At 36.2% G+C, this 108,897-nt stretch overlaps 1 protein-coding gene across 1 annotated transcript; it reads left to right on the forward strand.

Moving 5' to 3' along the window:
- Window positions 1-15,799: 15,799 nt before the first annotated feature.
- On the forward strand, window positions 15,800-108,108 carry Far2 (fatty acyl-CoA reductase 2). Its single transcript, XM_076854242.1, has 12 exons — window positions 15,800-15,815; window positions 64,586-64,814; window positions 75,787-75,962; window positions 79,043-79,222; window positions 89,084-89,261; window positions 91,059-91,103; window positions 92,948-93,066; window positions 93,659-93,726; window positions 96,839-97,010; window positions 100,240-100,369; window positions 105,212-105,339; window positions 106,213-108,108. The coding sequence occupies exons 2-12, from the start codon at window positions 64,626-64,628 to the stop codon at window positions 106,373-106,375; spliced, it is 1,548 nt and encodes a 515-aa protein (XP_076710357.1). The 5' UTR covers window positions 15,800-15,815; window positions 64,586-64,625; the 3' UTR covers window positions 106,376-108,108.
- Window positions 108,109-108,897: the final 789 nt, after the last annotated feature.

The raw sequence follows: 108,897 nt of genomic DNA on the forward strand, positions 1-108,897 counted from the left end.
GATTCTTATTTTACTTTCAATTAAGATATCCCTGGGGTTAAATATGTGTGGATTGAACCTATACTTTAGTGACTTTAATTATGAAAATGAGGAAATCATGTCATCTTGTCTCAAAATTTTTGAAGAAATGATTTATTGATAATTTAGCTGGGATTTGATAACATTCTGCCCTGAAAGCCAAATGAAATGGTTTTTTCTAGTTTGTCTGTGTTTCTGCTGGTGTTGTTTTCTAGTTTGTCTATGTTTCTTCCTAACCAAAATGGAGAGTTGTGGACAACAAGTCTGTATGTCTGCTGTTCTAAGCTTTCTGACTGAATTTTCTGTAAAGATCCAGATTGCAAATATTTTAGGTTTTGCCAACCCAGTGACCTCTGTCACCACTATTCAACTCTGCCTGTCATTGTAACATGAAAACGGCAAGACAGTATGTAAATTAATGAGCCTGGCTGTGTTTCAATCAAACTTCACTTATGAAAGCAGGCTGTCTGCTGGATTTGGCCCATGGGCTGCAGTTTATCAGCCCTTATCCTAAATATTTCAGAATCACTCTCTTTACTTTGACAGTATCAATTAGCCACTCCATCTCCCATCATGATTCTGGCATAATGTTGAGTTGTTATACTCACTTTTGAATACAAAGAAGAAAAATTCAGGGACTAATGATTCCTGTCTGATTATGAAACTACATTTATTAACCTTCTAGTTCTCCTGCGACGTTCATTATGCAAATCGTGCATACCTCTGCTTTTTATTTATTTAATAAATAAAATAAATATTCATTTCCTTTTTTATTGGCACAGGGATTGAACTCAGGGGCACTCCACCACTGAGCCACATCCTGAGCCCTATTTTGTATTTTAATTAGAGACAGGGTCTCACTGAGTTGCTTAGCATCTTGCTTTTTGCTGAGAGGCTGGCTTTGAACTCAAGATCCACCCTCTTAGCCTCCCAAGCCACTGGGATTACAGGCTTGCGCCACTGGGCCCTGCAATTATACCTCTGCTTTTAAAACAAAATGTATCCAGTGTTTATATTGTTTTATTTTAGTAGTTTCTGTAAAATCTCACCCTCAACTTTGGGTCCATAGCCTTCTGGCTGTCAGCCCTTAATTTGTACCTATTTCCCATATGTGTTTATTTGCTGAGTAGTAAACATTTTCATACTTTCCAGCTTTCACGATAGTGTAAAAATAGCCTTCCAATTCACCCATTTCTTCATGAAAATATAAGCATGCTTTTATAATGCTATGAGCAAAAAATGGATGATTGCAAGATTGCATATGGGTGAAGATATCACCATTGAAACAGTGAAGAGCTTTCTGTGGCAGAAGTTAAATAGGATTTTTTAGAAATGTACAAACCCAAATACAATATAATAACCAAAACTTGAATGACAGAAGAGTCAAGAACTACTGCAGGAATGCTTCCTCTGGTTGTGGATACTCTGTGGATGGTTACTGTTGAAGTGTGAAGTAGCCAAGTTATAATTGCTATGGGAACTGTAATGAAACTCGACCTTTGATACCTTTACATGTTCCAAGGTAACACCGCATTAACAGGCTATTGGGTTTACCTGGTACATTTACCTAAGCAGCTTTGTTTTAGGCTTTCAAGGACAATAACCTGAACTAAAGATTGTTGGAAAGGAGAAAGCAGAAAACTTGTTCCTTTCAGAATCTTATCTACTCCTAACATCAGTGTTTATTTTCATGGAATTTGCTTCTAACAGTACTTTTCAAGGTTAAGTAATAAATTCTCATATAGTGACTACTGCTCCTTTAAAGTAAATAGTGGACTCCTTATTTATCAGAAAGTCAGTTGCCTGACTATTTGTATTGATTTATTCCAGCTTTGGCTAGGGCCCCCAAGCAAATGGATTTCCCCGTGGCTTAAAGAAAGCAAAAGAAGAGAAATAGTAATGGCCCAGGGAGTAGCCATATGTGGAAAATCACCATCATTAATTCTCTTACCTTCTCCATTACCTCAGATTAAAAAATTTAAAAAGAATGCACCAAAGTGAATAATTTTCTTCATTATTTTGTTAATGTACCTCCACAGATTAAAGTGTTCTTTTTGATTAAATTATTCTTTTGGATTATGCAAACTTGATATCCTGAGTAAAAATGAACTATCAGGCACAGAAAGCCCCTACAAGCCTTTGAGTGACTCAAGGAGACTAACTTGGAAAGAAAAGGATTAACATTCATTAAACTCCAGCTGTGCTGGGAACCATCAGGGATGCCTGATGCAATCTCCTTTTATCTTCAGGGGCTTCTTGCTACAGGTGACAGTAACCAACTCTTCCCAAGTTACACAGAAACTGGCAAACACAGTATTTGAATCTACTTTTGGATTAATCTGAACTTCAGCATTTTTTAAGCAATATCTGTATATTTTCATATTTTTAGTTAAGCAAATATTATTTGTTGTATGTTTATCAAATAGCTCAAAGGAGCCATGAAATATTGCATTTGTACACGACAGCAACTAGTATGCCCAAATATTTTGTAAGGGATGAGGTCTGTGATTTGAGCATTAGCTTTTATAACAGTTAATAAAGCATAACATTCTGGTCAGTATATATTAAAAGGAAAGAGGAAATAGAAAGCAAGAGAAAGTCAAACGAATGCCCTTGTTCCTTCAGTGACACTATTTTTTGTACTTACATACAAATATGTTAGTTATATTCTACATTGTAATATCGAGAGATATTCTGTATGTGAGAACATAGATTCTGACATCTCTCTGAGGTAGACAGTAAAGCCTCACTAGACCTTGAATCTGCTGGCAACTTGTTCTTGAACTTCTGAGTCTCTAGGACTGTTAAGTGTTAAATTTGTGTCACTTGTAAATTATTAAAAAGAGAGATTTCTTCTTACTTTGTTAACAATTTAATAGGTGTGTAGTGGTAACACTGCCTTTTGAAACACAGTATAGTTTCTCAATGGACAATGTAATGGAGCCAGGTAATTCTAGGTTGTAATGCAAGAGAATGCTCTACTAATAGTCAATTGTGAGGGTTACCAAATTCCAAACTTCAACTTCTCAGGTTCTGAAATTCCGTATTGGCATTGCTTTGACATTGATTAGATTCAATGGAATGGATTTCTGGTAGAAAAACTCATTGGGGGGGGGGGGACTTATTTTTAAACTAGAATCCCAAATTGTTAAGGGCCCCTCATTCTAGTATCATTTTGATTGGGTCTTGTGGCTAGTCTGTAGAGTTGGAGCAGACCTTCAAATCCAGAATTTGATTTGGATTTCCATACTAAGGGTGCCATGGCATACCAAGAGGGTTAACAGCTTGTTACTCCCATGCTAAATCTTTCTCTGCAAGTGAGACAGGCCTGTCAAACTGATCTGAGATGCCATGGCAGAGCTGCGAAAGGAGTAAAGGAAAGGGACCTGGGTCTCTTTTATGGTGGTCAGAGACAAGGCTGGGGTGAAGGTTGCAGTGCATGATTCAAACTTACATCTGGTAACAGAGAGAGCACCTGGCATTTTTATAAGCCTGCCCTGATATAGAGAAGAAGAGGAAGAGAAAGGGGTGAGGCTTAAAAGGTATCTGCAACAACAACAACAACAACAACAACAACAACTCAAACGCTCTTATTACACTGAGTCTTCAAATTTGTAAAAAAAAAAAAAAAAAAAAAAAAAAAGATTATTTAGTTTACAGAGGATTGAAATGAAGTTCAGTGAACACTATTGAAATGATTCAACAAAGTATATTACAGTCCAAGTAGAATCTCTTTCACGTAATCATATATGTTCCTCAGGCTTCCAGAATGTCAGAATTTTGTATCACTCCCATTTAATCCCTCTTAGGGAAAAATAATGATATTATTATATTAATTTTCTAGTTCTTGACTTCTGTTCATGAGACTTTTCTTCTTCAAAATATTCTTTGACATTAGAGATGTCAGTATGTCCTCTCTCCTAGTCCTTCTTGAACTTTAGTCTGGGAATCAACACATCTTTTTTAGGTGATTTCTTCTGGTTAGCCAAGACCATAATTATATCCTTTTCAGATATAATTAGACTATCTGGATGGATAGTGCTCTAATGAAACTGATCTCACCAACATCTACAACCATGTCAAATTTTTACCGACTAAATGATGGTGAATCTTCCTTGTATTACATGTGAAGTCTCATCCTGCATATTGTAGGGCTCTGACCCTATTCTCTCATATTGTCTTTTAAAAAGAAAATAATGAATATATTGTGGAATATAGGTAACAGCAGATAACCTTTCTATAAACAACTATTTGATACATGAAGAATAAAGTAGCAAGGCTGAATCAATTCAGAATGGCTGTGACCAACTGTTCTGTATTTCTGCTGAGGAAAGAACAAAAGAATATACTCAAAGAGAAACAGAAAAGATTTAGAATCCACTTGAAAAGCATCAGCAAAAAAGCAAGGAAGATCTAGAGAAAAAACTCTTCTTCAAAGGTGTCTTTTAAACTGTTTATTTTAAAATCTTATAAGTAGAAGAACAAAGTGATTCTGTGATTCCAACAGTCTAGGAAAGTGGTTCTTAATCTATTTAGAGACATAGAGTTATGTGAGAATAAATGAAAATTCTTGGTGGGGAGAAAATTCACATGAAGCAATACTTTCATTTGACCTAAAAATATGCATTAGGCTTTTCAATACTAAATTTAGGCTGGTAGGCAGGTGAAAGTTATTCCAGAGGACAGGATTTTTTTCATAGGCTCAATACTAACTAGAGGTGGTACTTGTTACTGACTAGCAATGCTCATTTAGAGTTTCCAAGTTGTCTCTAATCTGTTTCTATATTTTATTACTCAACAAATGCTCCATCTTTTTAACTGAAATAGTAGATGCATAGTCATATTTCTAGGTGAATGTTGAGAATAAAAAGACCTCTTAACTAAGGTTTACAAAGCTCAGATATGCAAAAAACTATAACAGCCTTCGACAGAGCAGTTTCCCATTTGTCAGGCACAGTACAAAGCCCAAACTAACTTAATCTTCCAACAATTTTAAGATATGGGTATTTATCCCATTTCATTATGAATAAACTGAGACTTAGAAAGGTTAAATAATTTGCCTTAGTATTTAGTAAGCACCTTCTGACGTAACTAGAGGAAGATAATTGAAGTAAAACATGGACTCAGTAAATGTTTACAAACTAAACTTTAAAAAAAAAAAAACAACTAAATTCTCAACTGTCTAGGTTAAAATTACAAAATGCAGTTTCTGGACTTAGTTTAATTTATACTCCAAATCAATGATATGCAAAGTTGACTATTCCCAAAACTCTGGGTGATGACTTAAGAAACGAAATATCTCATCATAAGCTCTGTTGATCATGGCAACCAAACAAGCAGACACACCTTAAATATTTGATCTTAAAAATAAAGAAAAATATCAGATGTAATTCAATAAAACTTTTGTGAACCAAAGACTCAGCTGCCTAGTTTGTACGTATAGAAAATGATCAACATAGCTTAAAGGATGGCATTAAATGTGAACAGTCCCTCCTTATCTTCTTTCACTTTCTGTTGTTTCAGTTACCTGTTTGCCAACTGAAGTGTGGAAAATATTAGGTGGAAAATTCCAGAAACAAATCATTCATAAAATTTAAATTTCATGCCATTCTGATGAGCATGATGAACTCTTGCGCTGTCCCACCTGGGAAGCAGGTCACCCCTTCGTCCAGCATATCCACGCTGCGTACACTGCCCATCCATTTTGAGGTGGCTTCCACAGTTATCAGATCAACTATTACAGTGCTTTGTTCAAGCAACTCGTGTACGATAGCCTAATGCTGTGTCACATGCCTGTGTCACCTCGCTTCATCTCATCACATAGGTACTGCCTCACCTCACACCTTCATAAGAAGAAAAAGGGTGAGTACAATATATTGAGAGAAACCCCAAATTCATGTAACTTTTATTACAGTATAACTGTTCCATTTTATTTTTCCTTATTACTAATCTCTTAATATGCCTAATTTTTAATTTTATCTTTATCATAGGTGTATGTATGTATGTATAAGAAAAATCATAATTTACATAGGTTTGGTATTGTCCACGGTTTCAGGCATGCACTGAGGGACTACTCTATTTCAAATAGATGTGACATTGCTGTCTCTTTATTTATAGTTGTAAACAGCTGTGACTTTCAAAATAACAAACTTTTAAAGAGGAAAAAAATAACAAGAGAGAAAAATATGCTTGAAGAATTTCTTTTTATGCTTGCTATTTTGAAATAGTTCTGTGTAAAGGCAATATATTTATATTATCTCCATAATTCTCTGCATTTAAATGGCACCCCTTTTCTTTAATGTTTATCGTAATACCCAGAGCTTTGCCATGGATAAAAAAGGCCATAGATAATTTGCCATAGATAAAAAGTATTAATGTTCTAAAGTATTTCTATTTTTGTAGATTTTTAAATAAAAATGGAGGCATAAAATTTTAGATCTCTCTGAAATAATGATATAATCAACTCTACCTTTCTACCTACAAAGGAGGAGAAAGAGGGATTTTTTGGACTTTAAAGTACTTTCTGCATCACAGCCACTATTTCTTTCCTATCCCACCTGCTGACACTTTCACCTTTAATGATCACTCAGAGGCATTTGAAGTTTGTTAATTTTCTCCCTTTTTCTTCTCTTTGACCTACGAATTCATCCATGTACTTGTCAAATGTTTATTACGAATGAGTGCCAGGTATGAGGCAGATGGTACAGATACAAAGATAAAGTCATATTCCTGTTCTCAAGGTGAAGTCTAAAAGAGAAGACAGATTTGGGAACTATTGCATTATCTCTGGCAGATGCCTTGTAAGGTAAAGGCCATCCACCCAGTCTATATGGTTGAATTGGGGCTTTTAAGGAAGCCAAAGGTAATATGCATCACCAAAGCACAGACATATGCTAGGAGAAGTGGTAAAGTTGAAAATGGAAAAGCACACAGGGACTACCTCACATAGGCCATATTAAATGCCATGATTAGGAATACAAACTTTATCCTAAATCACATTAAGAAGATATACAAATGGAAGAAACTTTAGCAGGAGACTGGCATAATAACACACACATTTTAGAAAGACTCCTCTGGCCACAATGTGGAAGCAGAATGCACAGATCCACAGAAAAGCTACCTGGGAATTAGAGCACTGGGAGGTCCCAAGCACCTGCAGCAAGGGTGTGGAGGAGGCACACACCAGAGAGCTGGTGGAGGCAGAAGGAGTTCCAGAGTTTATAGATTGATCTTGTGTAAGGAGGGAGCAAGGTGGCAATAAATCTCATGTTTCTGGCTTGGGTGATGAGGTGGGTGGCATGGCATTAATCTGGATTAGAGGTTACTTCATTTTTTTAATATGTTGTGTTAGTGGTGCCACTGAGAAATCTGAGTAGAGCTATGGAAAACCCAATTAGATATGAGTTTAGGATTCAGGAAAAAAAATGTAGTCTATGGATAATATGATGACTTAAGAGTTGAAAGTGACATATAGGTAGAGGAAGTCCTATGTCTGAAGGAGGTCATTGGTAGTTACATTAAAAATGAAGATAAAGAAGGGCCTAAGGTGGTTCTCAAGGAACACATTACCTTTTTAGAGGCTAAACTAGGGGACTTCTAGGCCATAAGATACCCCTGTGTGATCTAAAGAACACCTTGACTACCATCAGCCAGAAAGTCACAATATTGAAATCACAATTTATGACACCTATGATGTGAATGACACCCAAGGAACTGAACAGTACACAGCCTCCCTTAACCACGTGACATGGCCAGTCAGCTGAGAAGGAGACTAAGAAGCAGCCACCGGGTAGATGAAAAGAAATCAAGAAATAAAGAGGCTAGAATCTCAAGGCAGAACATGTGATCAACACCACCACCTGTGACCCAGAAGTCACGTGCATGTGGTCTGAAGGCGTTTACCCAGCCTGCATTTGGATGTCCTCTCTCCTGCCTCCTGAAGATGCTTTGACTGTCCTGCTTCCATCCCTTCAACCATTTGGATGCACTGGGATTTATCCTCATGTCCTTTGTCTTTGCCTTTTTTTTTCAAGGGATTTCTCTGCTCCTATTTTGAATCTTGATATGTTTTATTTATTGTTAGTATTATTTTTTGCATTCCCCTTATTGTTCACATCTACAATCACCTCCACTGGACTCTGAGCATCAAGTTTACAGTCTTTCTTTTAGGACTTCACAAGGCATTCTATTCAACCACAATTTTCATAGACATGCATTTCAGATATACTTATAAACATACATTAATATCTGAATACAGATACCTCTGACAAGGGATAAAAGGGAATTTGAGGTCACACATATACACTATCATCTTGGGTATGAAAATTTTTATTAGCCTAAGTTCAGAAAATCATCTCAAACTATCTGGTCCCCTAACTTCAAAGATATTTCTGGCTAGGCTCATAACCTGTAATTCCAGCAGCTTGGGAGGCAGAGGGATCACGAGTTCAAAGCCAGCTTCCACAGCTTAGTGAGGCCCTAAGCAACTTAGGGAGTCTCTGTCTTAAAATAAAAAATAAAAAGGGCTGGGAATGTGGATGAGTAGTTGAGCACCCCTGAATTCAATCCCCAGTACCAAAAAAAAAAAAAAAAAAAAAAGGTATTTCTGCTTTTTTAATCTACATGTAGAATGGAGCTAGATACAGAAAAACGACTCAAGCAATAGACTAATCAAGAAAAGAACTTTACTTTCAACATTCTTATAGTGAGACTTGTAATAAGATGAATTGGTTCGTCATGAGTTACATGTGTATGGTATTATTCATCTTAAAATTTTCAATGCTGGTTTTGCTATCCCTGGGTCAAACTTGGTCCATTATTTCACTAGAATTGAACAATCCAGTATGATAGCCACTAAACATACATGGCTATTTAAAACAAAAACTAATTAATTAAAATGAAATAAAAAGAAAAGTTTAGTTGCCCTGTCAAATGGTCACATTTCAAGTGCACAGTAGCCACACATGGCTACTGCATTAGTCTATGCCAGTATAGAATGTTTCCACTGTCACAGAAAGTTTTACTGGATCCTGCTGCTCCAAAATAGTGTTGACTGTTCCTGGAAGTTCTTGGCTCTGGATGACTTTGAGAAAATCAGTGAGTCCCTCACCAATAGTGCACAGTTCCTATTATACCACATAGAGGATCTTTGTGTTTGCTTTTTGCTTATTTTATATGATAACTTGAGAAAATGGAAAATTAACTTTTCAATCAGCATCAATAGTGTTCCTAGTGCTTTACTTAATTTATCTTAATTAGTCTCCATTAATCCTATATCATCATCATCAATTTACAAATGAGGACAAGAGGGCAAGGAGAAGACAAATGGCAGGCTCTAAACTCATATCTCTCTAGTCCACAGTCAATTATTCAGTACTACTTTGCAAAAAATATCACCATATGGGTAAATTGTCTTTTCTCCAATTAATGTAAGTATGGTACATGATAATTAGGATGCACTTAGCAGAGAAGGCAGAACCCTCTAGATTCCTCAAATGACTGTATTCTCAAATGAATTTACTATTTAACTCATGGACATGTTGGTAGTTGTCACTACCAATATAAATGAATAGATGAATTTACTTGTTATTTATTTACTTGCCATCAAAAAAAAAAAAAAAAAAAACAAGTCTGACAGAAGATATCAGTACATTCCAGTCAAACAGTGGTCCCAAATCCATTCCAAATTTACCTTCATGAAAAATCTGAGGATTGTAAAAGGAATAATCTGTAATATTTTTCCAGAAGATTGATGTTGTTTTTGGACAAATTTTATACATGAGAATTTGAGAATATAGTACAAGTGGTTTTGTAGTTCAATGTAAAGATGATTTCTGAAGAAAGAATACTTGATGTTTAATATTCTACAGAGAAGAGAATCATCTTACAAAATTCCATTTTGCTCATGTTTTGGTCTAAAGTTGTGGTCTTTGGTTTGTGTGACATTCTAGCCAGGAAAACACACACACACACACACACACACACACACACACACAGAAAATAAAGTAACTCTTCCCATCACAGTTTAACTTTTTTCTTCATCATTTTTTTCAGGGAAAAGTGCTGCATATCTACCCTCCTTTGCAAATGATCACCTAAATGAGAGGTTTCCTAGGTTTTTTGGTTCATACGGGAGAATCTCCTAGAAGTAAGGTGTGAATTTTCATTAGTGAAATGAGTCCACTTACTTTTACTTGGGCCCAAGGACATCTCAAAATCATAACATTATATTAGATTTTCATGGTCACTGAAGCCATTTTTTCCCCCACAGAGTTATTTTACCCTTGTGAAAAACTGTGTATTTTAGTGTAGGAATAAAGGTTGTAATTGTATGGGGCCTTTGATAACCACCAGCACCTCACAAATGGCAGGGGATTCTGAATTAGATCGAAAACATATCAGAGGTAAAATGTAGTTTTTCCATAGGTTTCAAAATGGTTAAGACCCAGCATGACTTTGTAATTAATAACTTGGCAAACAGCACAGTCACCTCACAGTGATTTACCTGAGTATAGCCGCAAATGAGAAATGTGCCTGAGTGCAGAACAGAATAAATTTGTTCTCCATAGAGATGCAAATTGTCAGCTTTTTCACAGTATTTTTCTTAAGTACCTCCAAAATGCCAGGACAAGGCAGGTCCCAGAAGGACAATGAAGACAGGGCCCTCCTGGGGCAACTGACAAAATGTTCATACAAAATGAAACCATGACCAATTGCTGTAAGTTTTATAAAGGAAATTAACACCAACCTGACAGGAAAATGAGGACTCCTTTGCTCTACACAGGGTGTTCTGGAGGGCTTCTGTGGGGCTGTGGGATCTGAACTGACTTAAAAAGTAAGATAGAAACTAGCTTTGAAAAGTCTTTTTAAAAAATAATTAATTATTTTTTATTGTTTTTAGATATACATAACAGTAGGGTGAATTTTGACATACATAAATTGGGTACAACCCATTACAAATTTTTTTTTTTTTGAGACTAGGGATTGAACTCTGGGGCACTCAAGCACTGAGCCACACACATCACACACATCCCCAGCCTCCGCCCCCCCTCCCCTTTTTATAGTTTATTTAAAGACAGGGTCACATTGAGTTGCTTAGTACCTCACCGCTACTGAGACTCGCGATCCTCCTGTCTTAGCCTCCTGCGCCACTGGGATTTACAGGCATGCGCCACCATGCCCATCCAACCCATTACAACTTTGAGAAGTGCTTTTGACTAAGGGAGCAGTTTTGCCTAGGCCCTGAGGAGAGATTCAGTTGTATCTTCTCAAGTGCTGCATGTTTTTAAAGGGTCTGTTTTTCTTGACACTTTCTGATGGTTCCTTCATTATCATTAAATATTCACCAATACTTGTTGTTGTTTCATGGAGAAATCTAGGTCCTCCCACTGAACTCTTCAGTGAAACCTGCCTTTTGGAAGTATTCATTCCTGTCAGGCCCTGAAAATCGCCCCATGTACCTACAATTGGGTATTGTAGTAGAGGTTTGTACATTTTACTGTGTACACTAAATTTCTGTCAGTCCCCCAACAGATCTGAATTACAGATTTTCAGGGATTGTGGAGAGAGGTCTATCAAATCGGAATAAAATACTATTTTTTCTGCTCTCAGCAAATAACAGGTCTGGCAATTTGCAGTGTTCCAGGGGAGATACACAAACATTTGATTTTTTATCTACCTATTCTGCTGATCTGAAGGAACAAAATTTCCATTTCATAGTGTTTGTTGAATTATTAAATAAAACAAAAAATTTGAAGGAAATGTGGATATTAAAATCTATTCCATATTTTAAACTCATGCTGTTTTGGTAAGTACAGCTAAATGCTACCTAAAGCTACAGAGCAGGCTCTGAAGATAAAGAGGCCCATGATTTGGAGAAGAATCTTTACATGATGGTTTAAATCTGAATGAAATAATAGTAGGAACCAAACTTAAAGATTCTCACGTAGAAGGGAAAAATACAGAGCTTCTGTGAGGGTCTCAGTGTCTCAGGGATTCAAAAGTGTCAGAGGTCTCAGACTCTAGGAAAGAGCAAGTGTGTCAAATGGCTACAGGTTAAAAGGAGACTGCAGCTGTTAAATGTTCAGTGGCCCAGAGCTTGTTCTTTGTCTTTAAAAGCCTTTACTTGTCTTTAAAAAATAATCTCTATGTTTTCTTTTTATGGATCTTATATTGTTAGATGGCCACTGTAAAAGTTTTGTTTTTCCTTTTTTTTCTTTTTGGTACCAGGGATTGAACCTAGGGGCACTTAACCACTGAACCACATCCCCAGCCTTTCTTATTTCACTAAGTTGCTGAAGCTGACTTTAAATTTACAATCCTCCCACATCAGTCTCCACTGGGATTACAGGTGTGCACCATCATGTCCAGCCGAAAGTTTATTTTTTAAGCAAAAAATTAATACACTCTACTTTGATTAGAGGCTAGACATTCTGTCTTATAGAAAGCCATCTCGTGGGAGGAGAAATATAGTGAAGATGGAGTTTCCTAAATGGTGCTTTGCATTCATTTACTGTTGGATTCTCAGCATATCCAGTCATGTTCTGAGAGAGTGCGTCCTCAGCCAAGGAGAACACTTCTGCTGCACCTGTTTGCCTAATTGCTTTCCCACGATCTGGGTAACCACCACCTAGGGATCCAGCAGTTCTCACCCTTGTGCTGAATTGAGCTGAGCAGCCTGGCTTTTGGGGTTACACTGATTTCTATAGTTCACTTGAAACTTTTCATATCATGCAATGCTTCTAACCAGACTTGACACCAGGAGCAATTAAGATACTATTCCAAAAGAGATACCAAAGTTTACCTGGCACAAATACTTGGTTCATCTAGACTCAGATTAATTGAGAAACTGCTGAGATTTCCTAAACATTGGCTCGAGGCCTCAGGCTCAAAGAGTCCTGCCCCACAGTACTGCACAGGCAACCTTCCCACAAAGCTGGTCTGTGACTGCCATGGGTAAAGTCATGGTTTGGCTTAGCCTCAATCCCTTTTTTCTTTTTTTTTAAAGAGAGAGAGAGAATTTTTTAAATATTTATTTATTTATTTTAGTTTTCGGCGGACACAACATCTTTATTTGTATGTGGTGTTGAGGATCAAACCCAGCGCCCTGTGCATGCCAGGCAAGCGTGCTACCATTTGAGCCACATCCCCAGTCCCTTAGCTTCAGTCCCTTTTGTGCAATCAAAAAGATTTATCAGTTCCTAGTTAAATAGAGGGTGCAATGGGATTCAACCCTCACAGTTCTGTCTCTAATCAAGGAATTGAGATACAAGACTATTTAAGGAAGGAGAAAAATAGCAAACATGCTAAATAACAATCAAAGAAGATAATCATATGAACTTACATAAGGAAATCCGAAGGATTGACATAACTGTAACCATAGTGGGTTTGGAAGGAGACACACCTGGAGGAACCTAGGCAGGCATCATGGGTGTTACAGTATTTGATGTTACAGTATTTGACTTAGACCTGGGAGGGGTCAGTTGTCCTTAAACTTCCCTGGACATGAGGGCCATCTGGGGAGGTTTAAAAACTTCAAGGTGAGATACCCCCAGCAGGCAGTAAAGACATGGGGGTCCCAGAAGAGGGAAAGAAGATTAAAGAACCAAACCTTGTTTGGTAGTGATCAAAAGTTGGGCTCAGGAGAAAAAGAGTAAAGACAGAAAAGTCAGCTTTCATCTGATTTTTATATAGTCTTGCAGGTCAGGCCAAGAATTTTGGAAACATATTTAGCCATCTTCTCTCTGCTCAAGAACAATGAGGCATATTCAGTCACAACACCTGACTTGCCGCTGCAGGAATGTTAGAATTTCCTCCATAGTACATGACTTCCCTCTGTCCATGCTCACCCATTCGTTGGAAACTTAAATTTGAAAGAAAGCAAGTGTAGACACATGTTAATACCTCACAGGTTCCTTATTCGCTCAGATACAGGATCCCGGCTGTTATATATGGCTATGATCCACAAACGGTAGTACAACTGCTGTGTGGGATTCCCCTGGGTTACAGCCAGGAGGGGTCACCAAGGAGGCAGCAAATCTCTCACACACAAGGTGAAGCAGCCACCCTCAGCTCTCATCTAGTTCAGCAGGATGAGGGACCTGGGGCTCACAGCTCTAGAATTAAGTTGCTGTCACTGTGGCTTGCTTTTCTGTTTTGTCTTTGTGTCTCTGCTTTTTTCTCTTTAAGAGTGAGCTTGGGTAAAATTCTTATCATATCATGGATAATAACAGGCTGAAACAAGTTGGATAGGTTCAAGGATGCACAAATAGAGAGAGAGATGGGTAGGTTTTTTTGAAGAGGGCTGCCTTATCTAGAAGGAAATAGCTCAATTATAGGCTAGCATTTTGTAAGACTGAAGATAAAATTCTGCAGACTTTAAAAGAAAATATGTTTCACTGCACTAATTCAGGAACTTGAACACAGCACCTGAATCATAATTTTCTGCTTATTTTTAAAGTGAGATTTTATAAAGCACTGTTTCAAGTAGGTGTGTGTTTTAGCATTAAAAGACATATATTGCCTCACAGCTGACAAGAAGTTCAGCACTTCCTGACAGGGCAAGACCCACAAGCACAGTTGTAGCTCTTCTGCAAGGGGAAAAAAAAATGCTAATAGCAACTGAATTTCTCTTCCTGTGCTGCTTCCTCTGTACTAAAGTTTAAAACAGTGGACTTTCCCGGTGACCCCTATGGGATTCTTCAGTTCCTGCTCTCCACTGAACTCCAGTGAGGCAGGACCTCCAGCCCTGCTACCTGGTTCATTGGAATAAGAGAAGATTCACCTCAGAAAGAAAGGGACAGCTATCTCTTGATTTTTCTCTGTGCCTTTCGTGACAAGGTGCATCATGTGACTTCAAAAATATCACAATCGTTATCTTGTTTATTCATCCTTTACATTTCTATTATCAGATTTTATTTAAAGGCTTTCTGTGGGTTGCAGAAGAAGAAATGTAATCCTCTCTGATTCAGCTATTAAGAAGTTTATTGAGACCTCTGATCTTGAGCTCAGTTCTAGAAAAGAAGAAAGAGAGGAGAAGAAAAAAGGTCCTGCCTTGGCCCATCTAGCACTGGAAGAGACAAAATGATAAACCATGAACTAGTTAGAGAGAGCAAATGAACACTGAAGGGAGGGCTACTTGCAACAGCTGCAGTATGGGTTCTGAAAAAGTATCCATCATGTGTACTGGTGTGTTTCTCTGAAACATCAGATCGGACAAATGAGTAGGATTTAATTTCTTGGTAGTGGGAAGGAAAATGAGCAAAATTATAGAAGAATGTTCCAATGACAAAATGCAACCTTGCTGTGGCAAAACAGAAAAGTACACAGATTTTCTGGAGGGGGAGAACAAGGCCAGCCAGAAGTCAGGCCCAGGCTTAGAGGATATTGCAGAAATTTAGGCAGATGGTAATTTGGACCTGAACTGAGGTCAGAGTACAACATAGGAAACAGGAGAAGACCAAATGGGATCCACTGGAAAGCTCTGAGGATCACATAATGTTTCTAATCAAAAAGGAGATCATGCAGTTTCATGTACAGCGAAATGTTTTCCTCTGGTTTCAGCATTTTCAGCAGTTTTTATCTTTAGAAATGCGTTTTGACTTTACAAGTGCATTCTTATGCTTTTTGTCTTCTCTCACTACATTTTTCTTTCTTCCATAGATGAAGTGGAGCAGGACAATCATCACTGTACTTATTTTGAGTCTGGACTAGTTTGGGTTCCAAGTCATCTGGAAGTGAACCCTTTCAGTTCAGGATGTGATGCCTTCCTTGAGGAGACTTTTTAATAATCGATGCAGGTCAGTGGAGTTAGTAGTGGGAATAGTGACCCCCACCTAAGACTCTGAGAAGAAGTAAGTCATTGCTACCCCCAGAAAGTCCAGTTCTGCTGGCAGAAAACTGGAAGTTGAGGTTGCTAGGACGACCAGGTAGAAATGAATGGTGTGGGCCTGCTTCCTCTCCACTAGTTTAAAAAATGTATTGTCTTTTCTGCTACAAAGAAAGATAGGCACACACACACACACACACACTGCAAAGTGTGAAAGAACTCAAAATCGGTGAACTCAAAATTAAATGAGCCGATTTCAGTTTCAACCCTGCCCCACCAAACTCACATACACGGATTTTTTTAGTTTGACGAACCTTGTGACTTCTCCTTGTTTCTTTTACTGATTTCATTTCATCTCATCAGTATCATAACAATTGTTATGATAGGTGGTTTATAAATGTTTTCCATGTGATAGATACTGTAATCAAGGAAACAGAAACTCAAAGCACTGTCCAGTGCTGGGAATTGGCTAGTGTCTGTTCCAAGACTGACCTGGAAGTAGAAGTTCTTCATGCCTACTCATACCTACCAGTGGTACATAGGCTCAGGTAGAGCCATGCCATAGGTGGCCATCCCTGTAGCTGGCAATGGCTTGGCCTTCATAAATTTAAAAATTTAAAAATGTAAATAAAAAATAGACAGTCTGGATGCATCAGCTATAACAGGAATTGTTGGATTTCCTATAGCTAGTTAGGTTTTCTTTTTAAATATTCATTTTATACTAATGTGGCAGAGTACTAAAATGGCAATCCCAAATCTGACTTTTTTTAACTCTTGTAAAAATGTATTATTCATATAAGTAGGGAAAGTCATTTACTTCTTTTTTGCCTATATTGCGTGTGTGTGTGTGTGTGTATGTGTGTGTGTGTGTAGGTTTTCATAGAGCAGGTTAGATCTTTGTGAGCTAATCTGTAGTCTGAGTTCTACTGAATCGCGTTCTTCTTCTTCAGAATATCTTGTTAATGTTCTCAAATAACCCAGTCAAAAGGATAGAGAATCTCTGCCTAACCTCTTTCTAAGGACTTTTCAGAGTGCTTTACTTTATGTAATATATGTATGTACTTTATGTAATATATATATGTACATGGTTATTTTTAATGGATAATGACATTGTCACATAAGTATTTCATAACAATTAAATATACCTACAAGTTTAGAAAACTATATTCAGAGAAGTGAAGTGATATGGCTAATAACTGGATGACCCAGGATTGAAATCCAGGCTTTCTGTTCCTATTGCAGGAGCTGTGCTGTCAAAAACAAGCAACTGACCCCTTGAACTTACCTAGCTGTAATGGTAAAACTATGAGAAGCAATTCCCCTATAACTTCCTTAATCATAGCTATAAAAACATTAAACAACTTGGTATTAAGTTTGTTTTAAGAATTGGTTCATATCCTGCCAAAATTCATATGTGGAATCCCTAAACCCAGTACCCCAGGATGTGACCTTATTTGGAAACATGGTTATTTCAGATATACATAGTTAAAATGAGACCACACTGGAGTGCAATGGACCCCTAATCCAGTATGAGTATTCTCCTTATCAAAGGGGGAAATTTGGACACAAAGACATGTGCATGCATGAGAAAAGCATGTGCATTCTGGGTTTTGTTGTCACAAGTCAAGGAAACACCAGAAGCTAAGGGAAAGCCCTAGAACCGATCTTTCCTTTGCACTTTCAGGAGAATATGACCATGCCAACACCATGGTTTTGGGTTTCTGGCCTACAAAATTGCAAGACAATATCTGTTGCTATAAGCCACACAATTTGCAGTACTTTGCTACAGCAACTCAACTAACACAGTAAGAAATGGAGCAACAAGTACAACAAGACAAAATAAACTATGACACCAAGAGCTTAACATTTTCCTCTAAATAGCCATGTTAATTAAGATCACCTAGAGAGCAAATTCTTTATTGACTCAAACACTTTGATAAAGATAAAGAAATTTAGTGTGATCCTAAAATTGCTCTAACTTGCATCACAGATTCAGTGACTCATGTTTGAAAGAAATGATCATGTCATATAGCTCAAATATCCATCAGATACTTGAGTATATCTTCAACATTGTATCAACAAAGTGAGTTTTCAGACTCTACTTGGATATAGCTGCTAATTTCCAAGGTAACCTGTGCTATCTTTAGCAACTCTGATGATTAAGATATGACTTTTTATTCAACTGAACTGTATGTATAGATTTCACCCATTTGTTATAGTTCAGTTCCTTAAAATAAGAAAGAACGGATCTAATTCTCTTTTCACATATCAGTCCTTTGAATATTTTCACGTTGTCATATCCTTTCTGAGTCACGTAGTCCCCAAACTAGCCTTCGAGTTCTTTGAACTACTACTTTTATAACATAGTTTGGAGTTTCTTAACCTTGATGATCATTTCCATCAAATGTGTTCTAGTTTATTAGATCTTTTTTTCCCATGGAATACCCAAAGCTTGGTTCTGGTCACAGAAGTACCACTTAGTATAGAATTAAACACATCATTTTTTATACTATACCTCAACAATTGTACCCTGGTTTTGGAGGGCATTAGAGTATGCAGTAATATTTTTACTAGATTTAATTTAAAATTAATTAAAAACTTTTCATCATATTTTTCTCTAGACAAGTTGTGTGAAGCTAAGCTCTGACATGATCACAGGTGCCATAGAGGCTTGTAATAGGAGCCTGTGAGTCGCAGCATGAATGAATGAACACATGTCTGCAGATACTAATGCATCCTTCCGAAATTTTCAGTTTTGTTGTTTTTTTTTTAATCCCCAAAAGAGAAACTTATACTTTATTTTTAAATTCAGTCAGAGTATAAATGCCTTCTTACCAATCAAGATTTCTACCTTCCATCACGTATCTTGTATACAAAAAAGATTTTTCTTAATTTTGCAAATTGCTTCTAACCAAAACTAAAATGGCATGAGGGAAATAGACATATTAAGACTTGTTTAACAATAATGTGCTCTGTTTTCCAGAAAAGTATTTAGATCCTCTACTTTCTTCATCTGAATAATGGTGCAAACATACTATGTGGTGTGTGTAGGTGTGTTAGCAAGTTCAGTATACATGTGAATATGCATATTTTCAGAGTCATATCATTTGGATTTCAACCCTAATGAGAAAAGGCTATAATTAGTCCCTTTTTTTTTTTTAGTAATTATAGTAATATCATAGTAGTTTCTGAGATCAGTTTTCTGCGTACATGCATAAAACAACCCCAAATTTTAACTTAATGTAAAGGAAGAAAGAGTGTGAGCTGCATTCTATTTCCATTTTCCCAATGAATTATTCAATCTCCTAAAATAGTCGTGATATCTTGTGTAGATATCCTATATGCAAAAAAATAAAAAATAAAAAAACTCTTCTCCTTGACTCACAGGGACATTAGAGGGCTGATGGAGTGTATTTATAAAATGCTAAATGAATTAAAAGGCAATTGCGTTAACAACAACTTGAATGTTGTATGTACTAGGAAATATCACTATTTTGGATTATTTTGTAAATAAGTTGTTTCACAAGAAATATTTCAAATAGCTTGAATTCTTGATTTGACATGCATTAGTTCTCTTATTAGTTGCTTTACTACTGAGTTTATTTAATTATCATCATTTTAAGGAGGATGTTTCATGTTAGCTTTTTCTTATTAAATGAAACATAAGTAAATCTTCAATTTTCTGTTTAACTATCACAAATTTTAGTGACATATATTTTTTTAGTGACATATAATCAAGCCACATTAATCAACTAACCGTACAGCCCATATAATGATACTGAACCTGATTGAAGGGCTTTCATGTTGTCTTTGTTAGGGCTTTGCTAAATTGCTGAGGCTGGCTTTGAATTTTCTATTCAACTCTTCTGAAAGAAACCAGCCTGATTGTTTTTTATATCTCCCAATGGAAAAATCTAAATTTTGTGTTGAGACATGACATTCTCTATAAATTATTCAAATGACAAAAATGAAAAGTGAGTCTTATATAGTAGTTTGGGAGCATCTTCCTATAGGACATTGCCTGTATTGTAGAGTATTCTGATATATTATGGGACTCCTTGCTATTTAATATTGTTCTTATTATCATGTGTTATTTTCAGGGAAATCCAATTTTAAATAAATTCTATTCTACTATTTCCATAAGTTACTCTTAATTTAGGAAGCAGAATACAGTTTGTTCAGTTTCATTTAATATATTGACATTTTCTCTATTTTTAGTTATATCCCAGCCATTTTTAATAGCCTTATAAGTTTTCATTTCATGGCTAGACTTATTCCTTAATATATTTATTTCCAGTTTTTTCTCTATTGTAAGCAATGCAATGATGAACAAGAACAAAATTTTAAGGAAAACAGAAAATTATGGAACCTAGGAACAACTTTCACATATCCTGGAAAATGATAAAAAGTGGAAAAATCTGAGTGATTCTGGGGACAGGTTTAGGAATATGATACTTAAAAAGAAAATGGGTACAAGGAGGGAAGTGAGAGAACATCGAAGATGTACTGTACCTGCCATTAAATCCTTCCCAGAATCATCCTTCTGTTTGTTGGCAAAGGTGCCCTGGCTCTAACAAAAACATGAAAGACCTGTCAATAAGACTTCACTTGATCTGAGTAAAAAATACATGCCAACCTATCATTGATATATCCTCTGTTTGTATTAGTGATATTTTGGTTAACCGTTTAGAAAATGACAGCTTGAAATTCCCAAGGTATGTTCAGAAATATTTTATTCTAATTATTGAAAATAAATACATACTTGAGAATATACTTCAAATAAAAATATATTAATTTGATGCTGAAACAGCATAATGCCAAATACTTTATAATCTGGCCTGTAATCCCAGTGGCTAGGGAAGCTGAGGCAAGAAGATTGAAAATTCAAAGCCAGCCTCAGCAATTTAGTAAGGCCCTAAGCTACTTAGCAAGAACTTGTCCCCCCCAAAAAAAAAAAAATCAAAAAGGCTGAGGATGTGACTTAGTGGTTAAGTGCCCCCCTGGGTCTAGTCCCTAGTACCAAAAAAAAAAAAAAATATATGGCTTCTATTTCTACCTCTGCCTTCAAACTAAAAGAAATGATGTATTCTCTCAGAAAAAAAGAAAAAAAAACCCTGCTAAATCTAATGACCCATTTCTAGTCTTTATTTTTGCTGACCAACCTGTTCCATTTAACCCTAATCACCATCCTTGATAGTTCCACTTTATGATTACGCCTTCTGCCCTTGGATTCTCTTTTACTTCTTTAACTGCTTTCTCTGTGTCCTATTTTTAATCTTCTATACTTAGGGTTCCTCAGAATGCTATATTTTACCTGATTCTCTTATGTTCCCCTTTTTCTGTCACTTCGCAAAATTATCCATTTGTATTCTATCCCAAATGCACATTATCTCCTAACTTCATTCCAGATCCCCAGGCCTGAATTTCCTGCCTGCATACCTGACTAATCTGCAATTCTCTATTTAACCAATACTACAAACTTGGAATATCTAAACAACACATTTTCCCCCAAAATTGCATTCCCAATTTTTATCGCTTAAACTTCTTTAATTACTTCTGCCTTCTTAAGAATTGGATCCCCTGGTATAGCTACATGGTTAAGAGAATATAGTCTTTACAGGAGTCAAACTAGGGTTTGGATTCTGTCCTGCTTCTAGTAGCTGAAAGCCCTTGGCACATTTCTTAACATCGCTTGCCTCTATCAATCAAAATAGGAATGTGTAAAGAACAGTTAACTGGCACAAATTAAGTGCTAAATAAATTAATTATTGTTTTTCTTTTGTATGTGGTTTTCATTTGTCCCTCTTCCTCCCATGAGAACACAACTGTTATCTAGGTTTCATTGTCTCTTACCTAACAATTACAATAATATACTAATTGGTCCTTTTTCTTTCAATCTCTCTTCCTGATAACAGTGCATATTTCATCAACTTCTTCTCTGAAATATCTGTCTCATAATTCCTTCATTCAGAAGCATCTGGTGTCCTACCTCACTCCAAAGTGACAAAATCTAAACCCCTTAGCATGTGACTTATTGTAGCTATGAACAAACAGTTGAATAGAACTTTAGTGATACTCATTGCTGGAATAGAATTACTATGAGTAAAACCAATTGACTGTAGCATCCAATGTCAGAAACGAATGGGGCCCTAGAACTTTAGTAGCACCACAAAATTAGGGCAGATATGAACAAGGAGCCATAAAGTGCCCTTTCATAAATGATCACAATGAAATAAGTTTGTCTATAATCAGTCCCCACCCATCCTCCCTGTGCTATACCCCGTCATGGTCTTTCAGACAATCTGTGCTTCCATCAACCAAACCATCTCCATCATTCACACTTTGACTCCATTGAATGAACTTCCCGTCAACTGAATTTACCAGCTCTACTCAGATAACCCCAAGGTGGCAAACTCAGTGGCAGTTGATGGCAGGGTAATTAGAACCAATAATTTGAATAAGAAAACATCAGAGAGCCTTGGATTAATAATAGATACAATCTGAAGTTTCATGTCATGATTACTTAAGTCCTTAGCTCAAAGTTTCTCTTAAATTGCCTTCACAAATACCATTACTTTTGAGTATATTTGAGCATATTTCAACATCAAAGTCAGAGATTCCCATCTTTATTTGTCAGTCTGTCTTTCAAGAAGCTGTCAGTTGATCGGGGAACCACAATTCCATTCCCTGGGCTGGGTTGTTTCCATGATATATAACATAAGCTCAACTTACAATTTACAAATTCTTTGTCTTTCTGAATAAGCAAAATATTATTCAGATCTTAAATGAGTCTATGAAACTTTTCTGATAGGACCATGACAATTTCCAGAGTGTCAGATCTAGCTTAACTTAATTAGTCTAGAAACATTTCTCTTCTGATACTGCGTATCTCCAGGCTAGATAATAATTTTCTTGAAGATATTTTTAATCCCTCTTCTTCAGCAGTCTTATTCAGAATGTTCTACCAAATGACTACTATATTCTTTCTGATGCATTTATGTTTTTATATTATCAAAAAATTCATCCCATTTGGTTGCCACCCATTATGATTCTAGTCATACGCAGTTTACCATGTTGTTGGGAAACTGATTGCAAATTTCTTATTGTTCTCATGTGAATAGCAGATGCTGCTATGAGCTCACAGTCTTTATTATCTAAGTCTGATTCAAAGGGGAGAACTTTTACAAAAACTTTACATGTAAGTTCCCAGTAATTTTTAAAAAAAAAAATTTTTTCCTAATTGCATCACCTGCACTTTGCACCATTACATCATAACAACCTGCAGGTAATAAGAAACAGCAGGAAAAAAGACTGATAAATGTTAGCCTTTCAGAGACTGTGTGTTCTTTTTGAAATCCCAGAACAGATAGCATTTCAAGTTAATTCCAGACATTTTAATATTTTAGACTTCCCCTAATATACCAACATGTAAATTCAATCTTTTCCTTTAGCAATTCCAAATTACTTAAACTTCCCACATCATATTAGGAAAAAACTATCAAAGGGTCCACAAGTACTTTCATATGCCATACAGAATGTTTTCTAAGGTATCCACAGCAGTTTGCAGGCCAAGCAAAGGACATAGATGAGAATCTCTAATCACTGCTTAGCATTTAAAGATTAAAACAAGGACACATTTTAAAAATATGTGTACTCTTCAGTAAAGCTGACCTTTACTAGTCCTATAAAGTATAGGAGATTGAAACTTTCTGGCTAAATGGAAGAAAAAATAGGTAGATTATATATACTTTTTTTTTAACTTCAGAAAACAGAAGATGAGCATGGTCTAAAACATTTAAAATCTGGAGAGGGATAAATCCTCTGAAGGCCACTTTCCTGAAAGCATGGGAGAGTACAGAATCTGGCTGGACTTTTGCAGACTTTTCTGAAGAGCAGAGGAAACAAGTAGAACAATACACAGCAACCTTAGTCATATGACAGATGGAAACCATAAGAGCTGAACCCTAGACACAGAGCTAATTCTTCTTGGCTGCCCTGATCCCCTGGTGAGACTGGCTGTATTCACAGAGGAAGCAGTAGTGGAAGCTGGAGGTGGATTGAGAAAGGCACAGAAAGACTTCCATTAACTCATGGAGTTTATAGCCTGAAGCAATGCTAGAGGAACAAGTCAATAACACACACAGGAAATCCTAAAGTTATTCAAAACCAGATGTAAGCTGTAACTTACCAAAATGTCAACTTAGCCTCAACCAAACTCAATTCCTGATTGTCTAAAAGTGGTTAACCTCTCCCTAGCTATCTAAGAGAGCCTCCATCTATTAGATGCCCTATCTTACTCCAGTCTTTATGATTCTTCTAAACACAATGTCTCAGCATTTTAAAAAAATCATGTGTGTGTGTGTGTGTGTATGTGTGTGTAACATACATACATAAATGCTGGGACATTATGTTTATACATGTACATATATACTTATACATACACACTTATGAAATAAGTCATATGATCTTCCCATCATCAAGAGAAAAAAAAACTGGGTTTTGTTTGACATTCAAGGCTAGGTTTTAATGGATCAATAGAAATAGTTCCTACGAGACTCAGAGGAGGTTGGAATTTATAAGAAAGCCTTTTAAAAGTAACTGTGACAAATATGTTGAATAAATTAATGGAAAAGGACTATGAAATAGATTTGAGGTGCAGAACTGCATAAGAGAAATGGAATGAAGAAAAGTTGGAAGAAGAGGAGAAGGAAAAGAAACATGGGTACTATAGAACGGAATGAGAGATATCCAAAATGAACATGGATTTAATGATACACTGTTCACCAAAGGAAAAAAGGATCTGTGAACTCAAAGACATACTAATAGAAATTATTCAAACAGAAGCAAAGAGATGAAAGATAAAAACTGAACTTGGTGACTCTGAACATGGTAACTGTTAATAATCCCCCAAGGCCAGTGGTGCCTGACCTCAGGGAGTTCCAATATACCAGGTCCAGCCACTCACTCCAAAACAGAATCAAATGGCAAAGTTATGGTAAAGTAGAAAAGAAATTTAATATTCAGTATAGCCTTATGAGGAAGACAAGAAGACTGGTGTCTTCAGCCCTGTCTTCGGGGTACATGGCAAAGTTATGGTAAAGTAGAAAAGAAATTTAATATTCAGTATAGCCTTATGAGGAAGACAAGAAGACTGGTGTCTTCAGCCCTGTCTTCGGGGTACAGACAGGAGCTTCAGGTTTAAATAGGGAAAGAATTTCATTAATAGGGAGGGTCAAAAGGTATGAGTAGTTAAGCACAGTGCGTCAAACTGTGGTCTGTTTGGCTGCTATCTCAAGTTGGATTCTGCAAGGTCCTAGAGAAGTTGTTATTGCTTGAGGAGGCAATTGATTTCCCGTCATGAGATAATTATACCTGTGTAGAGGAGCAGCCTCAGTTTCCATCTTGGGATAATTGGTCCCAATTAGGGGAGCAGTCTCATCATGGGGTGATCTTCTGCAAGGCTCTGGAATCTAAAGTGACTACTAGAGAAAAGGATAAGTCAAAAAGGCAGGATAAGTTTCTTCAGTTTTGAAGCACTGACTCTGTACTTCTATATGTCCTAGGGGCCCACAACAAGATGTTTTTAAAAAGCCGGCAATTGATAATCTGTTGATTACTATGTCCCTGCAAATACTGAAAATGCCTTAGTTACTCTTATCTTGGTGCCTTCAGTCTTAAAGGGAATTGAGATAGATTAGGTAAATTTAGGACTAAACAACATACTATTACCAATTTTTAGACAGATACTTCTTAGATGATTAACATGTTTTCAGGCAGAGTTGAGAGGGAATCTGACCCAAAGTTTACAGCAGAGAAGAGAGAGAGACAAAAGGAAGGCGGAGATGCCAATTTATCCTACTGTTAATTACCCATTGGATATCTGAGTCCCAAGTGAGGAACTGGTACTTTCAGCAAAAAACTTTCTGACTATAAAACCCTATGACAAACAGTGCATAAAAAATCAAATGGGACAATACCAAAGAGTCTAACACCTGTGTATCTGAAATCCCAGAAAAAGAAAAACAGGGGAAAGAACAGAGCAGAAGAAATATTTGAACAAATACCACCAAGAATTTACAAAATTGAGCTTAAAAATATCTATTTAAATATTTAAAAACCTTAGATTGTACAAAGCAAGATGAATGAAAAGAAAATGATAACTAAAGGGGGGAGGGAAAGAGAAACTACTGAGAACTGAAGTGGAGCTAATTACATTCCATGCATGTATCAGTATGGCAGGGTGAAACCCACTATTATGTATAACTATAATGAACTCACAAAAACATTTTTAAAAATTTGGTATAAAACAAAATAAAGAAAAAATCATTAAAGTAGCCAGAAAATAGAAAAGTTATATTCAGGAAAATCACAGTAAGAATAATGAATGACTTTCCCTTAGAAACAATGACAGTCAGAAGATAATGGGATGCCATCTTTAAAATGCTAAAAATAAAAACCTGTTAACTTAATATTTTATACCCACAGTAGATACTATTATTACCTACCTCACAAGGTTTATGAGGCTTCAGTGAGTTAATATTGCTATAATTTTTCTTGAGAAAAAATTCTTAAAGCAAATGGACCATATCAGTTTAATGTATATGGTAGTTATTTTCTTTTTCATACTTTTCTACAAACACAAACTCAGGATATTATTAAAACAGGACAACTTAGTAAAAGATACGCTTCAGAAGAACAGGGACTTTGTTAAGGTCATTGTTCTATCTCAGTGCCTGGATCATCTATAAATTAGCTCACAACATGGATATGTGAAAATCTTTTTCCAATGGTAATTTATAATATATGTGAATCATTTATAATATATGTGACAAGGGAAAAAAAGAAGAAGAACAATTAAAATTTGGACCAATTTAAATCTTAAAAACTGAAATAAGGTTGTTTATATGAAAAAAAAAAAGTTAATTCTGCAAATGCTTATATCTGTAGTGCAGACATCAGCTCTTTTACTTTCAGAAGATCCCAAGGAGCACAGCAATGACATCATTTCTTTCTCTTATCCTTCAACTTTAGTCTTTCCTATCACTGAGCTACAGAAAATGTTTTCTTTTGGAGAAGGCTGAAAAATTAGATAAAAAAGAGAAACATTGAAGTCAAATATAGAAGCCTAAAAGACTGAAGTGTTTAGGAGGAAACCTTTTTTCATGAACTTACTACACATCACAAATCCAGGGAGTTTTAGGGCCAGAGGGGTACTTGGAGATCACCATCCCTGCAAATTACAAATGATCAAAATAATCCCGGAGAGGTCACAGTGCTAATTAGAAATAAGACTGAGGCTAAAACCCATTCAAGATTTGTTTGATATTCAAGATTTGTTTTTAATGGCTCTGGCTTTGTCAATTTTTCTTTAAGGGCCTTCTTTTCTTCCTGTATCCATGTCTGTTCTCTATTAGGTTTTCCCTGCTAATGGATGTCAGGCAGATTTTAAGCAGCATCAAAACTCTTTCTGGGAATAGATAGTGGAAAGCACACACTAGTATCTTCTCCTCAAAATTGAAAGCTTCAGAAATCCTATGCGTATCATAGGAAAGACTGTAATTTATAGTAGTCCTAGAGAGAAAGTGAAGTTTCTCATAAATGATTTGAGACATTGCTCTATTAATTTAGTGGGTGAATTTGGCATTAGTATGGAGAAATCTACAACTTGAACTTAAAGCTAAGGACTTTTGACTATTTATAGTGATTTGCCTGTAAAAAATTAAATGACAAACATTTATGATCATTAATACCAATGGACATTTTTGCCACTTATCAATTTTTTTCTTTCTATAATAGCCCCCATTTCCTAATTACAGTTTCTAAAATCTTATTGATAGAGTCTGAAAACTAGGGGGTTATTTTTCAATCGAAAGAATACAAATATTATAGCTACTTATTAATTAATACAAATATAATAGCTACTAATTAATTAATAAATATACATATTCCAGTATACATATTTAAACTGAGCTGAAATTTAACTAGTTTAAGTATGCCACATATTTGATTTCTTGCCTTTCCAGTTTGTCATATTATTTCTGATGCTTCCTTTTCTGCTAAGTGGTCTACCTCATAGCCAATTTTGTCCACCATTTAATCCTACAGCCAAGCATGATGCTGTATGGGCAAGAGTGATATATCATTATTATTACCACCAATTTTGCTTTAGGGTCAAACTGAGTTGACTTTAAGAATTTTATTTTTAATGCATAGTACAATTACAGATGATGGAAGTACTTTAAATTTTCTGTGGTTGCTTTTTTTATATGTCAGTTTTCATAATCAGAACCCTACTGTCCTAAGAAAATCTGTCTCTGAGCACCATAAACTTTTCCAATCTTTTAAAAAATTTCCCCATTGCCCTATGTAAAGAATTAATCATATTTTAATCTTAAGAGTATTTTAGTATTTTTATTATTAAAGAGAAATTATTCAGATTTTTTTTTCAAAGAGCAAAGAAGACTTTATTAAAGACTATTGAAATATGGGAAAGGTATTGAACTCAACTTCAAATACCAATAAGGGCAAATGGGGGTTTAGAGGCAGTGGGGAGAAGATGGAAAATTACTAAGAGGAAGTTGCTTAAGATAACAAGGAGGAGGATGTGAGATATCAAAGGTGTGGAAGATTCCTATAAACTGGCTAATAAGGATTCTTTGCTAAAACTGGTCTCAGTAGGGCAAGGTCAAAGCCTAGTCCAGAAGAGGTCTAAGATTACGCTGACTAAAGTTTTTCAAAGAAAAAGTTTTCATCTTTCATTTTTCTAAACTTGGATTTACCCACTAAAAAGGGCCAATTAAGAGTGCTAGCAGTTCTGGGCTGGGACTATAGCTCAGAGGCAGTGCGCTCACCTAGCACGGGCGGGCCCGAGTTCGATCCTCAGCACTACATAAAAATAAAGGCATGATGTTGTGTCCATCTACACCTAAAATATACATATATATATTAAAAAAAGAGTGCTAGAGGTTCTGTGCTGGTTTTTATTTAGGCCTGGAAAATAAACTTCATCATTATTTATAATGCTATTATAAATGACTGACAAAAGCTGTCTTATTCAAATAAAATCTTTTAGCAAAATAACACACACACACACACATACACACACACAATCTGTTCCATGAAATATAGGAAATCTGATCAGTTTCATAAGATGATGAAAATATTTGTGATATTTATATTGTATTTACTATTTGCTAGTCCCTGTCCTAATCAATTACCTAAATTAATCCCTTCAATCCTACCTAGTCTTCTAGTGGAAGTGCCATTGTTATATCCATCGTGGGGCCAATAGAGAAACAGAAGCACATGGCCATTACAAAGCTTGTCCAAAGTTACCCAAGTTAGATATGTCAAGGTTGCAATTAGAACCTATGCAATGTGACTATTGAAAGGATGTTCTCTACCACTGTACCTGCCTGCACCTATAAAATCTCTTCTCCTGGTTCTCCCTGAACAAACACATAGAACCGGAAGGTGGGTGAAGGGTATGTAGAATGATGTAGAGTTGTGGAAGTCCATACCTTTAGGCACATTCTTTGCATTTAGACCTCCTTCCTTCCTAAATCTAGTCTTGTACTTAACACAGAGCAGGGCATGGACAATTTTTGTCCTCAGCTAAATTACTGAGTGAATTGGCGAAATGACTGCATATTCAATTCCTGATTGACGAAATGACTGCATATTCAATTAATTCCTGATGACCAAAAAGATAAATGTTTCTCAAACTCCAGAGTGCTGATCTGCAATGACAACACTTTAGGACCAGAAGGCACTGTCTGTATGTCATAATACAAGGACCATGGCAGTTGTCCATGGGAAGCCCAGCCCACAGAACTTTCCAGGTTCAGTTCAGGGTGAGCTGGACCTCAGGCCAGGGAATATAACAGCACCATGCACCTTTCCTCTGAAGGTTCTAGAACTCCCTGGTGAAAAGCTGCTGGTCTTGGGATGCTGTGAGAGCCAGTCTCATTGCTAATTAGACTTGATTTAAATTCTGCCATACTTTCTGCTCAGCTGGTCTTAGAGAAATACACAGTCAGAGAAATCAGAAGAAAAGGTAAGAGAAAAACCAAGCAATATGCAGAGACTCAGATGTTGCTAAAGCTGTATTCATAGAAGTAACAAGCTGAATGAGTCTCAGGGTGAGAGACTGGTCTTTTCATCTCATTTACACTTTTCTTTGGTCTCTACCATAGCTCAGCAGAACTCATTTATCAAGAAATCAATGACTAATTTCCTGTGAAGTATAATCAAGAAATCTGCAATGTTCTACATTGGTTAAAAGAGAATACTTGGTTTCACCTCATGCTGTGAAATCCAAACCAAATAATTGTTGCAACTGATTTAAGCATTTGAATTTTTAAAAAGATGAAAAAGTTCACTCAGACTACGACATGCAATGCTGAACTTTCCTATGGGGTGAGGGACTAGAGGGAGGGCATGGAGGGTATAGTTGTTTCCAGTCTCTGAAATTCAATTCTGCTGTATGTGCATCATCAAGTATTGCTTTGCCACAGCTGGTGCATATTTATAGTCTTAAGAGTTTTCATATGAGATTCAAACATAGATTAAAGTAGAAAGGAACTTGAGAGTTCTAGGGAAGAATATGATATTTCAGTTGCATTTGATCATTTTATTGAGTTTGCCTAGAAAAATCAGTTAAAAAACAATTTTCATATTCAGAGCTCAGATTATACATTCCAGCTTGTGCATGACAATAGGTTTCTTTTCTTTCTTTCTTTTTTATTAATTAACTCCAAAGTACTGAGAAGATTGATCATTCTAAATCTTTTGGGTATGGTGGAACTGGAACAGGGCCTTCATTCCATTAACATTTCATCTGTTTTTCTCTTCATCTGGCTTCTCCATGGGACATGCTCAAATCTTAACATACTGAAATGGTGATTTATTAGATTTAGCAGTAATTTTTAAAAGACATTAATAGTGTATTTAAATTGCAAAGTGGAATTATTGCAATACTGTGAAAGATGTTTGATTACATAGAAGAGTTGCCAAGTGAGTAATGTCCTTTTTTAAAGCAAAGGAACATGAAAATAATGTGAACTAACAACAATTAGTTGATTTTGTAAATCAAGGACTTTTGGACAAGTTGCTTAATCTTGGAGCCTCAGTTTTCTAATCTGTATTAATGCTCCCTGCCTTCTAGTTTTGTTATAAAGATCAAATGGGGGAGCTGGGGTTGTGGCTTAGCGATAGAGCCTTTGCCTCACATGTGCGACACCCTGGGTTCAATCCTCAGCACCACATAAAAAAAATAAATAAGTGAAATAAAAGTATAGTGTCCATCTACAACTAAAACATAAATATTAAAAAAAGATCAAATGGGATAAAACATGTGAAGTTCTCAGCAGAAGACTTGGCACAAATGTATAAGCTATTGTTACTGTTGCTACAGTTTATTTGATTGTCGATCAAACTTGATAGTCACAGCAGTGCACCTTTACATAATGCTTGTTTTTCCAGTGGGAAACTCGGCTAAAGGGACTCTGGAATATTCTATAATGCTATTTCTTATAGGAATATATCTCAAGGAAAGATCAAGACTCATAGATCCCTGGCCTTTCTGACTACCCAATGAGACAGTAGGACAAATACTGGTGTGGATATTCCAAGACAAACAAGCAGCAAAGGTTAATGGTGGCAATTGTACTCGCCTTTAACTGTGGCTGCCACAGATTTGCTCGACAGTAGTCTCATTAGTACACCTTCAGTCACCTCAAATCCTCACATTGTTTCTTTTCCAAAAATGATTGCAGCTTCTCTTATTTCCAAACTGAGTAATAATGTGTGGAGGTGAAAGTGCAGGCTGTTCACCCTAGAAAATGCTTAGCCAGGATCATCTCACTAGCTTCATATAAAAGGAAACCTTATGGCTCCAGAGATTGAGTTCCTGAGTTGAACTTTCTATACTTTCTCCTACTTACACAAGGCACTTAACCATTTGTCCCATCATCCTAGATATGGAACACCTATTAAAAAATTAAGCAACAAATATGCTACTATGGTAATTTTGAAATAATTATGTTTGCAGAATTAAAAACTTGGGACTTAACAGGTTCAACTCTCTGAGCTGAACATTTTCATTTGTTACCTCAAAGAGCTATTGTAAAGATTATATGAAAAAATAATTGTATAGTACATGGGCCATTGTAGTAAGTGTCAATAAATGTTAGTGATTCTCATTATTCTTTTTGGTGAAGATTTGCTGTGGTTTCATTATACAGTTTCCTCCCTGAGTTATTTGGCTTACAGTAAAGGAATCAGGAGAAAGGGGAATTAGAAGTCTTGTTCCCAAACCCTTATTTAAGACCTCTGTACTTGATTTATTTATGAATTTAATAACAGGATCTGAGAATTATCTTTGAATTTAAACTATTGTATTTTTCATTTCTAACAGTGAAGATTCACAAAGTCCTGGGGCAAGATCTTTATTACTAAAGTACCTCAAAGGAGTTAATTAGAAAAAACTTCATATGCATATTTATACTCTGGGGAACAAAATGTTTTAAGCGGCAGGAGTCAATTCCAAATTACTTTGGAATAGTAAACCTATTTATGATGGTGAATTACTTTCAAAATGAAAATCTAATCCAACCCAAATAATTCTGATTTCATATTATGGAATAGTCAGATATTTTTATAACCCTCTGTTTCTCCTATCAGAGAGTTTGGATATGTATCTACTTTTCATGCTTTTTCTATTCTGCTTTGAAATCACCTTAGTCCCTGTCCCACCCTGGCTTGTAGCATGTGTAATGTGTATGGAGTCTCTAAATTCCTCTTACTAGGAATTTTGTATAATGGTATAGAACACTACTAAATTCTTCTAGAGAAAAATGGTGCCATTTGGGAAGATGGTGGAGCTATCCAGCTGGAGGATCTATCATGTCTATCAAAATACTATGAGATGGTATCTGTCAGGGAACACAGGACATACTCAATGCATTTTTAAAACTTATTGTACTAATATCTTTCAAAACAAAATTCAAAGAAAATGTCATTTTCTGCTTTTATAAGGAGGCCCTTTTTTCTATCTTTTAGATAAATGAGAGACTTCTTAGAGTGGGTTGGTACTCAGATCTCTGCATGGTACCTTATGGCCCATCATTATTCTATTTCTCAATTCTGGTGTTTGTCAACAGTTTGTCTCCTTTGTTGGATGGAACTAGAAGGCATTTATATTGATAAGTTTAAAAGAAGGTATTAGTTCTGAGAAGGGATTTAAATGAAAGGAAATAGAAACATTATATTAAATAAGAAATAAGACCTTGTCCATGTGAATGGCTGGTGGTCCATTCAGTATTCCTGATCCAATGGCTCCTTATTTTCTCTGTAATATGCATTCTCTTTCACCTTTCTTAGGATTAGTAAGCAAGGAATGATATTTTTAATTTATGAGTAAGAAGCAGGTCCCTTCTCATTCATGATTTGCTTTTCTGTTGACTACATTCTGCATGTTTTTATATTAATTGCCCCAAAGTTTCTGCCACCCATTTTTTTTTCAGTTTATCTTTTATGCAAGGATATTACAACTGATTGTCTCCAGGCAGTTTTAGGCAGGCAGATTGCCTTATTAATCTTTGATTTTTCAAAACCACAATAAATTAGAGATTTTAGTATCAGTCATGGAAAAAAATCTAAAAAAGTAGCATTCTCTTAACTTCAGGAAAATTTTCTTTTCCTAAGAATTTTTATGTACCATGTAGTTTCACAGGGAAATTAAAATCTACTCTGTTCTATTAGAATAGAATAATAGCCAAAATTTGTGTACATTTCATTAGTATACCTCACTGAGCTAAAAAAAAAACCAAAACATTTTTTCCTTTTAAAAAGTAGATTTTTTTTTTCAAAATTCATTATATTTATTATGGTTTTGCCCAGAAAAATACTCTAATACTCCTACATCATGCTTTGATATTATTTTTTGTTTGTTTGTTTGTTTCCAAATGAAAGAAAAAATAGGACTGTTTGTTTTAAAGTATTAGATGCTGTCTTTGCCTTTATTTTCTGTTCTGGAAAATGGGACTTCATCTATTAGAACTAGATTTGCTTTAAAATTTTACATATTAAACAAGCTATCATTTTTAAGTACTGAAATATCTAAGAACATTTTCTTTGAGAAAGTTGTTATATAATTGATTTTTTATGATATATTCAATTTTTTTCTCAGATTCAGGTAGATATTAATTTCCAGTGAGAACATCTCTGATTGGCATTCTGCAATTTCAGATGGAAATCACAAGAGAATGTCTCAGGCAGAAGGAAAGCACAGAGACTATTAAAGATTTTTTTCCCTTCACGTGCAGAAACTCAATGATATTCTTTCTGTAATTGTACAGTTGTGATACTCTTTGTAGGCAGGTTAACAATGGCTGCTTTTAAAAGTATTTTTCCCCATTAAATAATGTATTTTAAAGCCCATATTCCCCACTGATTATAGCAAGCTTATCTCCAATTTACAGTTGACCTGTTGTAGGATAATTGGGATACTTTGGAGTTATAATCTGCTTTTAATTATTCTAATGATGAAGAAACAAAATAAATTAAGGTATCAGGTTCCTGAAACATATATGGTATTTATTAATAGATCCATATGAAAAACTGAATTGTAAGGGTTGGAAAAATCTTATTTTTAAACAAGCTCTGTGGGTGATCCAAATGGGAATCATTATCCCAGCTATATCCTTCTTTAAGTTCATGATGCACCTGCTGATAATCTCATCTCTCAACTCAAAGGAAATAGAATGAAAAATAACTCTGAGGAACAAGAAGAAATTGGTTGGTGAATTAAATATGTCAGAAACTTCTTCATTCATTCAGTCATTCAAGAAATCTTCACTGAGTGTCTACTAAGTGTTGGGCTCTGCATTAAATTCTGAAGAAATAGTGTAAGCAAAAGCAGTTGCAGCACCTACTCTCATGGGGGGAGCAATTGTCATCAATATATCATATAAATAAGCATAAAAGCACAACTGTGAAAGGTGTTAACAGGGAAAGGTACATGGAAAGAGCTTAAATGCCACTTAGAATATGGCAGTCAGGAAAGTCTTCTCTGTGGAAGTGACAATTAAACTGACACTTGAGTGGACTGGGAGTTGCCAAATCAAAGATAGGCTGGACTCCAGGTGAAGGGAACAAACAGTCTTTCTTTCACACAGTCATTCAACACCTTCAGGCAGTATTCTTATACCTGAGGTTACAGCAGTGAACACCACGAATTCCCTGCCCACATGGAAATTATGGCTTAGTGTCAGGAGAAATGGACCATAAACAAATGACCAAATAAATATAAACCACATCAGCTGATGTTTTTGTTTTTGTTTTGGTATCAGGGATTGAACCCAAGGGCACTTAGTCACTGAGCCACATCCTCAGCCCTTTTTTATTTTTTACTTTGAGACAGGGTCTCTCTAAATTATTTAGGGCCTCGCTAAATTCCTGAGGCTGGCTTTGAACTTAAGGTCCTCCTGCCTTAGCCTCCCTAGCCACAGGAGTCACTAAGCTAAGATTACCAGGCATGTCAGCTGGATTTAAGCACTGTGAATAAAAACAAAGGCTAAGATGAATATCAGGGAGTAAGGAGATATTTAGGAGGTGAATGTCAAGAGTCAACAATGGGTAGATATGGAAGTGAAAAAGAAGGATGTGTCAAAGGCGATTGTTGACTTTCTGGTTTGTACAACAGGATAGACAGTGATTTAATCCACGTTGACAGAAAAATCTAGAATAGGACTTGAGGGGAATCAATTATAAGATTAAAGTGCCTTTGTGAGATCCCAGGGGAAATATCAAGGAAGTGATTGTGGTCCAAAACTCAAGGGTGAGGTCTGAGCAGCAGGGATTAATTTGTGAGAGATAATCCAAAACTGACTTTTGGATTAAAAAAAATCCAAGACTTTTCAAAGGGGCAGATTTATAAGCAAGTGGTGAAATGGTTGGTCAATCCTGTAGCTCTCTGAGAAGCTGGGTAGAATGAAATTCAAATGTAAATGTGGATGTAAGCCTCAGATACAAAGAGGAACAGTTTTTTCCTCTATTCAAAAGGTTGATGCATGTACAAGGAGACTTACCTGTATTTATCCATTCGTTCATTCAACAACTCTTATCATGCATCTACCATGCACTGCAGGCATCTTCAAATACTGGGCTTATGGAAATGTAAAAAAATAATCCTCACCATCAAGAAGCTCACAAACATGACACATTTCACAAGAGCAGCAATAGAAAAGAGTTTATGAGAACTATGGGAACACTGGGCCTGGCTAGATGCACACATAGAGACTTTTGGAATGTAGATTTTCAAAAGTTCAGAGGCAACATGGCTATGACAGAATGGTCTGTGATAATGAATAGAAAATAAAGACACCTCTCCAGGGGGTTGGGAGAGTGTCAAGGACAGAGTTCAGGTTGTACCCTTATCCCTCAGAGGAAACAAATGCAGTTTCCGGTAGCGGGTGAGGAAGCCAGGTATGAACTAGTTGTTTGCCACCCTAAGGCATCAGTTTCTTCAAAGACATTTTCTCAACAACTTTTTCCTTGGAAACTAGAGCAAAGGCCTCAGCTTGTGCTTGTTGTCAGTCATTCAGCAACTCCTGAGGTCTGCATGGACCTGGAACAGCCTTTCCACCCTCGCCAATACCCAGATTGCAGACCTCCTCAGGGCTCCCCCACACTCTCATCTCTACATCCTTTGTTGCTTTCCTTCCTTCCTCGTGGTTCTTTCCTCCCATCACCTCCTCCCTCCTAATGTTTCCATCCTATTTTTGGAGCTCCACCCCACCCCTCGCCCGCCATCTTTTTCTTCTTGCTTTAACTGAAAGTCAATATCCTATTAAGACACTAACTCCCGCTATGAGTGCCTCAAACACAGATCGTTCATGCCTTCCCATATCAGGAAGGTATTTGGTGTTCTCTCATACGGAAACATACTTCCAGTCATTTCTGTTTGTATATCATGCCATTTGATTATTAATCTACCTAGCTTTGCTACTGTCCATCCACATCATGATCATTTCTGCATTTTTCTAAATCAGAGTTTGGGGCACTGAAACATCTTCCTCTTCACTGTCAATCCTGCCATATTGTTGTAGGTGACCCAGCAAATATATATGTCTCCCCAGTTCCCTTTGGCTTATTCGGACCCAGTGATCTTCAGATCTTTTCCTTATTGGAGAAACTATTCCCTGGGCCAGATTAATTTGGCCTCCAGAGGTGCTTCAGCTCTAGAATTCTGCATTCCAACATCTTATTCTCTGATAATAGTATGCTACCGGCAATCTTGGGCTTTCTGTGTTGTGATCACCACCCTTATATTCTGACCTCTTCAAGTACTCCAGTCTCCTGGAGTACCCCTCCATTTTCTCTCAATCTGTCAGTCTCTGCCTGACTTTTTCCCATCCCAAATGACCTTAGATTACATAATTTTTAATCTTTTCCCCCAGCCATTTCCTTAACCCATATGCCCAATCTTCTTGATACCTCCCATACCTTCTGCCTCTAGAATCCAAACCCTGAAAAAACACTAATGTCCAGCTTCTCTGCAACTGTTCTAAGCACCACCTGCACCACCAAGTGCAGCTGTGAAATATTGCCCACTCCTGCAGATTGATGCCACTAGTGGTTCCAGTTCTGAATAAGCCCAATCTTGTTGAAGCAGTTCTTCTCCCAGTCCTAGTCATCTCCTTCAATCCTTCACTCCCTCACCATCTTCCTGAAGCCCTCTAACTCCCAATTTCTGTGCCATTTTCAGCACAGGACTTCTCTTCCTCTTTCAGAAGAAAATAAGAGCCTTAAGACAAAAACTCTGTCAGTTTATCCTCTTATGGATAAATTGCACAGTCTGTCAACTTCTTTTTTTCTTTCCCTGCTAGTGTCATACCTGTATGCACTTATCTGTATTTATACTAAATTAGATTTTATGCCAAATTAATGTATCTTTCTTTTGGGGCACTGGGGCATGTAACAGGGATTGATCTCAGGAGTACTTGACCACTGAGCCACATCCCCCGCCCTATTTTTGTATTTTATTTAGAGACAGAGTCTCACTGAGTTGCTTAGTGCCTCACTGTTGCTGAGGCTGGCTTTGAACTCGAAATCCTCCTGCTTCAGCCTCCTGAGCCACTGGGATTATAGGCATGTGCCACCACACCCAGCTGTATCTTTCTTGTTGTCCAAGTCAAATTCTTGACCTTGGCTCTAGGTTGCATCTGCACATCTCTCTCTCTCTCTCTCTCTCTTTTTTTAAATTATAAAAATGTTCCTTCCTCTTTGCTATATCAAGCCTATTATTTGTTACTAATTTTGTTATTAATTTCTCATATTTTAAAATAATAAAACCCACTTTGCCAGTTCTCCTTCTTCCCTCCAGAGTCAGGCTTCTTCTGAAAAAAAGCTATCCAGTTATACTTTTATGCCACTCCCATAGTTTCACTTCCTTTCACTCATCTGATTGCAATTTTTTTATACCCATTGATTCAATGCAACTCCTCTTTCAAGGATTGTCAATTATGTCCCAGTTAGGGGAACTGATGGACACTTCTCTATTCTTATTTTACTTGGCACCTCTGCCCCATTTCACATTGATGTCAATCTCCTTTGTCTCCAGTGTCCCGCATCCTCTTCTTTGTTTACTCTTCTTCTGCCTGTCTCTAAAAGATTGGTGGGACAACACTGGATAAACTCTTCTAATTCCACATTTGAAGTTATCTCTGGTGCACTAGTATCTTCCTATCTAGAGTTTCTAACCCAAACTTCTCAGACTATGCAGTCATTCTACTTAGATGCCTAAGCACAACAGAGAGTTTCCATAAAACTGTCCTCATCTAAATAGTGAGCAGATTAAATATTTCTGTTTTTGTTTTCCTGCGTTAAATACCACTATTACCTATCTAAGTCTCTTGGCCAGAAGCCAGGGAGTCAGACCTACCTTGCTTCACTTTCTACATCCAACAGTCATGAAATACCAATGTTTTCATTAAATATCCTTCCTTTTCCCTACCATTTCACTCTCCTATGTTTTCACTTAAACTTTTACTGCTTGTCACCTCAATTCTGCAAAACCTCTTATCTAGTTCCCTTCCCTAGTCTCTATTTGTCTAATTCACTCTCTACATTGCATCTGGGTCAACTTTCTGAATTTCTGATCTGCTCAAGTCACTTTCTTCCTCAACATTCTTCCGTGATACTCTTTGTCTTCAGGGTAAGATCCATTCTGTCATGATATGATCCCGACTGCATCTATCAATAACCTCACCCTTCTTTTCCCAAAGCCTCCTCATCCTTTCAGATGCACTTCAGATATTCTTTTCTCAGGGGACTATTCCATGACCCCACCCTCAATATCTGTTAAACCTCCATCTAAGGTGTCTTTGCAACTCTTACTAGGTATTTCAATTATTTGTCACTTGTTTAAATTACTCATCTTCTGTGCTTCAGTTATTCATTGCACACTTTTTACATTTTATTAAAATAACTTGTTGAGTTTATGTTTCTCCCTCAGAATGTGAACTGAATAATAATAATAACAACCTGTACATATGTTCACTAGGTGCCAAGGATTGTTCTAAATTTTTTGCAAGCATTAATTCATTTAGCCCTTGCGGTAACCGTTGTTTCCGCAGGGCAGAAATCAACCTTTCTTCTTCGCTGCTATTAACCTTTGCCTGCCACATAATGGACACTCCATAAATACTTCTTGAATGAATGCCTGAATGAGTGGTATTATATTTAGGAAATAGGAAAGATATTCATAAAGAAGCTAGATAATATTAACAGACCAGAATGAAAGCAAAGATTCAAATCAGAGTGACATTTCAAACAATGGTTGGCATTTTTTGAGTGCCAATTAGAAAACCCCGTCATATTTCACTGTAGAACATGCTGGGAATGCCATTTAGCAGCTCTTTGTGTTGTGGAAATGTACCTTTACATACCTCTTGATGCTTTTCCACAACCCCTTCATTTGAAAATTGGCTATTACTCAGCCATTTCCTCTAATGAATCCTGAAGCATGTGGTCAATAAAGAGATACACTGAGGAGTTCAAGCTATGGCAAGAAAAGAAATCTATAGCAAAGGCACATTAACCAATGGTTGGATTATTTTCTCTTGCAATAAACTTGTTACCCATGCCTGAACTTTTCACCACATGTTATCATTTTTTCACTGGCACAGTGAGTTCCACCGGCAATAATGGACATCTACAATGCACAAAGCATTGTGTTGTATTAGGAACTGGGCCCGGCTCTGGGGAAAAACTGTAGCAAGAGATGGCAGCAAATGAGATAAAGGTTTTGGTTTTTTTTTTTTTTTTTTTTTGGTCAGGAAATAAAATACTGCTAGTCAATACCATGTTGCTCTTCAAATAATTTCACTAAATTCTAGGTTCAGTTAAAAAACAGGAAAACTAAAAAAAAATTTAAAAAAATTAAAAAAAAATTAAAAAAAAAAACAGGAAAACTTTTATGGAATCAATCTGCCAGTTGAAAGACATGGGTAGTAGAACAGATATGCTTTTCTTTTTTAAAAAATATTTTTTAGTTGTTGATGGCCATTTATTTTGTTTATTTGTTTGTGGTACTAAGAATTGAACCCAATGCCTAACACATTCTAGGCAAGCACTCTACCACTGAGCCACAACCCCAGCCCCAGATATGCTTTTATAACAAAAACTTTAACCTTCAGAAAGAATTGCCATTAACCTATTGAAGTACCAAAGTATAACCTGAACCCAAAAAGAACTAGGACATAGCTAAGAAAAGGAGGGATGCTGGTTCCTTTTTGTAACTTTGGGCCTTAGTTTCTGGGTTGGGGACAACAAACTAAAAAGGCCCCCAAAACTTTTAAAACAGGAAAATCAGAGCAACAGAACACCAGCCACATTAAACTGAAGATATATTGTCATCTTTAGTTAAAACTAGTTAGATTTGTCATGATAGGATAGATTTCTTATCCTTGCTGATCATGATTCCCGTCTCAAATGTGAAGAAAACTTTCCTGTCTTATTTAGCATATTTTTGTAGTAAGTTAGAGACAAGGATTTCCATGCTCTTGAACACTACTGTCAGTGCCTTTTGTCTTGGAAATACCTAAAGAGTTCTAAGCCCAAGCTGAAAAGCACTATTAAATTAAAAACACTATTAAACCTACCTTGAGCTAAATCTAGAATCGACCCTCCATATAACAGCTTGGATCAGCAGTTCCCAAGTGCTATTCTGTGGACCTCTGGAGGTCTCCAGACCTTTGAGGAGCCAACTGGACAAAAACTGCTTTCATAAAAATGCTGATATGTTATTTGCCTTTTTTACTAGGTTGATATTTGCACTAATGATGAAAAGCAACGGAACAGAGGGGCAAAACGTGAATTGACACAGAGGCTCCAAAATGTCATTGTAGTCCTTGTCAAATGCTGAGTTTTTCTAAAAAAAAAAAAAAGAAAGAAAAGAAAAGAAAGAAAGAAAAAGAAAAAAGAAAGAAAAAGAAATAAAATGCCAGTTTTGTTAAGGGTGTCCTTTAAGAAGTTGTTAGAAATAGCCTATTTCAGAATCTGTCTCTTTATTAAAGTGATTTTTTGCTACCTGTATTTGCTCCCTTACATCATCACAGATCAGTTTAACCATGTACATTCTAAACTCCTCCTCTGACATTTCTTCTCACTGTGGTGTTGATGGATTCTGTTATTGTGGTGTTGATGGATTCTGTCTTGGTTTGCTTGGGGTGATTTGTTCCCTTGTTTTTTCGTGTTCTTTGTATGTCTACCCATCTAACAGTATGCATCGGAGGCAGTAGAGTTTCTATCCTGTGGACTTATAGTGTCCCTGAAGGTTTCCAGTACCTCACTGTTTAGGGAGAGACAAATAACAACAACAACAATAACAACAACAAAAACAAAAAACAGAAATCCTTGAAATGAAGGAAACAATAAACCAAATTAAAAATTCAATAGAAAGCAACACCAACGGACTAGACCACTTGGAAGACAGAACATCAGGCAATGAAGAGAAAATATATAATCTTGAAAACAGAGTTGACCACAGAGAAAAGATGTTAAGAAATCATGAACAGAACTTCCAAGAATTATGGGATAACATGGAGAAAAAAAAACAAATTTAAAATTTATTGGGATAGATGAAGGTGCAGAGATACAAATCAAAGGAATGCACACTCTTTTCAATGAAATAATATCAGCAATAGCATATTTCAACTTTGCACACATTTTTAGTATCTTATGTGGTGAAATGCAAAGTACACAGGAATCACTCCTGCTGCACACAACAGTAGGATGCTGGTGTGGAAGAAAAGCATTGTGTGACCGGGCGGGGAACTGAACCAAACTAATGGTTTGCACAGAAAGCATGTTTACCTGAAAGAATGACTGACAGACAAACTGTGATTATTCAGACTTGGGTATTTGGCAGGTGTTTTCTCAAAATAAACTAGGTGAATCTGTCACCAAGGAAAATAACTGAAAGCATTTTGTCAATGATAAACTGAGTTATTGAATGGAAATCAGAGTTTTGGAAGACTTGTATCAGGCACCCACCGTTGAGCTTGACAGCATCCCAACGTTTTAAGACTTCTGGTGAGATGCATGGTGATTTTCCCAAATGTGACTTTTATGATATTATGAAATGTGTCAACATTTGGAAGATTGGCATAACTCAGGGAGCCATTATTTTCCAAATTACCAATGCATGGTATAAAATTATGGATGAATAAAAGACCATATAAACAGCAAACAGACCAGTGGATTTTAATGTAGCAAACTATGAAAAGTTCATTAGTTTAGATCGAACATTAGACTAAACTTCAAGAAACTACAATTTACTAAGTTTTGGAAAGACTATCAAAAGGAAACATCCACAATTATCTAAAAACGTTTTAAATATTTCCTCCCTTTACCCAATTAAATCTCTATGGGAGGCCAGGTTTTCCTTATATGTTCAGCCAAAATATTATAGAGAGTCAGATTGTATACAGAAACAGATATGAAAATCTATTTGTTTTCTCCAAAGCAGACATGCAGGATATTTGAAAATATGTAAAACAGTGCCAATTCTTCTCAAAATATGTATTTTTTAGTTTGAAAAAATATTCACTTTTTAAAAAATACGTTATTTCTTTTAACATTTAGTAGGTTTTAAATGACAAATGAAGTTTTTAAATGTTTTAGTTTTGTTTTCTAATATACTAAATATCAGTGGATATAACCACATAAAACCTCTTTGGGGTATTCAGTAATTTTTAAGGGCACAAGATCAGGGACAAAAATAGGCAAGAATAGCTAGTTTAGCTGATCATAGCAAGGGAGGACCATTTCACTCATGCTGAACTTAGATAAATAGAAACCATCATATTTTGTGACATTTAATTCCAAAGAAATATAACTGCTTATTGATTAAAATAGGATTCACAGATTTTAGCAAACAAATTTTTTAAAAGGCCAGCATTTTATCAGATTTCTTTGAAAGCCAAAGAAACCAATGACAACTTTACTAGTTTTCTATTGTTACAGAATAAATAAACCACAGTTTTTTAGCTTAAAACATCAGGTGATATTATCTCACAGACTCCATTTGGTAGAATGCATGGAACTTTACTTCTTCAAAGAAAACTCTTTTTCTTCAGGAAACGTTTTAAAGTCACTTTTTTAAAGGGATCAACTTATAAGATCAGGTCCCCCTTTCCAAACAGATAAAGTCAGTTGATTAAGGACCTTAATAATATCTGTAAAATTCTCTCACCTTTGTCAAATGAGATAATAATCATAGAAATATCATCATAATCTCCATATTGATTCCCACATTGCAGGCCCTGTCTATTCTTAAGAAGAGGGGATTATACAGGGCTTGGGGCATTGGTAGTCATCTCAGAACTCTGCCTACCTAGATGAATAGGAAATTTCTTGCAAGTAAAGTGGGTAGCCATAGAGTCAAAGAAATGGCTGAAGAACCAGACTCAGAATGAACATTTAAATGCTTTTCCAAGTCCTAAGAGCCATCAAAGCCTTACTTTTTCTATCAAGAAGACAAGCATTAATTGACAAGGTTTCTTTAACATGCCACAGCTAGATGAATCAACTCCATATGTATTGTTGTGCACCTTTATCAAAATTGAATATCCTATCCCTTTACCAAGTGTAAAGTATATTCATAGAGAGCTCCACAAAGCAAGAGAAGTGCTGCCTGCAATGGAGGTGAAAATTAGTAGAGGGAGGAAGAGAGTCTGAGAAGCTCCAAAACAAATGCTCACCAAAGTCATCATAACAAAGCTATCATAACTCTTCAATGTGCAAAGCCAGAAGAAGCATTACACTTCAATGGTATATGCTTATAATTTTAAAAATTGGTGAATTCTTTATACTTGTGAACTCAGGTTTTAAGAATTCTCCTAAAAAGATGACTATCACACATCCCCTTGGTCTTATTTGTTAATGACATGGGATGATTTTACTGTTATATTTTGAATATTTCATTTATTATTGCTCTGAAACATGCAAATGGTTTTTTATTGTTGTTTTCAAATGGAAACATATTTTATGTATTGTTTTCCCTTGGCATTAGTTGTTGTCTTCAGTATTACTCGAGTCTTATGTTTGTGACAGTATCTCCTGCCCCATTGCCCCAACTCCACCTCTGCCATCATTTCAAGAGATTCCAAAATCACTCTTCCTCTATACAAAAGACAAATTGTTCACATCTCCCTGACTCCAGCTTCCAACAGTATACTGTATGAGGTTCACTTTTACCACTGCATAAACAAAGCATAATTTAAGATATTTTTATACCAGGTATCTGGTTAACATGACCTTATTGTTGATGTGCGTATAACATAGCTCTGGCCCAATCCATTAATTTTTATAACCATATTTCCAAGGATCCCCTGGCAGGTGTCTAACCTCACTCTCCTTCTGAATTCCTCAGGATTCTTCTTTGCTCACCCTTGACACAATTTCTCTCTCCTTTCTGCTTCCAGTGTTGAATACTACTCCATTTCCCAAGAGTACCACTAACATAAATGCACAGCAGATCTTTCTGATGCAGGGTAACAAAGAATCTACATCACAGAATGGGATTATTTTGTTTAGTTAAAAATTTGACCTCACCGTTCTGCCTCTTCATCCACAGCTCACATTTTTTCATCAGCATTCTTAGTCTCTCAGAGATGTCACCCACCCTCACCCCCCAGGCTCTCTTGCTCCTCTCAGAACATAGACACAGTATTTATTAATTATATCCAGAGATGACATCATTGAAAAGGGTAACTGAACTACATCATTAATCATGGACAATCATGTACACTTCTTTTAAAGCACTAGAAATTTCACTGTATATTTAAAGTCTAGTTGTTAAAATGCTACTGTGAACTTCTAATAAAGAAATGTTAATTTATTTAGATGCTATTTGAATAGTATGTGTGGGTACATATATAACAGGTATTTTTGTATGTATGTATGTATGTATACATGTGTAAAGGGCATATATATACACGTCTCTAATTCTCTTTTTTCTTCATCTAATATTACACAATATTAAATATTCTATTTAATTAATGTATTTATTTATTTATGGTGCTAGGGATTGAACAACCCATGGCCTCAACATGCTAGGCAAGTATTCTACCACTGAGCTACACCTGCAGCTACAAAATGTGACTTTTTGCTTTATATGTGATAGAAACTAGAAGATTTTCTCAAGAGAATGAAGGAGGAAATTTTGTAAATAATAGATTTATTTTACCTGGATGTTTTGTAAATCAAAGTTTTTGTTTTTTTAGTTTGCTCTCCTCCTTCCTCTTGTTTTCCAGTTCAGTCTCTTCTTTTCTCTATTTTCACAAACTGGAATGTTCTCTTGGAGACTATTGTAACCTGACAATGTTTCCTTTGATGTGGTAGTCTAAGCCACTTTTTTTTTTTTAATGTATGAAATGTAAAATCTTTCCTTTCTTGTGTCAACATTTGAAATAAAAAAGCGGGGGGAGGGGGGGCAAGCATCTTCAAAGCCAGCAGCTCCTTCTTCCTGTTGCACATTCCAGCAGCAGGACTTGGGTGGCCTGCTGGTTTTCCTGCCTTTCATTCCTGAGGAACTGCCTCAGCTGCTGGAGGGAGTGACAGATTGCTGAGGGAATTGCTGATGGGTGTAACCAGCACCCTGGGGTGTACAGCGGAGCTGTGAGAAAATACCCCTTTCCTCTCTGTGGCCTCTACCAGAGAAGTCACTGCAATGAATGTATTTTCTGACAGCTGGAGGTGGCAAATGTTGGGGGCAGCGTGGTCTCTGGAGTGCCCAGTCTGAATGCTAAACCCAGACCTCACCTCTGGATGTTTGCATACATCCCCGTCAATGCACAGCATTTCCTCTTATGCAGAAGATTCACAGATGTTTGGATACAAAACTTCAGGATTTTTGAGGAATCAGAGGAAAGTTGAGTTTGAGCCTTTCCTTTGGCACTTTCATTCCATATAGAATTGCATCACCCAAAATGACAAAAAATGGGGTGGGGAACTGAAGAAAACCAAAAAGCTCTCTTTTGAAATTTTATTTTCTTTGATCAACTCAATATACAAGGGACTTTGTCCAGTTCTCTAAATCAGTAAATATGCAAAAACCATGCATCCTCCTTCTAGCTTGTCCTGTTTAAATGCTTTAAAGTTACCTAGAGAGCCATGACATTGAGATGCAGCAGAGAAGTTAGATAAGAATGGGAAGATTGGGAAATTAGAGAAGTATTTTCTCACAAGCAAGCCAAGTTTCAAGATTTACTGGACTCCAGACCTCTTCATACATTCAATTTGTAGTAAAGAAGAACAGAATTAGAGTTGCCATTATCACCCTAGACTCTTAATAGCGCATCTGAATTGAATTTGTCTGCAGGCCTGTAGACTAATATCATTATAGTTGGAGCCACTTGCTTTTAAGGAAGGAGGAAAGTCCTGAAAATTACACCTTAGGTTTAGCAGAGGACAGCAAGGAAAAGCCTCTCTTCTATCTTCGGGCACCGGGTAATGGGATAACTCTGGAGTTTGGAGATCAGGTCCAAACCCCTTGCTCTGCCACGTATGTGGTCCCTTTAAAAAGTTAATTTTTATAGATTCCTTTATAAATTGGGGAAAATTTACCAAAACCAACCAAATGAAAAAAGGAAGGACTATTGGTTCTGAATTTTTATAGTAAGGAAGTCAGCCACCATCTCTTGTGTTTAAGCAGAGGAATCAGGGGGTAGACCAGGGGGGAGCAACTGCTATCAGGTTCCCTCTCACCAGTGAGAGCTCTGCTTCTTTTCTTCTCACTTGAAAAAAATCAGACTCTTTTATGCTCACTCTTTATTGTCCACGGATTTCGTTCTTCAAACTTGTGACACAAGGACCTGGAAAAAAAGTCACTGGCAGCAGGCTGAGGTCTGTTGCAACACTGGCAATCCAGTTTCATCTTTCAAGGGCTCATCTGGGATCCTTCAGAAGCCATGACCCCTGTCCTGTGAATACCTTGTTCAGTCCCCACTGTATCATGGACCCCTGCACTCCCCTGAGGTATGAGATGCTCACACTACAAATGGAAACCAAAATAAAATCCCCATGTACCAGAGGCCCTTGATAAGCCTCAGTAGGGGGACCCTGACTGCTGTTCCCCTTCCAATGCCCCTTTCCATCTTGAAATAGCCAGAGTAGCTGTTGCTCCTTTCCCTAATGGTAGTTAGGGTTATTTCTTCAGATATATATATATATATATATATATATATATATATATATATATATATATATATATATTAAAAAAATATAGGATAGATGGTGAAAAAATGGAGGCACTTAGGGCAACAGGCCCCATAAAGACTAAATGTGAAGGCCACTCCATGAGATTAAACTGGAGAAGCATTCCAAACATACCAGCAAATTCCTTTCCTTTGTCCCAAAGCTGTGGGAAAAGAGAAGCAGATTGGACCTGAGTGGAGACTACCAACTTCCAGGCTAAAAGGGCACAATCAATCAGAAGGTCATGAGCCAAACCAGTAGCCATGGCACTTTTCCAATACCTGATGATCATAGATATTGGCCAATAGAATTGGTAATTTTTTAATACCTGGTTAGCTTCAATTGGTATTTTTCCAATTCCTGATTACCATAGATATTGATCAATGCCCTTACTCAGTAGCTATATAAGGCCCTAGACTAGTACGTGAAAGTAGCAACTTGCTATCAGGTAGCCTCTCACTGGGCAAGAGCTCTACTTCTTTTCTCTCACTTGAACAAATTCTACTCTTTTATGCTAGACAAAAGAAAAAAGAAAAATCTCAGGTGACAAAGTGGTTTGCAATGACAGTAAGGAAGCCTACAGAGTGTCCTGATTGGAGGCTGCTGGCTGGGGAAGCTGTAAGCAGGCAAACTAGAATCAGGGAAGCCTCTGTGATTGGTTAGGGGGTGCATTGTTGGCTTTCTGTTGGTGCTAAGTTGGAAGTAGGGGCAAAAATTAAGAAAGCTGTCAATAATTAACTCCTAAAACTATTTAGAGTCACCATTAAAGAAATTATTGCTTATCTTCCTGTATTGCCACTAGAGATAGCAATCTGGCTTCCTGCAAATCTGACTTATGGCAGGTTGGCTTCCTGGGCTCTTTATTGTAAATAAAGGGTTGGTTTCCTGGGCAGGTTGCTGCAGGTGTGGGTCAAAGTCCTACTATATTATTTTTATTGTTATTCTTTTGCTCTGTTTGGATATTCAGTTTTGTCATTGCACTCATGGAAAGCATTCACAGTGTAATCATGCAGTAAGTGCTTAATAAGGAGAAATACAGACTCTGCAAGTGTTTAAACCCACTACTCTCTGGCGTACTTTTCTTGATGTCTGTGATAGAGTTTGGAACAGAAAAGGAAGATGTAAAGAAACTCAGATTAGGCTGGTATAACTTGGCCGTTTTCTGAAGAATTAGGCCAAGTCAAAATGGTCTATCAGTTGTAGGCCAGATGCTTCTGAATTCCTTAAGAGAATCTTAAATGACCCATTTCCTTAGTTTCGCTTCTAGGAACTAAGCCCAGAAAACTTCCAGGTCTATTAATAATTCTCTAAAGTTATCTTGAGTTAAGCATGCTTTAGAGAGATATCAATGAGCTTAAAGTCATAAGTAGTTTTGAAAAGCTTGATAATAAGAATTGATAAGATGAGGGACAAAATGCCTTATCATGAGCGCGTAGGTGTCTCATTCTCCACTGTGACCCCAGCATCTAGCATAATGCCTGCAATACGTATACACTTAATCAGCAGTTCAGTGAATGAAGGAATATATTTCCCAACTAACAGATAACAGATAACAGCCAAGGTGTACCTATTATCTTTATAAGATAGCTCTTATAAAGATAATAGGTGTACCTTGGCTGTTATCTGCCATGTCATTTGGCTATTTCTGCATGTTCTTTTTTCTCTAGTGTGCCTAATGTCCGATTAAGTTAAAAATAATCAAATTGTGAAACTTATAATGATAGTCAAGAATGACTATTTTGATCAGTTTCTCTGCCCAAAATGCTGAATTCTGGATAGTGCTAATGAACACATTAAATGATATTTTAAAGTTCCTCGGTGAACAGGAAAAAAGAAAAATGACATAAAGTACCATCTCATTAAGAATCAATGTGAATGGTGCCAAATTTGAACTTCAAATGCTAAACTTATTGAAATAATTTCACAGAGATATGTACCACGTCACTTAGTTCACCCAACCTCTCAGATATGAGCATCCCAAGAACAGGTACCTCAGGGACAGATAGAGCTTCTTGCATTCAGTTTATTTGAGTTGCTGGAAACCAAGATGTTAGAGGCAAAAGAACTGGCTTAGCAACAATCCATTTCTGGTGTGGTCTTCAAACTCCAAACATCCATTTATACATCCATTTAGTCAGTCAGTTAAGCAAAATTGATTGGTCACTGAGCATTTACCAAGAACTAGAGATATAAAGTAAATCTACTACTGTCCTGCCCTCCGCGAGTTCAAGCTCATGATCCAAAACCAATGATGAACACAAAGTCAGCAAGAGATGGGATCATTCAGTTATGCTACCTGAAGCACACAATGATATCTAAAGTCTCTGGATCTAAAGAACTTGTACAGCAGAAAGTCCTGTACACAAATATATAAGAAAGAACATGATGAATGTGTAGGAGAAAAAAACTGAAATGTTCTTCCCCTATTTCCTCCCTTCCATTCTAGCCTCATTAACCCAATTGTAAAACGTGCCAGGTTCTGCCTTCCCTTTTTAAATAAGTCCTATCAGTGATATTGTTCCCATTTCACAGACAAGAAGCAGCACCTGACAAAGACTAAGTCATTTGCCTAAAATCACCGTTAGTAAGTGGCAGAGAGAGAATCAAAACTGTCCCCTGACTTATGGTGCTTATTATATTAGTGTTTTCCACAAATAACCAAGGAGTAAGCCCCTCCAGATCTACAGAATCACAGTGGGGTGAGGGTTGGAGACCTCTAGTTCTGATTCCCATAACAATGTAAGAACCACTAGAATTGCCCCTGGCTTAGCTCTTCTTTAGCCCTGGCCTGGACCATTGAACAAAATCCAAAAGGATTTTTTCCCCTTCCATTCTCAGCCTCTCCTGATGGTTTTCTTTCCCTTGGTCAGAAATCTTCAGTCCCTATGAACTCTACCTCTTTAGACATTGAAGCTTGTACAATCTGTTTCCATCTATTCCTCTAGTTGAGATTCCTTGCCTTCTTTTTAAGAGTTATTTTCTTATTCGAAAGTCATACTTTGCACTTGGAATACACATTGCACTTCCTCCTGTCCCCTTGCTTAACCACTACTGCCATCTCAGATACCTTCAGTTTTTGCATCTCTAATCATACTTCTTATTCTAAAACTAGAAGTAAGAACTTCATTCTGGAGTCACTTTAATATTTTCATAATTTAGATTGCTACATATGTAATATTACTTTATATAAATCATATTTTATACAACTTTATGCTCATATCTGCCAAATTTTGCCTTTTATTGTCATGATACATTCATGTTCTTCCTGATTGGTGGCAGGCCTTAGAAGACAGGCAGGAATCTCATCTATCTTGAGAATCCTTTATCTTTCTCTTAACAGTCTTCTAATAGTTTAAGGTAGGATACATAATAATCAAAAAGAAGCCAAATCTCATTTTTGATTGATGATAAATGTACGTGTTTGCCCTAGATACAAAACAGGTTATAATAAATTATATTGGACTATAACTTCTGAATCGATGGGTTCAGATTAAGAACTAAATGGCAGAGGTTAGACTATAAAACCTCAAGCTTAATATTGTAAGAAGTAGTCTATCTCTGTCCATGGTAAAATGAAAATGGATTTTACAATTTCACTTGTAATGCTATGAAAAATGTGACTGGATAGTCTATCTTAATTAGCATTATAAAAGAGAGTTTAAAATGGAGCTAATATACATTTAAATAACATACTAACTCAAAAAAGAGAACAATTGCTTTTGTTCTTTGTTCAAGTAATATCAAACCATTAGACATAGAAGTTGTCCCAAACGCAGCTTTGATAGACTTTCTTTCTGACAGCTTGTACTTTGTTGTATAAAACCTGTATTTTTCTTCTCATGTTATAAAGCTACTACCCATAGTTTAGTACAAATACGAAGTAATTTTCTCTGATCTGTAAGTACCTTCTCTTAAAGACAAATGCCTAAAATCTTTGTTGATTTTTTAAATAGAATTCATTGTCCCTCTTCAAAGAAAAATAAATGTGACTGTGGCTTATGTACTTTTGACATGGAACAAGGTCCTAGTGAGAGAATTTCAATAGGGGAAATATCAGCTTTAATTCAGAACTTAGTTCTTCCTAAAGGCCTAAGTGCATATTTCCAAATACTATATTCATATTTATTCAGATGTTTCTTGGGATACTGTCAATTTATTGACACTGGTTATGATCAATAACTTACATTAATAAATAAGGATTTCCAGTTTACCAAATTATATTGATCTGCTTATAAATAATTTGCATGTATTATAAATGATTTGCATATATTATAACAGCCTTTTAAAAAATTAAAGTTCCTACATGGTTCAAGAGCAGCTATTAATATATAGCAATGACTAAGTTCTTGGAATCTCACTAGATGAGGAGACTGATATTTTGTCTTTCACTGGATATAGTTAATAAATACTATGTCTAATCATTGACATAAACAAATTCTGGTAACTCACGTATGTGCAAAAGAACAGTGTGTTTTTATATATAAACAGTATAATCTTTGGATGCAAGCAATAATTTGTGCAGTGATGTAGCAATTGTTCTTGTTCTTTCATGGATCAATAGTCTTTTCAGTATATTGAGTTCATGATGTTAAATCAATCTCTTTTTAATCAAGGCCTTGTTAAAGGTCTTCACACATCCCAACTATTTTGTTTTTAGTTTCTTTGGTTGAATAAAAGGTTGAGGCACAGATCTATGACTAGGAAATAGAAATCTCAAACTTTATTTCTAAATTCCACTTGAATGAATCTGACTACATCTCTTAACCTGTGTGGGTAGCAAAGGAAATGACTGTATCTTGTGAGAAGAAATTAGCCTTTGACATATATCCCTTTCATTCCACAGTAATACAATATGTTTATTAATCATTGTTATGTTATCCTATGATCTCTGCATGCATTTGCATTATATTTAAAAAATATTTTAAGTAACTATTTGTTTCAAGTTTTAGTATGGAAAAGCAGAAACCCAGAGAAAATAATTTTTAGAAATTTTATTTATTTATGTGAAAAGACAAGTCTCTATTTCACCTCTTCCAATACATGCATTTTGGGGGGACTTATGTGAGCTCTGATGCCTGTAGGAAATACATAGAAAGTTCCATCATCCATGAAAATTACCTTAGTGCAACATGAGATCATTAAAAACTTATGCTCTGGCTAAAATGGAGCCAAGCTCTGCTGCTTCCTGTGTATCTATATTCTACTAGTATTAGAATGTGAATTTTCAAGTAAGCCAATTATTCTATGTGTTACTTAGGAAAAAAGGGGAATCATAGTGACCATTATATATTGAGAATATAGTCTAAGGTGCAAGGTATGATCTAGGATTAAAAGAGAATCAAATTCCTTATGCCAGCTTTTCCCTTACCATTTACATTTGAATCAATGGGCATGCTCATTGAAATGCATCTGTCTGGATCCAATCTCAGCCTTTCTAAATCAGAATCTCAGAAAATGGAGTCTAGTAAAGAGCATTTTAAACATGATCTTCAAATCACTCAGATGCCCACTAGTATTTGTGAACCATCTATTGACTCTTTGTATCATCAGTCCTGACTAATTTGTCCATTGGCTTGACAATATTTATTGCACCACTTTTCATTGCTTGGTACTGTGCTATATAGCCAGCAGGTGAGGACTGATGTATAAAATATAGATTCTCTTTCAAGTGTTATACGAGCTATTCATAGTTAACAAGATGTGTCCTCAATATTCTAACCCATAATCACAAGGTATTTGGATTCAGAGTCAAAGTAGAATTAATAATCTTAACATGTAACATCCTGAATATAAAAGACATCTTTATGTACTGCTATGACTATGTGGAGCAATCATCTTTCCTGGTTGATTATTAAAACCACTATGCAAAGTAAGAAGAATGTTGTTCTTCAAAAGGAGGGAAACTTGACTCTCAGAGCTGTCAGGATTCAAGATTCAGAGTTATGTGACCAGTTAGCAACAGATCAGATTTACTGTCCGGGTTTTCTAGTTCCTAGATCAGTGTTCTTCATGTCTGTACTATACCTCATACAATTCATTTCATTATGTAAGCTGAGGCAGTCTTAAAGTAGAATAATTTAAAGAAGATAAAATTATTTCAGTAATGAACGATTCAATTAAAAAAAAAAAAACAAAGAAACAATTCCAAATCAAACTAATGAAACTTTCTTCCTACAACAAATATTTTACCTTTAGCTATCAAGCCATCAAGTAAAAATTTTGTTTATTAAAACTGTTAGAGGAATCCTATATATGGTGAATCTGGTAGGAGAAAAATGCAATTAATTTTATGTAAACTTGACTGGACCACAGGGATACATTTGTGAAGGGAGCCTCAGCATCCTTGAAGAGTCCTATGATCACTCTTCCTGTAGCACAGAATTGAAAGAGGCAATTGCTGCCACTGAATTGGGCAACCTAAATGCAGTGGAAGTAATTGGATCCTGGTATATCTTGAACTCAATCTACTGAAAACACTGTTGATGCATGGGAGAACAAGAACAAGGGGCATCACTTAAACACCTTGCTAAAGGCAAGGTGCACTCAGTTAACCATAATGGACAGTAGAGTCAAAGCAGCAATCAGAAGAGTCTGACTTGTAGAGACCTATGCTATTGGCTAGTTAATCATGATGTTCCTATAAACAAAATAGATGGGATATCTACTAAATCTTATTTGATCTGTATAAGCAAAAAAAAAAAAAAAAAAAAAAAAAAAGTGCCTGATCAGCTGAGCAAAAATCTAGTTTGAACCATAAAAACAGAGAGTCACAGCCCCTTAATCAATTCCTAGACTTGAGCCAGCCTGAAGATCCAGAATCCCTTGAAAGAAGGGAGACCAGATCCCCTTGAGGAAGGACCCTGCCAAAAATTTATACTCTTAATTGTTCTTCCAGCTTCCCTGGCACTTATAATCTTTTACCCAGGAAACTATGCATTTAGGGAAAGGAAATAATCAGACTTTGGTCACTAGCTCTGAACTAACATTAGTTCCAGGAGAGCTGAATATCACTATGACTCTCCAGTCAGAGTAGGAGGCTATAGAGGTCAGATACCAATGGAGTTTTCTCGAGGCCCTACTCACATTTTGTCAGGTGGGACCCCAAAACCCATTCTGTGGTCATTTCCCCAGTTACAGAATGGATAATTAGAGTAAATATTCTCAACAAATGGTTGAATCCTCACATGAATTCCCTGGCCTGTAAAGTAAGGGCCGTTATGGGGGGAAAGGCCAGGTGGAAGTCACTAGAATAACCTCTGTTTATAAAAATATTAAACAGAAAGCAATACCACATATCTGCAGAGATTGTGAAAATCAGTGCCACCATCAATGATGCAGGCATTATGTTCCCTACCATATCCCCATTTGAGATGGATTTTAGAAAACAACAGTGGATTTTCATGGACTTAACCAAGTAGGGACCCTAACTATTGCTCCTGTACCAGATGCTCTTTTAGTGCTTGAGCAAATTAACACATCTCCTGGTACCTGGTATGCAGCTATTGATTTGACAATTGCTATTTTCTCTATTCCTATTATTAATGATCACCAGAAGCAGTTTGCTTTCATTTAGTAAGACCAATTCATCTTCAATGCCCTACCTCAGCAGTATCAACTCTCCAGCCATATATCACAATTTAATTTGCATGGATCTTGAATTGTCTTTTCCTTCCACAAGATATCACACTCGTCAGCTATATTGATGACATTTTGACAAGTGGGCCTAGAAAGCAAGAAGTGGCAACCACTCTGGATTAATTGTAAGACATTTGCCTGTCAGAGAATGGGAAATCTGACAAAAATTCAGGCCTTTTGTACCTCAGTGGAATTTCTACGGGTTCAGTGGTGTGGGACAGGTCAAGATATGCCTTCTAAGGAAAAGGCTATAAATTGTCAATTTAGCCCATCTTATAACTAAAAAGGAGGCACAAGATGTAATGGGCCTCTTTAGATTTGGATTACAGTCTTCATTTGGGTATGTTCCTCCAGGTCATTTACACAGTGACCCCAAAAGCTGCTAGTTATAGATGGGATCCAGAATAAGAGAAAACTCTGCAACAAGTCAAAGCTTCTATGCAGGTCACTCTGCCACTTGGCCCATAGGCTCCAACAGATATAATAGTATTTGAAGTGTCCACAGCAGATAGGAATGCTGATTGGCACCTCTGAAAGTCCACTGTAGGTTAATCACAGTGCAGATCTTTAGGATTTGGGAACAAGGCCCTGTTATCATCTTTAGACAACTACTCACCTTTTAAGCAACAAATGTTGGCCTGCTAATGAGCCTTAGTAGAGACTGAATACTTAACCCTGGGCCACCAAGTTACTATGACCTGAGCTGGCCATCATGAACTGAGTGTTATCCCATCAAACTATAAAGTTGGGTTTGTATAACAATGCTCCATTATTAAATGGAGGTAGTATAAGTTTGATTGAGCTGGAGCAGAAATTGAAGGCATGAACAAGTTACATAAAAAAAATTTACATAAAAAAGAAGTAACAAAAATGCCCATGGTCCCCACCCTACTATGCTGCATTCGCTCTCCCAGCCTGTACCCATGGCCTCATGGGGAGTACCCTATGATTAGGTGACATATGAATAAAATATGTGGGCCTGGTTTATAGATAGTTGTACATGATATGCAGACACCACAAAAAGTGAACAGCTGCAGCAATACAGCTCCTTTCTAACACACCCCTCAAGGACATGATGAAGAAAAATTCGCCCTCTTCCAATAGGCCAAACTTTGGGGGCCTGGTTGTTCATTTTGCTTGGATGTATAAATGGCCAGAAATGGCCAATGATTTGACTGGATGGTCAAGAACTTGGAAGGAATATGAATGAATATAGGGACAAGAAAATTTGGGAAAGATGTATGTGGATAGACTTCTCTGAATGAAAAACATGAATATATTTGTGTCCCTATGACTACTAACCGAAGTGCCTTCAGCAGAGAATTTTAATAGTCTGGAGAATAGGATGACCTGTTCAATGGATATCAGTCAATCTCTTTCCCCGGCTACTCCTGTCGTTGCCCAGTAGCTGAAGAACAAACTGACCATGGTGGTAGAGGTGAAGATTTGCATGGGCTAAGGAACAGTGTGGGGCAGGTTAAGGTATTCCTTCTAAGGTAAAGGATATATGTTGTCAAATCTGGCCCCTTTTAAAATTAAAAGGGAGGCACAATATGTTATGGGCCTCTTCGGATTTGGAACATATTTTTCACTTAGGCCATTCTGGCTGATAGTCTCTGCCAAGAAACCAATCTTCCAGTAGCAGAAACCAACACTGTGTCCCTGATGGCACCATTCCACATGTGATCAGCTAGCTATTTGGCAGCAGGTTGATTACATTGGACTGCTTCTATATGGGAGGGGAAGTGTTTTGTTCTTATTGGAATACATGATACCAGTTTGCTTTTCCTACACAGAATGCTCCTACCAAGACTACCTCCATGGATTTCTGGGATAGCTTAATTACCATCACTCCCTTCATAGCAAAGTGAGCAGGTGGCCAGTTATCACTAAATTCACTGATCTTACCGTATCTCCTATCATCCTGAAGCAGCTACTTTGAGAAAACAGTGGAATGGCCTATCAAAGACTCAATTTAGCACCAGCGAGATGGTGATACCTTGCAGCACTGGAGCGAGGTTCTCCAGAAGGCCGAGTGTACTCTGAATCCATGTCTATTATATGATGCTATTTCTCCCATAGCCAGGACTCCTGTGTGTAGGTCAAGGGATAGACACAAGAAAAATGGCATCATTCACTAATACCCATAGTGACCCACCAGCAAACTTTTTGCTTCCTCTCCCTATGACTTTATGCTCTTCTGGACTAGAAGTGTTCCTTCCAGAGGGAACTTCCAGCAAGAGATAAAATAATAAATTCACTGACCTAGAAACTAAGACTGCTGCCTGCCCACTTCAGATTCCTCAAGACCAAATCAATAGGCAGAAAAGGGCATTACTGTGCTCGGTAGAGTGGTTGATACTGACTACTAAAGGGAAATTGGATTGCCACTCTACAGTAGAGGTAAGAAAGAGCATGGAATACAGGAGATCCAAGAAAGAATGTCTCTTACATTACCATACTCTACAATTCATGTCAATGGAAAAATACAACAAAACCCAATACAAGGCAGGACCACTGTGGCCCAGACCCTCCGGGAAGGTTTAGATTACCTCACCAAGGGAAGAACCATGGCCAGCTGAGGTGGCTGTTGAAGGCAAAGGAAACGGGGAATAGGTAATAGGTGTAAATACCAGCTGTGACAGAGATTTGGACTGTGATTTTCATGCACGTTTCTTCCTTTTTTTATTAAGAACATGTGTACGTATAACAGATGTCTGTTTTCTTCTCTCTCTCATACCCATATGTAACATAAATGAATTGGCTTTCCATTGCAATATTTAAGTACTGTTAATTTCCATCTTAGTATTTATGTCATGAAATATCAAGGAAAAAAGTAAACACCAACCAAGAAATTTGCACCTTCTTTTGAGGAAAGATTGCAATTTAGATTCAGGACTTTGTACCATGTAAGATTATGACATTGTTATTGTTTTTAACTAGAGCTTATATATGGTTAAAAGAGATGCATTTGGCCGTCAGCTTGGCAAGGAGTGGACTTGTTGTGGTTAATTTTGGGGGTCAACTTGACTGAGCCATTGTGCCCAGATATTTGGTCAAACATTCACAGATGTTGTTATAAAGGTATTTTTTGTGAGATTACTATTTAAATTGGTGGATTTTGAGTAAAGCAGACTACACTCCACAATGTGGGCAGATCTCATTTAGCCTACTGAAAAGGAACAAAGACATATGTCCTTAGAGGAAGAAGAACAGATAGCCTTTGAATCTTACCTGAAGAAGATATTTCCTGGATCTCCAGTTGACTGGCCTACCCTGAAGATTTTGACATTGCCAAGCCTCTATAATTGTGTGAACCAATTCCTTAAAATCTTTCCTTAAAAATCTCTTTCTTTCTCTATCTTTTCCCATTCCTATACACACTCAGTCTCTTTCTCTCTCTCTCTCTCTCTCTCTCTCTCTCTCTCTCTCTCACACACACACACACACACACACACACACACACACACACACCCTGTTAGTTTCTTTTCTGGAGAACTATAACACAACAATAATCTATGTCATCTCTTTTAAAGAGTCTTACTCTAAGCAAAGTCTGAAAAAAAAATCTATTGGCTTTCTATTCACTCAGTGGGATTTCTGTTCTGTTCTCATTGGGTCATTATATCAACTATTCTTTTATTTGTAATCTGCCTCAATTTATAAATCACCAAGAGGAAATAGGACATATCAAGATTACATTTGATTGTGCCTGTCTTAATATCCTTTTGTAATCTTTATATGAAGATTGATGTTTAACTCATTTCTTTGAAACAATAATACTTTTGCATCATTAATTAATTAAAAAGGATGCCTTACCAATTAATTAACAAGGATGTTTGTCTATTCATTATTCACTCCTAACGGTATGTAGCACACGTAGATACTCAACGCATGTGTTTAATCAATTATATTGAAATGATGGATTTGGGTCATGTCTGTTTTACTTCAGTTATACTTGTTTTTTTTTTTAAGACTTACTAATGAGCTAACAGAAACAAATTGGAAGAAGGTATTGAGGTGACTGCTAAATTTGGTGTTCTTGAAGCCAGCCTGGACCTTCCTTCCCCAGCTGGGACTGTTTCCAAATTGGTTTTTTTTTGACTATGGAGTACCACTAATCCAATTAGTAAAGCCTATTCCCAACAGCTGCCAACAAGTAACCCTGGAGGTTAATATTCTGTCAAGTTTTCTACCAGAAGAACTTTAAAAATTAAGCTCACAGTGAAAGGCACCTAAGTTCACTGCTGAGTTGCATAATTCAGGATGTACTCAGGAAACTAAAGCAATAAAAAGAAAGATCTCTCTGATGAAAACCTCCCCCCCCATTGTTTGACAAACAGATATGTGACTGACATAAACTTTTAAGGCCTAAGATCATTGAGGTCTCTGTAGTTCATCATAAAATACCTGTCTATCATTTCACAAATGTTTGAAAACTCAGAACCAACATTGTACTTTTATGTTATAAAATAGGAAAATGAGGCCAATGCATTTAATTCATTGTAAATATCTACTCCAGAATTTCAAAGTTGATATGAATTATTGTCAAGAGTTAGTTTTGCTCTCTAGTCAAAAGTTAACACAGTTCCTGTTGATGTGTATTTTTGTATGAATTGGTTTGCTCAGGCTACCCTAGTAAAATACCACAACACAGGCAACTTAAACAACAAACATTTATTATCTCACAGTTACAGAGGATAGATGTCCAGGATCAAGGCATTGGAACAATCAGATTCTTCTGAGGCCTGGCTTCCTGGTTTGCAGACTGTTTTTTCCTATGTCTTTTCCTGTGCACCTGCTTGGAAAGAGCTCCTGATCATTCTTCCTCTTCTTAAAGGACATCTTCTATCAGATTGGGGCTCTACCCTCATGTCCTCACTTGACCTTAATCACCTTCCAAATTCCCTGTCTCCAAATACCAACACATTGGGGTTAGAACTTCAACTTCAATTTTAGGAGACACAGTTCAGCCCATAACAGTAGGTAATGTCAGTTGGGCCACACTTTTTTAAATCACAGTAGACTTTACTCCAAGGAATTTGTTTTGCAAATTTCTCTACATTTCTATAGCCTATAGCAGAAGAGGAGACTATAAATTACTGTCACTAATTTCCAAACACTTCTTTTTAAAGTATATATTATTAAATTACCTTTCTTAAAATTATGACAAGATATTACAGACATGAAACAACACTCTTCAACTTTAATCTTATCACACTACTATACAACTACTATTATTTATTGCATTCCCCTCCAAATTCTGCCACTGATGAAATCCTGAAGATTTGTAATGGACATTGTTTTTATACAGGTTTGAATATGATTTTGTATATTTTTCCCTTAATATAGCGTAATTATTGAAGTAATTTCTGTGTTTAAAATTCAGTTAAAATTTAAAAATTAAATTAAAAATTTGGTTAAAATTAAAAGACTTCTCTCTGGAAAATTCTTCCTTCTCCACTTTGAACACTATCAAGATTTGCCACCCACATGTAATTTGTATGGGCAAATGTAGTTAGCTGTGAATGATCCAGTACAGGTAAAATAAGTATTGATGATGGATCATATTTGTATTTAGCCTACCAAGCAAAAATTTAAGTGTAAAACTTGAACTTTTTAAAAGGATGTGCTAAATATTATACAATATAAAAATTTTAAAGTCTAGAACAATGACTCTCTGAAAGGGGACGATTTTTTCTCCAGGGCACATTTAGCCAAGTCTAGAATACATTTTGGGTTTTACACCTGGATGGTGGGGGAAACGGGGTGGCTGTTATCTCCTAGAGGACAGGAATGCTGCTAAGCCTCCTACAGGGCACTGGTCAGCATGCACAATAAAGATTTATCTGATCAATAGCACCAAGGTTGAAAAACCCTAGCCAAGAGAAAGGTACCCAAGAGGCAAAGTGCCCTGTTTCCTTATAAAAATATTTCTCTCCTAACAATCTCGATAATAATGGGTAACATTTGCTTTTGGAAAGGAGTACCCTATCAGTAATGAGACAGACTCTCTCAAATGTGGACCTTCATACCCTACAGGAAAATCAGTTCCTGTGCTTAAAAAAAAAAAAAAAAAAAGACTAACTTTCAGAGTCAGTTTGAGATGATAACTGGACATCTTCATTTTTCAAACGTACTCCAGATTAATTTTATGCACTAATGGCTTGAAAAGCCACTAGAAAGGAAAAAGTCAAGTCTGAAGGGAAAGAAACCATTTCAGTTCATTTTAATTGAATAAAGAAAAAGAATAGAGGCCTGTGATAACCCTGTAAAAATAGAGAGGAGGGTACAACTTGATACATATTAAGAGGTAGAATTTTGGGAACATGGTGACATGATTAGCTCTAGGAAAATATGAAAGAGAAAAGTGTCAAAGATGACTGTGTTCTGTGATTTGGATGTGGGATGGATGTAAGTGCTATTTTCTTACATCCAAGATAACTCATGTTGGAGTGTGAGGATGTAAGATGCAGTAGAATTAATCCAATATTTAACACAGAACCTAATATATGGCAGAATTTCAGTAAATACTTACTAAAGGAGAAAAAAAAATTCTTCTCAAAGGATTACCAAGACATTGAGATAAACTTGTCTCCTCAAGTGGCTCATGTATGGCTTATGATATGCCTAAGTCAGAATATTATCCCTCCCCATTATCCTGAATGATGCAAGATATCTGGTGTTTGAAAGAGAAGGGAGTGATGGGATTCAGGCTGTGTGTTTTTATTATCTGTCTACTATATGCCAGGCACTGTCTCAGAACTGAAAACAGGCCTTATGCAGGACTCCTAGGATTAAAATTCCTAATTTAGGAACCCTTCCCCAAAAAAGTTCCCATACATTGAAACTTGCAACAGATATGTAACTTGATACAGCTATAATGGTTCAATATTTTGACATCTGTTCTCTAGGAATGAGATTGGTCCTGTTTTATTACCAAAAGGAGAGTAAAAATTACTTTTCTTTATTCTGATCATGAAAACTAATGATCATAAGGAGAAAAGAAAATGCTCCAGAATAGAAATAAAGGATCCCAGCTGAATACGTCAACTAAAACAGAAATTTTAAAAAACAAATATAAGTTATATAAGGCCCATTTATTGCTAATTCTAGTGCTGAGACAGTGTCTGGCATATAGTAGATCTTCAATAAAAATACACAGGATGAATCCCATCAGTTCCTTCTCTTTTTCTTTTAAACATCAGATATCTTGAATTATTCAGGATGATTGGGAAGGATAATATCTTGATTTGTCCTTTTCCCAGGCCATATCATGAGCATGAGGCATAAGAAAGTATCCTTTGCTCTCTGCCTTGGTAGTCTAAGGTGTAAAAGGCAGACTATGATGTTCTAAACACAGTCCTCATCCTAGAATTGCATGTACTCCATTACTGAGTGTGAAATTATTTCAATTTTAGAAATAATTAATTTCACTCTTTAACAAATTATATTAAGTGTTAGCAATTCCTAAATGTTGCAAAGTTGTAATGTAGGGAATTGGACTACAGAGAGTTTTGTATAGGAGTTTCTGAGGAGTCAACCCATATATTCAGATTGGAAATAAGAAATAAAAGAATGAATTCTCTTAAACATTTTTCAGAACCATTTGAATTGATTAGAATCATGGCCCCAACATGATGTGGCTCTGCCACATCATGATGATGAGGGCTAGGATTATGTTTTCTTTTCCTATTCAAGCCCTCAATGTATTCTCCTATGGATTTTGTTGTGTTTAAGAAGTATTTGGACTATAAACAGAAGAGGCAAATTCTATTATTTGGGGACGTATTGAACCATTCTTTCTTACCAAAGAAATAGACTCATTAAAAAAAGAAGAAGAAGAAAAAAGAAAGCATAAAGAAGTAGTCTCATTAAAGATATCTTATTTTCTCTCCATAATTATAAATTCTGTGTTGCAAAACTATGTCTTGGATAAAAATATAATAACAGTATATCTTAAGTTTTCTACCTGCATTTCCCTGCCACCCATGACCATTTATGCCAATTACCATATTAAAGGATTAGGCTACCTAAACATTTGATATATAAAGGAAGAGGTAAGAGGAAGTCACATTTGGTGAAAATACTTGATTCTTATGAGTGATTGAATTATAAGTCATCTATTTCCAAAAGAGTGTACATAAAATACATAAGGCAGGACATTTAAAATAAGTGTCCAAAGAAAGGCAGAAACCATTAAGGAGAAATGTTTGAAACCAGTGATTATATACTATTAGACAATACCTGAGTACATGATATGAGCAATTGTGTTTCTAAGGGTTTTCCATGAGTTAACTTATTTTCATCCTTACCATGGAACTATTAAGAGGAATTTTTTGTAAAATCCCCATATTCCTGATGAGGAAACTGAAGCATAGAGAATTTAATAATTTGCCTGAGGCCACATGACTCATAGGTTTTAGAATTGGGATTTGATTTTTGGGAGTCCTGCTTAAATTTACATGCTAATCCAGGATGCTATACTGCCTTCCAAACATGGTGACACAACTTTTCTGAGCTTCAAGCCAGGAAGGCAAGAACATTCAATATCTTTTCTAAGCGCAAAATTCTTAAGAAGTCAGTGGGTGGATTATAATATGTCAAAAAACATCATTAATTGCTGTTGGCACAATATGGGTTTTACAAAATAATGTTTCTCACATCAACCATCTAAAAGAGAGGCTTAAATAATAACTTTGTGAATATAGGTAATATGATTTGAAATGCAGATTTCCTTAAGTGGATAGCATTGGTGATTTATTAATCCCTGTTTTATTTACTTCAGACCATTTGTATCAGTCTGTAATTATCTTGTTTATGTATTTATTTCTTTGTGTCACAGGCCTCCCCTGCAAGAATGAAAGCAAGTCTTATGTGTTCTTTCTGTTTATCTTCAGAATTTAGCATGGAATCAGGCATAGTTGGTGCTCAAGATTAGTTTTTGTATAAACTCATGAATGAATGAATCCCATAAATGCAAAGAATTTTGCCTAAGAACATAGCCCCCAAATCCTCAAAATATAAATTATGACTATGAAAAATCATTAGTCTTAAGGAGTTACTAATATAGGGATCTTAACCAGAGTTGAGAAAGCAGTTGTTGACTTTTTTTCTGTTTTTTTTTTCTTCTTTTTAAAATATTTTTTGTAACTTTATTAATTTACTTTTTTATGTGGTGCTGAGGATTGAACCCAGTGCCTCACGAATGCTAGGCAAGCGCTTTTCCGCTGAGCTACAACCCCAGCCCCTGGCTCCTCTACTAGAGGAAATATTTTAAGTGATGTTTGAGTTTTAGAACTTCTAAAACGGTAATCTTTCGTTATTTTTTTTCCTTTTTAGGAACCCCTTTTCAGTGTTCTAAAAGAGAAAAAGAGGAATCATGTCCATGATTGCAGCTTTCTATGACAACAAGTCCATCCTCATCACCGGGGCCACAGGCTTCCTGGGCAAAGTGCTCATGGAGAAGCTGTTCCGCACCAGCCCTGACCTGAAAGTCATCTACATCCTTGTGAGACCCAAGGCTGGCCAAACCCTGCAGCAAAGGGTTTTCCAGATCCTCAACAGTAAGGTATGCCTCAGGGGAAGATCCCTGTGTGTGGGCAATGCCTTAGGGCACAGAACTCCCTGTGTGTTCCCTTCTAGCCCCAAACTGCATGTGGGGTTAGAATATCTGTGCAGGCAGAGACAAGGAGACACTAAGATAGCGACCGACTGTGGTATTTTCCCAAAAGAGGGAAGAGAATGCTAGATTCCATCCAGGATGGTGAGGAAATCATTTTATTCTGAAAATTACTGATAGGCAAAACACTAAAACTCCTAGAGTGGATGTTCCTGGCTTGAAATCTGTCAGTCACAAGTTCATCTGGACTCTTCACTGATTTTCATCTAAGTTTGAGGTGATTTCCCCACTCCCCAAATGTTGGATATTCAATGATGTCCTCTTCTTATATGTATGAAACAAATATGATAATAAGTAGCCAGACTACTTTGTACTTTCAATTATCCAAACAATAAATGATTTAGCTCTTATATTTATGAAAACTTAAATTTTCTATTATCTCATATATTCTTCTAAGGCAAAAGCATTGGAAATGAAATATTGTGTTCCTATGAATGAGCATATCGGTAACAAATCCTCACTCTCCTCTAAAAAATGTTATGTACATTAAATTTCAAGGCAGTGTAGGTTTTGGCTTCTAACACATCTGAGTGCAAATTCTGACTTATCAATTTGTTGTAATTACCTGGTAAACTTCAGATTTGCAATGTTTAAAATAGAAATGACAACAATTATCTACCAAGGAATCAAAGGAGAAAACGTACAAGTCTCTCTGGTTGATAGTATCCTTTGGAATTCACAGAATCACCTGGGTTATGCATAAGGAAGATTTAAAGAATTGTGACAATTTTTTTGGTTTGTTTTTCAAATTATCTCCAGTATGTACAAATACTGACATCTAACCAATATATGTATTTGTATATTGAATAGCACAGCACATTATAGATGGCCCAGAAACACTGATGATCAAATTTCTTTGCCGGCACCAGGACAGGATTTCAGCATAAACCATTATCCAGTGAACTGGAAAGTTCTCTCCCTATCTCATGGTCTGAGTCCACTGTGGTGCAAATAGTAATAGCTAATATCTACTGTATACTGTTCCAAGGGTTTCTCATGCCATCCCTCCTTTATCTTTGGAAAAATCCTGTGAATGAAGAGCCATTAATATCCTCATTTTATAGATGGAGACACTAAAGCTTAATGTATTAATTTACCAAAACCCACCCACCTAGTAAATAAGCAAGTCAGACTTTAAAAGCCCCAGTGTGACTCCATGAGGCCTTCTAACCCACACTGCCTTCATAACTAATGGTTCTTAAGAGTAGACCAAAAGGGTGACACGACATAAAAACAAAACCTAGACTAAACTCCCGATCCCTTTTCACAGCTACTCAGATATATATATATATATATCTCCCCAGTGGACTTTGTTTTCATCACATAGTGGACATACCCTTCATCAATCCACTCAGTTCTGTTGCCAACTAAGCATTTCTAGAGAAATCTTGTGGCAGACAGTCTCGTGGTCAGCACAAGCTTTTTTTTTGCTGCTCCTTTCAAAGCACTGTATTTGATAACCCAGCAACATTAGTGTCTGGAAATCTTGACTATACTAGGTACAACGTCTTAAAACTGCCTTGTAAATCCTCACACTTGTTTCCACTGTTGCTCTATTTGTTATCAGCTGTTACCTTTTCTAAACAATGATCCTCAAAGTGGGGATCAAGACCAGGTGCATCACATAATCTGGGAACTGTCAGTAATCATCAGATAGTGCTGAAGACAATGGGCTTCAAAGTCAGGCTGACATGGGTTTGAATCTCAGCACTATCAATTAGCTATGTGACATGGGCATGTAGACATAGTGATTTACCACAAATAATAATGTCTGCATGGAAACAAGAACAGAATCTATCACTTGACAATATTTTTTTAAAAAAAGTTATTGGTTACACAAGCACCACTTTCCTGGCACTATCTGGAATCTGTGTAAAAAGTTTCCATGAAAAGAATTATGTACTTGATTTCATTTCTTGGTATCCCAACACTGTCCACTACATGAATCATTATGCTTCAGAATATAAGGATGTTATTGCCAACTGCCTGTAGATAAAGCTCTGTGAAAATAAGGAATTACCTAACAAGTAGTTACTGGCCATCTGTGAAATGCAAGGTATTATTGCCCATATTTACTTTGAAACTGAAATTTTGAAATAAAGGCAGGAAAGCTATTTATGTTTCTTAAATTACATAGATTTTTTGTTTGTTTGTTTGTTTTCTGGTACTTGGGATTGAGCCCAGGGATATTTTACCACTGAGCTACATCCTAGCCCTTGTTATTATTATTATTATTTTTTTTTATTTTGAGACAGGGTCCCACTGAGCTGCTTAGGGCTATGCTAAGTTGCTGAAACTGGCCTTGAACTTGTGATCCTGCTTACTCAGGCTCTCCAGTTGCTGGGATTACAGGCATGCATCACTGCATGCACCCAGCCAGATGATCTGCTTTTTAATGAAGAGGAAAAAAAAATCTCTATATTAATTTTAACCTTCCAAATTAAAAAAAAATAATATTAGAATAAAAATAAAACTATTTCCAAATGTTTCCATTTAACTTGCTATCTAGAATTATTTAGAGAACACATTCCTATCTTTGAAATTATTTTTTTCATTTGTTGTCTAGACATCTGTGCTATTCAATGTAGTACCCATTAGCCAGTGACTATCATTTCATTATAAGTAAATGAAATTTAAAATTCAGTCCCTCATTCATACTAGCCACAGCTCAGATGCTCAATAGGCACATGTGACTAATGGCTATTTTATTGGACAGAGCAGGTAGAAAATATTTCTATTATTATGGAAAGTTTTATCAGCTAGCATTTGTATAGCTGATTAAGCATCTTGTAGAGTAAGACTATATTGTCATCCAGATTTGCATGCAGAAATTTATTGAAGTGCTTACCATGTGCCACTAGTCGGTGAGGTGAAAAGAAAATTGAAGACAAAAAATTACATGGTCAAGTGAAGTCTCAGAGCAGACATGTAAGAAAGATGCTGAGGCCAGATTCTGAAAGACTTGAATAATTGAAATTGGCCTAAAAACCAAAAGTATTGATTATATGATGAAAAGTCCAAGACTAGAGTGGTGAGCAACTGTGACTTAACCAGAGCTCTGGCTGCCTCCTTCTGTGTCTCCAGCTCTGCCATTCTGTTGTGGCTTGATGCCCTTAGGAATGAGATGTTTGCCATGGTTCCAGGCTCCACACATACATATATGGCAACCTTTGAATGATAAGAGGTGGCTTTCTCTTGGGTCTCCCAAGATTGACGATGCTTCTTTTCTAGAAAACCTCAGTGACTGTCCCTCATATCTCATCTGTCAGGGCAGAGTTGCATGTCCATTTCTAGCCAACCCCTGTGACCTGATGTGTGCCATGGGTTGATCTGTTCAGAAATCTCTGAAGTAAGACAATCACTGTTCTGAGATGAGTGTCTCTAGGTCAGTCAGCCTTTCCCTGAAGGTGAGATCATCTTCTAAAGCACAGTAGCTACTGAAGAATGGAGAATACCTGATAATTGAGACTTTCTGAGAGGTGGAAGAATAGGTGTCAGGAGATAAATATCCCGAGTAGCACATTGTTCCTGAAGCCAGACAGACCAGAGTTGGCATCAACTCTCCACCACTGAGCAATGTGACTATGTAACCAAACCTCAGGTTCCACATTGAAACAATAATAGTCATTGTCTTTTGCATTATGGTAACATGTAACTGAATTAATATTGGAAAGGCACCGAGAATCGTGCCGGGACCCTAGGAAGGACTTAGCTTTTCATATTTTTATTCAAATGTGGGAAAGAATTTAGCTCTGCTTTTATAGCATGGCACTCCAACTAAGGGCCGATTTATTTATTTGTTTATTTATTTATGTGGTCTTCTGCCAGTGAGATGATTTCTTACCATCTTAATAATAATAATAATAATAACAATAATGTACTCAAGTGATGCTGGTGAGGATGGGAAAGATATATGTGAGATCTGTGGGGAGTTCAATTAGTTAAATTAAACTGAAATCATATGGCTCACAAAGATGAGAGTATTTACTGTGAAGCCCTTTATGGAAGTTTGCCAACTCCTGGCATAGGGAATCAGAAAAATGCCTTCTGATGCAGAACAAATAAACATATTAGATAAAATGTGTTTTTATAAAATAATCTGAATGCACAGCTGAGCTAGAGACAAAGGAGATTCCTAGAAGTTCAAAATGAATGTACATACATCAATCATATACATTCATTTGTACATTCCATGTATGTATTATATATCAAAATGCATTCTACTGTCATGTATGACTAAAACAAATAAATAAAAATTTTTAAAAAAAGAAGTTCAAAGTGAAAAGAAAGTTTCCAGAAGCAGTCAAACAAGCATGTGAATCTGGCCAATATATTTCAAGAGCCAAGTACATGCCAATTACTTTGCCCTGTGCCAGAGGAAAAGTGGAGATAAAGCGATAAATAAAAGAGACTTGGTGATTGACCTCAACGATAGTCCAGTGAAATAGACATTTTGTAAGAAATAAATATATATGTAAGGATTTTGAAAAACCTTACAAGAAAAAGAAGAGAGAGAGATATCAATAACAGGACATGCTTCAAAATCATGTGTCTAGAAGAAGACTCAGAGATGGTGTCAACAAAGCTCAGAAGAGTTGAATGTGTTCAATAACATGTAAGAGAGTGATTGTAACTATTAGGAGATCCTATTTGGCATGAATTGAGAAGGCTCCCTTTCCCTGTGGGTTAGTAGGGTCCTTAAATAGCCTCCAGATCTGTTCTCTGGAAGGAACCCTCTTTTCCATCACTTTTTTGTGGCCAACGGCTTCACCTTTTGGAAGGTCCTTCCTTGTCTCCTATCCACTGACTGTACCTCTGAAGTGGCTGTCGGGTATACTCGTCTCCATGTCTTCACACCTCCACAACTCATTCTGCAACCGTAAGTGTGGGAACCAATGGATGTTTTCAGGTTTAAAGTTATTTGTTTCTTGAGCCTAGGTCTAGAACCAAGTAAAAAGAAATCCCTGATTTAGGCACACAGTATGACAGCTTATTGTACATGAAAGACATGAGAGAATGGATTAATGAAGAGATGAAAGAAATAAGGGGGGTGTGTGTTAGGTACACAATCATCTAAACACTGGCAAAAAATGAAATTCATTAAGCTTGTTCATTCAACAAATATTGGTTGAATACTTACTAAGTGTCATCACTATGCCAGATGTGGAGGATATCACAGTAATGCATGAGAGTAATGACCATGAAAAGTTCTTAGATATCTAATTAAAAAGAGAAAATGGTGTAGGTAGTGTGCTATTGGTTTTCTATTTGAAAAAACATTGTCATGTTTGCCACACTTAAAACTCTTACTTTCACCAAGTGTTAAATTAAGAAGGCATAAAACAGAATTACTAGGAAATGAAATTTTTATGTGTACATACCCTTAAGTAATAACCCTATATTGGAAAATTGATTGGAGTGGCCCACTTTTGGAATAACCAATCTGCACTTTGGCCCCCTCCTCCTACTTTAATCGAATAAAGTATAAAATAAGACAGAATCCAGCATACTGCAATACTCACCAGAATGAAGCCCATGATGATTGGAAACATGTCAAGCAGTTAAGAAGAGTTAGCGTTTTTCTCTGACATTGCCCTCACATCACTTATAAATTTTAGTCTCATACAAGTCTACTTCCACAACATTATGTGTGGAGGTTACTCAGAGGTCTTGTCTGGGTCCAGTCAAACTACATTTCTGGTGTACCATTCTCATTCCTGTTCATTCTATCTCTGAAGAGTTTTCCTATGTGTTAGTTTCTCCGGGGAGGCTTTGGACTCTGCAAATATTTATTGAGTATTTAATATGAATTAAGGCCTGGTTTAGATAAAATGCCATTTAACTGACTATTTTGACATGAACACAGTGATTTGAGTATAACTTATTTCTAAATAGGTCCTTGGAGTAGTGCTTTCTTTTTCTCCCATGGTGCTGGATTGAACCCAAGCCTTGTACATGGTAGGCAAGTGCTCTACTACTGAGCCGCACACACAGCCCCAGCCCCCTTAGTATAGCTTTCAAAAAATATTTCTCCCCAGTCATCGATAGTAATGAGTGAATTCTAACTCAACATAAGTACACTAATGCTCCTAAAGGTAGGTAGACATACTGTTGTCAGGCATAGGAGGATTGCAAATTTTTCCTTCAAATATAATAAACAAAAATGTTACCAATTTGTCCTCAGGAAATATGATCAAGAAGACATCTGTTCTATTTATCAAAATTCATACATCTGCTTCATTCTTTTCCTTTCATGGTATACATAGCTACCACCTCTCACTTCCTGTTTCCTTGCTTTCAAAGAGAGACAATTAAGAATGAGATACTTTAGAAAGAAACTTTAAAAAAAAATCAATTTGCCACACAGAAGTGAGACTCAAGAATCATAAAAGAGGATTCATTTTCATACTTATGACTAAGTTTCTGAAGTATTTTCTGAGCACTTAAAGAGACATCAATAGAGGGAGAAGTATCTGAATTAATGATAAATTCTTGAGGACTTTATCAAAGATAATTAAGGTGACACTCTAAGAAAACAACCAGAAACACACAAATAATATACAAATATATTTATTTCAGTATTATTTATAATAACAAAACTGGAGCCACTCTGAATGTTCTATAACAGAGGAATGATTAAACACACAACAATACATACATGTGTTGGATTAGTAGGCCTGAATTAAAAATCGTGTTTTATAAAATAGTAAATGGCATGAGGAAATGCTTGCAATATGTTCAGTGCAAAAAAGGATGCATATCCATATTCACTATAATCTCAACTAATGACCCTAAATGCTCAGATTAATCTTGGATTAATTTTATATTTTGGCATTTTCAAATTACAATTATAATAAGCATATTACTTTTATGGTAAGGGAAAAGAATCCTCTTTAATAGTGAAAAAAATAAAAATAGTAATCTACTTCCAGTTTTCCAAATACAATTACTATGAACATATTATATACTGTTATGGTGAGGAAAATGAAACACCTATCTTTTTAAAAAGCAAGTAAATAAGGCAACAAAGCTGTCATGAATTTGTTAAAATTATGACAGCCAATAAGTTCATTTTTAGTTTCAAAATTGTTTATCAGAGCTAAATATTTGACTTTATTAGAAATTTGATTCCACGCATTTGTCTTCTAATTTTCTTCTAATATCCTCCAATTATTTTCTAATATCTTCCAATTATCTTCTAATATCTTCCAATTATCTTCTAATATTTCACAAAATCTAAAGAGCTTCTAGGCTGGGGTTGTGGTTCAGTGGTAGAGCTCTTACCTAGCCCGTATGATGCACTGGGTTCGAATCTCAGCACTGCATGTAAGTAAATAAATAAAATAAAGGTTCATCAGCAACTAATAAATTTTTTTTTAAAAAAATCTAAAGAGCTTCTAAGGAAACCATGGCAGATTTCATGTGTTTTCTTGTGAACATACTCACTCACCACAGACCAGTGCTCTTGTAGGTACTCAGGGTTCCCAGACTGGCTGCTTAGTGTCTTAGTTATGAAAAATGTGCTCACTTAATTATAAGCCAATCAGCTTTCCATTGTATCAAAAACAAATCTAGGGGGCTGGGGTTGTGGCTCAGTGGTAGAGCACTCTCCTAGCACGCTCGAGGCACTAGGTTTGATCCTCAGTACCACATAAAAATAAATAAATAAAATAAATGTATGTGTTCAACTACAACTAAAAATAAATATTTAAAGAAAAACAAATCTAGATAAGATTGATGATGTTTCTATATTGCTATCTTCAATATGGCTTGACTTCAAAAGACCCAGTGGCTCTTTGCCACTGTAACAGATAATAAATTATAAATAAATCATTCAGCTGTGAAGTCCAAAGAAATTCTGAGAGCATTCTAAGGTTTTTTAGTGCCTTAACAGTGTTTCTTTTTACAACAATGTGGCCCATATTTATTCATTTAGGATAAATCACTTAAATCACTAATAATCTACTCTGAGTAATTTCTTGAGATAACATCAAGAAGACAATATCCATACCTTGAAAATAAAACTTCACTCTTAATTAACTACATCACTCTTAATAGTTAATTAAGAATGATTATGAATTTTCATTGAGAGAATATCAGAAATAGTTGGGCTTTCCCATTAAGCTATAGTCTTTAGATTAGGGAAGGTCTACAACTATATTGTACCATGTTTGCAGTGCAAATTCTGAGAATGCCAGACAAAATTCAAGGTTTGGGAGAAGAGGAGGAGTTTTTTGAATGATGTCACCAGGAAGTGGATTTATATAAGCAGGCAAAGCTTGGCAGGTTGCACTGGACTCTTCACATCATCTTTTCTGGAAAAATGTGAATTGCTCAATAAGCCCTTGGTTTCCCCTGAAGTAAATCAGCTATGAAATACAGTGGGGAGCTTCGGACAATGACTTGTGCAGAGTTACACACTGTGACCTGCATTCACAGAACATGATTCAGTTTCAGACCATTGAAGATAACATTTTATGAAATGGTTTGAGTCCTTTCAAGGTTATCACTGTTAAGCAGTTCCTAAAAGGCATAAAATTAATCCCTAAGAGGTACACCAATTCATTTAAACAAATTAACTTTGAACTAAAAAAAAAAAAAAAAAATTCACTTTGAACTAAACACCTGCAAAGAAAAGGCCAATAACACTACTACATCATGCTGCTTTATGGTCTTATAGAAATGGTCCTCACTGAAGCAATAAAAACTTCCAGATTAATCCTTTACATTTTATGGGAATTAATAGCAAACTAGCACAATCCCAACATTTTGAAATTTTGCTGTACACTGAGCATAATGGGGTTTTGCTTTGATGTACATGTACTTATTTGTGTTTAATTGTTCTCAGATTAGAGCCAATTTACAGAATTCATTGATTTGCTTGCTGGTGCTTGGCACATTAAAAATTCTGTTATAGTGTCTTTCACTTTGCAACACCAGATATTCCACGGAGATTGCTTTAAGTTGAAAATATCTTATCCTTTTGTCACAAAATAAAAATATTAAGCAAGTTTTTGGTGTGTTTTAGGACTAAATAGTATAGTTACATTTGAAGACTGGGATTCAGTAAAATGAAAAACTTTCATGATTAGAAAATGAATAATTACCTTCAATGATCCCGAGAAAGTAGATGCCTGTGATTCTTCCTGAGTGAGGTCATGTGGATAACTACTTGACTGAGAATCCAAGTTCAAGGTCTCTACATTGTTTCAAAAGCATTATAGAAATATGATACCTCCACCCCTCACCCAGTTCCTGATCCTTCTCCAGTGCAGGGATTCATCACAAGCCAAAGTTGAAGGAGTTCACAGAACCGTAAACAAATGTCCAGTGAATAAAATCTATGACACCGGCTCAAAAAAAGTTTCTATAAATTTTTCAAAAAAGAGAAATTGTACAAATTTCACATGCACTTATCCAAAAATATCCAACATGTGTTTTTCGTACAGTCAACATTTGACCATGAAAGCACAAATTTAGTATGCTGATCAAGATTAAAGGAACCATTAAAGATCTTTCTGGAAGAGCCCGAATGATGTCTTTGTTGAAATTGTGCCTAGGATACTTGAATAATCTTATCAATCCCGGATGTCAAAAAACCGCACTGAGGATTGACCTAACTTTTAAATTATTTTCAGAATTGCAGTAACACCAAAGGGCTGACTCTACAGTGTAGAAAAATGTTAGTTCAGAGACAGAAGTGTGTTAAGGAGCCAGGGAAGCATATAGATTTGACTCCTTTCCCTAGTCATCCTCACTGAGTTCCCAGGATGGTCTCTGAACCTGCTCTTGCCTGATACAAATGAGACGTGATTTCTTTAACGACCTGATTCAATTTTTTTTTTATTACCCATCCTGGGGGTAGATCTGTAATGGAGGGGAGAAGCCTGCTACCAAGATGAAAGCATAGGCTGGGAGTTAAAGGGGAGAAGAGGACTGTGTCTGTTACTACTACATTATGTTTAAAAACCACTGACCAATTTCTCAACTCTTAACTGTTCTAAACATTTAGCCATACAGATACTCTAGTAAAATTCCATTTTATCAAAATAGGTCAGAAGAAAGATCATTTTTATTAAAATTGTGTTTCTGAGAAAGTGGAAAATACCAGTTTAATCTAAGAATCTTGTGTAAAAGGGAAAGAAGAGAATCTGTTCCATTTCAATAACTATAATAAAAGCCAAAATTACTACTTTTTTCCCTTTATAAAGAAACTAGAATTTTTTAAAAAAATTTGTTAAAATCCCCCGCAAAGTACCTGAGCTCATGTAATTCTCTTACTAGACATTAGCTGCTATTTATATTAGAAAAAGATTACATAAGATTTTTTGTTTCACTCATTACAAATTTGGTGGATTTCTTATTTTCTAATCATGTTTGTGCTGCTAAGACATCTTGTTAATCTGAGCCAGTTAACCAAGTCCTGGGTAATTATACTAGTAATTTGTAAAGGCTATGATACAGGCTGGTAATTTTTACACTGAAAACAATTATTTTTCCAGCCAAAGTTAAAAGTTTTACCACATGTAAACTTGAAGCTGCCAGAAATGGGAACGATCAAGGCAGAACATGGATGATAACTGCTTACTGTCACTCCTTCCACCCCAGGAAGAGCTCAAAGTACACACCTTCTTGGTAATGGAACTGACCTTTTCAAATATTTCTCAAGAGAAGCAAGAATTTACTAAACTGAACTGCGTGAAGTAAAACAGATGGCTCTTGAGACATCTTCCTTGGGTGATGTTAACATTATGACCAAAACCAGTTTTTGAGAACTATAATAAAACAAGTCAGTGCAAACAAGAATGATGTGATGAAGATGATGATGATCTTTGTCTAATGACTTATGTTTATGTTTCAGCTATTTGAGAAAGTCAAAGAAGTTTGTCCAAAAGTGCATGAGAAGATTAAACCTATTTATGCAGATCTCAATCAGAAGGACTTAGCCATCAGCAAAGAGGACATGCAGGAACTCCTGTCCTCTGTCAATATCATCTTCCACTGCGCGGCCACTGTACGCTTTGACGACCCACTGAGGTACCTTCCCATTTCCCCCACATGGCTTGCATGTGTGTGTGCACGTACACATGTGCATGTAAGTTTCTTTATGGTTTCTGTAAGAAACATTTTAAAAGACTAACAAAAAAACCAGCTGTTCGATGAAAAAATTATATACATAAAGAAGCAAATCTCCAAAATCCCATTATCCAGAGACAACCACCTATTGTAGAGAACATACATTCCAACTTTTCTTTTTACATCTATTATTATATGATGTTTAACTTTACAAAAATATGGCATCCTATTGAGAATGATATTTTGCAATCTATTTACTTATAATTTGGATGTCTTTCATTTTCGATAAATATTCTATAATTGGGAGACCAAGGCAGGAGTATTGCAAGTTTAAAGTCAACCTGGCAATTTAGGGAGACCTTGACTGGAGGTGTATCTCAATGGTAAATTGCCTCTAGGTTCAATTCCCAGTACCACAAAAAAAGTTGTTACAATTTGTAATGATTATGACATTCCATTGTATGTATATGTAATATACTCAACCAGTTCTGTATTGATGAACTAATTGTTCTAATTTTTATTATTATAAATAACTCTGCAGTGAACATCTTTGTTTATAAGTATGTATATTTGTCTATATATTTGTGTATAGATTATTTTTAACTCTTTGTGTACTCTGGATAGAGTAAATTTATAGAAGTAGAATTTTCAGATACATATTAGATGTCTCCAGGTTCTGAAAAGTTTACATTTTTACATATAACACTAATTCCTCTCCAAAAGGTAGTGTAAACTTAACATTGTTCCTGTGTACATGAATGCTTGTTTCTTATACTCAAAATAAAATATGATTTCTTAATTTTTTTAAATGTTGCAACTAAGAGAGTAGATATGGTATTGTATGTTTTGATTTTTATTTCTTTGGTGATTGGAAAGTTTGACAATGTTTATAGGCTTATTGACACTTTATTCTTTTGTGACATGCCTATTCATGTTCTTTTCCTGCTTTCTACTGAAACGTTTTTCTTTTTAATTTTGAGGTTTCTTGGAAAATTCAGCATAATATTTTAGCAATTTTTCATTTGTCTTTTAAATCTTTATTATTTGTTCAATTTTTATAATTTCTTCTATTGTATTTTTAGTTTTATTTTTTCATTTAGATATTAGATTCATTTAAAATTTAACTATATACAGTAATAGAAAAAATCTACAAATGGAAAAATGATGTAGATGTGAAGGTAGAGTTGCTATTTTTTTTTTCTTCCAGATGGTTAGCTCTTAAACAATATTTATTAAATTATTTATTTACATTCTATTGAAATGAAACTCTTGTGCTCAATTCCTTAGACTCTTTCTTAGGCTTTCTTTGCCAATACCACACAGTTTTAATTACTGTAATATTTATTATATTAGGGCAAGTATCTCAGAGCACAGCTTTTTTTTTTTTTTAAAGATGGGCTTTATTCAGAGAGAGAGAGAGAGAGGGAGAATTTTTCAATATTTATTTTTTAGTTCTCTACAGACACACCATCTTTATTTTATTTTTTTTTATGTGGTGCAAGGATCGGACCCAGCGCCCGGCGCTTGCTAGGCGAGCAGTCTACCGCTTGAGCCACATCCCCAGCCCCCGAGAGCACAGCTTTTTAAATTGAATTTTCTGACTATTTTCACTTGATTGTACTTCATGTTTACATCTGGAATAATTTTTACAAGGTTTTAAAAAAATTGGGGGAGTTTAGCACTAACTTGAATATGTAGATTAATTTAGAACACCTATTTAAAATAGTCTTTTCATTTACTTCATTAATTAAGTTTTGTGTTTTGTTTTGTGGCACTGGGGATTGAACCCAGGGACCCTCTACCACAGAGCTACATCCCCAGCCCTTTTTATTTTATTTTGAGTTGCCCAGACTAACCTCACACTTGCTATCCTCCTGACTCAGCCTCCAAATCACTGGGATTACAGGAGTTTGGCAATCACGCCCATTAATGATATGTTAACATTTTCTTTATATATCCATTTCTGATTAATTTGATTTAATAAAAAATGTCTAGTTTGAATGTGTCCCTTTCTTACATTGTTGTCTCTAAGTTTTGTTCATATATAGGAAAGCTAATGATTTTTTATATAATTTTTATAAGGGGACATTTTATTGAATTATCTTCTAAAAAAACTCTTTTTGTTTGTTTTCCAAATATGCCATTATATAACCTGATAGTGATTTTTTATGACTGCCTTTTCAAACCTTTACATCTGTTCATTGATTTTATTTTCCTCTCTAACTGCAGGGCTGGGATTTCACAACAATATCAAGTACGAGGAGTGATTATAGACATCTTCCTAGCCCTTAAAGCAGTGTTCCCACCTGTTCACCATTAAGCAGGACACTGACCAGCAAACCGAGATGTACATTGTTTAATCATTTTATTTCCATTTTAGTAAACTTTTTAAATTAGAGAATAGATATTAAATGTCATTTTAAGACTTTTCAGAATATACATAAATGATTATATAGTTGTTTTCTCTTTGAGTTAAATTAGAGTAATAGGTTTCCTGATATTAGATAAACCATATGCTTCTGATAGTGATTTTTTATTTTTTATGATAGTGACTATGTCACTATCACCACATACTGTGTTTATAGAGCTTTGTGTTCTATTAGCTACAATTTATGGTTTTGACATCAATTTTCATGTCTGACCTAATGTAGCAACTTACATTATTCATTAAAAAATCCACAATTTATTTGTAATTTCTAACCTTTTGAATTAGATCTTAATTTATGTACTTTTGTTCTTTTAATGGCTGCTTGTAAAAGCCCGTTTATGAATTCAGAGGATCATGATCTTCATTCTGGTTGATTAGAACCAAGTAAACCTTTAGCACAACATGTTCCGTGCTTCAAGGAACAGGACTCAGGTGCACAAATCACAGCATTAGCAGGACCAACCAGTGTCTTCAGCTTGTAGCCATGACCCATCCTTTCCTTCCTTGTCCTCCATGGCTGCCTTGTTGATATACTAGTTATTGGAGTAGGCACGATCACAGCAGGGGGATGCTGTGTCACTCATCATGTGTCCTGCTGCTTAATCTTTTCCAGACATGCTGTGCAACTTAACGTCACTGCCACCCAGCAGCTCTTGCATATCGCCAGTCAGATGCCAAAGCTTGAAGCCTTCATACACATCTCTACTGCCTATTCCAACTGCAACCTGAAGCACATCGACGAAGTCATCTATCCATGCTCTGTGGAGCCAAAAAAAATAATCGAATCCATGGAGTAAGTTGGGTCAATGGAAGGGATTGAGGAGTGGGCTGGTTGTTTTCTATTTGATTCTTTTTATTTTATTTTTTAAAAATTAAATGACAGCAAATGCACTACAATTCTTATTACACATAATACAGCACAATTTTTCCTATCTCTGGTTGTATCTTGACACCAATTCGTGTCTTCATACATGTACTTTGGATAATGATGTCTATCACATTCCATCATCCTTGCTAACCCCTTGCCTCTTTCCTTTCCCTCCTACTCCTCTGCCCTATCTAGAATTCATCTATTCCTCCCATGCTCCCCCTCCCTACCCCACTATGAATCAGCCTCCTTTTATCAGAGAAAACATTTGGCATTAGTTTTTTTGGGATTGGCTAACTTCACTTAGCATTATCTTCTCCAGCGTCATCCATTTACCTGCAAATGTGAATTTTGCTGCTATAAACATTGATGTGGCTATTTCCCTGTAGCATGCTGTTTTTAAGTACTTTGGGTATAGACCGAGGAGAGGGGTAGATGGGTCTGCAAATGCCATGATTTTATTCTCTTTTATTGCTGAGTAAAATTCCAACCAAGAAAAACAAATAACCCAATCAATAAATGGGCCAAGGACCTGAACACTTTACAGAAGAGAATATACAGTCAATTAACAAATATATGAAAAAATGTTCATCATCTCTAGCAATTAGAGAAATGCAAATCAAAACCACTCTAAGATATCATCTCACTCCTGTTACAATGGCAGCTATTAGGAAGACAAACAACAGTAAGTGTTGGCAAGGATGTGGGGAAAAAGTACACTCATACATTGCTGGTGGGGCTGCAAATTGGTGCAGCCAATATGGAAAGCAGTATGGAGATTCCTTGGAAATCTGGGAATGGAACCACCATTTGACCCAGCTACCCATCTCCTTGGTCTGTACCCAAAGTACTTAAAAACAGCATACTACAGGGACACAGCCACATCAATGTTTATAGCAGCACAATTCACAATAGCTAGAATGTGAAGGCAACCTAGATGCCCTTCAGTAGATGAATGGATAAAAAAAATGTGGCATATATCTATTTGATTCTTTATCATCATTCATTATTGAATGAAGTGGGACATCCTTGCAGCCGGTCATGGTGGTGAACACCTGTAATCCCATTGGCTCTGAAGGCTGAGACAGGAGGATCATGAGTTCAAAGCCAGCCCCTTAGTAATTTAGAGAGGCACTAAGCAACTCAGCGAGACCCTGTCTGTAAATAAAATACAAAATAGGGCTGGGGATGTGGCTCAGTGGTTGAGTGCCCCTGAGTTCAACCCCTGGTATCCGCCCCCCACACACACACACACATACACAAAAACATGCTCCTGTCCTTGCGAGTTCCTTTATTCCCTGGTAGGGATTATACTGCTGAAGGGGAAGGGAGATAGAAAATTCTTAAAGAAACCTTTTGTTTAATAGTTTATCACTGCATAAGATACTTGGGAATACCATAGACATGATTTCTCACTTCTTAATAACACCAGTATTGTCACTAGCTAAAGGAAATATAATGTACAGTATAAAAGTTCAGGAGAAAATTTTTGTAATCAAACTTGCATGAGTTCAACTTAATATAGTAGCTGTGTGACTTTCGGCAAGTTTCTTGGTTCTCTGAATCCAAGCTCCTTCTTTGTAACACGGGTCTATCTTATAGTTGTGATCATGTGTTAAATTATATAAAGTAATAATTACAGTGCTAGAGTGTAGCCAAATGCTTAGTAAAGAAGAACTAATCAAGAATAGGAATTCCTCAAAGATCTGGCTGAAGGTGACAATCTCTTGACATATTCATCTGAGATGGGCTCCTTACTGCTGTATTGTGCAGTCTCTAGAATTTCTCTTGCCAACTGACAGCATCTCCTTAGAATGCTTCCCCAGTGTCAAAAATAAGTTCATTTCAGTTTTCCGTTTCTTCATTCTTCTCCATTTTACCAACTTTAACTCATTTTTTAAAAACTCTACATAAAAAATATTAAAGCATAGAAAAAAATGACTATTTTACAGTGAATTTGTCACATTATAACTTCATATAATACAGTAATTATGTTCAAATATATATTTATATACATTTAAAAGCTTTAGCTAAATCAAAAGTTTATTCCCTCAGGGCAAACATTTTTATCTCTTTCAGGTCTGAGAATAGATATTTTTACCTGTCACTTAAAAATATCCAGGACAAAGAAAAGTGAAAGTCATCTAAAGGACCTGAAGTTGCTGATAAGTGATAATTTGCTTCACTGGTGCAAAGGGACATCTCAGAGTCCAAAGTTTATCAGGGTAGTTGGAGAAAGGCAGGTGTAGTTTGATGCCCAAAGTTAATGCAGCACGATAGATAGATAGATAGATAGATAGATAGATAGATAGATAGATAGATAGATAGACAGAGATAGGTAGGCATCTCTGTGATGGTTCTGTCCCTAGAGCCTGCTCCCTCTCTGCCTCCCTGGTGGGAACTACTGGCACCCCAGTGCTCTCCCCCGACGCCCCCTGGTGGAGGCTCCTTTCCCAGCACTCACATAGGACCCAGGGCTCCTCCTTATCATTGCCATTAACAGTCATTTATAAACATCTGGTTGCTTGTCTATATTCTCCACTAGACAATGAGCTTCTCAAAGGAAGAGAGTGTCTCTTGTTGCTCTTTGCACCTCCAGTACCATCACATAGTAGGGGCTCAAATATTTCCTGAATGAATGAAAAGCTTTCCATAGCATTAGATGATCATCGTTCCCACTGTTCTGGCTTATTCTTCTTTTTTAGAAAGAAGCAAGAATTGACAATATTGCATAACAAGCTAATATTTGGGATGTGGAGGTTATGTGTAAAATATCTCTACTTCCATACTTCACCCTGTTTTGGATTGCTTTTTTTTTCTTCTTACACCTTTAATTAAACCTACATGTGAGTTTTGAATAATACTTTGAATGAAGCCTAGCAACTCCTGAACAAAGAAACTGACAGTATGACTGTTTCAACAACTCCTATATTAGATGAAAATTTTGAAATTTTAGAATGACAAATGTCATCAAAGTTATTCTGAGTAAATATAGATGGAATATCTCTTCTCCAAAATACTTGGATCCAAGATTTTTTGGAGTTTAGGTTGTTTTCAGATTTTGGAATATTTACATATACATTATGAGCTATCTTGGAGATCAGACACAAGTCTAAACACAACATTCATTTATGTTTCATGTACATCTTACACACAGAGCCTGAAGGTAATTTTATACAATACATTTAGTGTGTCTTCATTTTGACTGCAACCTACCACATGAATTCAGGTGAGAAATTTTCTACTTGTAGATCATGTTGGCACTCAAAAAGTTTTGGATTTTGGAGCATTTCATAGTCAGACTTCTGGACTAGGGATGTGCAACCTGTAATAATTCATCTAAATTCAGATTCAGTAGGATTTAAGAAATTTCTCTCTGATTTCTTCTCTACTTAGTAATTGTTAAAAGAAAATTATTCTCCAAGATTTTTAGGTTTCTATTTCCAGTTCTGGGAACTAAAAGAGAATTTGCATTTTTCTCTCCCTCCGACAGCTTTCCCAATTGTTTAAGCCAGATTGATAGAGCTCAGGGTTTTTAAGAAAGGGAAGTGGGGTGGGAGCCCAACCCCCACACCTACCACCCTGCCCCACCCTTCACCATCTCAGGTCCCTCCTCACTCAATTCACCCCTTTTACTGTCCAAAAAACAGTGTTGGACTGAGAAGCCTCAGCTCCCTTCCTTCAGCCCCTTTCTGGAAACTTCCAGAATTACTCTTGTCCTGAACCATTCCAGAAAAATGAAATTTGATCATGTCAGTACAAAAACTTCAGCATGTTGGTAAAAACATGTTTTTAATAAAACTTAACTAGGAGTTAGTAATACTTTTAATTAGCGTGACAGGCAGGGCCATTAGTCAGTGACCAGCAACTGGTTTTCTTAGCTCTCTTGCCTGCTGTTTTCTGCTGCTCCTCATCCCTGCAGACACTGTCGTGGAACCGTGTGTCACCATTCTAGCTCAACTCTACCTTTATACAGCTTCTAGATATTTGGTGATATTTACCTTTAGAAACTTGTGTGTATAAATGGATCAGGAATTGCCTGAGAAATCTGAGCTTTCCAGAATAACAGCTTAAGTAGAATGTTTCTTTTTAAAAATGCACATGACTGACTAGGAAAGATAGGCTTTTGTGGTTGGTGTTTTCCATAGTTTTCAGGTCAAGGTAACTATCTCAATTAAACTAGCATAGAAGTAAAAAAAAAAAAGGCTTTTGCACTTGTGTAAAAACCTGAAGTAACTAGAGTTAGGAACTTAATAACGGATCCATAAATACTGACTGCTTTGGCTAACGTACAAAATAAAACTAGTAAATATGCATTAGGAAAGGAAGGCAGGGAGATGAGCCACTATCAAGCAGCTACGTGAACAAGACAGCTTCACCGACATTTAATTCCTCAATGGAGCATTGCCAGGTTGATCTTGTCCTCACTGCCATACTAAGGAATGGGCAGAAAGCTCAGACGGGCTAGATAACACTTTGAAAGTCTCTCAATTGGTAAATCGCAGATGTAAATTTTGACCCATGGCCACATGATCCTGAAGGCCAGGGTCTTTCTGGTGGTGCCAGAGACTTACAGGTAATTTTGTAAGATACAGACTGTGCCCTCAAGGAGCATGCATCCAACACGTAGAACGTGGGTAGAATTACATATGTGGTGTGGTGGGAGAAATGGGACATACTAGGTCTGGTGGAGTTGAGGCGATGGTAGAAAGAGTGTCTGAGGACAGGCATGTGACATTGGCCTGGAAGGGGAGAGCCCGTGTGGATGAGTAAGTGGGGGACTTACACCAGGCAGAGCAACTGGAGCAAGAAACCCCCAAGCATGTTTGGGAAATGGTAGAAGTCTATCGTAGCTGAACAGGTGCTACGGGTAGTGAGGCAGTTAGGGATCAAACTGGAAGGTAGGCTGGAGCTACCCTCAGGAGATTTTGAATACCAAGCAGAAATATTGTATTTAATTCTTAGGCAGTGGGCGTCCATTGAAGGGAAGCTGTGTGTGTGTGTTTGTGTGTGTGTGTGTGTGCGCGACTTGTTATTTGCTGTTTGTTTTAATCAAGAAAAGCCTTTGATTAAAGTGGGCTTTAGAATATTATCATGGTCTAGGGAGAGGAGAGAAGGCAGTGGATTAGCACAGGCAGTAGCCACAGGTAGGAAAACCCATCATTAAGATGGAGCGGTGTGACGGACTAGAACTAGGGTCCAGCAACAGACATAAAAAACATGTATATGTTGTTTGCAAGGAAGACCCCATAGGGCATGGCCACTGCTTTGCATATGGGGGTATATATCTAATGAGCAGCCAGATTAGAATAGGCACGATTGTCACATCTTACATTCTGATACCAGGGATTTAATTTTTTAAAGCCCAATTCTGTTGAAATGTTTACTCTAAGAAGCAATAGCTTTTAGAATTAATCCCACTGTATTCAAATCATTATTAATTAATGTTTTATATTTGTGGTGAAGGAATTTTAAATCAGTGGTACCCCACTTTGCCTGACAAAAGAATTTCCAGAGTTGACTAAAAACAGAGAGTATCAGACTCTTGCCTTTGAAGATTGACTTAGTGGTTCTAAGATAGTATTCATGAACTTAGATTCTTATCAGTGGCCTTGTGAAATTCTTTTTTGTGAGCTAGAAAGCTTGAGGAGTAGGGCCTTAAAGAGCTTTTTCACTGAGCAGTTTTTGTTTGAAATGGGGGTCATTTGTATTCTAACAATCCATGCACTCTCTTTTGCCTTCTCTCCTCACCTCTGCTGTCTTTTGATTTCTACATGCTCAAATTGAATGAAAATTCTTGGTAGATTTGCATCCGCTAAAAATCATATTTCTGAAGCTGCTCAGTCACCAGAAGACACAGCTAATCATCCATATAAATAAGAAATGGAGTTCTTGATCAAGTGCTGCTGGCAGTCAGCTGGGCAGGTGTACAGGTGTGGTGGGTGGCACGTGAGAAGCAGGGACATAAAGCTGCATGCAGCCACTAGCAACGACCCTCTTAACAGCCTCTTGGGAAGCCTGAAAGGAGGTCAGATATTGGAAAGTAGTTTTTGCCTTTGTGTTAAACGACCTGTTGTTAACACTGAAAAATGCGATCTATTCAGGGAAAGTGTAAAAAATGAATTCTAGCACTTGTGCATTTATTTTCAGGAAGAGACAGCCTCAAGGTGGCATCCAAGCATCTAGATGCCAAAAAAGGCAAATTTGCACACTTTTAATAGTGCCAGACTTTAAATGCAAATCAGAACTGTTAAATTGTTTCCTACCGAAAAGAATAATTTTCAATCCGTCCAGGTTTGGACCAAGATAAGTCCTCAAAAAATATCTGGAGGGAAATAAAGAGGCCACAGGCATTAGGTTCAGAAATTCCCTTCTTCAGCCAGGTGTGATGATGCATGTCTGTATTCCCAGTGGCGGCAGGAGGATCAGAGTTCAAAGTCAGCCTCCGCAATTTAGTGAAGCCCTAAGCAACTCAGAGAGACCCTGTCTCTAAATAAAATATAAGAAAGGGCTGGAGATGTGGCTCAATGAGTTCAAACTCACATTTTAAAAAAAATGCCCTTCTTCCAAATAAAATGTTTGCATTTACTCTGAAGCCAGTTCCCCCACATTCTCCTTACAACCCGATCTCCTTCTGAGTTCAGCTGCTCTCTCCTGTCTTTTCCATCTCTGTTTCCAAAAACCTTATACAGTATATAAATTAGCTGCTCAAGACCACCACATGGAAGAGCATCCATTTACCAGATCCTGGGGCAGAAAGGCAATTAGAAAAAACACAGTGTAACCCTGTTCACCTGGACTCACTATCCATGTAAGCAAACACACAGCATGATAATTGTAATAATCAAGGAAAGAACATAACCCGAACTAGTGGATGAGGAAGCTAACATTATCATTAAGCAGTGCATCCATGGATTTTGCTGGAAGCTTTTCCTGAAATTCTTCTAGACTTGCCCTGCATTTACATTAGAAAATCAGGGGGAGAAATATATATTTCTCTTGGTTTTTGATTCAGTTAGTATGAGTGTGTGTGTGTAATGAAATTATTAATGTTTTCATGATGTTGAAGCACTGTTTCAAAGCAGAAATGATAGTATAATTTAGAAGAGATTGTGCATTTATGTGCCTATAGACACACACATATTGCTTCCCCAAATTTTCAATAATTTCACACTTCTTTTGCAGTAGAAGTTTAGAATTGAGACCCATGGGTTTAAAATACTGTCTTGAGTATAGTGAAGAGCATTTGGTTAATTTTAGAAATGTACTTTGATTTATATAGTATTTTTCTTCCGTGCTGATTTATTGGCTGCTTTAAGAACAAATGGAGAACAGTAGCAGCAGAATTGAACTGAGTGTAGGTCCTGACAAGAGCCCCCACTCAACCACGTGCTACATGTCATTTTAATCTCCTCTGAACCTGGGAAGCAACTAGACATAAACTAGACATAGATGGCCCGTTGGGTGGGATTAGAAAACCTACCTTAAAACCAACTATTACCTATGTAGATATATGCTTGTTTCATTTTTTTAAAACAAGAATGCCTTAGTTTCCTTGACTTGTTTTGTTTCATCAAAAAGCTTTAAGTGCAGTTGTGAAGATTTCTGTTTGTCCTGGTGATAACCTGAGAATTTAGAACAGATGGAATTGTTGCCTCTTTTCACAAGTAAATATGGAGGGACACAGGTGGAGCTAAGAGTAGTAGAGATGGGCCATCCACAGAATGCTACAAGCTCTTTTGTACTTGTGTCCTAAGAAATCTATGAAGCAGGTAGTTTCTAAGTAAATCTAACTCATCAAACTCGGTAAAGCCCACTGTGTCCTCTTTTCCAGGTACTCTAACATCACTGACAGCAGCTCTGAGACACAGACTCCCAGTGGTTGCTGGGTTCTGATGTTTCCTTAGAATCTTTTTCTTTACAGACTTGTTGAAATTAGGCTCTTCTGAACTTGGTTTTTGTAATCTGCATGTTTTTGCAGAGGAGAGAGAGTGATCTTAGGTCAGTAGACTCACTCTTCACTTGCAAATGAGATTAGACACTGTATCCTCTGTGATGAGGGTTCCTCAAGCTCAGATTCAACCAACTGCCAATCAGAAATGTCTGGGGAAAAAGCTGTGTCTGTACTGAACATGTAAAGAATATTTTCTTGTCACTAAACAATATTCCCTGAACAATATAGTGTAGCGAGTACTTACGTAGCATTCATATTGTACTATATAAGCCATCTAAAGATGATTTGAAATATACAAAAGAATGTATATAGCTTATCTATAGATTCTACACCATTTTATATAAGAGACTTTATAAAATGATGAATTGGGATATCTGCAGGGGTCCTGGAACAAATCCTCCTCAGATACCAAAGTATGGCTGTATTTTTATTTTTATTTTTAGTTATACATGGACACAATATCTTTATTTTGTTTATTTATTTTTATGTGGTACTGAGGATCAAACCCAGTGCCTCACATGTGTGAGGCAAGTGCTCTGCCACTGAGCCACACTCCCATCCAGAGGATGGCTGTATCATTATAAACACAGAGAGGCACCTGCATTATCCCCCACTCTCTCCCAAATTCCAGGTGTCCATATAGTTCAAATATCTCTATTTCTCTATGTATTTCGAGTTGTTTTAGTTCTAGGAACTTCTCAACCTTCCCCTATTCAACTGAAATCAGAAGGTAGTTGAGTACACAGAATACACTGAGCACTAACAGAAGCAAAGCAAGGACAATTAATACTATAGATGATCTTTACGTTCCACCAAAATGTCAAATGAAAGTGATTAAAATTCATAGTTGTGATTGTAAATCAGTCTTAACATCAAACAGATTTTAAATACTCAAGAACTTGTGCTGTGCTCAAAGCAGTAACAGTTAAGATTTTTTAGTGTGGTTATGGTCTGTAACAGATCATCTAGCTAAGAGAAACATTACATATTTAATTGACAATAATTTTGTTAATCTTTTAGAGAAGTGTAGATAGACTTGGGACTATCAAAATGGTTCTGCCATAGTTTTCAAAAGGATTAGGCTGATGTTATGTGGCACAGTTACTCACAACCCCTGTCACCTCTTAAGCAGGAATATTCAATAGTTGTTACTGACATCGCTTCAGGGTACTATAATCACTCCCCTTGACAGACTTTAGAATTCTGTTCAGAGATCTCCAGAAATAATTATCACGTTATTTGCTTAGGCTCTAAACAGACTTTCAAAATACATTTTATACATTTGCTTAATCAGATGAGAAGTCTGCCAAATGTAGTTGCTTTGTTTGTTGAGGCATTGAGTAAAATCTTAAAAATTAAAAGTTAAAGGCTTCCGGTCTGGTTCACTAGGTTTTCAGTGGACCACGCTGAATGAGTGGGGCTGCCACGGAAGTTCACTGGATCAGGGAGGCTTTGAGTCCAGGAATACAGCAGCTAGCACACGAATGGTACTCAAATATGTGTTCAATGACCGTCTTTGTGAACCTATTGGAGAAGTGAGGATAATGTGAGGTTCTATGTAATAAATAGTAGATTGCATATCTGTCCAACTTGTTAATCTATCTATCTGGATGGGAGGAAGTGGGCCTTCACTAAGACTAGGCTGGAAGAGAGTGAAGAGCTCATCCGTCATTCATGACTGGAGCAGGTACACTCATCCTTGCTATACTGTGACTGTTCTGAATTCCCCCAGTCAAACTAGAAGATGGAAGTTTTTTTGATTGTATCTCACATTTTTCTTTTGGTCTATTGTGCAACATATGTTCCTAGATATTTTTTTTCTCTACTTTCAGGTGGTTAGATGATGCTATTATTGATGAGATCACTCCCAAACTGATTGCCGGTCGGCCTAATACTTACACCTACACCAAGGCCTTGGGAGAGATGGTAGTGCAGGAAGAGGGCAACAACCTGAACGTGGCCATCATCCGGCCCTCCATCGTGGGAGCCACCTGGCAGGAGCCTTTCCCAGTGAGCTCACTCTGGATTCTCTGTTCAGCTGTCAAACCACAGCACCATTCTTTCTGATGTTCCTCTTCCCCCTTCCTGTATTCTCCTTTTCCTGACCCTTCCCTCCTCCTCCTTCTCAGGGTATTTAGCTGAGTGCAGTAAATAAAACACAAGTTCATTTTATTACAGCAAATTCCATGTTAGCGTCAGGATTGACCCAGCAGGAGGCTCTTTTGGGAGTTAACTCTGACTGTCCAAGAGTTGGGTAGAGATCTTAAATTGCTTCTCACTAACTCTAGTCTCAAAATTCCAGGGAGATGGTTTCATTACTTGGCTTTCCCTCTATGGTTTCAATATGTCAGAATGTTCTTTATGGCCAAATGGGTAGTATTGCAATTTCCAAGGTAAAAAGGAGTCACAAAGCCCACAGTTTCTCAGTTTAGGAATAATATTTTTTTAACCTCTCTCTATTGCTATAGCCTTTCAAAAGTTACTTTTAATTATATCATCTTCTTCAGAGAAACTCTTTGAAGCTTCAGAGGTGGGTGTTCCATTACCTACTAGCAATGCAAACTTTTGAATTGTCTCATCTATACATCATGGTTGATTTGACTCACTTTGGAGAGTTGATTAAGTGAGACAATGCTTGACTAGTGTTTTGTGTAATGTCTGGTCCTAGAAAAAGATCAATAAATATTAGATTCTTCCTCTTCCCTCTCCATTATACCACACATTTTGATTTTTACAGATAAAGAAAGAGACATAATAAGGTCAAACTGACTTGCTTAGGGCTTGGGAAAATGACATTTCTCCCTTACTTCCCAAGCACAATCTTTCCTGTAACACCTCCAAGCAGGCCAACACATAAAAATATATATGTGGTATGGACTCCAAAGCTGTTAAAACTTTTCCAAGAAATGGGTCATTCCTACAGTTCATGTTTGAAATGTTTTCACATAGCTTAGAATCCAACCTCAGATGGGGGCAAAAAAAAGTTGTGTTTGATGAACTGGTTGGCGGATCACGATATGAAGACAAGGTCCAGTTTAGCTCATGAGACAAGAAGAAACTGCAGGAAAACATCCATACCTCCTTGTTATGAAAATCAGTGTTATACTGTAGCAATACATGTATGCCTGTGTTCACAGCAACACAGTTCACAATAGCCAAGTATGGAACCAGCCTAGGTGCCCATCAACAGATGAATAGATAAAGCAAATGTGGTATAAACACACAAAGAGTTTTATTCAGCTACAAAGAAGAACAAATTATGTCATTTGCAAGAAAATGGGTGGAACTTAAGCATAATTTTAAGTGATATAAACCAGGATCAGGAAACCAGGGTTGCATTCTCCCACATATGTCGGAGCTAGAGAGAGAGGAATGGGGAGAAGCAGAGGAAATTCATGAAAATAGAAGGGAGTCTAATAGAGTGGAGGAAGGGAATTATGGAAGGCAGGGAGAGAGAAAGGGAGGTAGTGGGGAACAAAATTGACCAAATTATGTGCATGTGCAAATATGCCACAACAAATTCCACTATTGTGTATAATTATAAGCACCAATATAAATATTTAGAAAAAGAAAAATCAATACCGGCAACATTTTAATCCTTGCAGAATCAGAAAAAGTGTAGAAAGTAGTCAATGCTTTGCCAGCGCTTTGATCTTTTGGGGAATCTTAGAAATACTGAATTAAAATATTCTTTTGGCTGGGGTTTTGATGTTCTTCTTTGATATGTATTAAGATTAGACTGTAGATGTTCCAAAGATAAAGCAATTTTCTGAAATATGTAACCAATAGAGACCTTCTATTTTTTAGGGCTGGGTTGATAACTTAAATGGACCTAGTGGACTCATTGTTGCGGTATGTATAATGAAGAGGAAATCATTCCTTGAAAGGTTGTGGAGAAATAATAACAAAATTCTTAGTGCTGGTTTAGCTTCTTTGATCCCAAAACATAAATTTTACTGTTCTAACAATTGAAACAACATATCTCCGTTTTACTGATTGGAAAATAGAGACCGCATGGAATCACTTTCATTCTGTGAGAATTTTATCATATGGAAAACATGTAATATGACATCATCGATTACTGTTGAGGGGTTTTATTTTGCAAAACCTTTGAACATCAAGAATTTTCCTTTAGTTGCCACCAGATGGGGATATTTCCTCCTCTGCTGTTTATTAATGGCTCGAATTAGTGCAGCAAATTGAGGATGCAGTAAAAACCTATTCCTCAAAGATTATTGAATTATTGACTTTAAAATATGCAAGAGTTTTATGGGTATGTGTATATAAAGAATATATTATGCATATATGTACAAATATGTATCAATAACTATTTTTTTAATACAAAAAGGTGTGGCAGATGTTTCAAATGTAAAAACTGGCGAACATAGGAAATGCTTTTTCAATCACAAACCCCTGGGAGAGGAGAAACACAGCTAGTCCAGGTGTCCATCTCCCAGCAGTTCACAGTGACCCAGCTGAGATGCAGTGTTCCCCAGCTCACAGAGAAACACTTTAGAACCAGAACTACATCTTTGCACTAAATAGCAATTCAGTTATCTAAACGAGTTTAAATCTTATTAGGGATCACATGCTTCAAACAAGTCCTCAAACTAAGTCCAACATGAATTAAAATATAAATACAAGACAGTGAACCAAGTACGACTTTTTAAAGACAGTAACAGTGAACTGCCTTCTGAGTTCCAAATTTTCAACTAGCTCCTCTTTCTGTTCCCAATCTGTCTTCAACTCTTTCCTTCTTACCATTTAGTTGGTGAATGTTTGGTCACCCATAATATTATTATTTTAACATGAGCCCAGAGTGGGTTTCATTACATTGCAAAGCCGCACATTTATTCAAATTTCCTAAAATTTTCCTAACACCTGCCTCCTTATATCTAAAGTAAGGGATCTAGTTACCAAAAAAAAGAAAAGAAAAGAAAAGAAAAAGAATTAGGAATATAAGAAAGATATAAAAAAAATCTTATATATAAAAAAATATAAAAATATGCTGATAATTTTAAATCAATGTTGGAAATATGCAAAGTAAAGCAAACCAACTTCATGAAGTCTATCAATTATAAACATGAAAAATTTCTAATTATTGCTTCTAGATAACATCTATGATCTGTGGGTTGAAGTAAAATATTGAACAAAAAATAAATAATTGTGGTGTCTTTTCCCAAGCCAAAAAAAAAAAAAAATTGTTCTGTTAAGTGGTAAAATTTCATTTTCATTTTTTTTTCAGATAAATGTTTTTTAAATTTTTAATGACTGCTTTTGCTTGTAATTGATTAAGCACTAACAGAAACCAAAATCATTTAAGAAATGGTAAACAAATATCAGTGGAAAATCTGGGAAACCTAAATTCTTAAAATGCCTTACAAATTAATTTTACAAAACTATTTGTGGTGTTTGTTAATTAACTAAGTATATTAATTTCTCATGAATTTAAGGAATTTTATAGCCAAAAGGAATCCAAGAACCACTCACACAGAGATGTGGGCACTTGAGATGAATTTGGCTGGGAAGGTTGGATAGGCTGGGAGGTCAAACAGTACAATAACTTAGAAGCAGTGAATCAGTGTTAACTATTTTGACCAACAGCACTAGTGTTTATATGCTGGTCCTATCTGCTACTTAAGTCCTGGTTTAATGTGTCTTATTTGTGTTATCATTTTCCTTGTTTTCCTGTGCAGGCTGGGAAAGGATTTCTTCGTTCCATAAAAGCTACCCCAATGGCTGTGGCAGATTTAATTCCAGTTGATACAGTTGTCAATCTCACCTTAGCGGTAGGATGGTACACTGCAGTTCACAGGTATGGGCTCTTAAGAAGACTCTCGAAGATATGAGGAGGGTGAATATGTTAGGCACATTTGAAAAATACGGCACTTATTATAGAAGGCACAAATACTTGTGCGTTTGATTATAAAGTAATACACCCTTTAAATAGCCCTGAAATTCTTAATAACCAAAAATGTTTACTTTATATTCAATCATCTAAAATATAGCTTCCTTTTTTATGGCAAAGATATAAATGTTGATGAAATCACAACATATTTTATATTTCATTGAACTGCTCATTTTCTTATGTAAACTCAGACACATGTACTCCACAATATATCATACCTATTTTGACACCACTCTCTCTCTTTTTCACACACACAACACATGTTCACACGCTCACACATACACACACACACACACACACACACTCACACACACACATTTTCCTAGTCACCTTCCATTTTGAGTATTAACCCAAAGAAAGAACAAAAGATGGAAGTATTGCACAGGTTGCTTTAGTCGTGGGAATTTTTAAGGCACCCTGTCTTGATGTGATTTTTCCCTTATCTTTGTTTCATCAGTTCTGCATTTTGTTGTTATCTAATTTTTATTTCATCTTCCAGACCTAAGCCAACATTAATCTACCACTGTACGTCGGGAACTACCAATCCCTGTAATTGGGGCAAAATGGGTAAGTGCCTCTAGATGTAACTACATGATTACTACTAGTTTTTGCTTGACGGGAAAAAAAAATCAAGACCAATGAAATGTGTTCAGGGAGGAGAAGAAAGAAAAATATTAATAATAATTAATAAAGAGATAAAATGATTGCAATTTTGCAATATGTTCTCTGGAACATCCTGTGGTGTACTAAGTAAGCGGTGAGAACACCAACACAATTCCAAGGAATAAGGGGTCTGTTGGCCACAGAGGTTTAAAAAACAATAATAAAACCTAGCAAAAGTTGGCAATTACAAACAATGTCAGGGATAAGACACTCTTTCCTGCTGAAGCGATTCCTAGAAAAACCCACGCAGGCCTTTCTCTCTTGGGGCATTGCTGGGAATTTAAAATAATCCGTGACTGAGAAAATATAGTAAAGTCGAATAATAGTATTCCTTTGTTATTGAGTCAATGATATTCCTCATTAGTTCATGCAGCTTGTCTCTCTTGAGGGTGCAGCAACTGTAATCCTGAAAATATCTTGAAATTGATTCAATTTTAATGTTTAAGAAAGTCTGAAAGTTTATATCATCTATCTAGCTGTTGTTTAGATACTAGACAAAGTAAAAGCAAAAATCAAATGTATTTCATTGGTTAGAATCTGATTTCTAATTCAGAGTGCTCAGTTGTGCCATTCTAGTTGCAAAGTTATTACTTCTGTAAAAATAAAATAAAATTACCTACTATTATCAGAGCTCTTTACACCATATATACAGTTGTTTAGACACATATCTAAATCATTTTTACCCCTTTCAGTGCAAATAATATATCTTACCCCTTTCAGTGAGAATAACCACTCCACTAGTAACTCATAAAAATGAGTATGAGGGCTGGGGTAGAGCACCGGCCTAGCACTTGGGAGGCCCTGGGTTCCAATCCTCAGCACCACAAAAAAATAAATAAAATGAAGGTATTGTGTTCAACCACAACTAAAAACTAAATTTAAAAAAAAAATGTGTACGAATTTCTGTGAGATTAAAAGAAAGTCAGTTTTCTTGGATCCTGGGATAAGGACGTAGGCAATGTCACAATGTCATGGTAGTTATATTTAATTTTTTTTTTTAGTTGTTAATGGACTTTTATTATATGCAGAGCTGAGAATCAAACCCAGTGCCTCACATGTGCAAGGCAAATGTTCTACCACTTATCTATAGCCCCAGCCCATGGTCCCTATATTTTTAATAGCGTCTATATGAGTATTGATGGTGTGGAAATCCACTGTGAGAAGCCCCGTAATAAACATACTTTACTGATTGGTCTGCATGTAAGGGTTTGGATCTATTCAATGAACAAAATCCATGGAAATACATTTAAACATCTAATGATGGCAAAGGGTAAGAAATGTGGGTTTAGCTACCCTGAAGGATGCTTCAGTCCTCACTAACACATCTCTCCTTTCCATGTTCCATCAGTGACATTATCTCTACACATTCCATTGAGCCATGGTCCCAGATTATTACTGTAGCGTAGCCAGACGCTGTGGCTTATTGTATGATAGGCTTGACTTGAAGAATGCCTTCCCAAGAATGACACATACTTGGCATGTGTGCCTTCTCTCGTCCCCTCACACCATGGCAGACGTCAGCTGGTCACAACATCCTTTCTCCCCAGTGCCAAGACTCTGTATTAGCATTCTTTTTAATACAATATATCTGGACACTATTACCAATTAATTTGATTTTATATTTAAATTGAAACTTATTTGTGTTTCAAATAAGAGCGATTGATCAAAATTCTTCCAAAGCAGGAGGCAGGAGGATCACAGGTTGGAGGCCAGCCTCAGCAACTTAGTGAGGCCCTAAGCAACTTAGTGAGACCCTGTCTCAAAATAGAAAATAAAAGGACCTGGGGATGTGGCTCAGTGATTGAGTGCCCCTGGGTTCAATACCTGGTACCAAAACACACAAACAAAATTATGGATGTTTATTATATATCTGAGTGGAAATGTATATGGATATGTAGATTAGAAAGTTGGTGTTAATATTAGATTATCCTACATGTGTATGACCTTTTTATTTATTTTTCTTTTTCAAGTAAATAAGCCTGTGGACCTGATTTTTCCTTTCTGTATAGGGTGTATATTTTTCATATACATTTCTAGGTGGTATCTTTTGAAGAAAGGCAATAATCACATTACCATATAAATGATAGCTTCATTATCATTGAATAATGAGCTTAGGTACATTCTTTGAAAAACTCTACATAAATTCAAATTGGATTTAAGTGGATATTTTTGAAAAGAACTATTGAATTGACAAATGTGCATCAAAGTTTTTCAACTAAGTATAATCTAAATAATAAGATAAAATGAAAAGATTTTTATTAAAAAAAAACTTGGAGACAATAGTGGAAAATTAAATCTAACATATTTCCCGCAAAGTAGAATAGCAAAGAAGTAAGACTGTAGCATTTAAAGTGAATCAATGCAAGGGAATCCCGCCTTTATATTTTCTTTATTGAGAAAGTTTAACTTTGAGAAATTGTAACCCATTAAGAAACTTTCCTGCCAAGTGTGGTGGCACACATCTGTAATCTTAGTGACTCAGGAGATGGAAGCAAGAGGATTGCAAGTTCAAATCCAGTCTCAGCAATTTAGTGAGGCCCTAAACAACCTAGTGAGACCCTATCTCAAAATAAAAAATAAAAAGGGCTGGGGTGTAGCTCAGTATTGAAGCGCCTCTGGGTTCAATCCTCAGCACCAAACAAAGAAGAAAGAAAGGAAGAAACTTTCCTGATGGTTCTGCAAGTAATAATTCAACCAAGGAATACGTGGTCCCTAGCCTCTCTTTCAGAAGAGATGAGGTAATCTTGACATTGAAGTTCTTCCTTGTATTGACTCAAACTAGTTCCTCAAGTATTTGTTTTGAGTAAATATTTCAAGGAAAGGAGCCAATTCTTGACCCATTCGTATTGTTTAAGTTTGTAGATGGCCATCTGCCCAAAATAAAAGTCTTCACGTTGTTAGAAATTGATTCTTGATTCTTTGCAGCAAATCCGTAGTCTGTTATTTTGCAAACATCTTTCACTTTAATGGGTTTATATATTCGGAAACTTAGTACCTAACTCTCCTTCTTTGCCAGGATTACAAGTCTTGGCAACTTTTGAAAAAGCCCCATTTGAGAGAGCATTCAGGAGGCCAAATGCTGACTTCACAACCAACTACTTCACAGCCTCCTACTGGAATGCGGTCAGCCACCGGGCCCCTGCCATCATCTATGACTTCTATCTGCGACTCACCGGAAGGGAGCCCAGGTGAGCAGCTGTGCCAATGGCTTTAAGAGTGTCACTGAGCTGGAAATTAGGGCCTGAAAGTCTGTAGCCCAGCTTCAGCTGAGGATCAAAGGGCGAGGGGGGGGGCACTGAATGAATCTCTCTCTCTCTCTCTCTCTCTCTCTCTCTCACACACACACTTTTGGGACGAAAAGGCAGCAGTAGTGAGGAAACCACAAACTACTGCTAACCTAAAAATCTCCTGCCTGCCATAATGAAGCAAGTTAAAGAACTTACTTAATGAAATAAGCCAATCCCAAAAAAACAGGGCCTGAATGTTTTCTCTGATAAGTAGATGCTAATCCATAATGGGGGTGGGGTGGGTGGAAAAGGGATGAGTGGAGGAACTTTGGATGGAATAAAGGGGAGGGGGGTAAGGAGCAAGGAGGTGGAAAAGATGGTGGAATGGAGATGGACATCATTACCCTAGGTACATGTATGATTGCACGAATGGTGTGACTCTATTTCACGTACAACCCAAGAAGTGAAAAATTCTGCTCCATTTGTATATAATGAATTGAAGAGCTTTCTACTGTCATGTAAAACTGATTAGAACTAATAAAATAAATAAATAGATAAATAAGAACGTGCTTGGTAAATTTAGCAAGTCATCATCCTCACTAAAAGTAAGGCAACTGAGACTCTGTCACTGGAGTGTTTCAAGTAAATCATTTTAAAATACACAGTAACGACATTCTCATTTCTGAGAGCTCACTGTGTGGCATTTCTGGGGGAAGGATGACAGCATCATGATGATCCCATTTCCACTCTCACATCTCGGAGAAGACATTCTCATCATCCCAAATTTAAAATCAAGGAAAGAGAAGCTAAGGGAAGAATTTGAATAGTCTCAAAGGAAGTGTCAGAGGAAGGGTTTAGAGAATGCTGAGTCTCAACTGCCAGTATTGTGAATTGTGAAGGAATTAGGGGGAACAAAGTGTGCTGAAGCTAAGCCATGAGCAGTGTGACAGGACATATCCCTTATCTCTTTGTCTCACTGGAGTAATGAGAAGTCATCATTATCATAATTACCAAGTCAAGCCTGTGATCAAGAATTAGAGCATGAACTGTATTGGCTTCTTTACTATCCTTTATTGGGGTTAGGGGTTCTCAGTGTGCTTAATTTTCATCCTTTTTAACAGAGCAAATGACTCAAACTTAGCCACTGTAGCTTATCCATATTTTCAGAGACTTCATTTAGAGCTCACAACTCAGCTCTTTACTGAAGTATAAGGACATGGTGACTATAAGGGAAATATTTGAATGGGCTTTTTTTGTTGGGAGAGGGGGGTAAAAACGGACAGCATGCCTTTATTTTGTTTATTTTTTTTTATGCAGTTCTAGGGATTGAACCCAGTATCTCACATATGCTAGGCAAACGCTCTGCCACTGAACTATAGCCTCAGCCCTTGAATGGAGCTTATTAAATATAAAAAGTAAAAAAAAAAAATTACAGCAGAAATGCTAAAATGTTCAAATTAGTCAGGGTTAAAAGGCTTAGATAAATAGCAGAAAGTTCAGTATGTTAAAAATAAAAACACAGGAGGAAGAGACAATAAAAATCCGTTATGTGTTTTGTTTGCAAGAAACCAAACTGTAATTTTGGTGGGAAATGGGTTCTTTTGTTTTGTGACATAAAAGCCCTAAAATTAGTTCATTTCTGTAAGTCCCAACTTCCTCTTCTGTAAAAAGAGAATAGTGATCATATCTATTTTATAGGACTTTACATTAAAATATTTAGAATAATAATTTATATTATTTGCTGAAGATGTTTTAAATTTTTATGAGGTAAAATAAATCATTCTTTTTCTTTTACCATTTTTGTATTTTAGCTATTAAGAAAAACTTTTCTACCTTAGAGTGATAAATAAATTCTTTTTTTTCCTAAAAAAAATAAATACCATTAGGTCAATATAGTCCTATATATACAATGATAATACTATATGTATGACTATTATTTTTTAGAATTAAAGTGCATCTATTAAAATCACATCAATTGTATCAGAGTTGGGACAGAGATTTATATAATTACAGTTAAATGGAACTCTATTATGGTATTTGAATCAAAGAACAATGATATCTACCTCCTGTTTAAGAAATTTTCCATGATACAGTGAGAGAAGTATCCCATGAGTCATTGGGTACACAGGCTTTAGAATTTAACCAAAAATAAAACCAAATCCCCAAAATAGCACCATAACTCATTACTGCATTGAATACAGTAATCACTATCATGAAGATTGGTTTAACTAAGATAAAAATCAAATGCTTTATAATCCAAAGACCTAAGTTGGAGTATTAGCAATGTCACTTTGAACATAATCTTTCTATGAAGTGAATATAAGTAATATCAATGTTGATGACCTCGTAGTTGTATTGTGAGGATCAAATAATAACACATATGAATGTTTCTTGCTAATTGTATTAAACTTGGAAGATTCACACAAAGGAGCTGTTTCAAGTACTGACCACAGAATTGGAAAATTACCTCAAGTGATGAGATACAAGGTTATGAGATTGCACAGAGATTTTTGGAAGTTGTTCAAAACTAAGTTGTAATATTGGCTTTGACACAGTCTTAAATCTATGTTACCTATTTATGAAAATGCAAATATTTATTTATAAAGACACTATTATGCAAAATAGCAGAAATAATATTTCTTAGAAGTATCAGTGCTGTGCATAATTCAGGTTATCAAGAGTGGGTTCTTTTCTCCTTAGGTCTGCATTACAACTGGCAAATGCTTTAGTTCCCCAGATGCTAATATGGTCAATGCTTCTATCCAGGAGTTATATACTAAGATCTCAGAGACTATTTATTAAAAAAAAATCCAGGAACATACAATAAAGAGAAATAGGTTTTCCAATTGTCTCCCTCAGAATTCAAAAAATGAACAGTGTGTCCTTAGTGGGGTATAGCAGGCTGTTTTAAAAGTAAGTTTGCTACTCTTCAAGAGATGGCAGAAAGAAGACTTTGGTATTAAAATGCCCGATAGAGGAATCTCCTTTAAATTCATTCCCTTTCCTTCATTCAACAGAGTTAAGATGGAAGAAAAAAAAAGATTAAGAATTTTAATGAGGAACTGGAGAAAAAGAAGAGGGATAAGATTTTTCTTCAATGAATTTGTCATCCATCCCAATATAGTGTCATCCCAATATAGTAGCCATCTGTGGTGCACTGATATCTGCTTCTAATTGATCTCATCCTTAGGATGACAAAGCTCATGAATCGGCTTTTAAGAACTATATCCATGCTGGAGTACTTCATCAACCGGAGTTGGGAATGGAGCACATACAATACAGAAATGCTGATGTCAGAGCTGAGTCCTGAGGACCAGAGAGTAAGTACAGCACTGGTGCAGACAACAGGAGAATCTTACTCATTTGGAATTTAGGATTATTCAACTCATAAAGTCAATGGAGGAAGTTTTGGTTATATACACAGATAATTTTTTCCTAAGAAAATCAGACACAGTGAAAGGAAATGAGTTTAATGGAGGTAAGAAACCTATGTTCTTGGACTTCAGTTAGATTTCCACTGTTACTCTGCAATGATGTCTTTCATCTACTGTACTTCCATCCTGAAATTCTTTTTTCATCCCTCAGTAGTTATATTCACCACAAGCCCTCATTATCTCTGACTTTCCCCTACGTACTATGCTGTCAATAAAAAATGATTTTATTGTTCATTTTTATTGTTCATAAACTCTTTCATCTACTATATTTGATTAAAATTGATCTGCATCTCCACAGCTACAGTTCCTTTCTTTCTTTTCTCTCTGGTACTGAGGATTAAACTCAGGGGCATTCAACCACTGAGCCACATCCTCAACTCTTTTTTATATTTTATTTAGAGACAAGATCTTGCTGAGTTGCTTAGGGCCTCACTAAGTTGCTGAGGCTGGCTTTGAATTTGCAATCCTCCTGCCTCAGCCTCCTGAGCTGCCAGGATTATACATGGGCACCACCGTGCCCAACCCTTCTTATCTTTTTAAAGCTAACCCCTACATTATGCATTCTATCTCATCTAAATTTCACCCCACCAGTATGGCCCTATCTCTGACACTCAGTGTTCCTTCCTGCAATATTTGTCTTCCACAATGCAATTCTAATTTTTAAGATAGGCCATCTCTTTTTGGTATCAGCATCACTTATTTCCTTAGTTTCTTAACAACCACAAAGGATAAACCTCTACAGATTCTAAAATTCACAAACGCAGAAGTCTTTTATACTTTGTACATGTTCCTAGGTTTCATTTTCCCTGAGCATATCCTTATGACATTACTAAAGTTTTAACTAAACTTTTAAAAGTTTTTACTTCCTCTCTAATTATTGGCATTTTCTCCTAAGAAATAATTGTTTTAAAAATGTTTTCTATTTATTTTGTACCTGACAGCATTAAAATAGTAAGTTTCAACCTAAAATGACTAAAAATGTGTATGGGAATAGTTTCAGTGGATTTGACCATGCTCTCAAAATATTTTAGCAAAGGTAATAATCCTAAATGTAATTACTGAATTCCAGTGTGGCTCGAAATTCAGTTTGATTTGCTGATGGAATAAAAAATTCCGAACTAGAACTTCACTGAAATCTAACTCAGTAGTGTGAAACAGTATAATATTTAAATTATATATTTATATAAATGAATAAATATTTAGTGATAACCACAAACATACTCAAACAACGTGATAATGGAACTACTTTTAAAAGCAATTTAACTTCTTTTTTAAAATATTGTTTTAGTTGTTGATGGACCTTTATTTATTTTTTATTTATATGTGGTGCTGAGAATCGAACCCAGTGCCTCACACCTGTGAGGCAAGCTCTCTGCCACTGACTGAGGTACAACCCCAGCCCAAAAGCAATTCAATCTCTGGACAAGTCTATGGAGTGCTATGGAACTTGTTAACCTCATGTGCTCTTTGTTAGCACTTGAAATTTTACAAAGGGCTTGTGAAAACTTTAATACATACAATAAAAGAACAAAATAGAAATGAAATAAACTACCAAACTAGTTGAAATATAAGCCAATACAAGTCAGAGTGTCATGGCTAAGAATGAAAAAAACAAGAATGTTTTTAGATCCTACTAAGTTGCTAGGGAAGTTGTTCTTGAGGCAGGGAATTTGTTCTTGAGCTTTCTGGTGACAAAGTGAACATGAAATTCCTTGTCCCAAAGGTGAAAATATACTAATGTTTAAGGCAAAGCTCTCTTATATTTAATATCTAACGAGTGTTTATAAAGGGTTTCCTATCATGGTTTTCTAAGACATAATGGATAATATCTCTAAAGCAAATATAGTAACAGCTCCGTGAAAAGGTTATTTCTGATCATGTTCCTCTGTGAAAGTGGAGAATATTAACAAAAAGCAATATGGATAATAAATCAGCAAAGAGCTTATTCATTAAATAAATGTTCATTGATGCTCATAATGTTAACTAAGGATATTAATATTTACTCATCTCCCTCCCAGGTCTAAGGTGGTTTTCTGTGATTAATATATAACATTTTTATTTGCATATAAAAGATGAGGATTAAGTAGCCCTAGAGAACTACTAAATCCTTAAGATGTCAAACTCATTTTCTTTAGAATTTTATTATATCCTAGATATAGGGAAACCACTAATCATAAAGCCCAAGAGATTTTCAGAAACTGTTAGCTGGCATTTATTCATTCATTCATTCATTCATTCATACATTTATTTATGCATGCCTTGTGCACACTAAGCAAGTGCTCTACCACTGAGCAACATCCCCAGCAATTTTTATTTATTTGTTTTTGAGGCAGTCTTACTAAGTTGCCAGGCTGACTTTGAACTTATGATCCCCCTGCCTCAGCCTCCCCTGTGGCCATTTTAAAGTCAATAAACTCAACTTTTAGTTGTGATTGGTTTTTTGATCTTGACAATTTATGCCTTTTATTTAGAACAATCTATGCCTCTATTAAAGGCTGTTGAAAAAAAAAGGAAAGGTCTGAAAAAAGGAAACTAAGTTTAATTTGGTAATATTCATATAAACCTTATATAAACATCAAATAACAAACAAATGCTATGTAACAAAAATAAACTTTTGGTTTTTTATTTTTTAGTTTTTTTTTTAGGTGGACACAATATCTTTTATTTTATTTTTATGTGGTGTTGAGGATTGAACCCAGTGCCCCGTGCATGCCAGGTGAACACGCTACTGCTTGAGCCACATCCCCAGCCCATTGGACCACATCCCCAGCCCGAACTTTTGTTTTTTAAAATTAATATTAAGGGGCTAGGGATGTAACTCAGTGGCAGAGTGCACAAAGCCCTAGGTTTGTTCCCCAGCGACACACACACACACAAAGAATAACATTAATTTTACTAAACTGCAATTCTTTTATATATTCAGCCAGTACTTACTGAATACCCATCTTGTGCCAGCTGTTGTCTCAGGAACATCGTTTATTTGAATTAAGATGTTTTGCTGTTAAGATTAAAGTCCTTTATAGTGAGGTCTCAATGGGAGTTTAATCAGTTAAATCTAATCAGGCAACTCACCTTCATTGCCCAGAGGAAAATTCTTAACTAAGAATAGGATTTTATTAAGCAAAAAGTGATCTGAGAGTGCTATACATCCAAGGAAGAGAAAGCTACCTTGTGGAGAAGACTAGACTGCTTAAAGAAACTCCACTTGCTAAGATTTATAAAATATTGAATTTTTTTTAATGCTAGCATAAGTTCATTTTTCATGCCATTCTTCTCTACTAAATAAAAACCTTCAAAATTAAATCTACCCAGTGTGAAGACCAGTGATTATCTAATGCAATCTTTTTTTCAACAGCGTCATACTCAAACCATTCAAGAAGAACCTAACACTTTAAATATTTCCAGAGTTACCACAATCTTCCTGACACTCTTCCTGTTGTTTTATTGCCCCAAATTCTTTATATTCAATTAAAATTATCTATTATATTTGCAGTTCTTTTCCTCTATTTTTCTAGTTAAGCTCGTTTTATGGAGATTTTGAAAAGATGTATGGATGGCTCATGGATGACCTGATGTTTTCCTTCTCAACCTATCCTAGGGCTGTCTGTAGGAAGCTGGTCCTCCTCATGATCCTGCCACACCACAGCATTACTTTCAAAATGGAGCAGAGATAAAATCTGTTGGAAGCAATTCAAAACTTTACACTCACTTTCAGTAACAAACCAAATAGAAAATACACTTTAATGATGCAAAACATTTTTAAATTTTCCTTATTGTTATTTACAGTGTCTCTATGTAGCAACACTCTCTCCCTAAATAAATCTCTTCCTTTTCCTTCTGCCCTCCATCTTCCTTCATCTCTTTTCTTTTACCACTAACTTTTTAAATATAAAAAGCTTTAAGGAAGGAGTTACTTAATATCATCTATATATGAAGTAGTAATGGAAGAAAGAATAGTAGGCCAAGGGAACAATGCTAAAATTTAAGAGGTATGGGAAAGATATGTTAAGTCATATTTCGGTCACTAACATGTCATCCCATTAATATTTAAAACAATTATTCATCATTTACTTGAAAAAGCATACCAAGCTAATCACAAGCTTTCACCAGACTGTATTAGTCAGCTTTGTTTTGCTGTGATCAAAATACCTGGCAACAATAACTTAAAGAAGTTATTTTGGAGCTTATTTTCAGAGGCCTCATGGGGGAAGGGCATTGCTAAGGGAAGCTGCTTCTGGTAAAGAGAAAGGAAGCACAGGGAGGCAGGGGACAGGGTCACAGTGTCCCTCCTCCCCCAACTATGCCTCTCTTGCTTACAGTTACTACTGACTTTATTCAAACTAGGATGGACTGGTTAGGTTACAGCTTTCACAATCCAATTACTTCCCCTCTGAATATTCCTGCCGAAACACAGGAGCTCTGGGGGGACATCTTATTTCAAAACTATAACACTTAATACCAGTTCTTTTAAAATTTCTCACAAGACTTCCTGAATGTCAACTGTTTTGGCTTGGTCCCTGTTTAAATAGTCTTATGTAAATGATGATCTATATTATCAGTTCTTTTGAAGTAACAGCTCCAAATTATCTCAGGGTTTTGGGGGCGGGGGTCCAACCTGTCTCTTATAACTGAGTGTCACTCCTTTATGTAAAAGAAATTTCATCAAGTGGACAAAGTGCCTATTCAGCTGTGCAATTCTGGCAATGCATAATCTCTCTTGCCTTGCAGGTATTCAACTTTGATGTGAGCCAGTTGAACTGGTTAGAATACATTGAAAATTATGTTTTGGGAGTTAAGAAATACATATTGAAAGAGGATATGGCTGGGATCCCAGAAGCAAAGCAACACTTAAAAAGGTAAGCAAAATTACTCAGGTAATATTTATGGAGCATCTATTGTGTATGTCCCTTTGTACCAGATAGAAGTTGAGAAGGGAAAGGGAGGAATTAATTTTTCTTGAGCACTTTCTGCAAGTCCTGTGTTCCATACTATGCCCTATAATAATACACTGCTTCCTTTAGACTTCACTACACCCCTATGAGGCAGGTATTATTTTCGTTATCCCATTTTTATCACGAAAGTATTTAAGATCAAAGAGGCAAATAACTTATCCGTGGTAACACCTCCTTAGTACAGGAGCCAGATTTAAACTCAAGTTTCTATTTCTTTTACCACACCCTATCATAATGTGATATAAAAAAATATTCCAAAGGCAAGAGACCTGATTATTATATGTAATCCAAGAAAAATCACTTAGCTACTCTTCACTTCCTTCAACTTCCTTACATTTCTTTCAGCCATAATCCTGGAGGTACAAATAATAATAGCAATGCAGAAAATAATAAGAATGGAAAAGCAGATTATAAACAGGAAGGAAATCTGAAAAGCAGGCCAAGAACTTTAGAATTTATCCTCTGGTAAACAAGAACCAGTGAAGATTTATGATATGGTAATAAAGTCAAATATATTTTTTAAAGATTATACTGGTCATGTTTGTAAAATAGCTTAAAAATATAGAGAGATTAGCAAAGAGAATCTAGCTAGAGAAATGATTATTCAGAATGTTGTGGAAATAAGATACAGAAACCAAAAAGCCATCAAACCATGCCACATACTCTTGACTACTTAATATTTGCTGATTACAACCAGGAAAAGACATTTATGCTTAAGATCACACAGTTGAGTATTTGTACTATGTTAACTTTTGGTTATGTCTGTCTGTTCCCCAGGCTCCGAAATATTCACTACCTCTTTAATACTGCCCTCTTTCTTATCATCTGGTGCCTTCTCATTGCAAGATCTCAAATGGCCCGGAATATGTGGTTCTTCATTGTGAGCTTCTGTTATAAGTTCCTCTCCTACTTTAGGGCATCCAGAACGCTAAAGATCTAAGAACATTCAACATTCATCTTTTATCTGGAACCTCTCGGATACCTCTCAAAACAGTAAACTGTGGTTCTCAAGATTAGGAAGTAACAAGGAACATGTCCAAGCTGACATATGTCAAATATGCTGTTACGTATTCATCACTATTTCTTAACTGTCTATTTTTATTTCCATGAAAGAAGGAAAGTCACAAACTAGACTATAGCCATACATATTTTAGGAAAAAATTACTTCCAGATTATTTCCTAACACTCTAGTCTAGGCTCTTGCATACTCAATGTGAAAATGCTCCCACTTTTCTTATTTAGCTTTTCTCCTTGAGAGGATTAATTTCAACTCAATAAGCAAGGAAGAACATATGGAGAAGCCAAAATAAGCTAAGGCAATACTGACCCTGGAAACATACTGGGGTAACTGGGAGAAAGGTCTGAACACAAGACAGGTAGAGGAATTGTCATCTGAACACCCTCACAAATGCTGTAAGTTAAACAATTCCCCACTGGAGTGGCTCTCCTTCCTTTCTATGCTGTAAGAGTCCTGGTTAAGGAGTAGAATCAGAAAAATGAGTTCACATTTACCATTTTTCTTAACTATATCCACTTCTTAAAACTAAAAAAAAAAGATCAAGAAGTGTAAATAATTATGTATAGAATGAGGACTTAAGCATATTTGCATTGGAGAGTCTCACTATGCTTTCAAGTCAACATTAATAACATCTCATAAAATTTTGATAACTACTATTTAATCACCAGTTTTATGGATAATCTTTTCTTGTGAGTTTCCTGCTTATTGATTAAAATTGCCAAAGCCCTTATATTTAAGCTTATTTCACTCAGGAGGCATCTATTTGAGTGGCTAAAGGGGAAGGAAATTCCTAGACCAGAATCTTAAAAATCCAGTCACCCCATCTTTGCCATTGGTGGAAAGCAAAATTTCAAATAAAAATTTAAAATCTAGTTTGTCTTCTTATATAAAGTGGGGAAGATTACTCTTCTGTGATCACCAAAGGATTTATTAGTATCTTGATTATTTCAATTGTACAATGTTGACTGTACAATGTACAGCAGAAAAGTGGATTTCATTAAGTTTAGAGGGTTTTTTTTGACTAAAGTGTTTTATATAATACAAATTAGTAAAATCTTTATATGCTCTCACATTCCCATAGTAATAACTGTTATCCCAACTTTTCTCATATTTGAGAGTGCATGTTGATTACTTTTCTTCATGCTAAAAACAATATTATTCAAATATGACTTTTGGGATCTAAAAAGTAATCATCACCACACAACTAGTTGAAAAAGTTAATAAAGAATAGCAATTACATTTATGTTCACCTTCTGAAATAATTAATTAGTAATATTCAAAAAGGCACATTCTGGTAGTTGAAATATATAAGGCCTTACGGCAGTACCATAAAGGGCATTTTGGGGAAACTCTTCTGGGCAATGCTTTTATCAATTTGACATAAGATCTAGGGACTACTTTCTATGGCAGACAACTCAGCTCTGAAACAAAACACCAGTTGGAGATGTCTATATGATACTTTTGAATTACAGTAATACAAACTATGGATACAGTAAAAATATGAAATCAAGATAAAGTTCAATGGATTGGATTTAAACACAATAATTCTAAGCATTTACTATCTTTTGATTATTGTATGTTTCATCAATTCAGTAACTCCACTGATCAAGTACTTACATTTTGACTTTTGATTAAATAAAACTTTGAATTAAAAACTTCCTCTTCTAGTGTTGTATATTTGTTTAACTGCAGATGATAGCAGATCATCACATAACACCACCCTGCACCCCACCCCGGAAAAAAGAAATAACCTTCCAAAGAACTCTGTACAAATAAAACCACAGGAATATCTATAGGATGAATATAAACATACAGGTACACAGTACTTCACTTTTTTTCTGATACCCTTTGTAAGATTACATTTACATGAATGTTTTATCAGTGGCATCAGATAAATGACAGGAATACTGAGTGCTCTTGAGATGATTCAGCAGTAAAAGATACCTGCATGACAGAGAATCCCTATAAAAAAAGTAGTTCACATCAGGACTAATTAACAATAACTTGAATGTCTAATATATTTGGAGCAATAGGAAAGAATCTTCTACTTTGGGGAGTAAATAAAAAGTAAAAGTACCTATGTTTAAAAGGAAGTTTGGTAATCCCTATATTCTACACCCACATGATACTTAATATAGTAGTGAATATTAATAGAGTTACTGCCTAAGGCAATTAATACTAGAAAAAAATTGAACATGGGTACACAACTTAGTAAACTTTTCATAGAAATTTTATGCTAACCTAATTTCTAGTTAACATCCCATTTAAATAAATTAGAATTCCAAGGTAAATAATCTCATAGCCAGAGCATGTTATCTCACAAAGAATATAAAAATTAGATCAACTAAACTTTCCAGAAACGCCAATTTTTAAATTAACAGGAATCATGCAAATTTTTAAATGGCTACTTTTCTAGAACTGTTCTTCTAATATCTGGAAATATA

This window comes from Callospermophilus lateralis, chromosome 4 (genome assembly GCF_048772815.1).
Source record: "Callospermophilus lateralis isolate mCalLat2 chromosome 4, mCalLat2.hap1, whole genome shotgun sequence".
In the NCBI taxonomy this organism is placed as follows: Eukaryota; Metazoa; Chordata; class Mammalia; order Rodentia; family Sciuridae; genus Callospermophilus; species Callospermophilus lateralis.

What these genes read in the sequence shown, in the direction of transcription:
- Far2 (XM_076854242.1), top strand. Translation starts at nt 64,626, where the DNA reads ATGTCCATGATTGCAGCTTTCTATGACAACAAGTCCATCCTCATCACC. An exon ending in CTCACCGGAAGGGAGCCCAG is followed by an intron (nt 97,011 to 100,239) that starts GTGAGCAGCTGT and finishes TCTCATCCTTAG; the next exon opens with GATGACAAAGCTCATGAATC. An exon ending in TGAGTCCTGAGGACCAGAGA is followed by an intron (nt 100,370 to 105,211) that starts GTAAGTACAGCA and finishes CTTGCCTTGCAG; the next exon opens with GTATTCAACTTTGATGTGAG.